This window comes from Gouania willdenowi, chromosome 14 (genome assembly GCF_900634775.1).
Source record: "Gouania willdenowi chromosome 14, fGouWil2.1, whole genome shotgun sequence".
Lineage (NCBI taxonomy): Eukaryota > Metazoa > Chordata > Actinopteri > Blenniiformes > Gobiesocidae > Gouania > Gouania willdenowi.
The window spans coordinates 32250488-32384527 of NC_041057.1; the positions used below are offsets into that span (position 1 = coordinate 32250488).

The window sequence follows — 134040 nt, forward strand, 5'->3', positions numbered from 1 at the left end:
TAAAGCTAATTGTCACTGACATTAATGATCTCCTCAAAGAGTCTCTAAAGTGTCTGCTCACTCACCGGGTTTCATGTACATGTCCTCCATGTTATTATAACGATTTCTGCATTTCTTCCGGTCAGGGCTAACAGAAGCTAATGGCTAACTTCTCTTCTTCTGTGGTATTCATTGGCAGAGGTTTTCAGCAACACAAAGCGTGCATTACTGCCACTTTCTGGGAGGGAGTGTTGCTAAAGCGCTACGCGAGTATACATTAATTTATAATAATAATAATAATAATAATAATAATAATAATAATAATAATAATAATAATAATAATAATAAACAAGGGATAAATTCAATCCTTTTGATCCGTTACATTTTTTAATCGTTTACTTATTATTACCGTTTTCGTTATTATTATTATGATTGCTAATAATGCAATTATTAATGTTAAGTGAGAATAATATTGTAATGTATATTCCTGTAAATAGTTTAACAATACATGGAGACAATACATTAATAGGTATAACCCCTCTAATGAGACTGCTGCTACTAGCAAGATGTTAAATATATTTTTTCAGTGGACACAGTGGCACAGTACACAGTAGCACAGTGGTACAGAGAGGTGTACAAAGTTAAACCAATAGAAAGCCTCTGCTAAACTGAAGGGGAAAGACGCACATTTTTTTTTCCAAAATTTGACAACCTGTTTTAGTTCACATACAGTTTTAAATACAGATTTACTGAAGAGAGGCGGATTAATTTTTGGTTGGAATCTCAGTCCCTAAAGATACTAATTTAACAAGGAACGAATCAAGTGAAAGAACAGAAATGAATGTTCATTGCTCCCATTTTTTATTTTTATCTCATTTATTTTGGTGCTCATTTGGTGAATCCTATTGTCATTGTTTTTTCTTTTAGAAAAATTATGAAAAAGTGTTACATTATAATGATACTGCAGATTTAGAGTGGGTACATACTCCATTTGATAACAATACATTTTGTGATGTTTTATAGCTGATTCTTCGTTTTGGTGCTGTCTTGTTATGCTTAGTAATTGTCAGTTTCTATATGTGTCATGTTTTGTATTTGTGTCATGAATGTCTTCTGTTTCTGTTTTGGTTTCTAAAAAATAAAAAATAAAATGGAAAAAGTTGGTTTGTGATGATGAAATCTTAACAGAAGCTACTGACAAAAAATAAAGTGTCAGCTGCAAATATTATATTTTCTCTTCTTTTTTGTACAACTCAGTTATTATCTTTGGCAAATAGTTAATTCATAACTGTATAGTTTGTGCAATCAAAACCTGCAGTTAAGATTTCCAAAATTATTGGATATTTGTCGTTTGAGTGACTTATGATTTGCTGTGTTTTCTGTTCTGTTCTTGATTGTTATGTATTGGTATTCATCAGTATTTCTATTTTTTTTTTAAAGTTAATATAATTGTTAATTTGTATTTTTTTAATGCTTTATTGAGAAACAAGTATTTTATCATTCATATAACACCGCAAAGTGTAAATCTTTCAAAAAATAAATAAATAAAGAAATAAATAAAAGAAGAAAGAAAGAAAGAAAGAAAGAAAGAAAGAAAGAAAGAAAGAAAGAAAGAAAGAAAGAAAGAAAGAAAAACAATCATGCATTAATGATGAAAATCCAATCCACATATCCAAGCAGCAAATAAAATAATAAATTAATTAAATTGCAGGGGTTATTTATTAGAACTTTAGACAGTCTTATAGTGCTTTTGTAATATTTTCAATGACTTTAATACATTTTTAAGATCCATTTTAATAGCTTTAAAATGTGGGGATATTTTCAAAAATCTACATTTATGTATAGAATGTTTAATATCCTTCAAAATGACACCAATTTAATAAAATTATAATCAAAACCCAGGAAAATGTGACCTCCTCCAGCTTCGTGATTGGACAGTGTGACGGAAGCCGGTGATGACATCATCCGGGGGGGTGGAGCCACAGAGCATCCTCCGTCAGACAGTGAAGAAGAGGAGAGAGCAGCATCATCCCGATGGTGTCACACGCTGTAACGTCTTTAACCGCACACTGAGGGACCCACAGGCTGTGACGTCATCGTCCGTGAGAGGGCGGAGCCATGATGGGAAAGGACTACATGTTGGCTATCATCATCGTTAACTATGACGGTCAGACACGCGCTGTGAAAAAGGCTGTTTATATTTTCATGCTGTTTACATTGGCTAACATTAGCCCCGCCCACTTGCTCACAGGGTCATATCGATGCATGCAGCTTCCGGTCACTTTACATAATAATCAATGATTGATCAATTATTCAGAGGGTGTAAAATTTCACTGATCAGGCATCACATGATGTCCACTGGTGACGTCATAGGGTGGACATCATGTTCCTCAGAGTGGATCAGGATTTAAACCGATGACCTCTGCAGTGGTTTAGGTCTGCAGTGCAGTCCATCAACAGGACTAAAGGAAATGTCCTCTATGACGGGTTCTCAACCTTGGGGTCAGGACCCCATTTGGGGCCGTGAGACACTGGGAGTGGGTCACCATATGTCTTCAAGAAACCATTTTTATTTATTTATTTTAACAATTTGAGCCCATTTTTGCTACATTTCTGCCACTTTCAAGACATCTTTGGCACTTATAAATCCTTTCCACCACTTTTCCACCTAATGGTACACATGTTAACCCATCATTGTCACTTTTAACCTCTTTTCACCATATTTCAAGCTTTTTTTTTTTTTTTTTTTTTCCACATTCACAATTTGTCATGCCCATTATTTGCTAGTTTAAACTAATTGTTCCTACTTTTAAAATGACATTACCCAAACCCCTCGCACCCCATTTTATTTCAGGTTAAAACAAGGATTTACATCTTTAAGATGACTGTACAGTATGGCTTAAATCAGTGGTTCTTAAACTTTTTTGGTCCAGGTACCTCCTTTGTCCAATTTAAACATTTTGTTCAGAATTCTATGAAAAAAGCAACTGTAGAGCATAATGACAGATTTGAAAGTTAAATGAAACAGTATTTAGTGCCTCCTGATGGAATATATTTCTATAGTTTTTATCATTTCTAGTCATCGCCCGCCTGGTGTGGGACCAAGACTGACCCTTCAATTTTCAGTTTCTAATCAAGATCATTTACATTTTCATCGTCATTATTATGATTATTTTATTTATTTATTTCGGACAAACAACAATTTAATACCATCATAACTAAAATATATAATTATGCAAAAATAATCCCTAAACTCCCATACACCCCATACAATATATTTTGTCTAAAAAGGAGTAGGAAGAAGCAAAGGCTTTTCATGTTCTACTCTTAGTACTGATTTTTAATAATTACCACATTGTGCTTTTATCATCCTCTGTTTATACCCTCCTTCTCTGACCATGAACAATTTATTTAAGTTATCAGGTAATCATTTATTTCTGGCTTTGTGGTCTCTGTGACCCACTTTATGTACAATCCTTTTTGCTTTTTTTTGTAATTCACATATAATGTCTGTATGGTAGTTTTGTAGGTGTTCCCTCACACCTCCACACAATAGCAGGTATGGCAGAACAAGTGAGCAATATAAAAACAATGAATGCTTTTTCATTCAGGAAGCATTTGGCTCGACCCAACACTCCAACAGTTCTTACTAATTTAGAGCCAATGTGTCCTACGTGGGCGTTCCAGCAAAGTTTGTGGTCCAATATACCTCCAAGACATTTGTATTCATGTACCCTCTCAATAGCTACATTATTAATTATCATTTTCACATCTATGTTTGTATTACGGTTACCAAATAACATTAATTTTGTTTTGTCAAAATTCAGAAAGAGTTTGTTTTCGTCAAACCATGATTTTAATTTACTCACTTCTTCCATGACCACATCCAACAGTTGCTGCAAATCTTCACCGGTAGATTAAATATTTGTGTCATCTGCAAAACCACAAGTTTTAATTTCTCCGATACTCTGCATGTCATTTACATATAGGATAAATAGTTTTGGACCCAACACTGAACCCTGTGGGACTCCATAGGTAATGTTAGAGTAGAGTAGAGTTGATTTGATGTCACCCAACTGTACAAACTGTTGCTTTTTATCTATTTTAAAACAACCCCTCTCACCACATACTGTTCCATTTTTTTATGATCTATTGTATACAATGCTTTTTTTAAGTCAATGAATACACAGATTGCATACTTCTTATTATCAATAGTGCTTATGATCTCTTCTGTTAAATCCATTAAAGCTTGTGCTGTTGATCTACCTCCCCTAAAACCATACTGACGAGGGGTGTTGAAAAAAAAAATTGATTCGCCGATATATCGCGATATTACGTTGCGCAATTCTCGGATCGATTCTAAATGCATCCATATCCTTTTTTTCACCTTTATTTAACCAGGAAAGTCTTTTCCACTGCAGGAGACATTGTAACTACACAAAGAAGTGCTGAAACATGGGCATGTTGACCAGCTTGTGTTTTATCAATCAAATCTAAAAAGAAAGTACTCACTTTCTGCATTTATTTCTTGTTCTAGACATATACCTGAGTTATGTTGCACTAAAGTCTAAGTTGCTTTAAAAGCCACAGGCAGATTGTAAGTTATTTTTTTATTTTAAGTTTTTGGCACATGACATTTGAAGCCAATATTTTGAGTGTAAAATATGCCAATAAAATATATTTTATACATAATGTTCTCATGAAGGTGTACAAATTTACAGATCAGTTGTTTCGTAAGTCATATATATATATATATATATATATATATATATATATATATATATATATATATATAAAAATTCACAATATTCTCTTTATACTTTAATATTGGGATATATTGTATCGTGACCTACACTATGTATCGGGATATGAATCGTATCGCCAGATGCCAAACAATACACACCCCTAATACTGACCATCCATAAGTAATTTCTGTTTCTCTTGAAAACTGTCCAGCCTTGAAACAAAGAGCTTTTCTAAAAAATTGTAAATTGACAAAGTAATGAAACTGGCCTGTAACTGGTAAACTGGTGCTTGTCTCCAGCCTTGTACAGAGGAAGAACTTTTGTAACATTCATTTTATTTGGAAATGTACCAGTTTTAAAAGACGAATTAAGAACATACGTGAGCGGATCAATGATGCCATCCTCAATGTTTTTTTTACCAGGGTCATATCAAGATTGTTCCAGTCCTTTGATGTCTTATTCTTACAATTTGTAACAATATCTATTATTTCTTTTTTGTCTACTTGTTTTAAGAACATTGCGTTTCCTGTGTTGTCTTCCTTCCTCTTGACTGAGGAGTTTTTATTTGTTCTGCTAATTTAGGCTCAGTATTTATGAAGAAATCATTGATATCATCTGCACCAGTTGTATATCCTCAATTTTTTTGTTAGCATCATGAAAAACATCTGGATAATGAGTTTTTTCTGATTTATTTCTTGTTATACTAGATAATATTCTCCATGTTTCCCTCATATTATTTGTGTTGTTTTCTAGATTCTAGTTTATCATAATAATCCTTTTTACATTTTCTCATAATATTAGTTAATTTGTTCTTAATGATTTATATATATATATATAAAACTCTTCCTCACCCTCCGCGGGCGGTCGCCTTTTGTTTTTCCTCCACCTTCTTCCTTCTCCTCTACCAGAGGCCTGGGAGCTATATATATATATATATATATATACAGTATATATATATATATATATATTTTATTTTTTTTTTCTTTCTGATTCTGTTGTTTTCATTTTTATAAAATTTCTATATCAGTTGTTGTTTTTCCTGCATGCATTTAATAATCCTTTTGTGATCCAAGGCCTTTCATTATATACTGCTTTAGTTTTGTATTGTTGCATGGGACAGTGTTTGTCATAAAGAGCTGTAAATATATTTATCAATGTCTCATACACTTGGTCGATGTTATCATATTCATACACTTCCTTCCAATCTTTTGATAAAAGTTATTCTCTGAACGCATTTATGGTGCGTTTGGTTCTCACCCTCTTGAATCTAGTTATCTTTTCTTTATTTTTCTGTCTACAGTCTGGGTCATACTGTACATTGTGATCACTTATATCACTCAATAACAGTCCACTCACTAAGTTGTTTTTAATATTGTTGGTAAATATATGATCTATTAATGTTTTACTGTTTATTAATGTGTTACTTGTTTATTCCTCCTGTTGTTTTGGTTCATTTCATACCTTTTTAACTCAAAATTCATTCCTTTCTCAGAGTCTAGCCAAGTTTCTGACATGGCAATCACATTAAATGGATTATTAAAACTGAGTATTATATTCTTTGATATTTTGGTGGTTTGTGTATAAACTACTATTTATGTGTATAATTGATAAACACCCACTTGTAGCAAATTTAGAGTTAAACCGTTCATCTGTATAAAATCTGCAATTATTGTTTGAATCTCTTGAAATTAACATTTTAAACTAAAAATACACTCCTCAAAACCTCATATTTTTAATGTTTTTGTTTCTTAATTTTCCGTTACACGTACCCCCATTTGTGAAACACTGGCATAAATAATACTAAACGTTCCTGGATAACAGTGAATATTATTCAGATAAATAAATAAAACCCCTAACTGCTCCCCATGTGAAAGTAACCCTAACCATTAAAAAGATCCCTGGCAGCTGATTGGACAGCTGAAGTCCCACATGATGACATTGTGCTTCCACTGTTTCTGTGTGTCAGACAACATCTGGACCGACCAGAACCTGCAGCTGGACCCAGACCTGCCCTCGGGCTGGAGAATCATCCAGGACTCCTCAGGGACTTATTATTGGCACGTTCCCAGTGGCTCCACCCAGTGGCACCACCCACGCCTCTCACGGAGCATACAGCCTCAGCACAGCCAGGTAGGAGACACGTCCACTGGTCTACTGGTCCACTGGTCCATTAGTCTACTGGTCCACTAGTCCACCGGTCTACTGATCCACTGGTCCACCGGTCTACTGGTCCTCTGGTCCACTGGTCTACTGGTCCACTAGTCTACTGGTCTACTGGTCCATTGGTCCTCTGGTCTACTGGTCCACTAGTCCACTGGTCTACTGGTCTACTAGTCTACTGGTCTACTGGTCTACTGGTCTACTGGTCTACTAGTCCACTGGTCTACTGGTCTACTGGTCTACTAGTCCACTGGTCTACTGGTCCACTGGTCTACTGGTCTACTAGTCCACTGGTCTACTAGTCCACTGGTCTACTGGTCTACTGGTCTACTAGTCCACTGGTCTACTGGTCCACTGGTCTACTGGTCTACTAGTCTACTGGTCTACTGGTCTACTGGTCTACTAGTCTACTAGTCCACTGGTCTACTAGTCTACTAGTCCACTGGTCTACTGGTCCACTGGTCTACTGGTCTACTGGTCCACTAGTCCACTGGTCTACTAGTCCACTGGTCTACTGGTCTACTAGTCCACTGGTCTACTAGTCTACTAGTCTACTAGTCCACTGGTCCACTGGTCTACTGGTCTACTGGTCTACTAGTCCACTGGTCTACTGGTCTACTAGTCCACTGGTCTACTAGTCTACTAGTCCACTGGTCTACTAGTCTACTAGTCTACTAGTCCACTGGTCTACTGGTCTACTGGTCTACTAGTCCACTGGTCTACTGGTCTACTGGTCTACTGGTCTACTGGTCTACTGGTCTACTAGTCCACTGGTCTACTGGTCTACTGGTCTACTGGTCTACTAGTCCACTGGTCCCCTGGACTACTGGTCTACTTGTCCTGTGAGTCCACGTTTATCCAGGTCCTCCTCTATGTGTGTCAGCAGAACGAGTCCAGTTCAGCGAGCGGTCCAGCACAGGCGTCACCTGAGAACAGGTCACACACACACACACACACACACACACACACACACACGCACACACACGTTCTGATCTGATCAGCATCCTGTTTCATCAGATCACACTGGACCCATGAGGAAGTGAACACGCACGAGCCGGACACCAAGGTACACTCACAATACAAACAACATAAAACACAACGGAAGAAATGACAACACTAAATTAAAATAAATTATTTACTAAATAAGTTACAATGAGCTTTCCTCTGACTCCCACCACATCACTGGATACCAGCAGTGTTTAGACTGTGGTTGGTAATTAATGCTGTAATGCAGGGGTGTCAAACTCATTTTAGTTCAGGGGCCAAATACAGACCAGTTTGATCTCAAGTAGGGAAAAAAGAACAACTTTAACATTATTTTACCCTAATTTTCAACATCAGTTTAATTCACTCACATTTTGTGTGAGAAACCTTTGTGAGAAATTGCAAGATTTGTGGAAAAATTTCGAGTTATTTCTTCAATTTGCAATTAAAAATGTATTCATGTGATATAAACAAAGAGTATTAAGAGTATTGTGGAGCTGGTGAATTTGAGATATCTACAACTGAATTATTTGGTAATTTACACAATAATTAATGTTTTCTCTGTTATTTTTACTTTCTCCTGTGGGACAAATTGGATGCTCTAAACGGCCTGATTTGGCACCCGGGCCTTGAGTTTGACACATGTGCTCTAAATGCATTACTCTGTGAACTAAAGGGTAACAGTTACTGTATGTGTGTTACAGCGTTATTACCTCTGCCAAAGAGGTAATAATTTCACCAGCGTTTATTTATTTATCTGTTTATTCGTTTGACCTTAAGGATTGATGAGGTTTTGCTAAAATTTTAACCTAAGATAGTCCTTACACCATGGAAGATTCCATTATGTTTGGAGGGGATCCAGATCAATATACTTTAAGAAAGTTAGTAATTTTGTCTAATCTAAGTTCTTAGACATTTACTGAGTGAAATTGTAGTCTAAGGAACTTTAAATAATTTTGCATTTATTTCTGCAATATTTCATTTCAGCGTGTGATGGTCAGCAGTTATCTATCTATTCAACACACATCTATCGACACACAGTGATTTATGAGAAAAGCAGAGAAAATTTCTGCTCATTCAAAAACAAGACAACAAAATCTGAGCTCATCATCACAAAAAAAACATAACACGACTTCTGAAAAATGGAGAAGGGTTTAGTGACACACACACAAATACACACAGAGCAATAATAGAAAAGTGTCTGTAACCTTGTTTGATGTTCTTTTTCACAGATGTTCACCGTGCACTCTCTGGGCTGGCTGCAGGTGGATGAGGAGGATCTTTCTCCTGGTCGCAGCAGTCTCGCTGTCAACCAAGTCATTCAGCAGTTATCTCACTGCAAAAGCCCTGAGCAGACAGACAGAACCTGGGCTCAGGTGAGACACATGTCTGGGTTCAAAGAAACCACAACTCTGGCTTCAAAGAAGCCCTTCTTCTCTTCCACAGAGGTGCTTTAAAATCAAGTTGACATCAGGTTCATGTAAACCAGTTTCAAATAAATCAAGTTCAAATAAATCAGTTTCATGTAAACCAGTTTCAGATAAACCATATTTAAATAAACCAAGTTCAAATTAATCGGGTTCATTTAAACTAAGTTCAATCAGTTTCATACAAACCAGGTTCAAATAAATCAGGTTCATGTAAACCGGGTTTAAATAAATCAGGTTCATATAAACCAGTTTCAAATGAATTACATTAATATAAACTAAGCTCAAATAAATCAGGATCATCTAAACCAGGTTAAAATAAATCAGGATCATCTAAACCAGGTTTAAACTGGTTTCTATATTCCTTTCTTCAGGGTCAGGAGATGATGCTGATGTTAAAGAAAGACACTCTGTCCCTATTGGACCCTTTAGACCACACCCTCCTTTACCGTCAGCCAATCATCAACATCCGTGTGTGGGGCGTGGGCTGTAACAATGGCAGGTGAGCCAATCAGCATTCAGACGATGAGCGATGATGTCACTGTGTCTGTGCTCCTCCCACTGACGATGTCACTATTTCTGTGCTCCGCCTCCCCCTATGCTTTGCATGCTTAGAGACAGGTAAACAAACCACTCCCACTTTCATATGCTCTCACCTGGACCCCCTGCTAACCTCTGCTTGTCTGTGTGTGTATTTTTTGTTGTGTATCTATGTGTGTGTTTGTGTGTTTCAGGTTCTTTGCGTTTATCGCCGCTGACGCCTCCGTTTTTAAGTGTCACGTGTTTGGTTGTGACGCTCCTGCTAAAACCATTGCTGCGGCTCTGCACGACACCTGTGCCAAGGTGAGACCTTGAGTCCTGGAGGGTGTTTCAGAAAGGAGGTTCAACAAACTCTGAGTTTATCAATGAACTCTGAGTTAACAAACCCATGCTTCTGAATAGTCCTTCCTATCTTCTTTCCTATCCACTTTTCCTAAACCCCCAGAAGTATTTAAGTGTTGGCCATGATGAAGAGTGTTCTAATTCTCTAAAAGCTAAGGAAAGGAGGCTCAAAGCTTCCTTTTTTACCTCCTTTAACCTAGGAAACACTGATGCATCCTTTACCAAAGGAGACCACATAATACTGACCCACAATTCATTGCGGGGACATTTAAAGGGACCCGCTCAGTAGAGTGTTCACGGAAACTCACAAAGACTGAAAAAGGACGCAGATCATGTAAGTTACCAATGCAATAATATGAACAACTTTAAATAACCTAAAATCCATATCTTATGATATGTAAGTCATATTATCAGATTATAACTGACATAAAACAGACACTGTAGTTAAAGAAAAAGGGATCAGAGACATTTTTAGCCACATTATGTTTTATTTACCATATTTCATTCACCTAGGAATGCTTTGAGCGGTTGTACATGCGTATGTCTACAACTTTATGTAGGCCTATATCTTGCATAAATGTAACAATTTCATAAAATCTTACTTATTTTGGATTAATGTTGATTAGTGAGTGGAAGGTAAGTGTGAACAACCATTCTCAATGTGACGTTTTTTTAGGTTCACTTTTCTTCCTCGTAGCCTGGTAACCTCTTTTCCTTTGATATACATTCAAACCTTGTGATATTTGAGATTATATCAGTTGTTATGGGCACAGGGGAAAGTGTTAGAAATGTGATTTTAGTCCATTTTTGGAAATTAGTAGTTTTTTTCACCACAGCAGACGTCACTAACTAAGTCACATATTACGTCACCTAGTGAAAGTGCCTCTGATTGTCAAAACAAAGCGTTTCCCTAACTCCTTTATGGAGTCTCCTAACACCTTTCCTTAACCTGTGATGTCATTCACTGGGTTAAGGAAAAGTGGATAGGAAAGGAGGTAGGAGGTAGGAGGGACTATTCCCTAAATGCTCTGCATCCATAATGTTGAAAAGAAAAAACACCGTTTGCAAAGAAATGTAGAACTGCACCCAACATTTGTAACAATGTGAGCACACGTCTGTGGTGTGTGATGTTACTAAGGTGAGGTCAGAGAAAAGTGTTAAGGTAAATTAAAGTGTTCCTTAAGAAGCGGTAGAGTATTCCTCAGGAAAAGAAAGAATATCCAGTCTTGGATGGAAACATGTCTCGTGGCGTAGAGCATCTCTAGCATCTCTCTAACCTCAACATCGATCGTATTTGGAATGAAATGACTGGTGTTCAGGTGGGCGGAGCCAGGTAAAAACCCAGGGTTAGGGTTCACAAATGTTACCATGGTGACATACACAAATACTTACCTCGCTTTATACAACCGGAGACATAACCCGCTTTCTGAAATACCCCCTGATGTGTTTAAAGTCAGCATGTGATCAGTAGTGTGTGTGTGTGTGTGTGTGTGTGTGTGTGTGTGTGTTAATCAGGAAGTTGTTTATTTCCAGATGATGTCAGAGAAGAAACTGTCCCGTTCAATAACCATGGAGAACTTTTCACCTGAACATCTACCCAGACAAGGTCAGACTTCACTGGCTACTCCGTGCTCTCTGATTGGCTCTCACTGTTTCCTGACTGAACTCTTGCTCCTCTCTGATTGGCTCAGTGCTCTTTCTGGAGGCGGTGCAGCAAAAGGTTCAGAAGTTTGTAGTTCGGTATGTTGGGAACTTGCCGGTGTCCAGAGCCATGGGTGAGAAACACCTCAACACATTGTTCTGTTCAGCCAATGAGCTGAGCTTAGCCCCTCCCCCTGTGTGAGTGTCTGCGCTCTGATTGGCTCTCTGCAGGTATGGAGGTCCTGAACCGAGCCATTGAGAGCATCATGACCGCCACAGACACCGAGGACTGGGACCCGGCCTTCATGCACATCAGTGACAGCACGCTGTCGCTGTGGAGGGAGGTGGGTGACCCGTGAGGGGGCGTGGCCTGGAGCTGAGTGTGAGAGTTTCATCTTCCTGCTACGTCTCCGTAGGACGCCGATGAACCTATGTGGGAGTGTCAGGTTCGATTCCTCACCTTCCTGGGCGTCGGCCAGGACAGCCACACCTTCGCTGTGATTGCTGACGGCAGCTCGCAGCGTTTCGAGTGTCACGTGTTCTGGTGTGAGCCGGACGCCGGGGTTGTGTCTGAGGCTGTGCAGGCGGCGTGCATGGTGAGGGGCCACCAATCAACATATTTATTTTCTGCATCAGGGCAACATTTTCATTAAAACTACATTTGGGACGTTGAAAATCATGGAAATGAAAGGTTGCAGTAGATCATGGATCATTCCATGTCATTTTGGTCTTAAAGAATTCTGAGTAATACAGCTCCACCTACTCTCTCAATATATATATATATATATATATCCTATCTGGTAGACATGCCAGCCCCTCAAAATTAGAAAAAGGTTTCTTGGGGTTTGACCTCATGTAAAGGATTTTCAATATTTGTGAGTGATGAAATAACCCAATAAAAATGAAAAAATTGCTTTAAAAAATTTGTTTTATATCCCAAGAAACTGTAGCCTTTATATTATAAATTAAAACAGATCAGATTTTTTCTTACATTCCCACATGCAGTTATGGGTCAATGAAAATAGTAAAAATTGATTTTATGTCACAGTGTGGTGTGGGCCCAAATGCCTCAAGAGATGGAGGCAGAATGCAGGCATAGCGTTCCCAGAACCAATCATGTTTATTCCAACAAAACTAAAATCCAAAAAAACAGCACGAAGAAACCAGGGAACAAAACACAGCAGGGCATGAAGAGGGTCGACAATGACGCAAGACATTACCAATGATCCAGCAAACACACTGTGTCCAAGCACTCAGCTAAATAGTGGAGGAGGCCTGATTGGGAATGGGCCACACCTGGGTGGAAACATGAGGGAGCTCATCAGTCACCAACCAAGCACACAGACATCACTGGGGGGTGGAGCCACAAGCAGGAACACCTGAAACACAGACAAGAGACAAACACAGGAGGCCAGACTCAAACAGAATAAACAAAGACACAGAATAACTTAAAGAGGACCCCAAGGTCTACACAACAAAACCAAACCTGACATTTTAGCAGATTGTCACCAAAGAACCAATGTATAAATGTGACTAATCATTAGTGATGTGAACAGTCTATGTTTATAGCTCTAAGCTGATCACATTACAGGGAGCTGAGACATATGCTAAGTTGTTTACTGAAGAACCAAACATGTTCCAGACCCAAACACAATCACTTTTTTCCAATTTTGAGGAGCTGGCATGTCCACCAGATTGGATGTATAGCAAAACATTTTATATATTCCAAGAGAGTAGGTGTAGCTGTATTATTATATCACATTTCAGTTTAATATGTGATGTAGTTCCTGAGATATTAGAAGCTGAAAATGGAACAAAAATAAGGACGCACGAAAATCGACACATACCCCCCCCCTCACTAAATTATCCATATCTCAAAAAGTATTTATCAGATAAAACTAAAAATTGACAGTGTGTCTATTGAATAATCACGTTAACACATGGTAAAAATTTCAGAATTTTCTGATAGCGAACTGTGTGGGCCATTTGTGCAATGACATGTTAGCATAGCATAGCAGCAGTGCTGAAGTCTTCCTAATGTTTGTTTAACATGATGAAAAAGGTAATGCAGTGGAGTGGACAACATGAAAGCTGGTCACAGCCATCACACACTGGTAAAACTCAGTGGTTCCTGTTCTGATACCTACAGTATGTCCTTCATTGCCAAAAAGTTGTTCTCAGGTTTCCACGGATACGGTTGATGATAACAGAGTTTTTTTACCAGAGCCCAAATTCTCAGTTTATCTTTTATTTCAAAGAGGGAGACACTGACTCATTAGGGTAACGGAGTGGAACCGGTTTTCTGTGAAACTAAATAAAATGACTTTTTTTTTCAAAAATCTTTATTGTGGAATAACTTTAAAGTTTTGGTGCATCCAACTTATGGTGATACTGGACAATAAAAAGGCATGTATGCTTTGGTAGCATGAAAATACATTTGCAAAATTCCTCTTGCAATGGTCGGACCCAAAGTTGTGACATATAAAAAAACTAGCAGAAATAGAAAGCTAGGATTTTTCTGCTTTATTAAAGCAAAAAAAAAAAAAATCCTCAAAATGATTTGTTAAAAATAGTGTTGGGACTTGATTAAATAAATGATCTCATGTAACAATATTTGACACACGAAGCAACATTTTTTAATTTAAATGTATTTTAGTGTCTGACTGAATCAATGAAAACAATAAATGAGCTTAAACAACAAAATATAGTGTTTATTATTTCCATCACTGAGTGCTAACATAATGTGTAATATGAATAAAGAATATTGTGATTGCATTGTTCTCAAAGCACAAACTTAAATGTAAGTAACCTATATTCACGCTTTTCTAAAACAAATGTGTTTTTGTATTAAAATTAAAAAAAAAAAAAAAAAAAAACAGAACTTAGTTCAGAACATTCTAGAGAAGTGTAAACTGAACAGTGTAAAATAGTTAGAATATCTGTGGCATGAAATAAACAGAGCAACTGATGAAGCTGATGAATGAAAAAACTGCGTTATTTTCTTTTAGTGAGTTATTTTTCTGTAATTTATTAATCACAATTAACGCATTAAAGTCAGATCCTTATAGTTAAAAAGTATCGGGCCAGGAAAATGATTTCTGCATTTGTCCCTAATGAAAATTTTGCCTATAAACAGTTTTTTGTTTTTGTCTTGTCACATTATTTCATGTTATTATTTTTTTCATGTGATCTAATATGATTTTGTTGTCCCGTCACTTCCTGTTGTTCGACTCTCAGGTGCAATACCAGAAGTGTCTGGTGGCTCAAACGCCACCTCCGAGATCCAAATCGCTCCACGAGACGCCATTGAATGTGAAAAGGTCAAACTCCATGGACGGCGCGGCCTTCGCTCCGCTGATGTCTCTTTACCACCACGACAGAAGCTCCACGATTGGCCGAGCCACGAAGGCGGGCGGTGGCGTGAGGAAAGGCATGCTGGCTTTCTTCGAAACCTTTCGAAACAAACAAGGCACCGGCTCGTAGTGAGGGGGCGGGGCCAGCAGAGCCCAGCTCCTGGTCGTCCAATCAGACGTCACCAGCAACACAAAACCAAAGGGCCGAATGAACTCTGACCTCCACCAGTAAAGATACGTAACAGCAACCGATGAAACCAGTTGATCATCTGAGGTAGAATAGAACGGTAAAAAGCTTCCTGTTTAGGTTCAGTTGTAGCGACTGTTGCCACGGTGACCAGTGCAGACTGATGCTAGGTAGTTATATTAGTTAGCATGTTGAAGAAACCCCTGAATGTATTGTAAACAACGAGCCCTGAACGCAACCCTCCTGCGGCCTTCTGATTGGCTTACGTTGCGCTGTGTTTAAGCCAAAACAAGTTGATTGTTTTATTGAAAACTTTGGCACAAAAACCAGCAATGATGTCAGGAATAAACAACTTGAATGAGTCCAAACTCCTCGATTTGTTTTGTTTTACTGCAAAAGACTCATCATTAAACAACGTATGTTTAAAATGATGATTGACATCCAACCAATGGGTGCAGACTCATTTTTCTCAGGGGCTTCAAAATCTTTTTAGTTCAGGGGTCAAATACGGAGGAGTTTAATTCCACGTGGGTCATAGAGTTTCACTTTTCATTTCCTATTACATTTAATTGAGGGAAATATGATGTAATAATTTGACGAAGATTTAGGAATTTTGTAGGAATATTGAGTTTTTTCAACAGTTTACCTTTAAAAATGACTGCAATCGTGTGATACAAGCACCGGGAAAACTGTGAGCACCTGCAGATGTTGTTCATTTACACAATGATTCATTTTTACTTTCTCCTGCAGGCCGAATTGAATGCTCCAAAGGGCCAGATTTGGCCCCCAGGCCTTGAGTTTGACACATGTGCATTAGGGTAACGGAGTGGAACCGTTTTTCTGTGACACTAACTAAAATTACATTATTTTCAAAATCTTTTCACCTTTCTTTTCCCTTAAACAGCGCACGAATGATGGCTGACAATAGAGCGTAATCATGGAGCTCTTCTTCTCTGCTTCATTGTCTACTGTCGCCCCCTGCAGTCACAGATTTTCACACAACTGTTTTTATCCTCTTTCGGTAAACAAAAGAGGTTTACATCAACATCTTTAACTTTTCCTGGTTATTTAGAGCAACCCAACCCACCAAACACCCAACATCATTTAGATGTTCTGTTTTTGGGCTAAATCTGGTCGGTTCGTCTTAGCCTCGATTCAGCCCAAATATAGTTGTTGAAATTAAGGTGTTTTTTGGTCGGTCAAAATTAGTCCAAATTTAGCCCCATTATTGTCGTTGAAATTCCGCATTGGATTGTCCAACTTATAGAAATTGTCCAACTAGGTCCACATTTTTTCAGTTATTTTGTAATTGTAATTTGGACCAAATTAGCCAAAAATAAATAAAATAAAATAAGAAAAGGTATGGGAACAACTTTAAACAAAACAGCCCACAAACATAAACCAAAAAATACAAATCTGATTCATGTACAAGTTTACTTCAAAGATTCCCACAATAAACTATTACATTTTGGGAAGGTAAGATATAACACTTTTAAATAAATAATCAACTAACTAAATTCATATTGAGTGAATAGTACTTTGCCCAGAAAAAGACAGCTTTTCACCTTTCACTTTTCGATTAAATATTGACTTTGTGGCAAAATGTCCTTTTAACCACATTTTCTGGGTGGGAAAGTCGCACAAGTTGTCATTTTGACTGAAAAAGCTGCTAAATGATGTAAAAATCAGCCTGAATACTTCACTCTAATAAAAAACCATGAGATGTTTACAGGCAGTGGGGCCGTGTGACATCATCAGTCACATGATTTCAAGACACAGGCTCTAAAACTGTTAGTCTCATTTTTAAAAGCTAATAAAATGAATATGGTGCATAATAATGTTTTGTTAGGCTTAGATCTTCTAATAAGCACAATAAAAAAGTTTTTATGCCACATTTGTAAAAACAGTGGAGGATCCCTTTAATGAAAGTATATTTAAAGATACATTAATACATTAATAAGTACATGAGTGAGACACAGTGACGACTGTACATCCAACCAATGGGAGCAGACTGCAGGAGAGAGGAATCTGGCTTTAATAAAGTACCAGATTATCATCACACACACACACACACACACACACACACACACACACACACACACACACACACACACACACACACACACACACCTCATGCTGAGTCAATATGCACAGAGGACCATCACCACCATTAGACATTTGCTGACTACGCTGTTCACACACACTTACACTGGTTAATGGATCTACTGGAAACTGTTGTTGGAGATGATTGGCTGAGGAGACTTAATGAACTGCTCTAGATCTATCATTTTAACAGATTTTAGGCTTATTGTTAAAGGGTACTTAAATATTAAAGATTACGTACAATACGAGAGGTTTACTGAAATTATTTTCTATAAAAGTCCTTGTAGAGCAGACAGGAATAGAATAAAACCTGCTCGTTCACGACAGACGGATGCTGCCATTTATGTCCAAACTCATCATTCATGGTATTGAAACAAAAACTGACCAAACAAAATGGAGGAATAGGCTGAATCAGTGATTCTCAACCTTCAGGTCAGGATGACATTTGGGGTTGCGAGAGGGGGTCATCAGATGCTTTTTTTAAAAAACAATTTAAGCCCATTGTTTCTTACTTTTACCATTTTTTTTTGTAACTACACCAAACTTTTCATATTTTAACCCATTTTCATCACTTTTTCTTGCCACATTTTGCTCCTTTTAATACATTTTTGCTACATTACTCCCATTTCTGACACTTCTCCATTACATTTCAATGCCTTTCATACACATTTTCCCACTGTCAAGACATTTTCAACACTTTAAACCCTTTCCACCTCTTTTCCACCTAATCATTATTGTCACTTTTAACCTTTTTTTTTTTTTTTTTTTTTACCATATTTCATGCTTATATGGTGCATTCCATTTCTTCCACTTTAAAGCCAATATTTGACTCTGTTAAAATCCCATTTCACCACCTTTTCCAACATTTTTTGTTCACATTAACAGTGGATATTATTCAGATGAATAAATAAATGTGGTTATCACAGATTCATAGAACAATGGACCATCATTTTACTGACTTTATGGATGGACCCCAAAAATCTCTCCCCTTTATTCCTCCTTATAGATGGTCCTGTCTCCACATGACTGTTGTTCAATGTTCATGTCTGTGTTCAACCACCTTCAGCTACAGTGGGGGTCCCTGATCTCTGGAATCTGTATTCTGGAGGTTCCTGGTCTGAATCATAGTCTTTAGTTTATCACTAGTTTATCACTACCTGACCAAACCTGTAGTATGTCAGAAACACTTTAGCCTCATGAGCATCTGATACAGGGGTGTCAAACATGTGGATCGGGGGCCAAAACTGGCACACCAGGACAATTCACCAAATATGAGAAAGTAATAAAATTAACTGCAATGTGTTTATTTGACCACCAGGGAGCAGAATATAGCAGACAGATGTACAATATGTTATTTTACAACATGTTTCATATTTGACCACAGGAACCCCACTACTACAGTGAAAGTAGAGGTTCAACACAATGATTCTGTTGTTAATCCTGGTTAACAAATTAAATAAAATTAAAAAAAAAATACTCTGGTTTGTTGGTTGATGGTGGTTTGATGAAATTGTAGTTATTTTATGAAAATATTGTTGTTGTTTTTAATAATATGTGTTATAAAATAATACTTCAGTAAATGTTAACATCTTAATAATGTATCAATACTTCTATTCACTAAAACAAAGACATACTGTACATTTAGAGAACTGTTAATTTATCAATCATTATTTTACTTGTTTGGCCCAATAAGGATTAAATTGGACGGTATGTGGCCCCTGAGGTAAAATGAGTGTAAAGGTGAGTATTGAGTGAATTATTGTTTAGAAGGAAGATGAATTAATAAAGAAGTCATTCAGAAAATGAGGTTCATTTGAAGAATACTGGGCGTCTCATTCCTTCTACACAGGATTTGAACAAATGGAAGGTGGAGATGGAGTTCAAATCATGCCAGAAATTCAAAAAACACACCCAAAATGTTGTCCTCCTGCCCAACAAACTAATTTTATCTTGCAAATAAGAAACATACCCATCAAAAAAAAAAAAAAAAAAAAAAAATACAGCATGTTTTAAACGTACGTAGAAACATGTTTTTAATTATAAAAATGATGTATTTGGGATGGGACAGATTGAGAATACGAGGCATTAGTCGACCACTGGGACCTACTTAGAGTTCAGGGTCTTGTTCAAGCAGACTTTGACATGTATAGCCTTAGAAACTAACTCACAACCTCTCAATTAGAAGTGACGCATCTTCCTCCTGAGCCACAGTCGCCCATAGTATAAGTAAAAAACATGACATTTGATCTGATCTGAATGACATTTTCTATTTGCAAACCACACTAAGTTTCTTCTAAGTGTCAGCAGTCTTATTGTTTGAATCAATAGGGATGCCATCTTGTTTGTTTAGAAAGTTCCAGGTCCTTGCTGGTATTTGCCAGTTGGAGCCGATTCCCTGGGATCCAATAGTCTTTGCCTGCGTTTGAATATTCCCTCCTATCTCCTTTCCTGTCCACTTTTCCTTAATCCTGTGACCTCATCCAGGTGTTAGGAGACTTCCTAAAGGAGTTAGGGAAAGGCCATCACGTTGTTTTAGCAATCAGACGCACTTCCACTAGGTGACGTAATAGCGTCCTAGGTCAATGAAATATGTTGAATAAAACAAAATGTGGCTAAAAATGTCTCTGATCCCTTTTTCTTAATCGACAGAGTGTTTTATGTCAGTTATAATCTGATAATTTGTCTTACATATCATAAAATATGGGTTTTAGATTATTAAAAGTTGTTGCATTGGTAACTTACACGATCTGTGTCCCTTTTCAGTCTTTGTGTTTCTGTGAACCTTTAAATGTCCTCGCCGCAAGGAATTGTGGGTCAGCATTATGTGGTCTCCTTTGGTAAAGGATGCGTCAGTGTTTCCTAGGCTAAAGGAGGTTATAAAGGAAGCATTGAGCCTCTTTTCCTTAGCTTTTAGAGAAATGGAACAGTCCTTATTATGGCCAACACTTAAATATGTCCGGGGGTTCAGGAAAAGTGGATAGGAAAGGAGATAGGAAGGACTATTCGGACGCAGCCTTAATATTTCACTTGTTCTACAGGGTTTTGTAAAAACTTGTTTGCTGTCTGAATCTGACTAAAAGACTACTCCATACTTTTAATATGTTATGACTAAGCATGTTCCACAGCATGTGTACCTAGTTTACCACTCTTTTATTTTATACAATAGTAAATCAGGCCTAAAGTGTAAGAAAACCTTGTTTCAAAATAGAAAAAAAAGAACGTACATCCTTTTCATCATCGTCCCTTTGATAAAAACAAATCATTATAAACAAAAAAATGTTAAATTCATATCTGAATAATAGATATAGACATTTTTGAATGATCATATGTTGACTTACAAGTAAATGAGATCATTTCAAAGTAAAAAAAATAACTAGAATAAAGCAGAACAAAAACTAGATTTATGTCCTTGTCTTACTTTAACTTTAGAGGTTCTATTATCTGGGAGGGTCGACCTGTCCTGCTGTTATTTACCGTCTTTTTTTTTACTCTGCTGTGTGTTTTCTTGGTTTCAATGCGGTCACCAAACAAAGTGGCTGTTTAAGAGGCTTTATTTAAATAACCATAACAACACCATGCTGGCTGTAGAGCGCAAAATCTTAATGTTACACTGTTTGTGAAAATGTGCTTCACTAGAAAACAATCATGTAAAGTGTGTGTAGCCAAAGAAGAAAAGTGTAGAAAAGTGGACCATTGGTCACCATTGATAAGTTAGAACTTCATTGATTCACATTCAATTAACACGAGCAAAAAAACCAGAATCAGCATAAAAGTCAAACAGAGGATCATTTCTAGATTAATTACCATTATATAAGAGTACATTTAACAGGGTTGGGGTCAGGTACTTATTACAGTTACAATTACTTTTTCAACTATAACTCACTTACAATTACAGTGACCAGCATTTTTTCCAATTACAATTATTCTTTATCCTGTACAATTATGTTCTCAATTACTGAGCCTGAAATAAATAACCTAATAAAAGTTAACCTTCCTCTTGTGTTAGCTTTATGTTAGCATCTCTAATGCTAACAGGTCCTAAATCAGCTGTAAAATACACTAAAAACTAGTATCTATCATTTATTTCTTATCTATTAGTTACCTTGTTAGGTTTCCTATTATTTAGGTTTGAAATAATATTTATGTTGTGGGCGTCTGAGACTTTTTTTTTAATGTCAGTATATATATATATATATATATATATATATATATATATATATATATATATATATATATATATATATATAAATAAATGTCAGAACTGTACACAGAACTGTAACATGGTTCCCTCGTTTTGCATTCAATTAATATTGACAATGTTTATAGAATTTTCATTGGAATTACAAATACAAAGTAAATTATCTGACCTCAATTACAATTTCACTTTATCATGGCCCCTCATTGAAACTAAAATACATTATAATTTACTAATATGTATAAAGAAGATTATTTTAACTGGCCAATTATTTAGATTATTTCAAGAAAAGATCAAATACTCCCATCAAATCCACTTATACAATAAACTCAACTTCCTAATACCAACTATATTAATATTTCTACCAATATTTTGGGTTTTTTTTAGAGATTTTAACTTATGGAACAAATGTCCTATGGACCTGAACGACACATCAACTTTACGCATATTTAAAAGATCTTTAAAGCCATATTTTTATATATCATGTATTTTTTAATGTATTTGTTGGTGCAATGAAAATGTGTCTTGATGTGCCTTTTTATGTAACGTTTCTGTATATTTTTAACTATCTTTAATGTTTCTGTTCTTACAGTATAGTATGTAAACTAGAATCTTATTTTCATGGACACACGGAAGATTAGCAACCACCACGGTGGAAGCTAAGGGGGATCCAATGAACAAATAAATAAACTATCATTACAACGGCAACAGATTTTTAAATTACAGTTATAATTACACCATAATTGTAATTATAATTGACCCCAACCCAAGAATAATTTGATCTATTCTGTTGGACCAAACTAGCCAAAGTAGCAGAATAGTGCAGACAGCAGCAGATCTGAAGAACATCATGGAAAAATATCAGCAGGTTGTGTTCAGGGACGTTGAAGTGTTTGCTGCCCCATTTACCTGAAACGTGCACGTGGCGAGCGCACATCGTCACACGTCTGTTTCCGATAGACCCAAACAAAGTGCTGAGCTCAGCGGCAGGTGGTGGATTGGTGATTGGAGCAAACCGGATCATAACGGGTCATTAGCCGTGTTTGTTCTGCTGAGAACCAATCCCACGCACATATGCACTCAGGGGGCGTGGCCACGAGAAAGTCCGCTTTTTAAAGAGCTGAAGTTCTTACCTCAACCTCACACCTTCCTTCTTCTGTTCAGCCGGAGACATCAACAGGTGAGTGAACAACCGAGAACCAGGAACCATATGACAGGAACTACACACAGGGTCAACAGACCAGGAACCATAGAACAGGAACCATACGCAGGGTCAACAGACCAGGAACCATAGAACAGGAACCATACGCAGGGTCAACAGACCAGGAACCATAGAACAGGAACCATACACAGGGTCAACAGACCAGGAACCACACACCAGAAACCATACACAGGGTCAACAGACCAGGAACCATGGAACAGGAACCATACACAGGGTCAACAAACCAGGAACCATAAAACAGGATCCACACACAGGGTCAACAGAGCAGGAACCATGGAACAGGAATTACATGCTGAGTAAACAGACCAGTAACAACACACCAGGAACCATAGAACAGGAATCACACACAGGGTCAACAGACCAGGAACCACACACCAGGAACTACACAACAGGAACCACACACCAGGAACTACAGAACAGGAACCACACACCAGGAACTACAGAACAGGAACCACACACCAGGAACAGGAAACCAGATCTGTCAACATTCCCCTATAATTCCTACAGGACTCAGAGTCTGCTGTGGTTCTGGATTAGAGTCCAGTGTGTTTCAAACAGATCTGAACGTTTAGGTTTAAATGGGTTTCTACAGAGACAAAGTGGGAACCCATTGAACAGTTTAATGGTCCAGTCAAACGTGTCAGTAATTCACCTGACGACCATTTCAAACTGTCTTTGGGACCAAACTACGACCATTTAAACTACAGCACAGAACGGTTCCACATATAGTGGCGTTTTGGTATTTCTCTCTTTTCATTCTTAGGTGTAGCAGTTAGCACGTTAGCCTGGGTTTGATTCCCAGGCAGCAGGCCAATCTGTGTAGTTTGCATGTTCTCCCTGTTAATCGCTGATTTTAATGTGTCGTTGATTCCACAGAAGAGTTCTAGATATAAAAACACAGCTGATTAGTAAACAAAATAATTCAAACCTCTACTTTTTTACATTAACAAAGACAATTTACGCCAAAATTAAAAATTCCAAATAGTTACTTCCTTAAACGCAAATATAGAATGTCAATGCCAATGTCAGTGTTTTTATTATTATTAATGATTCAAACAGACAACATTAAACTTCTTCATCAGTGTTACTATGTTATCTTGTCCTGGTGCTTTCAGGTTCTCCTCCATCATGGCAGCGCTGTGGTTCTCCTCCCTGCTCCTCCTCCTGGTCTCCTCCGCTGCAGCTCAGGCTGTGGCTCCGCCCCAACACCTGTGTGGGTCACACCTGGTCGACGCCCTCTACCTGGTCTGTGGTGAACGAGGATTCTTCTACAACCCCAAGAGGGACGTGGACCCCCTGCTGGGTAAGAGTACTGATATATCCTACTGAAGTAGAACTGTTACTTGATTTACATTGTACTCAAGTAAAAAGTAGCTCAATTAAATAGTACTAGTGAAGTTACTAGTTACTCTAACCCCCCATGTTTATTTTTGGTAATAAAACTTGTCACAGTAAACAGCTAAAGTAACTTAATTTATTTTCCACAAAAGCATCTGTATGAAATAAAATGTTTTTCAACATGTACAATTATCATAATTAAATAATAATAATAATAATAATAATAAGTATAGCTACATTCATGAACTCTGTCAAATGTGCCATGTGGGTAACAACATAATAGGTGGCAGTGTGAACGGGCTATTTAGTGTATACATTTTTTGTTTTTTTTTTGACTAGCGAGTGAAGGCAAACATGGCCAAAAGCGCCTCAAAAGTGACAAAAATGTGACAAGATAAGAGTGTAAAGTGAAAATGGGTCAAAAACAGTACAAACTGGCCAAAAAAAGGGCAAATTAAGAGGAACCGGGGGTATATAATGGTCAAAATGTGGCAAACAATAGTGAAAAAAGGCAAAAAATGTGGAACAAAAAGATGAAAAGTGGCCAAAAAAATAACAATTAAAGAAAGGACAAATATTTGATAAAAAAAATGGATTTAAAAAAAAAAAAAATAGGAAAAAAGATATAAAAAGAGTCAGAACTTTTTGGAAAGGGGAAACAATGAGACAAAAAAAAAAATAGGTTTCCTGTTGGGATAATATGAAAAATTAAGACATAAAGAGCCACATGTTGAAAATCACTGACTTAATAACAGTTTCTACATGGTGTCTCTGATAATGTAGTGGGCTGGTCTGGACACAAAATGCTAGGGCAGAATGTTTGTTCCTGATAGAATAGGAACATATGGATTAAAAAAAAAGCTAAATGATTTATCTACAACTTGTCAGGAACATTAATCCAAAATTTCAAATGGAAATTATGAACGCTCTATGAGGAGTTTGCTTTTAAAGATGGTGGTTTGGCCAAAAAATGAGAAAAAGTGCCAAATTCGGCTTGCTAAATTAAGAATTACAGACTTCTTGTTGAATTTAGGATGTAGGTCCAAAGTGCATTTGGCGCTAACGAGTCCCGAAACTGCATCAACAAACTACATGTTAAATTTTTCACCAATTATAACGTCCTGCAAAATTTCATGACATTTCAACCCTGGGAAGGGCCTCAAAAATACAAGTAAAGTGGCAATAAAATAAAAATAATAAAAAGAAAAACCCATACAGAAACAATAGAGCCTTCGCACCACATTTGGTGTAATTAGTAATTGTGCGTGTAGAAATGTAATGAATTACTTCACTTCTTTTAAAACATACTTAAATACAAGTAAAATGACTGATTTAGAAATATACTTAAAAAAGTGCAAGTATCCATAATAGCAACTCAATTACAGTAACGTGAGTAATTGTAATCCATTACTTTCACCTGTGGTGAGTTCAGACAAAAGAATACCAGAGAAGTCGAGTGGGAGCTCCGACATTAAGTGGTGTTCCAAGTCACAGTTTCAAGTAGGAAGTCGAAAAATATCAAGTTCTGAGTTACCTGGAACACAGCATAAGCTCTGTAGAAAGAAGCTCAGATAGCTTCAGTGTGGAACCACGGATGTGTGTGTGTGTGCATTCAACCTGCTGTATATTATGGGATGTTTTCCAGGTTTCCTTCCCGCTGCTCAGGCTAACGTGGAGAACGAGGTTGCCTTCAAAGACCAGATGGAGATGATGGTGAAGCGAGGGATCGTAGAGCAGTGCTGCCATAAACCCTGTAACATCTTTGACCTGCAGAACTACTGCAACTGACCCCGCCCACCACCACGGCCCCGCCCAGTCAGTCTGATCTGGACCACACACTGCTGACTAATCAAAGTATTTTTCCTACAAAATAAAATGTTTGAATAAAGACTGAAGCAGAGTTTTCACTGGTAATTTAACAGATTGATACTAAAATAAATACAATATCCAAAGAAAGGCAGGACAAATTAAACCAGAACATCATCAAAAAAAAAAAAAAAATCAGAAATAATTTAGTCCATTCAGAGACTAATTTTGAAATAATAGAATTAAGACATAATGTTAACTGATTTAAATGTCACATGTCAAATTATGAACTAATAGTAATAATAACTATATGTTTTTCCACTCAATTTGTTTTTTCTTATTCTGTGTGTTTTGTGTTTTTTTTTTACATTTTGTGTTTATGACAAACCTCTCTATCACACACACACGCACACACACTGTTACAAGGCAAAAGGGTTGTGTCATGGCAAGCTTAGGATAAAAGCACAAGGAGCAATTCAGGTTCCAAAAATCAGTCGATTTATTTTCTGTCTTTAGTCCAAAACAGCAATTGTTCTTCAAACAACAGGAAAGAGTGAGAGAATCTTCAAAAAAATAAATACTCCCACAAAGTGTTCAGCTCAGACCTGCTCAAACATCTCCACTCCAGGCATGCTGCAGGAGCCATTTTTTCCTCCTTCACTTCCTGCTCAGTTTTATAGGCCTGAGGCTCCTCCTCCTCAATCTCTGCATTTCATTTTTCACTAACCAAAACTGAACCCTTTATAATTACAATAAAACAATAATTACAATAAAACAAGAATTTAACAAAATACATTAAACATAATTTTTCCTCTTGCAAAACAAATTAAATACATGTTTGATTTCTACATGTTTTTTTTTTGTGAGGGAGCTTTTGCTTCCTAACATTTCACCCTTCCTCCCCCCTCTGGTTTACAAATGTCAGGTAAACGTGAGAGATAATCGGCAATGATGTTTCTCCTACCAGGGCAGTGATGTACGGTGAACTGGTATAGCTGAAGGGCTAAGCACCAACGTAGGATTCTCAGATTCTGATGTTGCTTTGAGTGCATCCACGTCAATGGTCTGTGATCAGTCTGTAAAATAAAAATCCTTCCCAAGAGGTAATATTTTAGAGAATCAACCGCCCATTTTATAGCTAGGCCTTCTTTCTCTTTCTGAAGTAGAAATAGTCTTTGACAACAGGACATTTTCTTTTAAACTGAATCCCAAATCATATGTAATTAGTCTCATATTTGAATGTTTGGAGGGCTTTTATTTTGAAACAACACAACAGAATGACTTAAAACTTCCTATTACGCTGAAGTGACAATAGTGTGTGGAAACAGGGTTTTGTTAGAAATAGCAATAAAAAGCTATTGGCTTAAGTTAACAATTGTCAATTACTTGAGCTTTTATTTTGAAAGTACACATCACAAATTCTGTACATTTCTTTTGACAGTTTTTGCTATCGTTGACTGTCTTTTGCTCTGTGCCCGACAAATGCTTTTATTTTGTAACCAGTTCCGAGAAGCCATTACCCTAAAGCTTCTGGCTTGAACGCAGTAAAAAAGCAGGTAAGCTAGCTGTTTACGCTAATCTTTAAAACAAATTTACGTTAGTAAAAAAACTATTGATGGAACTACATAAACATATTGTATATACACATGCATATGATGGTGTACTGTATAAATATTGTACATCAATGCAGTTATTAACAACACATTACCGAAAAGCCCAGTTATCTCACTCGGAATCAATGGATTCGAATTGCCGCCAATAACTTCCGTAACGATGAGTCTCCATGAATCAAGCATTTTGAACTTCCGTTGTTGCAACTCTCTACACGGCTCTGTACCTGTCTAAACACATGACGGTGCATCATCGTGTTCACAGTGCACGCCCCCCACGGGGTTGCATTTCATTCCTCTCCGTTGCCTTTGTGTGCATGAGAGGGGGAGGGGCCTGTTGTTCACCTGCTCACACAAAGAGACAGAGCCTCACCTGCAGAGACTCATCTTCATCATCATCAACAATGAGACACGTTCAGCTACTCAACGAGACGTGCAACAATGGTGAGACACACACAAACACACACACTGCATCTCTTGTTGCTCGCTGTGTATGGATGGGACGTCAGACTCTTTACTCATCTTCAGCTGATAATGATGATGATGTTAATGATGATGATGAAAAGAGATCCATTAAATCAGAGGTAAGAGCGACATAGTCATACATCTGTTTTTGTTTTTACGGCTCTTGATGTCTTAGAGAAGTTGATGGTGACTCTACTAGTCTGTTATACACAGTGTGTAATACACAACACGTCATGTTGTGTACACTGTGCACGCTCTGTGCACCTGATGAAGGCTGAGTGTCAAGTGTCGGAATCCGTGTTTACTGTGTACACACACCTGTGCAGGTTCTACTGCTTTTACTCTTGTTACAAACCACAGACACACAACTCTGCCTTTGACTCGCAACTCTGCTTTGGACCCACAACGTGGCCTTGGACTCACAAAATCTGCATCAGGGACACACACCTCTGCCGTAGACTCACAGCTTTACTTTGGCACAACTCTACTAAATCTGATACACATCTCCGCTGAAGAGGCACACAACTCTATCAGACTCCAGCATCTACATCAGATACACAACTGTGCTTCAGACTCATAATAAATAATGCACAGCAGATCCAATGTGGTATGACTTTAGTGTAAATAGAAACAGAAAGTAAAGTTGTGCTTAGTTTAGTTTGGTTCATGTGTTGGGCAGTGGTACTTCCTCTGCAGGTGGTGAGAAATTGGGCACAAAATATGAGCCTGATTTACAGGTTTTCTGTTTTCTGGATGAAAAACTAAATAAATGCACACCAATGAGTGACAGTATAAACGCCCTGCCTCCGAGTCCCAACTGGAAAAGTTAGACCTAAAGTTAAGAGGTACCTGCAGTGGAAATGTATATAACAAAAATAAATAAAATATTTTGTCTCTGAGCCCAATAATGACACTAAGTCAGAGTTATCCAGACGTTGGCACAAAAATATTGGTACGGGGTACACACTTAATGTGTTTCCGTTCGGACGAAATTTGTTGATATGTGAGTACCGCTTCAAGCTGAGCTGCTATGAGAGGGATCTGCAAGCCAAAGTTACGTCTGAAACCAGTTGCAGTCCCGACGGAATTTCTTCACAGAAAGTCCTTCAATGCAGCTTGTTAAGCGAACGACTACGTTTCTGCTTACAGGGAACACTATGGCGGTTGTCATGGCACTAACGGTTACCACACCCCGACCAGATTGTTCCCTCTTATTTCCATGTGGCTAAAAGATGAGCTGTTACCTGTACTTTAGGGCGCCGTCAGGTGCTGATCCTCAGAGGTAGGGAAGCATCATCTCATCAATAAACAGATATCCTTTAAAGCAGCTTCCATTTTTTTGCACTTCCAACACCTAACTACTCAGCCATGGCTCGTTTCTGCTGCTAACAACAACTCTGTCCATGAGGCTAATTCTGCATGCTGTAGACGTACAAGAAACAGGTAGTTGGTGAGAAAGGTGATATTTCATCCTCTCCTAACATACAACCTGGATGCTGCATTTTATCACTAAGGGAGAGGTGACACACGGCTGCTTTTGAGCCGACAGCTAACAGAAAAACTACACTTCCCACAATGTAAACAGACCTGATTACGCCTCTACCTCCCACAATGCACCATTTTTTTAAAGCAATGCCATGCCGATTATCAAACGTGCATCATATCCTGATTAAAATCGTGGCTCTCCATAGTTTATGCCCCAAGGTATAAAATTGTTCTAAAAAGTCCTTATAATGTGTTTTTTTTTTATAAAAAAGGTGATCATATTATTATTATATTTATATTATTGGTAATACATAAAAACACATTTTTTCATTCATATACTGCACATTTCCACTACTGGTACCCTTTAAAGTTAGACTTTTCTTGTGAATATGCTCATGGTGTCTTATAATCCCACGTGGGATGGGCCATAACACAATTCATTCATTCATAAGTGCTTCTATGGTCGCTGTTGGTGACGCTTAGAACCAAATTATCTGTAGTTTCCCCGCCCACCTGCCCATACTGAGCTGTATACTTAAGCATGCATTAAAGCCAAAATAAAGCAGATACATGAATAGAAACACGTCTGTGTCATAATAAACTGAAACTGAACAGGGTGTCTGTTTATTCTCTGATTAATTAACTTTGTGAATCTAAACCAATGTGGTTTATGCATTAGAGGGCAGCCACTCTGACATTTTACAACAAAGTACGCCAAATTGAAACACTCTGACTAAAATGTGAAGAGCTGGATGTCAATCAATCAACAACACTACTTCATACCCAAATACAAATGTATTCAGCAGAAACATATTGTTTGGGGGTTTAGGTCATCTTTGAGTCAACATTTTGATAACCTGCTTCGTAGTACAGCTGCTCTGTGACTGCGAATGTTTGGTTAAGTGAAGCCCGCTAACGGAGAGATATCCTGGATATAGATACCCAGCTTCGAAGCAGAGAAGCTGCTCTTCATCAAGAACTTAAAATCTCTTTGTGTTTTTGAGAGAGAACACACACTACTCACAATAAGTTAGGGATATTGTTATTTACATGAGTGCTTTTCCTCTTTGGTCTGAATTTTATTGAAATAAGTACTAGTTCCCTTTAATATTCCTATAAATGAATGAGGAGAAGCACAGTTTTATTAGTGCAATATTTATTACCCCAATAATTTAGACAATAACAAAGAAAGCCCCAAATAACCAAAATTGACAAAGTCAGTAGTGGGTGTTATCACCATTTTCCGCAATGACAGCTTGACAGCGACGTCTCATGATCCTAACTAGCCTCATGAGGCAATGCGTTTCACTCCGTCACAAGTGCTACATGCAGTTCTGCCAGGTCACGTGGGGGTGGGCTACGAGCATGTAGTCGCTGCTTCAGCTGGTCCCAGATGTGGTCTATGAGGTTCAGGTCAAGGGACATTGCTGGCCATACCATATGAGGCACTCCGATTTCCTGAAGTCGAGCTGTGACAATTCTGGTACGATGTGGTTGAGCATTATCATCCACGAACAGAAAGTTGGGGGTGTGCTGGCAGAATTAAGGGGTGATGATGGGTTCTATGATGTCTCCGAGGTAAGAATGTGCAGTGACCGAGCCATCAACAATCACCAAATCTGTTTTGCGCTGACTGGTGATGCCTGCCTAGACTGTTGCACCTCCTCCACCAAAGCAAACCCTGGGCACCATGTTGACCTCGGCGTATCGCTCACCTTGCCATCTCCAGCACTGTTTATGACCATAATTTCTGTGCAAGGTGACCTGACACTCATCAGTGAATTGTTCTGGTCACATGGTCCTGTGCCCACCGCAAACGGTCACAGTGGTGTCTTGGTTGAGTGAGTGTTTGAGGTCCTCGACGATGTTCTCGGCTCTTCGTTTACAGAGGTCAAGGAGACCTCACTGATGTTGTCTGCTGCATTTAAGACCCTCTGCCATACCTTTTAACTTCTGCACTGAAGCAGGAATATCAAGCACAGTTATAAAAATGTCAATGAACAACGACATTACTTAAGTTGTAGGACCACAAGGCAGTACTCATACAGAGACTCATAACTTTTCACACACAGACACACACACACACACACACACGCACACGCACACGCACACGCACACGCACACACACACTACTCTGCATTTTATTCACAATGTTGCATCAGACATAAAACTCTCACAGGAGGATTATTCCAAGAGTTTTAACCTGGTAAAGATACAGAGGTAATCACGATGCCAATACACTCAGGATGTGTGTGATGTCATTTCCTGTGCCTCTGTGTGTTCAGGCTCTATGATGAGGTTGTGGTGTGGCTCCCAGTCAGCAGTATGTGTGTTTACTGCTGATCAGACATGGGACACACACCTGAACGATAGCACGCCCACATCAGGTAAACACACGCACGCACACAGTGTTAACTTGTTAAAGCTTTGTCTTTCGGCCTTAGTGTTAGTAAAAACGGTGACCATTGTGTGGGTTTTAGTCAGGCATGTTTTCTAAAGCAAGAAAAACCCCCGTGAAGACAGATGCCAACAGATCAAGGACAGCTAATCTTCTCATATCAGTGTTAACCCTGTGAAGCAATCAACCAACAATATCTCAGACCTGTGACATCCAAACATCTAACCATCCTAGTTTACACACAACACACATTTGATTATAATTAGGGCTGTCACTTTAACGCGTCAATTGTGAATAATTACAGGAAAAATTAACACGCCAAATTTTTATTTTGTTTGCACCCCAAACAGCGCGGAACATTTCTCATTCTCGCGTTCCTGGTATACCCATAATACTGACACACTGGCTACAACGGTAGAACCTGAGGAGAAGTCTTTGTGGGAGTTAATTTTAGTTAAAAACAAACACTGAATAGAAAACTAAAGCCCAGTTGTGTGCAAATTATGTAAGAAAGAGTTTGTGGCTCAGAGGAGCTCTTCCTCCTCCGGCGAAACTTTTCCACCTCAATGTTAACTATGTAGCAGCTAGCACGGACAGCGGCCCTTCTATTCATCTATTCGGACGCTACACTAGACAGAGTGGCCCAAACAATCCACACTGGACTAGATGACAGGGTTCAGAGACAAAATGAATAAGTCCATGAGTGACAAATGAACAAAGTGAGTGAAATAATGATTGTATTGGACAGTCGACCACTATCAGTTGTAGAGGATGTGGGCGGGGCTACTACTACTACTAAGTGATTACAGAACTGTGCTTGATGGGTCTGATATATTTATTATATAGTATCTGAAGGAGAGAAAAAGCAACAAGTCTATGATGTGCTAACTTATAGCACTACATATAGACCTGATTTTCTTTTTTATTTCATTTCTATTATTTGTAGATTAACTAAAGTGCACATCAATATTTCCCCTGAGGGTCTAAACTAAAGGAGTCAGCACCCCTTGGCTCTAGCCTCACATACAGTGGAATGGAAATGGTTCAAGTCTGTTAAAAACAAACAATACATTACTTTATGAAGCCACTTTGTTATACATAAATCTTTCGATCTGCCATAATAATGTAATTTAAATAAAAATACTTCAAGTTGAGGTTATTTCTCAGCAGTTTTTTAGGTTAGATTAATTCATCACAGACCATAATTAACCTATGACAGTCCTAATTATAAGAAAACAAGTTAATTTAACTCCTCAAAGGCAAAGGCCTGAATACGAACAATGGAGAACCACAGAGTTTCAGATACAAAGTTCACACTGCAGAGTACAACCAGTTGGTATCGGCTGCAGTCCTGAAGGACAGTACTGAAGCAACATGGAACGTCCCAGCAAGACTCTGATGCACTTCCTCATGCACTGTGCCTACAGTGTCTGGAAGCTGAGGAAGACGTCTTTCAGAACCGAGGAGTGAGAAACCATAAACTTGGCATTAAAAAGAGCACTGTGTAAATAAAGCATGTGTGATTGCCTTGATCTGGAGAGAGTTCCAGGATAAACATGAACCTGTATCAGTTTGTTTCTGTGCGTGTCTGTCTGTTTGTGCGTGTGTGTATGTGTGCTTGCACAGACGTGCGCTCTGAAAGGACGTACAATCCGTGGATCGGCCTGACTCTCGCCCTCCTGTCGGCTGTTCTGATTGGAAGCAGTGTCATCCTGAAGAAGAAAGCTCTGCTACGGTTACTTAAAAAGGGAAGCACCAGAGCAGGTAAGTCTGACCTGTCTGTAACACACCTGTCTGTGTTTGTATGTGTCTATTGGTCTCTTTCCACTTCAACAGTAACTGACAATGACAGGCATACTGGGTTTGTGTCTACCTTTGTTGTTTCTGTCTATGATGACTGGTTTCCTTAGTCTGTGTATGTTCATGTCTCTGTTTCTATGTGTTGCTGTGTCAGTTAGTGTGTTTGTCTGTGTTAAGGTATCTGTATTTGTGTCTGTTATCTGTCTGTCTTGGACTGTGTTTGTCCATCAGTGTACCTTTGTATTAGTAGCTATGCTTCCATTGCAGTTTTTTGCAAAGTAAAAGCAATATTTCTGAAGTTTCAACAAAGCATTCATGCGCTTTGAACGTGTTTCCATTGAAGGTTGTTTTGGAGCCTCGTAGTGAGACTTGTCTGTAGGAAGACGGACGCTCCAAACCTCCTTCCTTATAACACTTTGTATCCTTTGTTGTTTCACGTCTAATGTGGCAGTAATAATTTTAAAAATAATGCTAAGAAACGTCTGGGTCTCCTCTTCTGTCCACGCTGTTTTCACAGAGAGAAGTGGTCATGTGACCAGGTACATTACTTCATGTGACATGTAATTGCAAAAAAAGTGTTTCCATTGTGCTTTTGCATTGCATTTCAATATCAAAACATCTGCAAAACCTTCCCATGAATTAAAAAAAAAAAACAACTTTTTAGCAACATTCGATTTTGCGCATTTTCAGGGGCAATGGAAACGCAGCTCATGTCAGTTTGTTGGTCTCAGTCTTTCTCTTGATGGTTGTCATGGTAACCTGATGGGCAGAGTTTGTGTGTTTCCCTACAGGTGATGGTGGTCATGGTTACTTAAAGGACTGGCTGTGGTGGAGCGGTCTGCTGACCAGTAAGATTTAATCTATGTGGCAATAATATTAATTTAATGTTGTTATTAACACCTCTGTGTGTGTGTGTGTGTGTGTGTGTGTAAACTCAGTGGGATCTGGGGAAGTGTGTAACTTTGTTGCCTACATGTTTGCTCCTGCTACCCTGGTGACTCCTCTGGGTGCTCTGAGCGTGCTCATCAGGTGAGGTAAGGGTGAAGTTGCCGGGGGTTACCAGGCAGCAGTCAGGTGAGCCTTTGAAGTGACTGTGTGCTGCTCTTAGTGCAGTGCTGTCCTCCTACCTGCTGGGGGAGCTGCTGAATGTGGTGGGGAAACTTGGCTGTCTGATATGCATCTTGGGAAGCATTCTATTGGTCATTCACGCACCACAGGAACAGGAAGTGACATCACTAGAGGAAATGACCAAAATGCTGCTCCAGCCAGGTGAGTCCAGATTATTAAACCACTGACTAAACCACTTTGGAACTGGATCTGAACTGGTTCAAACAGACTCAGAGAATATTCTTTACGTAGAGGATTGTGAAAATGATGGAGCTGATGATGAAGATGATAATGCGCTGTCCTTTGACTCCGCCCCCTCTTGTTTCAGTGTTCCATGTGTTAGTATTCTGTGACTCCGCTCCCTTTTGTTTTACAATTCATGACTTGTGTTAGTGTCCTGTAACTCCGCCCCCTCTTTTCCAGTGTTTCTAACTTGTGTTAATGTCCTGTGACTCCGCCCCCTCTTGTCCAGTGTTACTAACTTGTGTTAGTGTTCTGTGACCCCACCCCCTTTTGATTTACATATTATGTCTTGTTTGTGTTCTGTGACTCCGCCCCCTTTTGTTTCAAGATTCCATGTGTTAGTATCCTGTGACTCCTCTTCCTCTTGTTTCAGGGTTTCTGATTTGTGTTAATATGCTGTGACTCCACCCCCTCTCATTTTAAAGGGGACATATCATGCTAAATCCACTTTTTTATCCCTTAAATGCATTTATGCTATAATAATGAGGAATTCAGACCCAAGCATTGCAGTTCCGCTTTATATAGACCACAACTGTATGATTTATATGTAAAAAGGAAAGATTTAAAACCATGATATGTCCCCTGTAATGTTCCTGACTTGTTTGTGTTCTGTGACACCGCCCCCTTTTGTTTCAGGGTTCCTGACCTTCGTGGCGCTGGTGTTGGCCGCGTGCGCGGTGCTGGTGATCTTCGTCTGTCCTCGGTTTGGTCGGACCAACGTCCTGGCATACGTTAGCGTGTGTTCGCTGCTCGGAGCATTCAGCGTGTCCTCAGTCAAAGGCCTCGCCATCGTCCTCCATAAAGGTGAGACCAACTCAGGTGGTGTTGAGTCCACCTGGTGCATTGTGGGTGATGAGTGGGTGTGTACTCTCTTCCCAGTGATCTATGACAAGACGGTGCTTACTGAGCCGCTCACCTGGATACTGCTGCTCACGCTGATAGTTTCCATAGCAACGCAGGTGAGGCTCTACAAACAAATTTTCATGGGTTAGACAATGAAAATTACCTAACAAACAATTTTGTATCCAAACACTTAGCTACATGAGGGAGGCTGATCAGGAAATGAAGCACATCTGAGTGCAAAACAGGAGGGAGCTAATCACATACAGCAGACACACTGACATGACTGGGAGTGAAGACACAAACAGGAATATCTGAACCCACAGAAAGACACAAAAACTAACAAAGACCAAAACAAGATCTTCGAGAAACAAATGCATGGATACAAAATTAACTTGAAGCCTGTCTCGGTTTGACTCAGTACTTACACATCTTACATCGTAACCATGACGCGGTACGTGTAAACAGAAGAAGAGAAATTTCTTAGCATTATACTTTAAAATTATTACTGCCGCATCAGACGTAAAACAACAAAGGAATCCAGAATTTAATAAGGAGGTTTGGAGCTTCGCGGGATGAATTTTCACAAGAGTTACGAGGTTCCTGCCCAAAACAGCCTTCAATGGAAACACGTTCAAAGCGCAAATACTTTCTTGACATTTACAGGTGCTGGTCATATACTGTAATTAGAATATCATAAAAAAGTAGATTTATGTCAGTAATTCCATTCAAAAAGTGAAACTTGTATATTATATTCATTCATCACACACAGACTGATATATTTCAAATCAGTGCAACAATCAAAGCAAATCTCTGGAGAGTAAACTGATGTTACACTGAGCGTTACGTCAACAGTTAAAAACAATAATCACATTGTATGATGTGACTTTCTTACTTATTGTAAACCTTTCAGCACCGCCTTTCGACGTCCCATGAAAAGGTCGTCGTTGTCGGACCACCATGTAATGAGGTTGCTGGTGTCCTCATCAGTCCCTTTGGAAAACAAAACTCACTAACAGTGTTGTAATGCGGCTATAGGGATGTTTCTATATCATTACCACAGCAGGCCACACTAGTGCTAAAGAAACACACATAACGATGATTAATATAAGTTCATTACAGATCCTGGCCGGATAATATGCTTGATGACTAACCATAATATCATTTAATACCCAAGTTGTAATAGGCAGAGCAGACGAGCTTCGTCCCCAGCTAGTCTGCTGCTAGCAAACAGCTAACTACTAGCAAGCAGCAACATGTTATGAAGCGTCTGACAAATCCACTTAACGCATTCAAGGTTGCCTCAACATATTCGTGGGGTGTCAGGATTACCCTTTAACCATATAACATACAAAAACAACAGAAACTTACATATATATCGCTGTCCGTCCAGCTGCTGGCTTGGACCGGCTTCCTCCATCTCCGCTTTGAATTGACGCTCTCGAGTCGCAATGCATCATGGGGCAGTTGAGTGCACATGTCGTGTGCTCCCCATGTACACTTCAAAAATGTCCGGAAGTAGTGTACATCCGGGTATTCCTGAAGTCCATACTCTGTGCAAACAGGTCAAATCAGACGCACTTTAGACACCATACTGAGTGCGAATAGTGCGGTTGGTGTGCAACTTCGGACACAGCCATAGTGTACATCCGAATATGGGACCACTACGCACTAAATATGTATGGGAATAGTGCGGCGTGCGCCATTTCGGACACAGCCGCTGTCTCTTGTTCAAGAGTGGCTGGACACAAGGAATGTGACAGCTGAAACCATGTCTTACACACGTCTGTACGTGGTGGTTCTTGAAGCACTGACTCCAGCTACAGTCACTCTTTGTGAATCTCCCCCACATTTTATAATGGGGTTTGTTTCACAATCCTCTCCAGGGCGTGGTTATCACTATTGCTTGTACACTTTTTTCTACCTCATCTTTACCTTCCCTTCACCTCTCTATTAATGTGTTTGGACACAGAGCTCTGTGAACAGCCAGCCTCTTTAGCCATGGCCTTTTGTGTATTGTCCTCCTTGCGAAAGGTTTCAATGGTCGTCTATTAGACAATTGTCAGGTCAGCAGTCTTCCCAATGATTCTAGACTGGAGATCATTTACAGGCCTACAGGCAGGTGTTTGAGTTAATTAGCTGATTAGACTGGAGCACCAGGTTCAATAATGAACCTCTCCACAAAATTCAAAATTTCTGAGATACTCACTTTGGGGTTTTCATTAGTTGTCAGTTGTAATCATCAACATTAAGAAATAAATGGTAAATGGACTTGATTTATATAGAGCTTTATTCCCACACTGAAGCAGTCTCAAAGTGCTTTACCTATCAGCTCATTCACCCAATCACTCTCACATTCACACACCAGTGGGACAGGACTAGTCGATCATTGAGAGCAAATTAGGGTTCAGTGTCTTGCCCAAGGACACTTCGACACATAGTCAGGTACTGGGATCGAACCCCCAACCTCTCGATCAGAAGACGACCCTCTACCACCTGAACCACGGTCGATATGTCAGTCTGTGTCAAATTAATGTATATTTTATACAAGTTTCACTTTTTGAATGGAATTACTGAAATGAATCCACTTTTTCATGATATGACCAGCACCTGTAGAAATATCGCTTTTATTTTGCGAAAATCTGTAATGGAAACGCAGTTCCTGATAATCTAGTGGGTTGGTCTGGACAGAAAATGCCAGGACTGAAATGTTTGTCCCAGTCTACCCCTGGATTCACTGATGCACTTCTTTGAGTAATTACTGCATCACAGTTTGTCAAACATGTCGACGTCCACAAGCGTGAGTTTAAAGTGTTTTTTATTGCATCTGTAGCTTCTACATTGTACGAGGAAAGTCTAGTACCTTGGGTTGGGATCTCTTCATGTGAAACATGTTTGTGTGTGTTCTAGGTCAACTACCTGAACAAGTCGTTGGACTCCTTCTCCACTCTGCTGGTCTATCCCATCTACTACGTGTTTTTCACCTCTGTGGTTCTGCTCACCTCCATCATCCTCTTCCAGGAGTGGTACAGCATGGCGGCGGTGGACGTGGCCACCACGCTCTGTGCCTTCCTGGTCATAGTGGTGGGTGTGGCCATGTTGCACCTGTTCAGGGAGCTACAGGTGAGTGTGTGTGACGCTCAGGTACAGAACGTTCTCCAATGATTCCTGGTGTGTTGATGCAGATCACTGTGACTCAGCTGAGCAGTCAGCTGACTCAGCCAATGGGAGAGCAGCTTTCAGAGGAGCTGTCAACCAATGAAGGAGAAGAACAAAAGGGGAAGAAGGAGGACAGGTACAGGCTGGTGGAAACCATGTCAACAGAGAGTCCTTCTGACTCCAGAGAGGAAGGACCGAGAGTCTTCATCATCAGCTGAGTGTGTGTCACTCAGTTTTAATCTTTAACATGCAGCTATGAATGTTTTTAAGTTGAACTTTAACCTCAACTTTGTTTTTAATGACTGAAACTTTATCACAAGTACCTTTATAAAGCTGGACTGAAATATAACAGTGAAACGATGATAGCTAACTGCTAACGGCTAACAGCTGGAAGTCAAACTGTGAGAAAATAAAACACCTGCATAACAACTTCTTACTAAAGGTTGTGTGTGAGCTTTGTTGGTTTAGGTTAAACATCTGACTTAGTAAACCACTACCACCACCACCCAGAGCCGGATTAAATGAATGAACTACACTAGTCAGACTGGATTTTTTGTACCCCCCTCAATCGATCCGTCTCCGGGCCTTGCTCGGCCTCTGGCTTTGTAAAACACTAGCAGGTTTACAACTGTCAGGCGTTTGCCCGACAGAAACTTCTGTTTAGCCCCCCACTGTTCTTCTTCTTTTTCTTTTCTTTTCACGTTTTGCTGCACCTGAAAGTAGGGGTGTTTGATATTTGAAAAAACATCTCACAATTTTTTGTTTGTAAAATCACGATCACGATTTTGTAGTGATTTTTTCATTCACATCATTTGGACTATTTACCAGTAAACAAACCAATTTAAATCACCCCCCTAAATGGAAAAAAAGGATTCAAGATCATTTAAGTCAGGGTCATTTTCAAACATTTTTTTTAAAATGTAAGCAATTTATCAAACTGGTCCAAGCACAACATCAGAGGCTAACAAGTTATTATAGTCACACAGTCTTTTTACTTTGTTTAACTAAAGTGGTGTGGCATTAGCAACACTCATACATGGAGTTTGCAGGGGGCGGGGGGTATGGGGTGCCAAGTGTAAAAATTTAGTATAAAAGTTTTAGCTAACACATTTTCATTATTTATCTCACTTTTCTCATATTTAGCACATTTTCCTACATTTAACACAACATTTAACCACATATATCGAAGTAAAAAAAAGCATTTAATCTAAATATATAAATCTAAATATAAATGGTATATGATATATCTAAATGTTAAATATATATCTAAATTTTAAATCTAAATGTTATATATCGTATCTAAATGTTAAATCTAATTGTTAAATCTGAATCTAAATGTTAAATCTAAATCTCAATCTAAATGTGGAACTTAAATGTTTCGCACATATGCTAATTGACCCCGCCCATTGTAACCTCAACCAATGCTCAAGCAGAGACACACAAAACCGCTCCCACCCACCTTTTCTCTGAAAAGTGCTTTAAATGGGTCCTACCTGTCTTTATCCATGCTGAGTCAGCAGGTAGGCAGGGAAAGCAGAATTATTTAATTTCTCTTTCTTCATTTTGCTTCTCCTTCTAACGTCCCACGGTTTCAACTGTCAAAGCCACTATATGGCATACGACTGTGACGTCAGCCCCTTCCATGGCGGGGGGTGTTGTGTAAATGATCCGGCTGCAGGATTTTTTTTAGAGGTGGCAACATATAGCAGACGTACATAAAGTATACTGAATTATAGGGCTGGGTATCGCCAGGTAATGCAATATAATGCAATATTATTTTTTTTTCCCACGATAACAAAATTATCGTGATGATAAATATATATATATATATATATATATATATATATATATATAAACACTGACCACAACTAGTCACATGTCCTTGTGTTGTGTTTAAGTCTTTAAGTATTATCAACTTCTCTGTAAATGTGGACACATATCAGTGCTACTTAATAAGCACAATGATTTGATCCTCTTTATTTCTGTAAGATTCACAAAGTTATGGAAGCCCAAAAGAGTCATAATTAAATAAATAAAAACAACATTTTGAAATGAATACCATTTTGATAAACAACAGACAAATACACAATATGGCCATTAAATTGTTAAATAAGGTAATATTATGAAATACGTTTTATTATTCTTAAATATCTATTTCCACAATGATCTTTTTATTTCATAATGTCGTTTTTCAGCAGAATGACTTCGGCCTGTCAATCAAAGCTAGTGGGTTGGACCTCGGCTTTAAGGTCGATTAGTTTTCCTGGACATGAGTCATGGCCTTTCTTTGACCGACACAGTGACTTGGGACTCGAGCACAAAGACTAAGGACTTGACTCTGACTTGCAAAACAAGGACTTGACCCCACCTCTGAAAACAAGCACCGGGTCAAATTGACCCGGGACCACCATTACTGTTCCTGACAAATGAACATAACAGAAGGGTTAATAAAACAGTGAATTAGCAGCTGTTTACAGGAAGTCAGTAACTCTCTAACTCAACTCTAACATTCCTGAAAAACCTGGTCTGAATAAACAAAACCTCAACTTAACATACAATTAAAAAAAAGAACTATCATTTTGTCTGTTTTTTGTTTTTTTAAAAAAATTGAAATTGAGGGGTAAATACTGACAGAAAAAAGTCTCAGTCACCCACACCAAAGACAATATTACAAATATTTTAATTGATTAGGAAGCCTAACAAGGTAACTAAGAAATGAGAAACAAACTGGATGATAGATAATAATGTTTAGTGTATTTTACAGCTGATTTAAGACATATTTATCATAAGAGATGCTAACAGGAAGCTAACACAAAAGGAAAATTACAATTGATGGAGTTCTACATTAATTGAATTTGAAATTAAGTAATTGAGTACGTAATTGTAATTGACTTTCAGTGGAAAAATTATAATTTTAATTTTAATTCATCCAATAACAATGGATTTTTTTTTCTCTCTCATTTGCGCTGGTTTAGTGTTGCAAACTCAGCACAATCCTTCTGTGGATATGGACCCTATTTTTTATTTACTGCAACACTGCAAGTCTTAAATATTGTTAAACATTACAATAGATTAAATGCGATAGATTTGATTTGATTGTCCTGATTGTTGACATGGACAGAAACTTGTAGCTGTCATTAACCCACAATTTTATGACTGAACCACTCAATACATTTCACTACTTAATGTATACAAATATTTTTTCATCGTCAACGTTTTGTGTTACCATTATTGTTGTTTGGGTTTTTTTTCACAAAGACACCAATCGGGTTCATTTTCTGTGCAGCAAACACAACACTGATAAATGTAAACATTTTCATAACATGTTCCTCATTTCCAATTTAACACAAGTACAAAGTTAGAATTGTCTGTATTTATAAAGATCAATAAAACACAATACAATTTGATTAATCCTCATTTCATGTATTTATTATTGCATTTTCTACAGTACAGAGCAGGGGTTCCCAAACTTTTCAGCCCACGACCTCTAAAATAATGGTGAAGGAGACTGCTGACCCCCACTATCCCAGTAAATCATATACCATTTACTTCAGGTTACAAAAATGCTGGATTGTTTAGTTTGTTCTTGGGTTTCTTAACCTTTAACCAGCTCTTGAATTTTTTCCACGGTGCTTTCAACTTTGAATATTTTTCCTTCTTATCCTTCTCCTTGTCCTTGAGTGTGTGTGTCCTTGTAGAGAGGCTGTCCTTCTGCTGGTCAGCATTTGCTTGTGCGTCCAATAAGATATTCTGCATCTGAGCGACGTCGTCCATCATGGTAGAAATCGTCTTGGCGTTCTCAGACTGATCCTTTTCTGTCTGCAGATCTTGGGCATGAAGCTTTTCCTTTGCTTTATCCAGGGAGGTCTGTAGCAGGGTCAGTTGTTGTTGGGATTGGCTCTCTTTCTGGCAGTGAGCTTCCTCTAATGCCTGGACTTCTTTCAACGCTTCAGCCTTCTCCATCACCAGTTGGGTGCACTGGTCTGTCTGGATTTTGAAGTCCTCCTCCACCTTCTTGAGAGCGTTGCTTAGTTCTGTAATAGTCTGTTGATGTTCATCAATGAGAAAATCCTTCTTTTTCAAATCAAAATCTTTGTCGAGGATGATCTTCATAGCCTCAGCTCGCTGCCGGTCAGCATTTGCTTGTGTGTCCACTAAGACATTCTTTGTCTGAGCGAGGTCGTCCATCATAGTAGAAATCATCTTGGCGTTCTCAGACTGCTCCTTTTCTCTCTGCATATCTTGGGCGTGAAGCTTTTCCTTTGCTTTATCCAGGGAGGTCTGTAGCAGGGTCAGTTCTTGTTGGGATTGGCTCTCTGTCTGGTAGAGAGCTTCCTCTAATTCCTCGACTTCTTTCAAAGCTTCAGCACACTCCATCTCCAGTTGGGTGCACTGGTCTGTCTGGATTTGGAAGTCCTCCTCCACCTTCTTGAGAGTGTTGCTTAGTTCTGTTATAGTTTGTTGATGTTCATCCATGAGAAGATCCTTCTTTTTCAAATCAAAATCTTTGTCACAGAGGATCTTCTTAGCCTCAGCTTGCTGCTGACTAAAAGATCTGTCCTGATGCTCAAGCCGGTTGTTCAGCTGATGAATCTCACACTGCAAAGCATCCTTCTCTGCCACCAACTGATTCTTCTGAGCATTGAAATTCCGATGTAACTCCTCCAGTGAAAATTTGGTCTCGTTCACATCTTTTTTATGGCTTTGAAGCCTTTGTGCTTCCTGCGGGCTCTTCTCCAACTGCTGGGTTTTCTCCAGCAATTGTGCTTTTGTCGTGCGCACTATTTTTTTGAGTTTGTAAATTTCACTGTCTTTACTTTTAAAGATGGAGTTGATTTGTGCTTCCATACGCTCCCTCTCCAGCAGGTACTCCTGCAACTGCTTGCTTTTGTCGTTGAAGTCAATATTCTTCAGATCCAGTAATTCTTTGAGATCTGATATTTCCTTGTCTTTGCTCTGAAGGATGGTGTTGTTTTCTTCTTCCCAGAAATGACTTCCTCTTCGAAGGAAGGCATCGGTTAAAGGATCTTTTGTCATGTTATTTGACATTTTGAATGTTCACTCGAAGAATGCTAATGTGTGACGAGTTAGTCTGGAACTAAACAAAACACTACTTGAGCTCCTTTTTAAAGTGTCAGCTATGACTGCCTTTGATCTTTGTTTATCGTCTCTGTTTCAATAAGCCATCATTGCCTTTCATCTTTGTCTATCATTTCCGGGTCACTATGACATCACTGCCTTCTAAATTTGGTTCTGCATGTTGATTGGCTGCCAAGAAAGGGTAAAGAGGGGGCAACAGAAAAAGTTTGAGAACAACTGTATTCACACTGTAATCATAAAGGTGGGGTGTAAGGCACCACATAAATCTATATCCATGAAGGTTGCTCCTCGTTCATCCCCTTTCTTTTTTATTGCACCTAACGGGGGCCTCGGGGTGGGGGGCTGGGATGGTGATGGGTTTACTCTACATTTTAAATCATGATACTAGATTTTGACCAATATAAAATAGTATAGTGGAAAAAGCCGATGTGGTGACACAGTGGTCCCGGTACCAGTAACTGGCTATATCGTACAGCTCTGTTTGGTCACAAACTGCTACAATGAGCTTCTCATCCATGTTTCAATGTTTCTTCTTCTTTTATGTGGAGTTTTTTGGCGGTAAAGAACAGTTTCCGCATTAATGGCCTGATTGGCTGTTGCGCACACCCTCACCTGAAAGCATATTGAATGTTAGCTGACTCAAAAAACGACCTGGCTGCCTGCTAGCTTAATTGTCCCGCTTAGTCCTGACCGGTTGACCTCCGCACTGGACTTAATGCTGCACTCGATTGCACTCACTCAATTTCGACCTCTGAGGTAAACGTGTTTTATTCAGTAAGCTCGGAAAACATGGTTGGCCACAGCAAGCTGATGTTTGTTTTTTATATTGTCAGAGGAGCAAAAATGGCTGCTGGAGAAATATATTAGCTCCTTGGGTAAGAGAGAGAATGAATCTTTCTCACCAGCGGGGGTAATCCTGCTTGCTCCTCTGAACCATAGACTGTTGAGTGCATTAAACTATATATACGGGCATCATTACGTACGCAGAGCGGTGTTCAAATTAACAGAGTAGGGATGGAAATATCACTACAGAGTTATTCTGCACTTTTAGTAACACACGTGCCAAATTGACAGCACATAAAGGTAAAAGTTGAGGAGAAAATTACTGTTTACGTCCAAGTCATTTTTTTTTTTAAAGCAATGGTGGCTCATGGAACTTTAAGATGTTTAAATAATCATATTGGATATTATTATTATTGTTATTATCAGCGTATCTAAACCCATTAACGTGTGGTGTTTTTTAATTACCCCCTTTTTTTAAGAAAATTAAAGAAAATCCAAAACAATACATACTGTATACAATACATATTAACACATTTTTTTTTTTTTTTACCAATGTTTATCAATGTTGGCCTTAACTACGTCAAAAAAGCAGATAAGCTGGCTTCTATAGTGAGGAATATAGATGTAAAAAAAAAACACAAAATTGAGAACAGTTGCAAAAGAAAGGTGCATTTCAGTTCAGGGTGTCGGAATAACAACAAAAACATAGAAAATACTTTTATACAGTATCTTTTAATTACAAAAATGTACTTTCAGAGGTTAGGAATGACTTACAGAGATGGGAAAAGTGCCCCTTTTCTTTCCACTCCCGCATATCAGTTATATTAATGAATATCTTCCACAGATTAATTTTTACTGCTCAATGCTTCTTCTACCCCCATCTAGTGGTTACTAGAAGAGTTGCACTCTGCTTTCTCAAAATGTATATAGGGGAAAAAGAAGACGAGATTGAAACTCTCAACGCTCCAAAGAGCAAATGGTTCCTTTATTCACCCACATTTCATAACTATTCTCTACAGGTAGGACGACACCCAATCTCATTCCCTACATGAAGCAAAAAGGGTGTGCACACTTTTGGGGATATTATTGGGGTTGGGGGCTTATGGTCATTTCAAGAAACTCAAAATCTCTTTAACTTACCAGGAAGGTTTTTCTTTTTCTACCTGCAGCTGCGCACAGCAATGCGCACCTATGGTGTTCCCTGGAACAGCTAACTGTCCAGCCATCCATTGCATGCATTACTTACCAAACCCAACAGCAGAGTTTCTACAATTTTATGACTGAACCACTCAATACATTTCACTACTTAATGTATACAAATATTTTTTCATCGTCAACGTTTTGTGTTACCATTGTTGTTGTTTGGGTTTTTTTTCACAAAGACACCAATCGGGTTCATTTTCTGTGCAGCAAACACAACACTGATAAATGTAAACATTTTCAAAACATGTTCCTCATTTCCAATTTAACACAAGTACAAAGTTAGAATTGTCTGTATTTATAAAGATCAATAAAACACAATACAATTTGATTAATCCTCATTTCATGTATTTATTATTGCATTTTCTACAGTACAGAGCAGGGGTTCCCAAACTTTTCAGCCCACGACCTCTAAAATAATGGTGAAGGAGACTGCTGACCCCCACTATCCCAGTAAATCATAGTACCATTTACTTCAGGTTACAAAGATGCTGGATTGTTTAGTTTGTTCTTGGGTTTCTTAACCTTAAACCAGCGCTTGAATTTTTTCCACGGTGCTTTCAACTTTGAATATTTTTCCTTCTTATCCTTCTCCTTGTCCTTGAGTGTGTGTGTCCTTGTAGAGAGGCTGTCCTTCTGCTGGTCAGCATTTGCTTGTGCGTCCAATAAGATATTCTGCATCTGAGCGAGGTCGTCCATCATGGTAGAAATCGTCTTGGCGTTCTCAGACCGCTCCTTTTCTGTCTGCAGATCTTGGGCATGAAGCTTTTCCTTTGCTTTATCCAGGGAGGTCTGTAGCAGGGTCAGTTGTTGTTGGGATTGGCTCTCTTTCTGGCAGTGAGCTTCCTCTAATGCCTGGACTTCTTTCAACGCTTCAGCCTTCTCCATCACCAGTTGGGTGCACTGGTCTGTCTGGATTTTGAAGTCCTCCTCCACCTTCTTGAGAGCGTTGCTTAGTTCTGTAATAGTCCGTTGATGTTCATCAATGAGAAAATCCTTCTTTTTCAAATCAAAATCTTTGTCTAGGATGATCTTCATAGCCTCAGCTCGCTGCTGGTCAGCATTTTCTTGTGTGTCCACTAAGACATTCTTTGTCTGAGCGAGGTCATCCATCATAGTAGAAATCATCTTGGCGTTCTCAGACTGCTCCTTTTCTCTCTGCAGATCTTGGGCGTGAAGCTTTTCCTTTGCTTTATCCAGGGAGGTCTGTAGCAGGGTCAGTTCTTGTTGGGATTGGCTCTCTGTCTGGTAGAGAGCTTCCTCTAAATCCTCGACTTCTTTCAAAGCTTCAGCACACTCCATCTCCAGTTGGGTGCACTGGTCTGTCTGGATTTTGAAGTCCTCCTCCACCTTCTTGAGAGTGTTGCTTAGTTCTGTTATAGTTTGTTGATGTTCATCCATGAGAAGATCCTTCTTTTTCAAATCAAAATCTTTGTCACAGATGATCTTCTTAGCCTCAGCTTGCTGCTGACTAAAAGATCTGTCCTGATGCTCAAGCCGGTTGTTCAGCTGATGAATCTCACACTGCAAAGCATCCTTCTCTGCCACCAACTGATTCTTCTGAGCATTGAAATTCCGATGTAACTCCTCCAGTGAAAATTTGGTCTCGTTCACATCTTTTTTATGGCTTTGAAGCCTTTGTGCTTCCTGCGGGCTCTTCTCCAACTGCTGGGTTTTCTCCAGAAATTGTGCTTTTGTCGTGCGCACTATTTTTTTGAGTTTGTAAATTTCACTGTCTTTACTTTTAAAGATGGAGTTGATTTGTGCTTCCATACGCTCCCTCTCCAGCAGGTACTCCTGCAACTGCTTGCTTTTGTCGTTGAAGTCAATATTCTTCAGATCCAGTAATTCTTTGAGATCGGATATTTCCTTGTCTTTGCTCTGAAGGATGGTGTTGTTTTCTTCTTCCCAGAAATGACTTCCTCTTCGAAGGAAGGCATCGGTTAAAGGATCTTTTGTCATGTTATTTGACATTTTGAATGTTCACTCGAAGAATGCTAATGTGTGACGAGTTAGTCTGGAACTGAACAAAACACTACTTGAGCTCCTTTTTAAAGTGTCAGCTATGACTGCCTTTGATCTTTGTTTATCGTCTCTGTTTCAATAAGCCATCATTGCCTTTCATCTTTGTCTATCATTTCCGGGTCACTATGACATCACTGCCTTCTAAATTTGGTTCTGCATGTTGATTGGCTGCCAAGAAAGGGTAAAGAGGGGGCAACAGAAAAAGTTTGAGAACAACTGTATTCACACTGTAATCATAAAGGTGGGGTGTAAGGCACCACATAAATCTATATCCATGAAGGTTGCTCCTCGTTCATCCCCTTTCTTTTTTATTGCACCTAACGGGGGCCTCGGGGTGGGGGGCTGGGATGGTGATGGGTTTACTCTACATTTTAAATCATGATACTAGATTTTGACCAATATAAAATAGTATAGTGGAAAAAGCCGATGTGGTGACACAGTGGTCCCGGTACCAGTAACTGGCTATATCGTACAGCTCTGTTTGGTCACAAACTGCTACAATGAGCTTCTCATCCATGTTTCAATGTTTTTTCTTCTTTTATGTGGAGTTTTTTGGCGGTAAAGAACAGTTTCCGCATTAATGGCCTGATTGGCTGTTGCGCACACCCTCACCTGAAAGCATATTGAATGTTAGCTGACTCAAAAAACGACCTGGCTGCCTGCTAGCTTAATTGTCCCGCTTAGTCCTGACCGGTTGACCTCCGCACTGGACTTAATGCTGCACTCGATTGCACTCACTCAATTTCGACCTCTGAGGTAAACGTGTTTTATTCAGTAAGCTCGGAAAACATGGTTGGCCACAGCAAGCTGATGTTTGTTTTTTATATTGTCAGAGGAGCAAAAATGGCTGCTGGAGAAATATATTAGCTCCTTGGGTAAGAGAGAGAATGAATCTTTCTCACCAGCGGGGGTAATCCTGCTTGCTTCTCTGAACCATAGACTGTTGAGTGCATTAAACTATATATACGGGCATCATTACGTACGCAGAGCGGTGTTCAAATTAACAGAGTAGGGATGGAAATATCACTACAGAGTTATTCTGCACTTTTAGTAACACACGTGCCAAATTGACAGCACATAAAGGTAAAAGTTGAGGAGAAAATTACTGTTTACGTCCAAGTCATTTTTTTTTTTACAGCAATGGTGGCTCATGGAACTTTAAGATGTTTTACTAATCATATTGGATATTATTATTATTGTTATTATCAGCGTATCTAAACCCATTAACGTGTGGTGTTTTTTAATTACCCCCTTTTTTTAAGAAAATTAAAGAAAATCCAAAACAATACATACTGTATACAATACATATTAACACATTTTTTTTTTTTTTTACCAATGTTTATCAATGTTGGCCTTAACTACGTCAAAAAAGCAGATAAGCTGGCTTCTATAGTGAGGAATATAGATGTAAAAAAAAACACAAAATTGAGAACAGTTGCAAAAGAAAGGTGCATTTCAGTTCAGGGTGTCGGAATAACAACAAAAACATATTAAATACTTTTATACAGTATCTTTTAATTACAAAAATGTACTTTCAGAGGTTAGGAATGACTTACAGAGATGGGAAAAGTGCCCCTTTTCTTTCCACTCCCGCATATCAGTTATATTAATGAATATCTTCCACAAATTAATTTTTACTGCTCAATGCTTCTTCTACCCCCATCTAGTGGTTACTAGAAGAGTTGCCCTCTGCTTTCTCAAAATGTATATAGGGGAAAAAGAAGACGAGATTGAAACTCTCAAGGCTCCAAAGAGCAAATGGTTCCTTTATTCACCCACATTTCATAACTATTCTCTACAGGTAGGAGGACACCCAATCTCATTCCCTACATGAAGCAAAAAGGGTGTGCACACTTTTGGGGATATTATTGGGGTTGGGGGCTTATGGTCATTTCAAGAAACTCAAAATCTCTTTAACTTACCAGGAAGGTTTTTCTTTTTCTACCTGCAGCTGCGCACAGCAATGCGCACCTATGGTGTTCCCTGGAACAGCTAACTGTCCAGCCATCCATTTCATGAATTACTTACCAAACCCAACAGCATAGTTTCTGCATTTTATGGCACTTTACTTGAGGCTAGTCCCCTGTCCCTTTACCAAGCATGGATGAAGGACTTACCATCTACTGTTTGTAACTGGAACTCAATCCGGCAAAATACCATTCTATCATCCAGGAACCCTAATCACCAAGTTATTCATTTGAATTTTATCCATTGCACATATTATACACCTCATACTCTCTATAAGATGAAAGCCACCATCTCCAAATGGCAGCTTATGCCCTGACAAATCTGTTGGCACCTACTGTATTTACATGTGATTTGGGAGTGCCCAGGGCTTGCAGAATTTTGGAGGGGATTTTACATTACTATTTCACGTATTTTAAACAAACAAGTTCCAGTTTCACCACAAGTTCTTCTGCTTAATGACTGCTCTAGTTTAGAGCTTTCAATTAAGCAGAAGTGTGTCGTTTTGGCTGGTCTCACCACCGCCAAGAGACTTATAGCATGTAGATGGAAACCCCTTCATATATTATCTGTGCATAAAAGGCTGTTGGATTTTATTGATGTCGCTGCTAAACTTAATAATAAATCATTTTGGTCTAAGAGTTCTTCTCTTAAAGCCTTATTTTTTTTTGCCCTTTTAGGTCCATTCCTGGGGTCCTCGGGGTGGGGTGGGTGGGTATGGGCCGGATGGGGTGTATTTTACTTTACTTTTCATTGATGCAAACTTGTGACTGAGATCAGAGGGGCAGACTTATCTTAATCATGCTTTATTTTGACCCATTACCTATTTGCTCAATATTTCTGTATGTACAGTATATGCAAGTATCTACCCTCTCTGTATAGAACACACAACGCTATGTACTGTTCTGAAAATAATTTAAAAAAAATTGATAATGAAATACCACATAAACAGACAAAATGACTCACAATAAAAATAAATTTCAAAGCAATACATACTGTATATAATACATATTAACACAGTTTTTAACCAAATTAATGTTGGCCTTAATTACGTCAAAAAACCAGGTAAGTTAGCAGTTTATGCTAATCATTAATACAAATTTACGTGAGGAAAAAAAACTATTTATGGAACTGCATAAACAAATATTGTATATACACATACATGTAACAGTGTACTGTATAAATATTGTCAATCAATGCAGTTATTGACCTCAAATAACAAAAATCCCAGTTATGTATGTCAATAGATTCAAATGGCCCTTCACAAACTTTTAGGACAAAATTCATTCTTACATGAATCTCGTGACGGTCAAGCATTTTGGACTTTTGTTGTCGCAACTCTCTCTCTATAGGGCTCTGTTTCTGTTGTCTAAAGCTGGGCGCCGCCATTTTGCTGAAATGTCATTCCGACCGACTCGGGGTGCTTCGATCCTTCCTGGGTTTCCCGAGTCGGGGTTCCGAGCTCAAGGGCTGTTTTATTGCACTTTTCCGATTCGTTCTGTTGGATATAACTGAGTTCCGAGTGCAATCGAATGGAGCAGTACTGACTGGCGTTAATGTAGATCTTTTTTTTGGTCCCTCTGTCTACCCCCTATTATTGTGACCTATAGTTTACACTTCTACGTGTACAAAAAATACAAAATATGTAATAAACCGACCATATCCAAGCAATAAGTGACATAGTCCCATCAGGCTGTTCAACTTTAAATGTCTTATATTTGTGACCAGTTTTTATCTAATTAGGTAAAATGTTATGCAATCATTTGAGGAAAGTTAAAGTATTTTCTAAGAATTGTGAGTTTCTTTTCAACAGTTAAACATTAAAAATGACTGAAATCATGTGATAAAAGCACCAGGAAAACTGTGAGCTCTGCACATATTGTTGAGTTTCATTCACACGTGCAATAAATGGAACCGGTTCATTTGAGTTGTTTAAATCACATATCAATCCAATCAACTATATACAGTATGTATAATTTTCTTCATATCTGAGGACGCCTAAAATACAAAACAAGCTGTTTGTTCAGAGTTTGTCTAGCCAGTACCACCTCTGGTACCTCCTCTGCCTCTGTCTTTCTTTGTGAAAGTAATGCTCACGCTCAGAATTAACATTTCTCAATTAAATAAAATCAGAGCAAAATACACACAAAATGACCCCATAAAAGATGCAAAATTAACAAAAATATGCAAAATGACAAGAAGAATACACAAAAGGATGACAAAAATACATAAAATGACTCCAAAAATACACAATTTGATGTCAAAAACTCAATCGAAGATTATTAAAGTATGCAAATGTTAAACAGAAATATAGAGAACAACAACACAAATGCAGAAAATGACAACAAAAATGCCCCCAAACGACTCAAAGCACACACAGAATGACAAAAAAAATTAATGTACTTGGAACAGATAATCAAATTTTTTTTGGCCCTCATTGTGATTAAAGTTGCCATCACTGTTCTAGAGCAAAACAAAGAACAGAGAGACAATTGCTGCAGCTCTTCCTCTGATGTTTCAGGACGAGCTCAGCTGGCCATTAAAAGTGCAGCAGTGTCAGACATATTTCCATAAGCACATTGCACTGAGTGATACCTCATCAACCACAGAGTAACACCACACAGCAGGCTCATTACGGGCTGGCCAAATGTGCACAGTGCTATAAAAATGTATTTTGGTGGCCTGCTATTGGCAATGGCACGAGAGAACTTCTCGACTCAGAAGAACAGAGCAACTATTATTACTACAGCAGAAGAATCAAATCACTCACTTTCTAAAGTTACTCAGTAAAACATTTCCTGTAGAAAACAGCAGGAGATTTGAAATCATAAACATTGTCATTTTACATAATAGCAATAGGAAAAACATGGATTAAACCTGTGAAATATGTAATGATGTGTTTGCACCAGTGTTCATTTTGTTGACTAAAATATTTTGTCAGTTTTAGTCTATTATATATATATTTTTTAAAGTGACATTAACTCGACTAAGGCTGTTGTAAATGTCACACTTTGTCTACTATAAAGTATTAGTATGATTGGGATGATGAGCGTTCCTACTGAATTATACTTCCAAGTTTCCCAAGATGCTTTTGGAACCTACAACAAAAACCTGAATCACACTGAGGCTAAATATCTCTGTTGATTCTCCACCTTTACTTTGAAAGTTCTGAAAACATTTTAAGTGAGAAAGTGACCAAATAGAATATCAACATGTGCTGATTTGATCCATTAAAGTCACGTATACACATTTCATTCACACATTTCACACATTTTCAGAGACCCTCCATTGGTCTACTGACTAAACTTCCTGTTAGCTTCAAAATAAGAGCCCTATTTAAAAAAGAGTTTTAAAAAAAAATTAAGGAACACAAGATGAGATGCTTTTATTTTGAAAATGGGATTGCGCTTGCAATGCATCATGAGACGGTTTAGTATGACTAGTGTTCCCACCATGCATAGTTAAAAAATGTCCCCATTTAGTGTATATGTACTCACATACTCAATCTTTTCACACTATCTAATGCACACGTGTCAAACTCAAGGCCAGGGGCTGAATCCGGCCCTTAAGAGCATCCAATTCGGCCCGCAGCAGAAAGCAAAACACTCAGAGAAACCATGAATCGTTACCAACTAATTCAGTCGTACATACCTCCAAATTAATACACAAATTCAATGAAAAAATTTGCAGGAAATTTCTCCCCATGCATATATCACATGATGGCAGTCAAACTAATTTCATCACGATCAGAACTCGTGGTTACATCAAATCTGTCTATGTATTTACAAACATTAATAACATCCCATATCAGGTTGATTAACCGAAAAGATTTAAAAAATTTATAAACTCTTATGCTTTATATTTTAGTCGACTGTGTCTGTAACAGATTTAGTCAAATACAATCTTACTGTCATTGAGTTGACTAAAACTAGACTATAACTGAAATAGTCCTGATGACTACATTCAGTCAAAAGACTGTAGCTGCGTTTTCATTACAGATTTTCACAAAATAAAAGCAATATTTCTAAATGCATAATTGCTCTTTGAACGTGTTTCCAGTGAACGTTGTTTTGGAGCCCGGTAACTCCCGTGAAATCTCATCTTGCGAGACTTCTTAGCAGAAATACGGACGCTCCAGACCTCCTTATAACACTCTGTAATCCTTTGATGTTTCACGTCTAATGTGGCAGTGATTTTTTAAGTATAATGCTAGGAAATGTGTTTACACGTACTGCACCATCGGAGAGCAGGTCGTGGTCATGTGACCAGGTACGTCACGTCCTGTGACATGTATTTGCAGAAAAAGTGTTTCCATTTTGCTTTTGTGACACATTTCCATATCAAAACGTCTGAAATTCCTCCTCATGAAAGCATAAAAACATTTTAGCGATATTTGAGTGTTTTTTCTAAATTCTGATGTTTCCAGTTTTTATTGCACTATTTAGATATTTTGCATTTCCAAGGGTCATGAAAATGCAGCTTATGACTAAAACTAAAACCTAATTTGCTGTCAGAATTAACAGATGTTTGCACAGATGTGAGCGACCTCCTCTAAAATTCATGGTAACTGATATTATTCCACCTTCAAGAAACAGAAGTGTAGTTTAGATAATCTCATTCAGGGTTTGTGTTGAGAACTGATTGGTCTAAAAAATTATAAAAATTGAAATTATATATTTTGCTGTGTTTGATCAATGCCTTTTGCTTTTCTATCAAAACTAATAACAACATTAGCAGAAAATAAAGCAAAAAGTACAAATTATCTTTGTGATAAATAAACTGAAAGATAAAGGATTCATATTATATTATTTTTTTTGTTTTATCCAAAACCAACAGACATTTCATAAAGATGTTAAATAAATGTTAAAAATGTTTTCATTATGTAATAAAACACTTCAAACAAATAAAACGATGTTCATTAGGTTTTTTTCAATTATTTATTCCATTTCAAAACATGCTATAAAACACAGTCATAGCGACACAAACCCCTAACCCAAATATATGAGTCACTAATTCTTCATTTTTAGCAAAAGTCCTTCAATGGTTTAATTCTCAGTGACACTGTTGGCATTTTGACACTAAATCTGTATTGATTCTTAAATGTGACGATTAAAAAAGGAAGAACCAAGAATCTGATTAGAGGGTCACTGTCTGCAGCCTCACAGGTGTGTGCAAATGATAGGAGGAAGAGGAAGAGGAGGAACAAAGTGTAGGGCGAGAAGAAGGAGGAAGATGAGCAGGAGATAGAGTAGGATCAGCAAAAGAAGAGAATGGAGGAATAGCCTGCAGTAAACAGTGAGGATGGTGGTTCGTTGCATCTGTTGATTGGAGCGATTTGTCCACTTGTCCCAGGCTCACAGTGTCCTGTCCAATGAGAAGCCTGAGCTGGAGTCACATGGTGGTCAGAGCCAGGCCTCCTGCCTTGCTCATGCACGGTAAACCTGGAGCGGAGGGAAAGTCGTGTAACATGACGCGACCGTTCTCGGCTCCGCCTCCTCCGAGGCTGCTTGTGCGCATGGCTGCATCGATGAGTTCCTGTAAGGAGGAGGGACAGGACGCCTCAGACAGGAAGTAAAGACAGCACCATTTAATTGTTTCTCCTACATTCATACTGCAGGTCTTAAAGCAGAACTAAGTAACGTTTTCACCTTAATAAATCCTTCTTGTAGTCCCTGTGAGGGTAATACAAGTGTTTATGGGGTGATTGGGGGTCTTTCATCTCCCCCTGCTGTCTCTGGCCAGAAAACCACGCTTGCAACTTTCCTGCCTCTGGACCAGTACCAGTCTCACAGCTCTGTTCTCATTCTCGCGACAAGACGTACTGCTTTACGACAGCCCAGTACACACTAAAGGTGCGTTCACTTCAATCGTCTGTGATGAGTCGCTTGAACACAGTGGTGTTTTTTGGTCACTTCATTGCTCCAGTGACGTCATTACCAAGGAACAATTGTGTGTATGTGTGTGTGCACAGCAGGGTGACAGGGTAGACAAATGGCTGATCACTTCACTTACCATAAAATATCAATGGTCAACTTATGGAGTTACTAAAGAATGAGTTCACTCAGAATGTTCAGCATCAGGCTGATCCACAGAACGCCACAGGAAATCATTCCTGCCTGTGGCGATCTAACTGTATAATGCATCACTGTAACCTCACAGCTTGATTGCTGTAAATATCTGTATTATATTTGTATTATTATTGTTGTAATTATCTGTATCATATTTGTATTATTGTTGTTGTAATTATCTGTATCATATTTGTATTATTGTTGTAATTATCTGTATCATATTTGTATTATTATTGTTGTAATTATCTGTATCATATTTGTATACAAATTTGTATATAAGTATTATAATTATTAGTTTTATCTATCTTACTTTACTTTATTTCTTACTACTGTAATGTGTGTGTATGTAATCCTTATTTTTAACAGTATTTTACTAAATTAAACACTTATTTAATGTTTATTGTTTCTGTCATCTTTGCTTAACGTTTATTCTTTTATTTGTGATATAAGTGGCTGGGATTAATAAAGGAATTCTAATTCTGATTATTCAAGAAGGTAACGCTTTAATTATGCCCCTGTATGTTTAGGAAGCTTTAATTTTGTGTGATCGTTCATATTACGTATTAAATGCGTCTTCCATCAGTTTGGAATGCGACACGCACCTTTTACGGAAATAAATATTGAGGCCTCTGGTTTCGGTGTGTGTGTGTGTGTGTGTGTGTGTGTGTGTGTGTGTGGCACTGATCATATGTATAATATAATAAATATTTATACATTTTAAGATCTCACTCTCCTTTCACGTCTACTTTTCAGTCCATCCTCCCACGGGGTTTCCCTCCTCCGCACTGCTCCGTCTGGGATGCAGAATTATGACGTTATTGCATTTTGGTGACGTAAAGGTTGAATAGAATGCGTCCTGGCCGTTCAGATAGCAGTCGCATTGCAAAATATCAGATACGTACATATGAAAGTGGCCTGGATCGAATTTGAAAAAAATCAGTATTGTACTTTTTACATAGATGTGAAAAAATGTAATTGACCTGCAGTGGGAACATAGCCAAAGTCCCACTATTAAGAAAGAGATGTAGATGCAATTCTCTGGCCTGTTTATTGCATACTGCAATCATAGATGACTTTGTATATCATTTGTATTTTTTTGGCACGCTTTTTCCCTCGCTCCCTCCTTTTTTTCCTGCTTGCTCTCTTTGTCTTGTTATAATCTAATAGGAGCCTCTCTCTGCATCTAAATCATGGAATTGATCAGCTGGTCTTTCTGCGCTTTTGGTCAAATTTCTTAACGAAGAGTATGTGCATTGGGAGAGTCTGTAAGTCTTGAGGACGTGGAAAACGTCCACCAGATTGGAATTATGACAACAGGTCTGCTGATTGGATCTGGCATTTTCCTGATTTATCGCAAAATTTGGATTATGTTGGCAGCAATATTGGAAGCCGCTTGTCATCAATGGAAGGGGCGGAGCTCTCAGAACTCTTTGATGGATTCCACTGTGGTGAACTTTAAGAGGAGTGGAGAGTTTGTCTCAAGGAGATGGCCACATTAATGGATTGTTGATCGACTGACCAGGAACAATAGGGCTGGCAGTCATGTTGTGGCTTGCCCTCATCTGCTGTGGCTGCTCCCCAGTATTCCCGTATCTGTCCCCGTATGTGACATGATATTGTTTTTCATGTTTCTTGGTCGGGATGTATCTGACACTGAATTGCCCCTTGGGGATAAATAAAGTTTTCTGAATCTGAACTTGTGGCCTGTGTGGCTTCACAAAATGCAGTTTCTGAGAAAAAAACAATAAATGCAGAAGGAATTATGGAATGTTGTCAGATTGTCTTGATCTTGAAAGTTTGTTCCCAGGTCAACACACACGAAGCAGTTCTCAGAAACAATAACTACATACTGGTATAGTGATTCACAGGAATGTCCCAGCATGAGCTGATTGGGTCATATTGGTCAAAATCTGAATTTCATTGGCTGTCTACACAGGTGGGTGTTGCTAAGGGTGATTTCAGACCGGTTTAGTCCAGGACTTAGTCCAAATGTTGTAGGACAGGTGATGATTTTATCACCTTGGTTTGGCTCGCGAGCAACTTCTGATCCACTCCAAACAGCCTCCAGTTCAGTTCCATGAACCAGTTGAGGGGCCATTACTGGAGTGGAGACTTCTCTTGGCAGAGAAGAGGCTTTCATCTATAGGTCAAAGCCAGCGCTGAAAGGCTCAAACATACTCAAGGCCAATTAACTGCAAAGCTCAGATTTTACTACCACACGGACTTCTATGCGTAGTAGTTGTCACACAAAACACTGCTCAGCATTTTATCGACCCGCATTAAATGTAACACTGACCTGCATTTCACCTAGCTGATGAAAGATGAAGATGCTACGAAAGGAGTCCATCGTGCTCCTTAAGAGTGCTCAAAAACTTCTCCATTTGTTCTTTCAAAACAATAGCGCAGCAACAAGTTGTCGTGCTTTTGGTGGTTTTAAAGCCCTGTTTTGCATCGTTGCTGTTTCTCCAAGCAGCGACAGATTCGCTCTAGACTTCATTTGCGTGTTCATGCCGACCAAATGATGAGGACTATCAGAGCAAACGGACCCTAGAGCATTTTAATTTGTCTAGGATCTAGGTCTAGGTCTAGGTCTGAGGACTCACCTTCATCCTTCTGGACTCAATCCTGGACTTGTAGCAGAACTCCACCAGAGCCACCATCATGGCCAGGCCCAGTCCACCAATCAGGATGTAGAAGACACCCGCCACGTTGCTCAGGCTGAGCGCACTTGTCTTGTCCTATCAGTGCAGAGAGGTGTGGTCAGTGGGCGGCCAATGGCGATGCAGTCACATTAACTATATGTTGATCAGAGGCAACGACTCAGGTGACTGCTCTTTACTGGACAGGCACTGCATTATGGGAAATGTAGTGTTGCTCTTCAATCCTGAGTCACAGCCTCTGAGTCTGTGTCTCATGCACAAACATGCACAAACACACAAAAACAACCCAAAACTCAGCATCTGCATTTCTTTACCTTCAGCCTGTTGGACCATGACACTTTCCTTTGATATCACAAGTTCATTTAAATGTCTCGTACAGTATTTCTGCTCATTTAGCATTCATGTATTCATAAACCATCCATACCAGTTGTATTCACGTGCACGGCTGGACAGGATGCCAGTCACACACAAACACAGACAAGCACACACTCACTTCTGCAGGCACTTCACAGACTTACCCTCACAAGCATGTTTGTGCACTGTAGGAGGAAAGCATGCAAACTCCACACTCTTAGAACCCCACTCAGGTCTTTATCAGCATGCACTGGTAGTGGGTGTGGCTTTGCTAGTGGACCCTTTAGGTGGCTTTCCTCTCCAAACTGTCACATTAGCCTCAGACAATCAGCTGGAGTCATGATGAAAATGGCCTGTGTGGGAGGAGCCTTAGTGACGTGTCAACAACAGATTGGAGACAAAGCCATCAGACACAACAGCAGAGGACCGACAGAGGAACAGGAAGTCTGTCTTTCTGTCCACCTTGCTTTGGTCATTGAAACTCATTGATCTGTACTGACTGCAGAATGTTCTGGAGAACCAGAGGAAGCAGAGACAATTACCTCCTATCAGGTCTGTTTCAAACTGCTGCTCAGTTTCTTCACATCATTGATGTCACAGACAGATGTCACTTCCATGAAACAGTGAATTAGCAGCTGTTTGGAGGAAGTCAGTACCAGAGGTGGGAACAAGTCACTTATTCTCAAGTCATGTCATTTAAGTCCAGAGTCAAGTCCAAAGTCCTCAACTTTAATTTACAAGTCTTAACAAGTCATGAGTAGATAATGTATCACAGCTAGTGGCATTTTACAGAGCAAGTTTATTCAACTGATACAAACAATAAATTACATACTGTATTTGTCAAATAATAGTGATATACTGATTTGGTTTGTTTATAAAACCATGTCAGATTATTATTTTTTGAGACAAAGCGACACTGTGAATGTGTAGACCAGCTGCCCCAAACACGCCCACCAAATAACAACCTAGGCCTAATTAACCTGGACGGCAAGATGCTGAAATGTCTTGCTGCAACAGAACTGAGGATCTAAAGACATACACAAGAAGAAGGAGAGATTTTAAAATATCCATAGTTCCTCTGTTAATCAAACAAACAATAATCATGCTGGGAAGTAGAACGAGGTATAATTTTTCCAAATCAATTATCAATCATGGTATAATCTTTAAATCCAAAGGATTTCACTCTTGCAATACATTTTCTTTGCTAGCGAGTGCACGTCTCAGCCTAGCTTGATGTTTTAGCTGCTTCCTGATTGGCTGTCAGTTTGTTTAAGGTGGACTTGTCAATCAAAGTCCAGTTTGCAGAGTGCCGTCCAGCAGAGGTTTGAGCAGACTTATTGAACAATAATAATGATTTCATTTAATCAAATCTTTTGTCATGGAAAGATAGGAAGTCAAGTCTTCGCGAGTTAACAGTCTAAAATCTGAGTTAAGTCACGAGTCATTTGTGTTCAATAAGTCGATTTGCAAGTCCTTCGAGTCAAGTTGAGTCTAAAGTCATTAAATTTGTGATTTGAGTCCAAGGCTGTGTTTTAAACATCACACTAATGTACTACACATTACAAACTCAATAAGTATATACCGTCTACTATAAACTATTAGTATGATTGGGATGATGAGCGTTCCCACTGAAGTATACAGTACTTCCAAGTTTCCCAAGATGCATTTGGAACCTATGACGGCATAAACCTGAAGCACACTGAGGCTAAATCTCTCTTGATTCTCCAGCTTTGACAGTTCTGAAAACATTTTACGTGATAAAGTGACCAAGTAGAATATCAACATGTGCTCATTTGATCCATGAAACTCACGTATACACATTTTATGCGGAGATTTTGGAGATTTTCGGAGACCCTCCATTGTGCTACTGGCAAAACTTCCGGTGAACTTCAAAACAAAAGCCCTATTTTCAAAAGAGATAAAAAAAAGTTTGGGAAGAAAAGAAGAGATACTTTTATTTTGAAACGGGGAGGTTTGATTTTTAGTTTGAAACCGGTCCCAGGACCATTTTACATTCTGCTCGCAATGCAGCATGGGGCGGTTGAGTATGACTAGTGTGCCCAACGTGCATACTTAATGTCCCCATATAGCATACATCTGGGTATTTCTCACGTGATTAATCTTTCCATACTATCTAATGTGAATGCAATACATATTCACTTTGACATCAGATTTATTATGAGTAGTATGCAGTGTTGGGCGGTAACGCGTTACCGCCCCAACGTCACTTTTTACAGTAACTAGTACTGTAACGCCATATTTTTCTAAAGAAATAACGCCGTTACCATTACAATATGATGCAGGACGTGCTTCTCAGAGTGGAAATACTTGCATTATTTTTGTCTCCAAAAGATGCATCAGTGAAGCTAAGCTAACACTGCGGCTGGATTTTAACGGACTGTGACTGTTACCCAGGGACAGGTCAGCCAAACTATTGCACGGTATGTTGTTGTACATATGCAGCCTGTCGCTGCTCCTGAGTCACTGCTAACAGCAGCTCATTAGCCTGATATGTTTAGCATTGTGTAGCTGAGAAAAATGCAGTGAATGTTTTTCCACATTTATTTTTAAAAGCATTTTTAACAGCAGAATGTGCACCTGGAATATGCACAGCTTACTTTACATTACTGTGCTAAGGCTGAAAAATTACAGTTTTAATTTTGGAGCAGCTGTTTTGTGCTTTATATACACATCATATATGGTTGTTTTATAGCAGTTGATCAGCAGTGGATTATTATATTATTACAGCACTAATATGAAGCTGTATGGACACAAATGACCCAAAATAAATAATACACTCTTTAATTCTAAGTAACTCAAAAGTTACTTTTTCCAGTAACGCATTACTTTTTGGTTAAGTAATCAAAATAGTAACTGAGTTACTTTGTGAATGAAGTAACTAGTAACAGTAACTAGTTACTTTTTTTTAGTAACTAGCACAACACTGGTCGTCTGTTAGTATGACATTTACAACACAGCCCAAGTCAAGTCCAAGTCATGTGATTAGAGTCCACACCTCGGATTAGAACTTACAGACCCTCATGTCTGTTCATTTTGAATCAGTTTCATATTATTCTGTTTGAGCCGATTCATAAGAAAACAATTTTATTATGCGCTATTTTTTAACTTGCTTTGGCATGCTTTACCTTACTACACAGATATGACTTCCTATTGGATGATTTATAATCAAGTCCTGCCCGTTCCTCAATTAGCCACTCTTTTGAATGAACGAGTTTTGATCAACTGTACTCTTTGCAAACCCTTATGTTCAGTTTACGTTTAGTTCTGTATCTCTGATGTATTTCTGGTTTCAGTTGAATTCAATGGCAAAAAGAGCGAGGCTGACCTGCTTCTGAGACTTTGATACCTGACTTGTTTTAATCCTAATGATCAGACCAGCAGAGGTTAGCGATGTGTCAGACATTTAATGGTTGTTCTTCAGAACGTTCAGCAGCTCACAGACACTCTGAGCTGCGAGTGTCATCGAAGCTTCCTCAGATAGAAACAGAGGAACCTTCAGTGACAGCAGTAAAAGTTCCACCTCTGATCTCAGCAAGTTCATCACATCTAAAAAGTCCCGAGTTCATCTGGTCTAACTCAGCCCACGCCCCCATATACGACCCAATAGGACTGAAAACATGTCAGTCCCACCAAAGAAGGCCAGAACAGAACCAATGAAAAGGAAAGACTAAAACCAGACCAGTGAAACAAAAACTATGGGTTTTTAAGTAAACCATAACCAATGACTCAAAAGAAAAATGGACAAAATGAAAAGTGAGGCAAAACCAACAAAAGACTAAATCCAAATCTGAGGCTTAAAATAAACCTAATTCTCAAAATCAATGTCACTTAAACAAGTGACTCAAAACACAAATTGTAAATAAAAAATAAACCAAAATGACTAGAAACTAAGTAGTCACTCAAAGTCCCCAAAACCAAACCTGGTACTAAAACCAAACGACAAAAAGCAAATCACAGATTCAAACTTCCAACTATTCTAGGTACTAGAACCAAACCTGAGACTAAAACCAAACAAAAAGCCCAAAACATTAGTAAACAAGTGACTAAAACAAAAGCTGTAATTCAAAAACAAACCACTGAATCAAATCTGATGAATGAATGAATCACACTACACGCTGCACCATGTAAACACTGAAAGGACTTGTCTGATATTTTCTCACATGTGCCTCAGCAGAAACCTTCTGAGGAAGTCTAGTTTTTCCTAAGTTAGGAGCTCTGCCCCTTTTTCTTCACAAAGACAACCTGCTTAGTTGTGTGGGGCTGATGCAGGGAGGGGGGTATCGGATGTGTGTGATTAGCAGGGAGGGTTTGGGGCTTAGCATTCAGGACCGGCAGCCTGGAGGACTGACCTTTCTCCCAGAGTCCTTGTGTCCGCACTCGCCCTTGTCATACCACCACTTGTTTTTCAACTTGTCTAAGACAGCCTGTTCATTGAGCTTCAGAACGGCAAGGTTTACCGGGATTCTTCCCAGGGGCAGCAAGGGTGGGAGTGGGGGTGTTGGGGGGGAGGGGGGAATAACATAAATAACATTATGCACTGTCATGTTATCTTATGTTATTATTCAGCTGCACAGCAAAGTTGGCCTAAAGCTGCGCTAGCAGTAGAGACGCTGTGAAGAGCAAAAACATGGACAGACAGACAGACACAGAAAAGACAAAGAAAAACAAACAGGTCCAAGAAAACACAGACAGAGAGAACAGATGATAGAACACAGACACATTCTGATAACATCGAGCTAAGAATGTTCCTCTGGTTCTATGAAGTCCATGTGCAGGTCTTGTCGAGTTTCATTAAAGGTCCCATGTCATCTCCATTTGTTCTAAGAACCCCAAAAACTTAGTATTGGAGGTTTATTTTCCAAAACTCGCCTGTTTTCCAAAGTTTTAGCCTCTAAAAAGTCACTTTCTGAGCAACTCTACACAAACAGGCTGATTTGCATCCTACGTATGCATATTCATCAGTGGGCGTGTCTATAGACAGGACACTGACTTCCTCCTCCTCCCACCCATTCTGTAGCCGCGCTCATGCTGCTTTATAAACACGAGACAGAGCGTGGGGGTGGGCCGTTCACCGGTACATACATAGACTGTAGAAAATATATACATAGCACTGCGCGAAGGACGCTGAAATGCTCACCTTCGTGGGCGTGTCTGTTTACATGTCAATCACGGCAGAGAACTTCCTGGAGGTGTGGCTTCTCCAGCTCAGTGCCGTGTCAAATTGGTCATCAAAGTGAGAACGCGTCATCAAATTGGAGCGAGGTGTTTGGGCTCACCCTGCAGTAAGAAAGGAGCAAATCACCCTCTAACTAATGATTGAGGGAATCAATGAAAAAACACTTTGGGCATGTGTATGAAGCCCTATTAGACCTTTATGATATTTAAAGCACAGAAAAGTTGATTTAGCGTAACATGGGCCCTTTAACAACAAGGTCATCTATGACCCTTTATGAAGTGGTTTTCCTGAACTAACAAGTCTCTCAGTACAATTTTTGTTTTGGTTTCACAGATGATAGGTTTAGTTCTTTATTTTCTTAAGAAATATTCCACACAGAAAGTCTTTCCCTCAGTTCACGCCCAGTCTGCGTATTCCACTCTGTATTCAGCTCTGTGAGGCTCAAGCTGCCCCCAACAGAACTCCCCAATCCCAGCCACGAGGAAGACTATCACACTGGCACTTAGGCTGCTTTCACACCGGTTTAGTCCTGGGCTCAGTCTGAATGGGCGGAGAACAGGGGCCTCGTGTATAAAGAAAAAACGGTACTTCTCAATCCACAGACAGGTGTACGCTCGTAAAAATTTAGATGTTTGAATCTGTGCATAGGACTGGAACCACATTCTTATCATTTGAACATCTGTGTTGATGTGAGTGCAAATATGCCTCCTCCTTGTCCACGCCCATGCATACGTAAATCATATTGAAATGTGATTAGCATCGGAATTCCCCTCTGCGTGATTACAAAAAGGTGCGCTCTGACCACCAGTAACACAGAAAAGATATTTTTAAAATTATTTGACCAACAGCAACATGTATGACAGATGATTCAACAGCAAAGATACTTCAATGAATATAGACTAACGGTTTAATTTCTATGAATATTTTACTAAAAATAAGTCCTCTATGATCACCTTCTGTCTTCTTAAGCGTGGCTAAAAAGCATTTAATCTCCTCATTGGTTTGTTCAATTGATATGAGGTTTAAAATTGTTGTTAATTTGGTACTTGACCCTAATATTGCAAAGTTTGGTCAAAATATTCCCAGCAGTTATGCTGTTATGCTACATTTTTCAAAAGTAATGCTTGTGTGACTGAATTCTCACTCCTCCCCAAACTGATCCTGGACCTGTGATGAGATGCTTGAGAAACCCACCATAGGCACAACCCCTAAACCAGCTGAGCTGAGAAGAAATAGACAAAAAAAACTCAGACACTCTCCCCTTTTCTTCTTTTCTGAGAAAGATTACCACAGAACTCTGGCACTCCCCAGCGGAGGCACGACCCACACTTTGTAAACCCCTGTTCTGGAGCATAAGTACATTTTATGAGACAATCATTTTCACCGGCACCACAGACGTTCACGGGAGACAGATGCCCCACCAGACCTTGTGCCGTACGGAATGAAGTTTGACGAGGAAGGAGTCGCCTCATGCCTCGACGAGCATAACGGGTGCAAGAGCCCGTTATCACTGCTTGCAGTTTTAATTTTGATTTTGATCTTTAAAAAGGCTAGAACTATTGTAGAAAAGACGAGATGGAAGTTTAAACAGGAAAAAAAAACAAGGCAACAGGATGAGCTTTTGGGTCCGTTGAGGTGACATTAAAGGTGCAGTCTGCAACTCTTATAAAAGTGATTTTTTTTGTCATATTAGCTAAAGCTGTCACTATGTAAGGACAGCTTTACATGAAACTAATAGTTTGTATTAAAAAAAAAAAAAAAAACACTGAGCCCCACCCCCTGCTGCTCCTGCAGCCTTTGGCAGATTGCCAGAATGCACCACGACCGAGCAAAAAGAACCAATCAGAGCCAGGATTGTGTTTGATGGGCTGTCTGACAGCTGTTGCTCACAGTCCCCGCCCCTTTCCCTGAGCTAGCTCTCTTTTTTACAGTGTATGGTCTGGAGGAGTAGAAGATGGAATTGGTGACTTTTCTGCTTGAAAGGTAATTACTGCTGCTTGATTTACATTATGTTTGATTTGTAATTGTTACACTAGAACTCTGTGGTGCATGTGTTGTTCATGTGCGCACAGCAGCCTCCGTGTGGGCTGCTGTAACTGACACTGTGTTGTTGCTGCTGCTGAGGTGTGTACATTCAGAGAGAGAAGCGCTGCAGTAAAATGTTTTTAACAGAGCATGTGATGTTGCTGTCAAGCTAACGTTAGCTTGTTAGCTCCTCTGAAGGAGGGACTTTGGAAAGTTTGGAGACAGGGCAAGAGAGCAGCGGAGAGGGAGGGGGAGAGAGGGATCTGAGAGTGGCGGACTGCACCTTTAACCTCGTAAACGAAATACACAAATCAGCCTGGTGATGGATGCATGTGGCTATTTATATATCTCTGAGCCAATTAGCAGAGAGACGATGAAGTGGCCAAGGGTGCTGAGAAACTTTAATGACACACTGTTTAAAGGACCTCAGCAAACACTCAAAGTAGGGAAGCACACAGCGGCTGATTATTCATATTTAGAAAGTGATTACGTTCAAATATGGGCTCTTTTTGAGAGAAGGTGAGATTTCATGCCACCTTAATTCCCCCCCAAGAGAAAAAAAGGAGGGGTGTCACATCAACACTATGACATGGTGTTAACTCTTAATTCTAACTTTTTTAGAGACCTGGTGTAGGCTATCAGTTACATTTTGTTAAATAATTTGATTAAACAGAGTCATGCACACGACCCCCAAGTAAGGTCTGCTTTTCAACTGATAATTTGTCCAAGTCACTGGAGGCTTTTCCAACAAATGTTACAATAAAGAATTCATAAGAAACAAGTAGAAACTATTTCCCCAAATGTTCTTTAAATTTAGATTCAAAGTGTTAGATACATGGTAAGAAGCACTATAGTACATGTTGTTCATGACTCAGAATTATGTTTCTAATCATCTCAGAAATGGCTAAAAAAAACAGAATTACTGGTGGTAGTCATAACAATGACAGAGGCTCCGAGAAGAGACCTTGGTAAATGCTATCAGTATGATAGTATCTGACCTGCTTAGAGCAGTCTGACCAGAAGAGATTCTGTATTCACATATACAGTAACCCCCCCAATATAAAAGGGTTAGGTGCAACAATACACATTTTTTGCAACCCTAACCCTGACGGGGGCCTCGGGGTGGGGGGGTTGGGATAGCGGTTGGTTTATTTTAAATTGGGTTTCTGGAAGATCAAAAGAGAGATGTAATTTTAAGTTTTATCAGGTTATACAATGATGCTGGAATCTATAAACTGTAACTTGTTGACTTTTTAGTTGTAATTGGCATGGAAATGTAATAAACTGGGGAACCATGTTAGTTTTATGGCTTCACACACACATACGTAGGTAAAACATTTTAAAACATGTTTCATATCAAGTTTAACCACTATCTGTCAGTTATCTTGAGTATCATTTTATCATATATTGAGGTTTCATTTATTCAGACAGTCTTTAAAAGATATTCCTGAAAAACCTTGTCTGAATAAACAAAACCTCAACCTCAACAGATGAGAACACATCACATAAAAAAGGGACAAAAAAAAAAAAAAAAAAAAAAGGGAAGAAACGAGGTTGGATGTAAAATTAACTGTGTTCAAATTAGGGGACGGATCTGGATAAGCATAATGCTTTTTTCCGTCGCCCTTTCCGGCATGAAAAAGGACAAAAAAAGGACAAAAAAAGGACAAAAAAAAAAAAAAAAAAACAATGATGTGATTTTGCTCTAAATGTCAAATGAATTTCTGTGAATGCAACCATGTCGGAAATTAACTGAATAAATAAAATTAAAAAAAAAAAACATACAATTAAAAAAGAAGACAAAATTAATTTAGCTGGAACTATCATTTTGTCTTTGTTTTTTTTTTTAAATAAATTGAAATTGAGGGGTATATACTGACAGAAAAAAGTCTCAGTCACCCACACCAAAGACTATATTACAAATATTTTAATTGATTAGGAAGCCTAACAAGGTAACTAAGAAATGAGAAACAAACTGGATGATAGATAATAATGTTTAGTGTCTTTTACAGCTGATTTAAGACATATTTATCATAAAAGATGCTAACAGGAAGCTAACACAAGAGGAATATTAAATTTTATCTAGCTCTTTATTAATTTAATTTGAACTTAAGTAATTAATTACAAAATTGGAATTGACTTTCATTGTGGAAAAAAAACAATTTTAATTGGGAAAAAATGCTGATTACCATAACCATATTTCATTTCTAATCGAAGATGGATAATTGAAGAAGTAATTGTAATTGACGCCAACCCTGGTTGGCGCCGTGTCTCACAAATGTTTATATTGGTCGGAGGAAGAACAAACTGTGTTGGAGGAGAGCGGAGGGAGAAAGAAGCTGCAAAAATAATTTACCATGATGAGTTGAGCCTTTGAGGATGAGAGGGCTCTGTTGCTCGGCAACCAAGGTCACAGTGTGCCAGCATCGCTGAGTCAGACATAAGTCGGTGGGTGGGGCTTTGGTCAAGTAAGGGTTTACGTACCAGGACTCACTTCCTGTTTGCAGGAAGACTTTTAGAGGCGGGGCTGTAAACACCTGATAATGAAGCTTCCTGCTGTTGTTCCCACGGTAACCTGCTGAGCTTTTACTGAATCCTGCACAGTTTGCTCTTGTTGTCAATTTCAAAGCAGAAGCTCTCATCTTCCTCTTCAGTGTCCACACCATCACTTCTGAGGTTGCTATGACGATTAAAAGGGTCACTGCACTGTTTCCAACGGGATGTGGATGTTTGCAGCTGTTGCCATGGTGATCACAGCATATTTAAGACATAAAGATTAGCAAATTGACTTCATGTGCTGAATAAAGAATCCTGCAGAAGTAGCAAGAATGAGTCCAGCACCAGGACTACAGTGTCTGTAGTTAAGTGTCAGTCGACTACAGCACATGTCAAACTCAAGGCCCGGGGACCAAATACAGCCCTTTAAAACATCCAATTAGGCCCGCAGGGGGAAAGTAAAAATGGCTGAGAAAACCAAATGATTTAGTTGTGGATATAAAGTATCAGTAGGACTGCAAAGGGGCGTAAAAAATATAGAGCAGATTTCCACAGGAACTGAAGCTTGGGAATATTCAAAATGTAGAAACTTTGGCAACATTTTACTTGAAGTTTTATGCATAAGGCTGATATAACACAGTCATTATTATGACATGACACCTGTCATTAGCATGAATCAGGTGTTACCCTATAACTACCTAACCCCACTAGATCCCGCCACCTAACCCAAAAAATGCCAACATAGCTCCAAAGGTGTTACAATTTAGCAAATGACACTTAATGACAGCCTTCATGACACCTTATTCATGACAAATAATGACAGTGTAATGTCAGCCTTATCTGCTGGGGTTGGCAGTTTTTAAATGCTGCTGAAGTCATTTTTACTCTGAAATTGTTGGAAGAAACCACATTTTTCCCAAATCCTGCTCTTTCTTCAAATTATTTCATAAAATTTCCCCAAATTAAGTAGATATAGTCACTCCCAGTCACCTATTGCAGGGATATTGTCAGTGTTTAATGTACTATATACTTTTATCATATAAACATGGAAATGCAAAGTTGCACTAATTGCACAATTGTTCGATTCCCAACCTCTGCGGCCCATTTGAGATCAAAATGTATCTGTATTTGGCCTCTGAATTAAATTGAGTTCGACAGAATCTGTGCTTTAGCGCGTCTGTCAGTGTCTGTCCTTTAAGGCTTTGTGAGTTGAGCAACAGACAAACTAAAATCACTTATAGTCGACAGCAAAAACATGAAAAACAGACAAAAAAGACAGAGGATAACAGACATACTTACTGACAGAATGCGGAGTGAGTCAGTAGAGTGTGTAGATAGTGGGCAGACATACAGACACACTAACAGACAGAGACAGACAGAGGGACGGACGAAGACAAAGGTGTGTGAACAACAAACAAACAAGCAAAGGAGAGAAAGACAGACAGGCACACAGATTAGGAGACTGACAGTTGGACGAACAGACAGTCAACAGTGTCAACATCCTGGTGATCTACAGACCATAACATTATACACACTAATATCCTGCAGTGCAGTAGTCAAACACAGCCGTTAAACAGTTTTAAGGAAACTAAACGTATGTGATCATCTCAGCAACTGAAGAACAGAAAACAAAGAGTGTGTGCAGCAGGGGGCGCTACAGAGTTAAACCAGGGGTTCCAAACTCTATCTCACATTATTTACAGCTCTAATATCAGTTCTAACACAAATCAGAATCAGAATTATTTTAAATCTAATCTAGTTTTGTCGACTAAATCCTCTACAGATTAAGTCGACTGAAATGCCTCTTAAACATTATTATTCCACTGGAAACGTTCAAATTCACCACAGAGTTAAAATGTATACTGAGCCCCAGACAACATGACATAGTGAAGACATTTTGTTATTTGTGGCCTTAATTAATAATTTTTTTTTTTACCACGTCACGTCTGTGGCTCCGCATTGTTAGCTTTTTATTGAAAGATTATCAAATCTTACTTGAAATGAGGTCAAATATTCATTAGACGTTTCTGATGGTCGTAAATCGACTCCATATTTGCATAATGGGACATCAGGTGTCGTATCTAATAACCTTTAATAAAACTAAACTTTAAAGTTATTTAGAAAACAGATTTTTATGGTGATTTTTGTTATTATTGAAAATACTAATTGACTTTGCATATTGTGATGTCACCATTAGAAATGGTGTCAGCGTTGGATTGTTCACCCACTAATAGGGAACATGAGCTGGGATTAGACCATAGTGGGATAGGTTAGTGTGACCCTACTGATGATGTGTTGTTGCAATAGTAACTGTAATAAGAAATCATAAGAAATCAGCAATAAGAAGGTCATAATTCTTTAAGGCGTAAACCAGAGCTGAGCAACTGGCAGCGTGAGAAATTTTGTGCAGGCCCCAAATGACTCCAAAGACACACAAACTTACAAAATGCCAACAAAAATATATAAAATGACTCTAAAAAACACACATTACAGAGATAAAATACACTAAATTAATCAAAAAAACTGAAAAATATACTAAATGACTTCAAAAACACAAAACGAGACCAAAAAACACTCAATGATGTCAAAAAAACAAAAACGAACATATACAACATGACAGAAAAAGGTAGAAAATGAGTCCAAAAATACACAAAATTACTCTTAAACACGCATTACGGAGACAAAAATGACAAGAAAAACACACAAAATAAGACAAAATATATAAAATTATTCCAAAAATGCATATAACGACAAGAAAAATACACAAAATAAATCCCAAAACTCTAAAGAACAACTAAAGCACATAAAATGAGAGAACGCTATACTAAATGACTCCCAAAAACACACAAACACACAAAAACATACACAGAAGGCCCTTGTGCTGCCCTGTGTTAATGCTCAGATTAGTTATTAATTATTCTAAATGCTGACATGAATGTTGATAATTTGACGTGTTACATTTAAAACAGGTAACATCATATCTTACTACTAATTTAAAATAAGTCCCTGATTGGACTAAAATAGTTGTGATTATTTTAGTCTTTAAAAGCCTTTCTGTCTTTGATGATGATGATGATGTTCTGGTTGAATTTGTCCTGCCTTTGTTTAGATATTGCATTTATTTTAGTTTCAATTTGTTAAAAATGTTAGTGTGTGTGTGAGTTTGTTTGAGAACCACTGATGTAACCACTGATGATGTAATCTGATTACTGCTACATTCCAAACCAAGCAGTGAGTGACTCTCTTGTACCTGAGTGGTGATCCTTTGGGCGTGGCCACACCGTAGCCTTTGGAGTCCAGGTTCCCGCCCACTTTCATGGTGTCACAGGGCTTCCTCTGCTCGATGTACTCGTTCATAGACGACTCTAGCAGATACGCGTACTTTCCCTTTGCCTTTCGCACGCGTATCACGCCCTCATTGGTGTTTTTCACAAACACAGAGGGGTCGGTGCTCCGCATGTACGACCACATCTTCTCAAACACGGCAATCTTTGATCTCTGAGGTCACAAAAACACACACACACACTTCAGTCAGGAAATCACAACCAAATTTATGTTTGGGCTATGGTTTCTGTTTCAATAGTCAGGCTCTAAGCCCCGCCCCTAAAAATGTCAGACTCTTCTGGTCTTGACATGCTGCTGGGTCTAGATTGGCCATCTGGCAGACTGGGCATCTTCTGGGTGGGCCATCAATCCAAAGTGGGCCCCACCGGTTCGTTTTATTGACGAGCGAGTGGAGGCAGACATGATAACACGTTGTCAAAAATGGTCCAAAAGTAGCAAAAACATAGCAAGAAAAGACTGTAAAGTTACTGTGTAAAGTGTCAAAAAAAAAATACTTGCAGAAATAGACAAAAAAAGCGCTATTTATTGGCAAAAAGTAGCTGAAAGTCTGAAAAAAAGTGTCCAAATTTTTCGAAAAGTGGCAAAAATGGGACAAAGAAAGTTGCAAAATGGACAAAGGAAATAGGTAAAAAGGGGTTAAAAAGTTTCTCCTTTTAAGGTTTTCTGAGGGAATAATAATTACAATTAAGACAAAGAAGCACATGTTGAGAGTCACTGAGTTAATAACAGCTTCTACATGGTGGCACTGACTGGTCTGGACACTAAATTCCAGGGCTGAATTTTGTCCCAGTCCACCTCTGCTCTGGGGTGAAGGAGTTATTGCCATCATCAATGTTTAGGGACAGGGTCTAGGGGTGATGGTCTCTAAAAGGTGACGGGGCGTTTGCTCTTCACTATCACCACTAAATTGGAAATAAATCAATCAATTAGGCCTTCAGAAAAATAAATCTGTTCCAGTGGAGATTCTTACGACTAATGGAGAGGTTTGCTCCGAGACTGATTTGATATTGTTGTTAAAATGGGAACAAGATTATAGCACGCTCTATGGCTGTGATGGATTGTTTTTTTGATGAGGGTTTTCTTAAAGACACTTGTTTTATAAAAAATGTGTTAGAAATTGAAATCAATAGTGCACAATTGGGGCAAAATGAGGTGTTAAAGTACAAAAGTGATATGCTCAGCAAAACCAAATAAAGCAGTTTGTATTGACGAGCAACCAAATCTTTTGGTGTATAAATTATTGGGTTATGGTATTACTGGTAAATTCTATGATGCTGTCAGATCACTCTATAATTACATTACACGTGTGCAGATCAATGGTTTAAAAACTGGTTAGAATCTCACCCCGTTCTGTGTAAAACAAAGAGATGTGTTTTACCTTTATGTAAATTATCCATTAAATGAAATTAGGGAAGCCAGTCTGGGTATTTGTATTGATAACTTTAATTTAAATCTTTTATTGTATGCTGACGAGACTGACTCTAAACACAGATCATGCATTTTAGGAAAAAACATGAAGTGAGAAGTAATTATAATTGTATGTATGGTCTGTCGTACCATTGATTGATCTTTAATGAGTTTTCAAGGGGAACAAATGTTTTGTCAGGTTCTGCAGGAAGAGCTTTGGGTTCTAAAGTAAGTTCAGTTTTTCTGTGTATAAACACATGTTTGATTCTATGGTTAGTTCAATTCTCTTTTATGCTGCAGGTTTATGGGGTTTCAATGACTCAGATCAGTGATTCCCAAACATTTCACACTCCTGTACCCCTTCAGACATTAAACCTGAAGCCATGTACCCCCTTACTGCTGCACACTTAAAAAAAAATAATGAAATAATACTGAGTTTTTCAACCTCGGGGTCGTGACCCCATGTGGGGTCGCCTGGGATTCAAATGAGGTCCCCTGAAATGACTAATAATTTATAATAAAAAAAATACTCATTAAAAATTTAATACATTTTCACTTTCTTGAATATAAATTTTGTTCAAATAAAATGTAGTATAAAAATACCCGCCATCTGTCACTTTGTGTACTAATCCTGGCAACAACAAAACATCAAATACTAATTTTAAAAAGATTAATAAAAAAAAAAAAAGTTCCTGGAAACACCAAAAATTGGTGATATTAAAACGGGGTCACGACCCAACAACGGTTGGGAACCACTGATGTAATTTCACATACGACGTAACCCTACAGTAACACGTTTCTGAATTTTACCTTTCCTGTTGAGGAATAATGTATAGTAAAAAGAACTTTAAGGAACGTAAACTGGTAAAGAAATGTAGCTCTCGTCATATTCGTGCGTTTTTGATGAGATTGCTGCTCTGTCACCATAGGTTGTCTTACATTGGCTATATATGTAGAATTTGTGGCAATGCATGAAGGCTCCTGACTATCGGTTGATTTATATTCTAATTTTCAATTTTTCATTCATGTACCCCTATGACAATTTGCGTTCCCCTGGGGGTAGTCGTACCCCACTTTGGGAACCTAGGAGATAATGTTAATGCTCTCCAGAGCAGGACTATTAGAATTTTTTTGGATGTGCATAAGTTTACAACCAAAATAGCAGTAGATGGACATGGAACGGGACCCATGCCTCATAAAACAGAGGGTAGAAATGTTACGCCTCATCCAGCTGCCAGAGCACCCAAACTATTATCTCTGGGCTAAAGAAACGACCATAATATTCTCAAATTATGATTTAGATTATGTGTCTGGAAATAAATTACAGTATAATTTGAATTTGATAAAACAAAAGATGATTCTAGATTTTCAAAAACAATGGAAATATGACATATGCATAAAACCAAAGCTAAGACATTATATGAAAGTTAAAAAGGAGTTTCAAACAGAACCATATACTGTATACCTCCCGAGGATCACTGCACATTTGTCTAACCCAGATGTTTTTGGATGTGTTGGCTATACAGAAAAGAGACTTTTGCTATTGTCTGTTTTATTTTCAAAGCATGAGAAAGAAGAGAAGTTTTGGATCCAGTCTGAGAAGTTTACTGCAGAATGTTTAAGGTCGGATACTCTGTCAAATGTATACTCTTGAAATCCGGCTTGTGGTCATCTTTTAGTTATTTATTTTGGTTCAATGTCAAAACAGTACTTGGATCAATTAATCACACATTCACAGTTAAACTTAATCTTTAACAAAAGTCAGCATATGGTGCAGAACCTTCTGAGTTCCATTCCCCACAGCATCTGACCTGAGAGTGAAAACCCTCCTCCTATACTCCAGTCCAGTCGTGCTCAACTCTGCAGGTGCAGCAGATCTCCCTGATAGGCATGATGACCTGTGACCTGGCTGTGCACTTTGTGCCAATCTGTAACGCTGACAAAATGATGCAAGCTTCGGAGCCACCAAAGTCGGCTCCGTTAGCTAAAGGCGGAGCTTTCAACATCTTTTAGGGCGGGGGTAGACAACTCCAGTCCTTGATTCCTGAGACTTTTAGATATGTCCCTGCTCCAACACACCTGAATCAAATGAATGGCTCGTTATCTGCTTCTGCAGAGCTTGATGACAACACATTGGTTTCAACCAGGTGTGTTAGAGCAAGGAGACATCTAAAGGTCTCAGGACTCTGGCCCTGTTTCAGGAGACCCTCCACTGTTTTTACAAATCTGGCCTAAACTCTTTGAAATGTACTTATTAGAAGATCTAAAATGCATCATCATGCACCATATTCATTTAATTGTCTTTTAAAAATAGGACTACTACTAAAGTGTGCGCTGATGCTCTAGTGGCTGAAGTTAGTGAGTAACAGTAACGTTTTGGGATGGAGTCTTTTTATCCTCTGGGCTTGTGTGTCTTTACCTGGCCTTGATTTATTCTAACTTCAGCTATCAAGGCATCAGCCCACATTGTTTAAGGGAGAGAAAAGGTCCCTTAGGAGAGCTCTTCTTCTCTGCTTCATTGTCTACTACAAAACCACAGAGTTGGAACTGTCACCCCCTGCGCTCAAAGATTTTTTTTCAGGTCAGAACTGTCTTTATTGTTTTCTGGTAAATAAAAGAGTGTTACATTGGCATCTTTAACTTTTCCTGGTTTTTTGAAACAAATAAAAGCAGCACAAGTTTTCATTTTGACTGAAAAAGCTACTAAATGATCTAAAAATCAGGCTGAATGCTTCACTTCAATAGAAACCAATGGGATGTTTAGAGGCAGTGGGGCCGTGTGACATCATCAATCACATGATTACAAGATGGAGGAACACAGGCTCTAAAAGTGAAGGGCGAACGTGAAAATGATGATTCTTTTTTAAAGTTTACAGACGTCGTTTGGCATTTTTGTAACCGAATAACAGCATAAGATGCCAAAAATAGTCATTTACACCAAACTCTTACACACACTGAAGCTCTATTTCCATTACCCTCTGGATAAAACTCGCAAAAAAAGTTTTGACGCTTTCATGAGGAGGTATTTCAGACGTTTCGATATTGAAATGTGTCGCAAAAGCGCTATGGAAACACTTTTCCCACAATTACACATCACAGGGCGTGGAGTACCTGGTCACATGATCACTTCTCTCCAAGTAAACATGACGCGGTAGGTGTGGACAGAAGAAGAGACCGGGACATTTCTTAGTGTCATACTTAAAAAATTATTACTGCCACATTAGACGTGAAACAACAAAGGAATACGGAGTGTTCTCAGCAGGTTTGGAGCATCCATCTTCCTGTGGTGAAATCTCGCGGAATGAGATTTTACGGCAGTTGCAACGTTCAATGGAAACATCGTCAAAGCGCAATTATACTTTGTCGACATTTAGAAATATCGCTTTTATTTTGCGAAAATATGTAATGGAAACCCAGCTATAAAGTGAAAAGGATACAGTGTTTGTCTACACTCTGGTCAGACCAAAGGAAAAAGGGGCAGAAGCCTTAGCTTATGTATAGCTCCCCCCATTTGACGTCTATATGACAAAATACAATCCTATTTGATAAACAAAGCAAAAGTATGTGCATGCATACTGTATGAGTTCCCAGTGAGATTTATTATTAATTTATTCCTGGTGATTGATCTGTTGTTCTCAGCCTCTTTTATGTTTGGTGGGTGGGGATTAAAAGGCTTAAGGGGCGGGGCTTGTTGTGGTGTGAGGGCCTATTACTAAGCTTCTTCTCACAGGAAAAGGCCTAACATCTTTCAAAGCTGCTCTGAGAACACACACACACACACACGCGCACACACGCACACACACACACACACGCGCACACACGACGTCCTCACCCTGAAGAACTCTTTAGTGGAACCTCCATCCAACGTTCCGTAAGCAATCTCCGTCTGCTTGGCCAGGTCTTCGGCTCCCTCGATTGGAGACACCATCCTCTCCACGGTGAGGAACGCCGCCAGGTTGGCCGTGTAGGATGAGATGATGATGAGTGTGAAAAACCACCAGACTCCGCCCACAATTCGCCCAGAGAGAGACCTGAGGCAGTGGAGAGGGGAAAATCCAGCTGTGTCACTTTAAACAGGTGAGGAACGCACACGCACACACACACACAAAATAAATGCAATATCCAAACAAATTAAACCAGAAAAGCAAGACAGAAATGCTTTTAAAGACAAAAATATACTGAACTACTTTAGTCCAATCAGAGACATCATATTAACTGTTTTAAATGTTAAATTATCAACATTCATGTCAGCATTTAGAATAACAACTAATTAACACAGGAGAGAACAACGGTTTTCTTTGTGCTTTTGTTATTCTGTATATTTTTCACTCATTTTTGTAATTTTCTTGTTATTTTGTATATTTATTTTTTTCATACTTTATTTTTTGTTCCTTTTTTATGCAGCGTATAAACACTGACAAAGATAAAAAAAACAAACAAAGCTGTGTGCTGGGCGTGGGCCTTGGCTCCTCTCGGGCGGGGGGTTTCAGGGCCCTCCCCTCGGGGGGTTGGGTGCTTTCTCGGTTTCTCGGATGTATAAGTGGGGGGTGGTGGCTGCCTCTCGTTTTGGGATCTTGGGGGCGTCTGGTGGGTTGCTAGGCTGTGGGGGTGGGGGGCCTGGGGCTCCACGGCCCCCACTCTTTCTGCTAGCTTGGCTGCATCTTCGGGGTCCGGGGCAGTGCCTGGGTTTGCAGTAGCGGTTCTTGCACATACACTGGTCTACGATGCACTGACACGCCTTGGACTGTGGGATAAAACTCATAGTGGGCTTAACTTTAGACACGTTGATCCTAAACACCTGATTTAGGTTTTACCACTCACTTCTTCTCTCTGCCCACAGCCACCACCATTATAGCTAACCTTAATTAAACTTAAGGTTAGTCACAGGAAAGTTGATGGTCTGAAGATGTTGCAGGAGGTGAAGTAGAAATGTGCTGAGTCATTGCACAATGTGATTTATTTTAGGGTAACAAATTGTAATATCTTGATTTTATTTGTCATTAATCATTAATAGCCTCTGTAAAAAAAAATAGAAATTGTCATTTCAAAAGTTTTTTGTTTTTTTTTTAAGCTATCGGGAGCCTTTGCAAAAGAGTCAAAGGGCCACATTAGGCCCTAGAGCCACAGGTTGCAGACCCTTGCTCTGGGAGAACCACAGCTGAACATCTGTCCTGACATAGTCCATCAGTTCTGGTCCCTCCATGATGATTCTGAGGAGCATGTACGCGCAAACTCGCACGGATGCAACCAGATACAATTTTCATTCGCACACTGAAAATATACTCGCATATGCGACCATTTTGGTCGAAGTCTCGAGGCCTGCCTCACCATGGGTGTGCGTGTCCTGACTTTTGGGATTACTAAAAGGCCAGCGCCGGAGTACCTCAGGGCCCGAGAAGACTCATAGAGTAAAAGTAGTTCAGAGAGATAAGAAGGCCCAAGACCATTAAGACATTTAAAAACCAGTAAGAGAACCTTAAAATCAATCCTGAAACACACAGGGAGCCAATGCAGCGATTTTAAAATGGGTGTAATATGTTCCCGCCTCCTGGTCTTCGTCAGGACACATGCCGCTGAATTCTGTAATAATTGCAAACTTGAAATAGTCATTGTGGGAAGACCAGAAAGCAGGGCATTACAGTAGTCAATCCGACTGGTGATGAAAGCATGCATTAGCGTCTCCGTGTTGGCCTGAGAGAGAATGGAGCGGACTCTGGCTGTGTTCTTCAAATGATAAAAACCTAATTGTGTTATATTTTTCATATGAGGGATAAAAGTAAGTCTAAAATAATGCCCAGGTTTTTAACTTGTGTGGAGGGAATCAAAGCTGCTGTTTGAAGTTTCGGCCTCAGGACCAAGAACTAAAACTTCAGTTTTGTCCTGACTGAGCTGGAGAAAGTTTTCTGCCATGCAGGATTTGATATCTAAAATACAATTAAAAAGAGCATCCATTGGACTGGTGTCATTAGGAGACAGAGATATACAGTTGTGTATCGTCAGCATAAGTGTGGAAGTTGACTCTACGCCTCCTGATGACATCACCAAGAGGGAGCATATGCAGATTAAATAAAACAGGGCCTAAAATTGATCTCTGAAGCACACCACATGTTATTTTATGGAACTTAGGAGATCATATCCAAACTTACCATAAAAGTTCTGTGTGAGGTAAGATAAAACCAGAGAGGCCCACCAGGTGTTTGAGTCTGTTTAAAAGAAATGATGTGGTCTAAGGCACTGTTTCCCAACCTTTTTTGTCTCATGTACCCCCCGAGGCCTCTCTTCTGATTAGTAGAACCCCTTCTTCACAACAATTTAGTAACATTTCTTGTTTTATTTACATGTTGTTAATAGCTTGAAAATGTCAAACTGTACATTTAACACACACTAAATATCAGTTTTGTGCATTACAATTATTGTATAGTAGAGAATATATTTACCTCAATTTGTAGTAATGTGCAGAACACATTAGTAACAATTTAGTAGGATATTAAGGCCACAATATTGTTTATTTCATTAATGCAGTTTATTGTTAATGGGTGGAAAAGCTGTTAGATGAGCATGTACAGTGTCTGAAATAGGCTTAAAAATGACTCAGCATGTTGGAAATAGATTACTCAATGTTTCCAAGTACCCCCTACAATGTATTCAAGTACCCCTAGGGGTACACGTACCCCTGGTTGGGAACCACTGGTCTAAGGTATCAAAAGTGGCACTAAGGAACCAACACTGTTAGCTTTTTAAACTCCAGGCTGTGCCTAATGTCATTTAAAATCTTAAAATCAGCTAAAAAGTCATTCAGTTGAATAAAAACAAGTTTTTCTAAAATTGTACTTAAAAATGCTAAGCTGGATATTGGTCGGTAATTGTTCAAATCCATCCATCCATTCATTTTCAGACCCACTTATTCCTGTTTATCAGGGTCCCGGGGGTCTGCCGGTGCCAATCTCCGGCTCTCATTGGGCGCTGGGCGGGGGTACACCCTGGACAGTCCATCACAGGGCAACACAATTGTTCAAATCATTAAAATCTAAACAGATTTTCTTCAGAAGGAGCCTCACCACTGCTACTTTAAAGGCCGCAGGGAAAATTCCCTTTTGAAGAGAGCAATTTATAATGTTTAAAAGTTAATCCTTGCAAGATCTATAAAATGTTTTAAAGGGGGGGTATCATATTTTTTTTCAGGTACATAGTACCATTCTATAGCATACTCAAATAGCTATGCTACCCACATTTTTTTGGAAAATGCAGCAAATATTAAAAAAAAAAAAACTTAAAAGAAATTTCCCTCTGTAGCACACAGATCATGACACCTCATTTTCGCTGCCTGTCTCTTTAAGAAACTCCAAGCTTGTCTGACGCGCCCATGAACACGCCCCCTTCAGTACTCATATAAACACGGATGGATGCTGTTTACTTCTGTTTTTCCGTGAGCTGTATTTGGCTACTTTCTACATCGCTACATTACATTAGAATGATTATCAAAGTAACGTATGGACGGAGATCACCGACACACACACACACATGCTTACCCGTGCTGCTGCTGCTGGTGCTGTAGTCCAGAATAGAGATCACATTGTGTCAGTGTAGTTATTAATACACTTTCAAATAAGCTCTTGTTTTAAAGCAGTCATCTGAAAAGGCAGGCAGCTACTACGGTGAGCACACGCAGTTAACTCTCAAGTAAATGAAAAGCTAAATCTGCAGAGGCGGGTGCTGTGGGCAGGCACGGTGCCAGGATTTTTTCTCTCCTGGTGCTGAGGGGGTGCGGGATTAATATGTGGGGGTGCTGAGAATCATTATTTTTTTCTCAATACTATTACTTTTATTAGGAGGTTCTTATTGTTTTTTTCAATAAAAGAAGCTATAGCAACACAGCATGTGAGGTATAAATGTAGTTTTAACTGAATTTGGTCGAATAATATTTAACAAAATACTAAAACATAATACAAGTGACCACAGGGCAATAACAAAAAAATAAATGCATTATAAAAATCATGTGCAAAAGTGACCTATTCAACACCTGACAGCCACTTGTGCACCTTGCAATAATCAGACAATAAATCCAAAATGTGAAACGTTTTATATGAGAACGATGCGTCTGTTGTTGTGGTTAAGATAAGATAAGATAATCCTTTAATGATCTCACAATGGAGAAATTCACTTGTTTCACTTGTTCAGTGCAAATGAATCGACAATCCTCTGTACATCTTGGTTCTTTCTGCATGTATTGACAGGCAAGATTGCTGAATCGAGGGTTTGCCATTCCATTCCTCAGGTACATTTTAACGCGCCACATGGTGGAAAAACTGCACTCACATGAAGCGGAGGTGACAGGCAGTGTGATGGAAATCTGTAAAAGTTTGTAGAGGTCCTCAAATAAGTCTTTGTACAGTTTAACCATGGACAAAAAATCCTGCGTGCTGCTGACAGTTTCACGTTGTTCTTTTTTATGTTCCAAAGTCTGTGCATTTGGTGCACTTCAACCAGTAGGTTGTCTTTTTTATCCCATAAAACTGCGCCATGGGCTCAAGGCTCTCCTTTTTAAAGAATGTGGCGTTTTTAGAGTTGAGTTCTGACGTGCCAATGAAAACTGCACCTGCTTCTGTTGAAAACTGTTGTCTCATTTCATTCACTAGTCGGTCAACGACAGGGTAGAATGATGCTGTTGGGAGTCCGTCCGGGGATACCATGGATGATTTGACGTGGAGCTGTAACTATATAGTCGTGTAGATGACGAGGATGTTGTTGATTGTCTCCTTTCTTGTGGGAGCTACGGCGGTTTTACGACACCGACCTTTGCGCACACGGCCTCAGCCTTGGCTCCATAAGGCGCTCCAAGATTCCTCTGTGCGCTTTTCAATTAGGCTCATGATGACCGAGTGCGCGAGGTTCTTGGCTGTCTCCAGCAATAAACCAGGGGACTGCAGCGTGTCTGACATGAACTTTGCTGTGTGAATAAGATCCTCGACTAAGAGAAGATGGAGGATGAATTCAGCATCAATGAGTAAGATTAATGACCGTGTGTCAGTTGATCTGCATGGATTTGGTTGCGCTTTAATGTCATTTAAAGTTGCAATAATGGAAGGGTTTTTTGCACTGCCCACAGTGCGTTGTACTGGCAGGACCAGCGTGTATCACAGTTTCATCAGTTCAATGGGCTGCTGAGAAGACTCCAGCTGCCTTTGCTTATTAATAAAGTGGGCATGGACAAATGACCCAGTGAAAAACTTGTAGATGTCATGCGTTATAACAAAAAAATCCCCAGCTGGCTTTACATTTCTGACACAGTCCACCAAAACAAGATTGAGGAGGTGTGCATGAATGTAGATTGCTTGAGGGACCTCGTCTCTGATTTTCTCCTGGACCCTATTGTGAACACCTGACATTAACGCAGCCCTGTCATAACACTGAGGGGGGTGTGATCACTGTAACATTTACTCAGCGTGTCTTTGATCGTAGCAAAAAGTGACTCAGCATCTAAACGTCATCTGGTGTAAAATGGAGAAATTCTTCTACAACACTAACATTTTTCACGTAGCGCACCACCACAAACACTTGTTCTGTTATGCTAAGGTCTTTACTCTCATCTACCATCAAGGCAAACATTTCAGCATCTTGTATTTCACTACTTATCTGATCGCTGATCATATTTTCATAATGTCCAGAATTTCATTTTGTGTGTACTTTGCATTTTTCGGATTGTCAGCTATTTTCTTGTCAAATTTGCCTATAATCTGTAAAAGTTCAAGGAAGTTTCCCTGGTTGACGGCCGTGTCATTCTCCGTGTCTCCTCTCTGTGAAAGTCCCTGGTATGCAGTGAAGTGCAATGACTCCACAACTGCTCTCATATGCTCTCTGTTCTCTCGCACTATTTTTGCATGTCCATCACTCAGAGCATTACATATTGTTGAGCCAGACTCTTTCTGAATAATCCACTCATTCCATGCAACCATAGCATACTAGTGTGTCGTAAATGAAGTTGTTTCCTCTTTTCTTCTTAATAACAAAACGATCCATTGCAATGCATTGCTAGCTCACCCTAAAAACATGCGCGAAAAAGACTCCTTCTTCCGTTCCGCCCCTCCATCCCCCCACACACACGCTAGGGTATGTCAATAAATGGTCACCACATTGAATGGGGTAGAAGCAGGGATTACAGAACGGTTACTTGTGAACTTCTTTATGCTTTAAACTCAAGAAATTAATGATAAAAATATTTTAAAATAAAATGCTCAAGGGGCTTAACTGGGGCTACACAAATTCCTGCCGGGGATATAGCGCCCCCTAGCCCCGTTGTAGCGCCATCCCTGGCTGTGGGCTGACCTAAGGAAGAGAACGTAGGGAGGGGGAGGGTCTCTGCTGTGGAGCGGTGGGCGGTAACTAGGCTGGTGACGTAAGGTCTGAGGTGAGGGCGTTCCTAGGAGGGCTCAGGCTAGGCTACACCTAAAATGGCTCCCGTCAGAGTTTTTAAAGGATACTCAGACATACATGAATGAGCCAAGGCAACACTCCAGGTATGTTTTTAATGAGGGAATGACATTGTAGCATGATATAAATCTTGAAAAAGTTGATTTTACATAAAATCTCCCCTTTAAAAAATGAAGACGGGATTGGATCTAAAAGACATGTGGGGGGTTTGACTGTGGAGAAAACTTTATCAAGCATCTCAGCATCAACCAGGACAAAACTGTCCAGTGTTTTCTCAGGTAAAGATGGACACTCCATGTTATGATTAGATAAAATATTACATCTGATAGTGTTGATCTTTACAAACTGCTCACAGAGACTCAGAGGGGGTGATTTGTGTTCTTCATTTGATGTGTTTGTGGGGGTGCTCACCTTGGTGAGATGTCACAGCCCTGCTGCATGAAGGCACCCAGAGAGAACCACAGAGAGTTGAAGATGCCAAAGTCATTGGTGTGTTCTGGGCCCTCCGAGTCCTTCTGCTGGTTCTGGTTCTGGGAGGTCCCTGACCCAAACAGTTAGCAACCAGTTAAAAACCAGTTCATCAAATCAAACTGTAACATAACTTGTGCACCTCGAGTACCTGAGGAGTGGGTGTGGTCTGAGGAGGAAGTGGGCGGGGCTCTCATGCAGCCTGACGTCTGGTTGGTTTCCTCTTCGTCATCTGACTCTTCCTCCTTCCACTCGTATGGACTGAAGCGACTCACCTGGAAAACAGCAGGTGACGTCATTGAAATGACAGTAGTTAAATCACTTATTTCAGAGGAAACAAGTGATTCTATGTTTTTATTTAACTGTTTTTTACAAGAAATTATTTGTATCCAGTTCTGCTTCTACTTTTAACTTATCCAGCAGAACAATGTGTTTAATTATTTAATGAAGGAAACCAAACAATCTTGTGCTAAAAATCGATTATGTTATTACTTTGTTGAGTTTTTTTCATTGTCGTGCAATTAATTGTGTTGTTATGCTCATATTACATTAATAATGTGTTTATATTCTCCTATTGGGTATTTTTTATGTATTAAATTATTAAATATTGGGTTATAAGTATACTTTGTGAGTGTAAATAATTGTATTGTACTGATATTGTGTATTGTGCTACTATTGTGATAACATGCAGTTATCAGAATGTCATTATTATGACATTAGTCATTGTTGGGTTAACTTTTAAATGTTAATACCTTGCAAATCATGTTATATCTTATAACAGTCTTATTGGTTGTTACTATTGTGTCATTGTCATTATTGTTTTATTAATGTTGATATTAAATCTTTAGTGATGTTGTATAATATTTATGCCGTTTACTTATTATCGTGGTAGTAACTTGTTAGAATTCTAAAATTATTTTATTGCTAATGTGCTCTTATTATTATGTCTTAATATTGTGTCTTAGTGTTAGAATTGTGTAATTACAGTCATGTTATTTTCTTTGTCTGTTTACTGCTATAGACTCTTATTTATTGATTACTTATTTAATCTTATTTATTCATGTATTTATTTATTTGTGACAATGGACAATGCACAATAATAGAAAAATATGTACATGTGCCAGATTGTAGTCAGACTAGTTTCCATCTGTAGTCCCCGGCAGGTTGATGTTATGTACAACAGAAATAAAAAACACCAAAAATCAGACAGCATGGACAGTACAATAAAATACCAAGACTGAAATATAACAACATTTAACTTAGTACGGACCGGAAATGAAGTGACCATTGCAGCTAAAGTGCATCAGGTACTTTAGTGCAATGTGCTAATATTTTGTATTAAAGGGGCGGTATTGTGATAAAATCACTTTATAATGGTTTTGCTACAGTTTGGCTTTATTCAGAGGGCCAAAGTTGAAAAAGTTCTGTTTCCTCCGTCCCTTGTTATTCCACATTTTGTAAAAAGTCAGCTCCAAACGGGCAAGTTGGATTTTTTGGCTTTGTGACGTCACCTAACGGAAACTCCTCCTCTTGACAATCATGGCTCCTCCTATCCTATAAGAATGTGAGCTCCTCCCTCTCAAACTACCTCACAGGTATAACAAACACTGCAGTTTAATACAGAATATATATATATTAAAGCTACAAATACAAATTGTGTTCTCTGCATTTAACCCCTCCCTGAGGAGCAGTGGGCAGCCACGGTGTAGCGCTAAGGGAGCAGTTAAAATCAGTTCCACTTTTAGTAGCAGTTATACTGCCTCGTATTGCCTTTGACATGATCTGAGGTGTTTGTGACACAATGCGACGCAGCCGAAGAACAAAACAAAAGATTATTTTCTTAAATCAGGGGTGGGGAACCCTAGTCCTCGAGGGCCAGATTCCTGAGACTGTTAGATGTGTCCCTGTTCCAACACACCTGGTTGAAACCAATGTGTTGTCATCAAGCTCTGCAATCGTATGATAACGAACCATTCATTTGATTCAAGTGTGTTGGAGCAGGGACATCTAAAAGTCTCAGGAATCTGGCCCTCAAGGACTGGAGTTCTCCACTCCTGTCTTAAATGCACTATTGCTGTGGTTGGGAGGGGTTAGGATGACAAGAAAGTGACTTAGCAGCTTAACACTCTGGTGAGTGTTTGAAACAGATGGCTGACTTTGCTGCTGCTGCCACACACACGCGCGCACACACACCCTGAAGCAGCACTGAGACGGACTCAATCACAATAGCCGCTTAAATATCCATGTGTTTTACTGTAATGTGCAGTTTTTTGGCTGAAAACAATAAGAAGAGTATGTGGCTAGCAAAAGAAAATCGCTATGGTGGTAAAGCTGTGAATTCTACGTCTACAGCAGGGTTGGTCAACCCTGGTCCTCAAGGCCCCTATCCAGCATGTTTTAGATGTTTCCCTCTTCCAACACACCTGACTGAAATGACCAGGATCGTTATCAGACTTCTGCAGAGCTTGATGATGAGTTAATCATTTGAATCAGGTGCGTTGGAAGAGGGAAACATCTAAAACATTCTGGATGGGGGCCCTTGAGGACCAGGGTTGGGCACCCCTGGTCTACAGACACGCCCACTCGAAAATTACTTTTTAGAGGCTAAAACTCCAGAAAACAACCGAGTTTGGGAAAATAAACCTCAAATTGTTTTTGGGGTTCTTAGAACAAATGGAGATGGGTGAAAAATAGCATAATACTGGACTTTAAATAAGAAAGTGCATCTGGCCCTTAGCCTGGTTGGTTAGCGCTAAAATCATTGCACACCACCTTTAGCCTGGTTGGTTGTTACTTTAAGTATTAATATTATTGGACATAGCCCTATTGCACATGGTTAGCATCTTTGATATCAGCACCTTCATAACACTGTCAGTTCTCTTTACTTCGAGGTGTTCTGTGGTATCTGCCAACTGATGTTGGGAGGTGGAGCCTCTATAAATTGGACATGTTTGTGTTGTGAGTCAACCTCATGTCTAGTTGCTCACCAGAAACAGCACCACACTGACGCCGATGTAGGCGAAGACGATGCACATCCAGATCTCGTAGGCCAGCGGGTCGAGGAAGGAGAACACGCCTGGTTTGGACTTGGTGGGTTTTTTGATCATGATGGAGATCCCCAGAGACATGAAGGGTTTGGTGAAGTCTATGACCTGCTCCCGGACCAGAGTTATGGTGAGAGGAGCTACTGCCACGTCAGCTTTCTGCAGGGAGCGCACAGAGTACTGGTATATTCTACTCAAGTAGAAGTACTGCTACTTGATTGAAATTATACTTAAGTACAAGTACAAGTAAGTCTTGGCCGATCAGAACAGACATGTGACACCTCCTCACTGCTCCACGTCTGCATATCAGTCCATTTACAGCTTTTTATGGTGACTTTTTACTGGATCTAGACTGATACACCGCTTCGTCCGTTCTTCTTACCGTGAACTACCGCAGAGCGATCACAGCAAGTCGGACTCTGAGTCAGAATATGGACGCGATCACTTTTGAACAAATTAAATGTGTTGATTTGGCAACTTTGTGCTGTTTATTGTTTGTTTCTATTAGAAACTGGCTGATTTTTACTGTCGATGGAGAAGAGATCAGAACAGCCTGGATACAGACTGTATCTCTGCTCCGTCTCCATCTGTTCGTCCTCCTGACATCAGCTTCTCAGCCTCAGAGTCCAGAGCACCGATCACTCCTGAACAAAACTAACGTTATGATTTAACAACTTTATTCTGTTTGTTTCCTTCTATTACAAACTGGCTGATTTTGACTTCACGGCTGCAGCAGCGCTCTCTCTCTCTCTCTCTCTCTCTTTCTGTTACACTGGATATAAAGACAATGACTGCCGCTTCATATACTGCATCATTTACATTGATTTTTAATGTAATATTGTCGCCAGAGTCATTTAGACATCCAAAAAATATGTCATAAAAAAATTACTGAAGATGGATGCAAACCCGCAACCCTATGTTAACCCGCTTTATGGAACACCCATCAGGTCTAATGTGATGAAGCTCAAATTTTTGGCGTCATAAAGCTTGAAAACCAGAAAAATCCACAAATTAGCTGCATCACTGTTTAAGCCGCAGGGTTCAAAGCGTGGAAAAAAAAAGCAAGTACCCCTAAAGGCAACTCAATTACAGTAACGTGAGTACGTGTAATTCATTACTTTTACCTCTGGTGCACAGTGAGTAGACACACACACACGCATGCACACACACACACACTCACCCCATACACCAGTTCTCCAACCATCCCATTCCACATCTTGGACTCGGGGTCTCGGGCTCCGTACTTTCCGTCTCCCACCAGCTCCAGTCGGTAGCTGAAACCCACGTGTTTGGCGATCTCTGCGGCCAACTCAGCGCAGTAACCTTCATATCTGTCATTTCCTGTGAACTGCTCGTGGTTTTTTCTCAGCATCATGTAGGGAGCTTCCTTAAGAGGACAGAGAAACACACAAATACTGTAGATAAAATCACCGATGGACAGACCCTAAAAAAAGAAACAGCTTTCATGTCAGATGAACCTCCTAGGTTCTATTTTGTATACTAAGGGCCAGTAAGAGGCATAGAAGAGAAATCTTTTCTGCTGAGTCAACATTTTTGAAATAATAAATGGATTAAACGTGCTACTCCAATTTTTTTTCAATATTTTTTTATTACATAAAATGCGAAATGCCAAAAAGAAAAAAGAAAATGGTCAAAAATGCAGCTTCAAAGTTTGTTTTATGTTTGTTTAAATGGACTTAAGCGCTTTACATATCAGCTCATTCACCCAATCACTCTCACATTCACACACCAGTAGGACAGGACTGCCATGCAAGGCACTAGTCGACCACTGGGAATAACTTAGGGTTCAGTGTCTTGCCCAAGGACACTTCGACACATAGTCAGGTACTGGGATCGAACCCCCAACCTCTCGATGAGAAGACAACCCACAACCACCTGAGCCACGGTCGCCCCACCGGTCCCACCGCTTACAGTTCTTTGCATTGCATTGTGGGACATGGAGTACCATAGATGAGTTTTTATATGTTTCATACCGTAATTTATTGGTTTGTTTGTTTTTTCACCAGACAAACAGGACAGTGTTTGTTCTAGTTTGTTCCAATGGTATCAGAGTGAAGTAAAAATACGTCTCCGTGGCGCCACATCCCACAATGCCATGCGTGGAAATGTCAACAAACGGAGTGTTTACGGTGAAGACAAAAACAATATGTACCCTACGTTCTTTGGTTATTTTGTTTCAAAACCAAATCAAAAAATATAAAAAATAGATTGTTTTTTTGTTTAATTAATTTAAAACCAGAAACAGGAAAACAGAAAAACCAAATACTAAAAAAAAACCAATGTATTTCTGATTGGTTTTAAAATCTAAATAACAATGGCAACAAATGATATTGTTTTGTATGTTTGTATTTTTTAAAAAGCAAAGTTGATTCTATATCTATACCCATATGAGCTTGCTCCACTGTGAGCTCTGCAGCCTGAAAAAATCTGTGACCACAGGTGGCGACAGTTGCAAACACTACGACTTCTCAGAGGACGGAAACACCCACAGCGTAGGACTGAGCGCTACCACAGGTCATTCATTCCCACCGCTGTACAACTGTACAATAAAACAGTCTAGGGCATTGTAAATATGTATATATCTGTACATCCTTTATTCTTTTTAGATTATTTTTTCTATTTCTATTTATGTATAGCTTCAAATAATGTATTGTTTATCTTCTTTTATCTTCATTGCACTATTTTTCTGGTGTCTTTCAGGTTTTCTGTGTTGCCTCCTGTTGTCTTTTTTATTGCACTTTTTATTGAGCTGTCATGTCAGTAAATTTCCCCACTGAATAAAGAACACTCTACTCTACTGAATGAGAGCGCTATGTCCACTGCGTACACCTCTTTGTAGTGATTACGGAGCCATTTATTCCCCCTGAACACAATGCTCATGATGGATTGAAAACAAACTTTAAAGCTGCAATTCCTTGTTTGAGGACGACTTAAAAATGAAAGAGAACTTGTCCCTGAAAGCACTGTTAGCAATGAAAACAGACTAGTACACAAAGACAAAAAAATAAAAGTGAAATATACATATTCTGTTCAGTCTAAACACTTCACTAGTAAAAGGTATCTGCTCATATCAACAAGTGGATCAGTTGGAAAACAATCGAATTGTTCAGACAGGAAGAGTGAGGCACTGTGAAAGTGACTAAAATGTATTTAGTTGATTTGAGTCAAGTTCTTTCCTGTAGTCAGTCCTACCAGGATGGTGGTGACTATGTAGGTACGGTTGTGTAGGCCATAAAACTCCTCCAGGACGGGTCGGTATGTCGCAGTGTTCACGTAACCACTCCTATCGTTCCAGAAACCAATCTGAGGACAGAATGACAGTGAGGTCACTTCCTGTCTCTCACAAACACACGTTTCTTTTTTCTACACTTTTGTCTGCACATGCTGTCAAGGTCAACCTACATGAAGTGCAATATTTTTAAGACACCAATGCGTGCCTTGTTATTGCAAATACATAAATGAACTTATTTCATTGCATAATTGTGACCATCACCAGCTCTAAGGGAATGCAGAAAGACCCCACCTGCCCACACCCACACCTATTCCAGCAACTACTTAACTCCAGAGTGAATCCCCAGCCCCCAGCCTCAGAACACCAAGAAGACCATCCCACCACCAGGCCTAAGGGACGTCTACTGAGCCCTCCAAACAGCAGGGACACCCCAGTTACCACTGCAGTGAGCCAGCATGGTTCAGGGTCTCACTACAACAGCAATACCATCAACACTACCAAGATGGTGGGCGGTGTAGGCATAACAGTTAAAGCTGCAGTTTGTAGAATCCTTTCTTTGTTTTGAAACCAAAACCATAACCTAACCTCCATTACCGGTGTCTTATGGACTTTTTTCTCAAAAGAGAGACATAGTGACATCATCATCATCCTGTGTTATTGGAGATTTTTTCTGGTGTTTTAGAGACTCTAACATGAATGCACATATCACACTGTAGTTACACTCCTTTATAGTGGCTACTGCCGTAAGCTCCTCCCCGCCAGAGAGCTCACAGAGGCGGCTGCACAGATCCCAGCTGCCACTCAGAACAAAGTGACAATCTGTTATAATAATAATAATAATAATAATAATAATAATACATTTCATTTAAAGGCACCTTTCACCCAAGGTCACCATACAGAAAAAAACCAGGTTAAAAACATCTCCAGTTATCACTTTCCCTCTGACACCAGTGTGTGTGGCAGACCCTGTGCAGTCACAAGGATCCATGAGAATCCAGAGTATATTTGAGCCTTTAAACTATTGCTTCTCCACCTCAGTCTGCCTTTTTCAGCTTCATTTGCCTTTTAACTGTTGTGTCTAATCTGTTGTGCCGCAATTGAGACTTCTGCTGTGATTGCGTTTGGTACGTGAACCCACCTGACTTCAGTCGAGCAGCCAATAATAATGCCCAAAACAGCTCAGTGTGTTTGTAGAAAGATCTCTGATTGGCTGACATTCAGCGTCACGCTCCTTCATTTACAGAGCCACTTTGAATTACAGTATACTCAAAGATAATTATGAATTTTTGACCAAATGATGCCAAAAAAAAAAAAAACTTAAATAGTGCAGCTTTAAGGAACCCGGCTTAAAAATCAGAGGGTCACCAGTTCAAAACCAACCTGGGCCATCACTGTGGGACGTTGAGCAAGTCCTTTAACCCAAACTGCTTGTGTTGTATCTCGCTTTGGATAAAAGCGTCTGATAAATGAAATTGTAATCTTAGAAAATGGAAGGGAAGTCCACAAACAGGGACCAGGCATTGAGTAATACCCTACCAACTACCATGTTACAGTTCTGCTCAAGTCCCAGAAAGAATAAATGAGTAGAAAAATGACTGTGGGGTATTAAAAAGAGAGGGAAGGTGAAGCAGCCACCCATATACAGTAACTGCACAAATACCCCGATCCATCCAACAATCTGAGATGTATGCGTAAAACAACCATCTCCAGCCCACAGTTACCACATGGTCGCCCACATGCACACACTCAGGGTAATACCAGCACCTTCCTGGGTCCGCTGAGACTTAGCTCCATCACCATCAGCGAGAAGTTAGTGCGTTGACCACGATCATCGAACTGTACATTACCCGACAGGCCATTCAGACGCACCTACAAAACAAAGACAAAAGATCATCAATTTATTTCATTGAGGACGACAGTGAAAAGACAATGAGAGAACCATTGTTCTCTCATTGGTCACTTGTAACATAAAATATTTAATACGCTAGTACATGATATGGTAAGATTCTGTTTACATACCAAACAACTTTTGTCTCTGTAAATGCTTTTGAAACAGTTAATCATTCAGTTATCAGTAATTGTTTAACATGTGGTCTCTGAATTTCTTGTTTGTTTCTTCTTCATCCAATACTGTGCCTCTTTTCTTACGAGGTACGTGATTGGCTGATTAGGTGCCAATCATCAATCGACTCAGAAAAAAACTCCTGGCTCTTCATAGTCATAGATGCTCCACAGCGCCCCCCTGTGCTACAGTACCTGCTGCAACGCCCTCTGGATGTCAATGCCTTGGCCCCAGGGCGCTGGAGGGTTGGCCAGACACTCGCCTGCGTTTCCACGGTGAGAAATATCGATCCTCTGTTGGCGCAGGTTCTGGAAAGCTGCTGATAGAACGCTGACGCCATCGTAGGTCAGAGCTCCGGTGTACTGAGAGAGCGAACAGGACCACTGTGAAATCAGTCACAACTGAACCCCAAAACCTGGTCCAACTTTTACCATTTTAGTTAAAGGCAAATAAAAGGCACATTTTGTTGTAAAATGTCAGGGTGACTTCCCTCTATGGGTTGAAACCCTACTATTACAATTGATTTTTGCTATTGGCTGACAACAAGACCATGTGATGTTTTGGGACCATCTTCCATCACCAATAAGCGCTGTTAGCTTTTATAAAATCTAGCATCTGTGGTGAGTAGGTTGGATTGAGAGAAAAGTGTGGGTCGCAGACAGCTGGTCAAAAATAAATAATTAATGTTGCATGTGGGACTTATCTTTTATTTTGAAAGAAACTTTTCTTTTGATGGGCATGTTGTAAAATGCATGTTGCACAGGAAAATTAATAGATTTGTCTAAAAAAAAAAAGATGATTCTATGTGTGTGTTTTCAACAGCTTTTTTTGAAAAACTAAATTTGGTTGGTTGAATTCTAAAAAAAAAGTGGGTCGCAATTTAATGACCATAGCAAAATGTGGGTCCCCGGGTGAGACCCTGCTTTATAGTATAGACTGGGCGTGTCTCTCCTATTGGCAGGTCAGGAGAAAGCAGGGGTTTAGTTACTCTCTAAAGAACTATTTTGTGGAATTTAAGCATTGCTGTAAATAAAGAACAAGTGCTTTCCTAATTAAACTGAACCATTGATTTAATATCCACAAAATGGATGTGAGAGTTGTCCTAATTAGTTGCATGGACAGAAGTTGGCTGCTTTGTGTAATTAGTCCTTGGTAAGATGTAGGCCAAAGTGGAAATGTTCTTGCAAAGGTCACACCCATTCTCCTAGGAGAGAGAGCCATCAGTGTGTGTGTGTGTGTGTACCCGGAGCCTCCTCTGTCCCGCTCTTGTGTCTTTGCTGTTGAAATCCATCCAGTCGTCGTTAATTCTTCGGATCTCTGGATCTGATTGGTTCACCAGTTGAAAACCAGTCACATTAGGGGCCAGTTTTTGGAACTCAGAGAAGTTCAGGTCCATGAAGCCCTGACGAACACACACACACGCGTGTTCATCTCTCTAACCAATCACATTGTGCCCAGGACCGCCCCCCTCATTTGCATAAGTAAGTCACATAGTGAACAGACGGGGCTCAGCTGTGGACCCTCAGGGAATCAGAAAGCTGCACATGAGCTAAACTTACCAGATTGGCCAGGATGTAGTGGTAGTTCTTCAAGTTCCTCTTCTGAGCAGCGATCTGAAGAGGAAGTGACATTAGTGCCTCTGACAGCTGTTTGTGCCACTTCCTGTTACTCACCAGGTTGAGAATGGAGTTTAGTCGTTCCAGTTCACAGTTAATGATGACCTGGAACTCCTTCTTGTAGTCCAGGTCAGTCAGCAGCTTCACAAAAGTTGTCTCTGTCAGGGAGTCCAGATTCACCGATGTCACCTGCCAACCGCGCTCAGCCGCCGCATCCAGAATCCTCTGCAGAACTCCCAGACCTGAAGGGGAGTGGCATAAGGACTCAGACTTGAGGGTGTGTGGAATAACAGCTCAGATCTGAGGGGGTGTGGCATGAGAACTCAGACTTGAGGGGGTGTGGCATGAGAACTCAGACTTGAGGAGGCGTGGCATGAGATCTCAGACTTGAGGAGGCGTGGCATGAGATCTCAGACTTGAGGAGGCGTGGCATGAGATCTCAGACTTGAGGAGGCGTGGCATGAGATCTCAGACTTGAGGGGGCGTGGCATGAGATCTCAGACTTGAGGGGGCGTGGCATGAGATCTCAGACTTGAGGGGGCGTGGCATAAGGACTCAGACTTGAGGGGGCGTGGCATAAGGACTCAGACTTGAGGGGGCGTGGCATAAGGACTCAGACTTGAGGGGGCGTGGCATAAGGACTCAGACCTGAGGGGGCGTGGCATAAGGACTCAGACCTGAGGGGGCGTGGCATAAGGACTCAGACCTGAGGGGGCGTGGCATAAGGACTCAGACCTGAGGGGGCGTGGCATAAGGACTCAGACCTGAGGGGGCGTGGCATAAGGACTCAGACCTGAGGGGGCGTGGCATAAGGACTCAGACCTGAGGGGGCGTGGCATAAGGACTCAGACCTGAGGGGGCGTGGCATAAGGACTCAGACCTGAGGGGGCGTGGCATAAGGACTCAGACCTGAGGGGGCGTGGCATAAGGACTCAGCGACGCTCTGAGACTCAAATGTTTGCCCATAGGTACATCAACAGGGTCAATATAAAATAAAATGGATACTTTCTTTAACACTCACATAAAACCTTTAGTTTTGCTAAAACTTATGAAGTAAACCACAGAGATGCTGATGGAGGAAAATATTGTCATTGTTTGTTTAAACTGAACAAATGCTTTTTTGCACAAAGCTCTGTGGTTCTCTGCATACAGTGATAATTACATTTCTCTCTCTTGTCAATTTAAGTGCTCACCTAAAATTTTCGCACAAGCACATGAACATATTATATATTCAAAGAAATATCATGTTCTTTATTGGGGAGGAGGAGAGGACAAGACCAACATGCAACAATAAAAGCCTGCAGACAAGGAGGAACATGTAAAAGCTTTTTCAGACCCCCCTGTGTGCGCGAGTGCTAGTGTGTGTGCGCGAGTGCTAGTGTGTGTGTGTGTGTGTGTGTGTGTGTGTGTGTGTGTGTGTGTGTGTGTGTGTGTGTGTGTGTGTGTGATGAGGAATCAGACAACAAAAGTTTTGTCACTAAAGAAGGTCAAACAAACGTAGACACACACTGTGCTCTGTGTGTGTCTCACCTGAGTCGGGGCTGTAGAAGTAGACAAATCTCGTCCAATAGAAATGATCCAATAAAGCCATGAGCGGCTCCTGCAGTGACGGCCGCAGCTGGAGCAGGAAGTGGTTCTTGCTGTGGACAGGAAACGATGGCGTGACAAAGCAAACGTGCAGCGAGCCGCAGAACGACATCAGCATGTTGACGGTGCGCCGGTCGTACAGGCCCATGATGGCGTACACGCCTCTGGAGAACTGGGAGCAGACTGTGGGGGAGTAGAGGGTGAAAGGAAGGTTATGGGTAGTGATGGTCCAATTCCCGTTTTTGTCCCTATGCCGATACAGATATCCCTTAGCACAGTATCGGTCGATACCGATACATGCCGATCAGTGGCGGCTACAACTCCAAATTAGACATACACCAAAAACAGGGTTTGTGTAGCTTTGAACAAATAAGTAAGAACAATTACAGTCACAGAACTGCTTTCAAACTAACCACATTTATTACCACAGAACCCATAAACAAGCAAGAACAAATGTACAGTAGTTTATACAATAGAGTGAGTGAGTGTGTGTCAGCGTGATTATACTTCTTGAAATGTATTTAGTTTTGTTATTCTATGTAGTTTTTTGTTAATTAGTAATTGTAACGACGAGGTGACGTTACACATGGACTGTTATAATGTATACATGGTAAATTGTGTGAACAGACTGGCAGTGCTTAATGAAATGAAGAAGACACATTCTGTTGTATTGATTTAATGAATTTGCTTAAATTGACATCATGAGGACAGGTGATGAAGCACACAGAGTTTCAGCATTCATCTAGTGATAAAAACAAAAAATACATTTTAAGATAATTGATAAATAACTTAGCAGTGACATGATAGATAAAACCATTAAATATGTTCTCTTATTCTGGGTGTGATTGAAATGCAATATACAGCAATGCTTACCTGTGCATGGCCTCTTCCTCTTTCCTGTGGTGTCCTGGTGAAAGAATTCCCCGGGGGCTGTGGACACCTTTTTATAGTTCCAGGTGGGAGAGACCAAGAGGGACTAAGGAACAGGGGAGCTTGATGTTTAGAAATCAATGTAAATAATTAGTTTAATCATTTAGGGGATCTGAATAAGGGTAATTATATTAATAGAGGGTTATTGTTTATGATGGTGTCTGTTAAGAATTATTTGTGTAAATATTTATGTTGTACTTTTAATATGTAAATCAAATGTCACCCCATGCTTGGTACAGGCTAATTAAGGATGCACCTGTATATAGGGACCTCCATTCTGGTCAGTAGTGGGTTGAGTGGAAATTGAAATGCACTGTGCTTGTGGTGCCAATGGAAAATAAAAAGACAAAAACCTGATGCATCAAAACTCTGGAGCCTGGTTGCGTCATTGATGGCCTCCACTGCTACGGTTGCTCTTTGACAGTAATTAAATAAAAAGGGGATGATAAAGGAAGTGGAAAATGAACATACATAATTTAAGACCTAGTTTAAAATATGGACACATTCAAGATTTGAAATCATCAAATTTAGTTTGTTCATGTTTCTTTGCCTTTTCTGAAAAGTGATTTTAATCAGTCATATGTCATGTCTTTATCCTTGTTGGGTCTGATCCTGACTTTTGAAAAAGAAGGCAGGGAAAGCAGAATTATTTAATTTTTTTTTTCTCCATTTTGCTTCTCTTTCTATCGTCTACAACTCCCACGACAGTAACTTGCAGATACCGATGTTAGCTTTTTATTGCCGTATCGGGGCCCCTCACAATACTAGTGTCAGTATGGGCACAACATTAGTTACGGGGACATTTAAATTGAAACAAAGCTCTTAAGGTTTATAGCTGAAAACAAAGCATTTTATTTCTAACCCAGTGGTTAACAATCATCAGCATGAAGACTGAGGAGTACATTCAAGGGGTGTGTGTGTGTGTGTGTGTGTGTGTGTGTCATCATTAAGCTGAGCAGTGTGAGCTGATGTTTAGAGCTCCAAACTCATTACTAAAGTCTAGCCCTAAAGCAGTGTTTCTCAAAAGGAGATATGTGTACCCCAAGGGGTACGCAATGGCACTACAGGGGGTACTTGAGAGAAAGAGAGGAAAATTAACAAATGATTGCATGAAAAATATGTTGTTTTATGATAATTTGTTTTTAGTAAAAAGATGACAATGCTAAATATTACCAGCAACTCACAAAACAACACAAAATAAGAGACAAATGTACTATATAATAAAAAGAACAAACAACAAAATACACAAAATGACACCAAAAACACACACACTAAGAGAGAAAAATACTTACTATTACCAGCAACAGACAAAACGTCAACAAAGACACACAAAATGAATAAAACACACAAATCACTAAAAAATACACAAAAATAACAGGGAAACATACAAAACAACCAAACGAGACCAAAAACACACACACGGAGGAAGAATAATTTAAATAACGAGTACAGTGCCCGTCGGAAGTATGCATTCATGTGGGAGCATAAGGGGTATAATTGCAGGTGCAAAATGTGGGTGCAATTTTCCTGGTTTAATTCTATGGGACATGTGCATGATAAATGTGTTTGTTGTCACTTTTATAATTTTTTGTTTGGTGTATTTTTCTGTAATGTATGTTTTGCATTTTTTGTATAATTATTGTTTGTGTTGCCATTGTAGTGTGATTCAGGAGTCATTTTGTGTATTTGTTGTGTAAATATTTAGTTCTGTGTATTTTTTGTATAAACATTTAGTTTTGTGTATTTTGAGCCATTTTCATTTTTTGTTGTATTTTTCTGTAATGTATGTTTTTGAAGTCATCATTATGTGTATTTTTTTTATCTTTCAGTTGTCTTTTTGTGCATTTTTTGTATAATTATTGTTTTTTGTTGACATTGTAGTGTGATTCTGGAGTCATTTTGTGTAAATATTGTTTATTATACTCATTTAGTATAATTTTATTATAAATAGTGTGTGTGTGTGTGTGTGTGTGTGTGTGTGTGTGTGTGTGTGTGTGTGTCTACATCCATCTCCTCCGTGCATTATCTTCACTCACACACGCGCGCGTCTTGCTAAGAGAGACAAGGAAGTACCACGAAAAATAAACGCTTTGCAACACCAAAGTCGCAACTCTCTCTAAATGGCTCTGTGTGCTCCGCATCAGCCGTGTGTGTGTGTGCTTGCGTGCGTGTGTTTACATTGTAGCTGCTAGCATCTTTCTTAGCACATAGAATAATATAAGAACACACCCTTGCGCAGAACAAACAATAATCAAAGCCGTGTTGTGGACCCACAAAAACATTACATTCCTCTGTCTGAATAACCAGATAGTTTGTGATAAGGTCGACTAATGTCCGTCAGCACAGCCACTGCTCACAGTCATGAGACGAAGGAGGAGGTGAAGTCCATGACCAGAGATTTAAAGGAAGTTTGGAATCACGGGAATAATATAAAAGAACCATGAAATATTAACTTTAATTACTTTTAGCGGTACAAAATCATTTTTAATATTGACCTTTTTTTGCGTCGGGGAGATATTTGCTCCACACACACACACACAGACATTCCTTGCTTTTATAGGTAGATACCAACAACACACAAAAACAACAACATAAACACACAAAATAAGAGAAAAATATAATGAAAAACTAAAAGAACAAACAACAACAAAATACACAAATGACACCAAAAAAACACAAAATAATGATAGAAACGATCTTGATTAGAGCAAGAACTGAAAATACAAGGATCAGTCATGGTCCCACCCCATGTGGTAACCAGCGCTTGGTGTCAGTCCTCGGTTAGCTTAGCGTCTAGCAGCCACGAGCCAGCGCTAGCTAACCACTTCTTGCTGCTCGCACACCAGCAGACAGAAGAAGATGGAGGACAAGGCCCCGCACATCAGGGGGTCTGAAGGCTCGGAGCCAAGCCTCTACGGCAACAAGATATCGGGCAGAAATACACACCAGGTCTGCTTGTGGTGCCTTGGGCTAAAACATGCCTGGCGGGCTATCAACGCCCTCGGCTCCTGCTGTTACTGCGCCGTTTTTTTACGGTAAAGAGCCTTTGTAGACAGCTAGCACGCCAAGCCAACCTGTCTCAACACTAGAGGAAGACATCCTTGGACTGGACTGTGGGGAAGATGAAGATGTTGCGCTTGAACTCCTCACATCAGAGGAGGAAGAGGAAGACGACACCTTCATCACTCATCCCTTGGCTGCGAGGCGATGGAGAGCCTGGGACTGGTAGTGCTACTTGTTTGGCGCTTATGGCCAGAGAGCTCAAAATCCTCCCCCCGCTAACAGCCTGTAAGGCTGAGCTGTGCGAGGTTTTTGGGCCGACTCAAGTCATGGCCATGTGGGTGGAGATGTCGGTTGTCACCAACCTGTGTCACTATGTCTAACACTGCGCAGTCCAGAGCGATGGGAGCCAAAAAGAAGGACAACAAGGCTCTCCGCCTCTGTCTCCCACGTAAAAAAACCAGCTCTATCCCCACCTGCGCGGCGCCAAGAAAGAAAGCGGTCGCGCAGGTTGCTTCCTAGGACTCGCAGTCTCTGTTTTTTCTCCCACACTGTGTCGGAGCGGTTTTACCCCAGGTATTTTCTGGTTCACAAACGAGGGGGGGGGTCCAGAATTCGCCCTATCCTGGTTTGATGTGCTCTGAACAGATATATCAGCAATGCTTTTTTTTTTTTTTCTGTTTGTAGCCACCTCTATTTAATACAGCTGGCTAGCGCTAGCAGTAACACAGCACCGAGCTGTGCTCAAAAGCTTGCAAAGTGGTTTTAACATCAACTTACACAGTTTCACATTTTCAGATGTCCGTAAATTTCAGCAAAATCTCAGGCTTTGGTTATGCCTTGTGAATGCACCACATAAAAAGCAGATGTTGGGGGGTCATTTATTTAGTACACGTGGTTCTTAAGTAAAACTAATCCTATGCAAATTGTGCTATAGGCTACATATCTTCATTTTTTTTTTTTTTTTTTTTTTTAATAAAAGCGTAAGCTTTTCAATTGTGTTATTTGTGAAAAGGTGCAAATGAAGTGTTTGAACATGACGTGTACTGTATAAGTATTATAAATCAATGCAGTTAATGAGGATAAATTACAGAAAATCCCAGTTATGTCACTTGGAATCAATGGATTTAAATTGCCCGCCAATAATTTCCAGGAACAAATTGAATCTACATGAATTACGTGACAGTCAAGCATTTCAAACTTCCATTGTCACAACTCTCTCTCTAAAGGGCTCTGGTGCAGAGGAGCTGAAGAGAAGTGTTAGCGTAGCTGAACTAAGCACTGAGCTCTTTCCTTTCCTTTGAGCTTCAGTGTTAATGTCATCTGAGGGAAAGTCTTCAGTAAATCTTTCACATGTTTAGCCTCATTTTGTGACAGCAGATTTTTTTTGCCTTGTTAAATGATTTCCTTTGTTTCCTCTGGGTGTTTATAGCTGCTGGAGGCTGTGTTTCTAAGGTGTTCTTATCTTCACCCAGATGGAAATGTTCAGCCTGTAAATCCCTGCGTGCACAAACATCTGTAATCCAATTAGCTTCCACACATAGACGACTAAAAATAAGAGTGTGCCGAGTGAGTCGACCAAAGGAGGACAACGCCTCCAGATCCAGCTCTGTGACAGGCCCTCACACCTGTCAATCAAACCTACACCCCGCCTTATGGTCAGCAGGAGGTCTGAGAACTTGGCTACGAGTTAGAGTTGGGACATGTTTACACAATAATGTTTTCAAGTGAAATCGCAAATGTTTTGTTGCATTTTGTCAGTCTGTTTCCACGGCAACAGCGTTTTGGTGCTCCAAAAGTGAGCTTTTTAAAAATGGGCTCCAGAGCAAAAGTTTTTGAAAACACTTCCCTCTCCATCTCAGTGTAAACAGGGAACAGACACTTCCTGTGTCACAGGCGTGTTTTACTGTAGGTCTGATTCAAGCTAGGGTGACCATAACCTGGCAACAGTCAGATTGATGTGTAGCCCCTCCCTCTAACTCCAGTTCTCCACCTTGATTTGGGTCTGTGTCTGGTGAATCCATTCAGAACCAGGGAGGGACATGAACAGAATGCTTGAAGCTGATTGGGCGATGTTCCTGTCCACTATGATTTGTTTTAGCCAATCACACGGTAACAAATGATGATGTCGCCATCGACATGCGCCGCAGAGACGCTGCTACAGCAAGGCTCCACTGGTGAAAACTTTCTTTTGGGATAGTAATGCTGCGGTCATTATATCATTGAGTGACTTTTGCCATTTTTGCAACACGTGTATGTGAGTTAAGGGCACGTTAACCATCCTCCTGAGTTGACGTCTTTTTTTTTTCATTCGGAGCTATGCTAATAGTGGCAGCCCAGCTAGTTCCTCTCCCGGCAACAGTTTTGCTTCGGCGCTTTTGCCTGGATATCCCGCCCTAAACCAAAACACTGCCTCATGATTGGTTCTAATCAATTCGGTTCGGTTTCGAAAGGCAAAGTAGAGTTTAGATAGAGTAGCGTTTAGTTTAGATTTTAGATTCTTGGCCTCATTTCCCCGCACAGCTGTCGGGCCAGGCTCGGGTCAAGAATCAGGCTTCATTTTTCACTTTTTTTTATTATTCATTTAAAAAATAAAAATAAAAATATATATATATATATATATACACATTTATTTAAAATTTGGTCGATTCATTGACAAAATGTAATATGGTAAAAAAAAAAAAAGTATAATAACACTGTAATAATAACCCACCGGCCACAGCCCAGCAGCAGCTGCAGCAAGCCGTGAACTCGCTCCGGCAGCGACAAAAACAGACAATCACAGATAAATGTGTGGACTTCTGCACCAAAGACCTAAGGTTGTTTTATAACGTCAGCGGGGAGGGATTCCAGGCACTTGCACAGGAGTTGATTAATGTTGGCGCTAGTTATGAGCGAGTCGCAGCCTCGTCAGTGGTTAGGTATGGTCCATACCTAACCACTGTCCAATATCCAAAGCATGCGTGGAAAAAGCAGAGATAAAGAGAGAAGAACTTGTTGGTGAACTGAAGGAAGCGCTGACGAACGGAGACTTTGGGATGAGCACAGACATGTGGACGGACAATTATAGAAAGATGAGTTACATCGCAATCACGTGCCATTTCCTGAATAGTGACTTTCTACTGGTTGGAAAAACTGTAACCACAGCTGTATTTCCAGCTGAGGATCCGAAAACAACAAGGAGGGAACTGCTGCGCTAACTGATAAACAAATTTGGCCTGAAACTCAGCTCCCTGCAAAATATCGATTGGGTGACAGATCAGGGGAGCAACATAATCAAGGCATTAGAGCCATATAGAAGGCTCTTAAACATGGTTCTTCATCATGGGCCAGATGCGAACAACCTCACGCAAAACGCACCAGACATCAATAACAGGAACCAAAAGCTTGGTCAGATATGTGAAACAACATGGATTGGCTGCCCAGTTGACCAATACTGTACTGCAGATGGGTGAGACCAGATTCAGCACCTTTTATCTCAAACTGGAGTCAGTATAAGATGTCTTTCCAGAGCTCTGTGAAAAACTGGAGGCACGCCACGCACGGACAATCTTGCCCCAGACATCTTGAGCTTTTTCATACACTTTGTGGAACCATTTTACAAGGCACAAAGAGAACTAGAAGGGGACAAATATTCAACTTAAAATTTTGCTTGCTTCTAAAGCGTCACTGCCTGGTGTCACCCACAGACTCTCCACAGCAGGCATTTGTGCACGAGAAACATGCAGAAATGTTGGAGCAAAAAGTCGTACAGCACATTTTGCATAAAGTGGCAGTTTAATAAACAGAAAATGATGTCCTTTGTTGATGTTTCCAATGTACATGTAAGTAAGTAAGTTTATTTATAAAGCACTTTTTGCAGATAAAATCACAAATTGCTGTACAGAGTTGTGGTAAAGTACAAGTGCAACACAATGAGTGTTGCACTTTGTACAATTAGTTTATATGAGGCCTAACCAAGTCCCACATTTCTTTAGCAGATAGACCTGCTGCAGAGTGGAGGACCAGGACGCCCCTGAACTGCACACAGGATTAAAGATGCTATTTTACTGTGATTGATCGGCTTATTTATTCCAGATGCAATGCTTGTTTATCTATTTATTTGATTAATTTATTTATCTGAACTATTTCAGAATCAGAATCAGAATCAGAATCAACTTTATTGACCAAGTAATGTATGTTATACACACAAGGAATTTGTCTTGGTGAACTGTGCTCTCTCTAATAGTGTAAACATTAAATAATAACAATCAACTCGAAAAAATAATAAATATAAACATAAATATAAACAGTAGTTAGACGAGAATGTGCAAAACTAAATAAAATAACACGATAATAATAATAATAATAATAATAATAATAATAATAATAATAATAATAATAATAATAATAATAATATAAAAAGAAAAAAGAAAAATAATAAAATATAATAATAATAAGATAATAGTGCAGTAGTGCATTGATGAGTAGTGCAGGAGAACATTTAAATTAAATAGTATGTACATGAACATTCTCAGTGACTGATTGATTGATTTTTGAACTGATTTGAATTGATGTGCAATAAGGGAAGACTTTTCCCTTATTGCACATCTTCCAGTCACTTTACTTGGGAGTTTGGATATATTTTGTATGTTTTGTTTAGAAAATATTTTTACTTTATTCACAAAGTGATAATAGGCATAATGTTGGTTTTTTGTGTGTTTTTTGCACGGTGAAAGCAGCCGCGGAGAACTTTTTTTTCCCCTCCAATTGCACAACTTTTAAATATTAGTTCATAGCCTATTTTATTGAATTTAGTTTTAAATATATTTTTTACTTGATTTGCAAAGTTCTATAATGTTGTTTTTTGTGTGTTCTCTGTTTTTAAATTTTATTCTATTCCAATCTTATATCAAACATACTTTATTTAATTATCTCTTCTTTGTACTTACAATATATATATATATATATATATATATATATATATATATATATATATATATATATATATATATATATATATAGAAATCCTAACCCTAACCCTATATATATATATATATACAGTATAATATATTTGCCTGGCATGTATACTACATTGTTTTTTACATTGTTTTCCCACGGTAAACAGATTTAGTTTTGAAAACATTGTCATGTGAATGTTTACATTTTTGGAAACAAAACGTAAGCCAAACGTGTAAACAGAACCTTAAAGGGCCCATGTCAAGCTGAACCAACTTTTCTGTGCTTTAAACATCATAAAGGTCTATTAGGGCTTCATACACATGCTTAAAGTGGTTTTTTCATTGATTCCCTCAATCATTAGTTAGAGGGTGATTTGCTCCTTTCTTACTGCAGGGTGAGCCCAAACACCTCGCTTTTGACGAATTTGACGCAGCACTAAGCTGGAGAAGCCACGCCTCCAGGAAGCTCTCTACCGTGATTGACATGTAAACAGACACGCCCACGAAGGTGAGCATTTCAGCGTGTATGTATTTTCTACAGTCTATGTATGTACCGGCGAAGGCCCCGCCTCCACACTCTGTCTCGTGTTTATAAAGCAGCATGAGCTCAGCTACGAAGTGGGTGGGAGGAGGGCGGGCCGTCCTCTGGCCCTACATCACTGTGCGGGGAGGAGGAAGTCAGTGTCCCGTCTATAGACACGCCCACTCATGAATATTCATAAGTAGGCCACAAATCAGCCTGTTTGTGTAGAGTTGCTCAGAAAGTGAATTTTCAGAGGCTAAAACTCTGGAAAACAGGCGAGTTTGGGAAAATAAACCTCAATTATTATGTTTCTTGTTCTTAGAACAAATGGAGATGGTGAAAAATAGCATGACATGGGACTTTTAATCTCCTGTACCAGGTTTGTTCTCTCCTGTTCAGGGAACACATGTAGATTTAAATAAGAAGTGTTCCTCAGCAGCAGCTAACACCTAAAGACTTATTCAAATTATTGTTGTGCCTCATTTCACTCAAATATTCCTCACGTGTTCTTCAAAGGTCAGAGACTTAATACTGACCCATGTCCCAGATCTCAAACTAACCGTTGGGTTTAGGAATGAATTCAATTCAAAAATAAAAATCTCAGGCTCTAAGTATAGATACATTTATTAACTCTAAAACAGAAAATAACTTCCATTCAATGCTGTTTTGGTGCCGTACATTACGTTTAATCTGATTGGTCAGCTATGATGTGATGCATTTGATTATTGTCTGGTCATTTCATTTTTTGTAGTTTCACAATGTCCGTTCTACATGTACCCATAAAAGCAACTTAATTACAGTAAAGTGAATCCATTATTTTCACCTCTGTGCAGCAGTTATGAATTCATAACCAGCCAGGAAGGAGTTTGTATACACCATTAAAACACAATAATCAACAAATAATACAGTTTTGATCATTAATCACAAAAGTGAGACATTACAAAGCTAAATAAGTATTTAAATTAAACGCATTAATATGGACTTCAAAGTGACCAAAACAACATATGAAGCTACATTAAATGAAATTAATTTATTCAGATATTCCTCACGTGTTCTTCAAAGGTCAAAGATTTATTAATGACCCATGTCCTGGATCTCAAACTGACCTTTAGGAGAAAAAAGTCAGGAATTCACGTGTGTGTGTGTGTGTTGTGTGTGTGTGTGTGTGTGTGTGTGTGTGTGTGTGTGTGTGCGTGCGCGTGCGCATACGTGTGTGTGTGTGTGTGTGTGTATGTGCGTGTGCGTGCGTGTGTGTGTGCATGTGTGTGTGTGTGTGTGTGTGTGCGTGCGCATACGTGTGTGTGTGTGCATGTGTGTGTTCCCACTGCGATGAAGGAAAGATGATGTTATTTTCTGTTTCCGTGGAAACGTGTATGTTTCCCTCAGCTGTTCTGTAGCGTTGATGCTGATGATGACAAAAATAAAGTTGTTGAAGTTAATGATGATGATAATGTGGTTGATAATGATGAAGGACAATATGATGATGATGATGATGATGATGATGATGATGAAGTAAACCCTCCTCAGCATCAGTGCCTGCTGTTCTCTCCCTCTGAATCATTTCTGTCCTGGCTTTATTTAAACATGGCCTCAGACGATGAACACGGGAGCAGTGGCGAGCGCTGCAGGCCTCACAGCTGAGACCTTCACAAATAAACACCCCCCAAATGTCAAAGACACGGGCGGAACAAGGGCTGCTGGGTAACAACCAGGATGACCTTCATCAGTATAGTGATGTCTGGTGGATGTTAACATGGTTCACCAACAACTGCTTTTATTCATTAACTCAGACTTTAACAAACAGCACATGTAGAAAGTAACGCCGCTCCTGCACTCAGTGGTGCGTTCGCTGTTCATCACAATGTGTACAAGGTCTACTTCTCTCTGCCTTCAATTAGCTGTTTACCTCTAATATAGCAGGATGTTCATGGCATATTCTGCATTACGTTCATACGTGTTTATCATTCATCTAAAATTCATTTATAAAGAATCTGATTCAAATCACTCCCTTAAACATAGGTGTAAAAATGCACGTTTAAATGTGATCTGGTGCACATTGGGTATTTTGGTCATGCATGTGCACCATTTATGTGCAGCCCTGGTTATATAGATCAGACACTTTGCAGCAGAGATGGGAAACTGGAGGCCTAACATTGTACAACCCCCAAAGTAAATGTACAAATTAAAGAAAAATACACACAAAATGACAGTAAAATACACAAATGCATCTCCAAAAACCTGAAACTAGAGGTGTCCTGATCCAATATTGATATCGTATATCAGCCAGAAAACGAATATCGGATTTTATCGGACTGCATCTAAAATCGCCTATATAAGCTCTTTTCCACTCTAGCACTTCTATCCATAGGTGACTGATTCACACTCCAACAAAGAAACCTACTGTTGTTGACTATTGTTCTCTGTTTGAGTAACATCAATTGATCAAATCTTTTCTAACATTCCACACTACAAAATAAGTAATAAAAGTATGTATGATTTGTGCTGATATCGTATCGGATCAATATCGGTATCAACCGATATGCAAGGCGGCAATATCGGTATCAAATCAGAAGTGAAAAAGTTGTATCGGGACATCCCTACCCGAAACGGCAACAAAAATGCAAAAAATGACTCCAAGAAAAATTCAATTGAACAAATGGAAACCAAATATACAAAAACAACAGAAGAAAAATACATGGAAATAAGTCAAAAAACCCAATATGGCAACAAAAATACACAAAAGGACAAAAAAAACTAAGTTGAACAGAAAGACATAAAATATACATAAAAATTATTCAAACAACAAAGAATACACAGAAATAACTCACAAAATGACAGAAAAATACACAAAAGCAACTCCAAAAACCCAAAATGTCCACAAAAATGCACAAAATAAGTATACACAAATATAAATATATAAATATACACAAAGTCAAAAACCACCAAAGATAACTCCAAAAACACACAAAAATTGACTCAAAAACTACAGTAATTGAACAAACGAACACCAATAATACATAACAATGACTCAAAAACAGCAACACAACAAAGAAAAACACACAGAACTAATTCCAAAAACCCACAAAATGACAGAAAAGTACACAAAAGGACACCAACAATACATAAAAGTGACTCTAAGAACCAAAAATGGAAACAAAAATGCACAAAATGACTCCAAAAACACAGAAAATGAACAAACACCTAAAATTAACAAAGTTACTCAAAAACCCAAAACAAATCCAAAAAATACATAGAAAAAACTCCTAAAACACAGAAAATGACAGAAAAATACACAAAAGGACACTAACAATACACAAAAGCAACTCCAAAAACCCAAAATGGCAACAAAAATGACTCCAAAAACACAGAAAATTAAGGAGCGGACACCAAAAATACACAAAATTACTTAAAAACCCAAAACAAGAACACAATATACACAGAAATTACTCAATAAACTCACAAAATGACAGAAAAATAGACAAATATAAGTCTAGAAACACACAATGACAAGAGAAACATGCACAAAAATTCAAAAATAAAGAAACCCTTTTCCTGTATTAATTCTCAGATTGGTCATTATTTTAAATGCTGTGATAAAAGTTGATGTTTTTAACCACTTTTTAACCCACAAATTATGATTTTTTTTTTAGCTTTTATTCTTTTTCACTAATTCCTAACAACAGGTAAATGTCCACTAGAACGTCTTCCGTTGATACTCCTACGGTCGCTGCTATGGAGGGGAGTGATGTGAGTATTGATTATTAATTAGAATAATACACAGTACATGTCAGAGAGGATGCTGGGAGAATCATCTCCTGCAGTCACAGCTGAATAGTTCCTGAGGTCATGCTCAGTTTACAGCTTCTTACAAAGCTCAGTTTCACGCTCTGCTGACCTCGCTGCATACTCCTCTGTTAGCCATTCATGTCAGACTCCGCCCACCTCCACCCCATTGGCTGCACTGAATGAAAACTACGACTTCATTCAGAAGCACCATGTTCTTACAGTGAAGTGTGTGTTTTACAGGCAGCTGTGATCCATGTGTGTCACTTTATTATCAATATTTTAGTGAATTTTCTACCATATGTCCCCTTGATGATATTTCTATAATGATAATTATAATATATTAATATGAGCTATTTAGTCCACATTAATATGTATAACATTCTTTATAATGATAAATAAAACATAGGAACTATTTGACGAGTTATTTAAACTACAATGAAATATACTAACTTTCTAAAATGATAAATATAATATATTAATTTAATAAGCTTCATAATCTACATTGATATATATAGAAAACATTTTCATAATAATATAATACATGAATATGAACTGCTTGATGGGTTTCTTGCTTTGCAACAACGTGTATCTTTATACAATGATAAATATAATATATTAGTTTTATGAAACAGATACCCGTCATTTAAATAGCTCTATAATATGTTTAATGCTTGCCTGTCTATGTACGGTTTTTGACGTATTTTTGTCACATGATCCCTCTCACAGCACATAAGCACCTGATGAAGACAGTGTTGAGTTGAAATGCGACGTTTCTGTTTTAAATGAAGGATTTTCACACCTCAGGAGTTCCTCTGATCAGCACTTTTTGCTGCTGCTGCTACTTTTATACAGTAGGACTTTTTCATAAAGTGCAGAGAAAATGCTCTTGTTTCATTATCAGGAACACAATCTCCATCAGAAACTAATTACATATTTAATATACAGTCTCGTCAATGCGTTCATTATGAAGTCATTCATAATTTCCTTCATCACGATCAAATATTATCACGCTGTTCATGTAAATATTGCTACGCTTGGTGTAAGTGACAGTGCAAAGTGTCTGTGGTCTGTGTTTTAAAGGAGCACAGTACAGGATTTGAGGAAACGTCAACATTCATTTTAAGTTTTTTTTTAATGCTAATGGTTGATGAAGTATGAGCATGAGCCCACATACAGTATATTTCTACCAATTAGCGATGGGAGTTGATAAGAATTTAGCGATTATGATTCCATTATCGATACTGCTTATTGATTCTCATTGGGTGAGGGAATGAAATAATACAAATGATTTGTTTACTTTAACTCTTTGTTATTTTATCTTTGTCTCTTTAATTTCCTGCAGGAATATCAGCTCTATTTTAATCCACCAGGTATAGATTGTTTTCACTGGATAATAATATATACAAAAGCGCTATATAAAATTGTTGCATTATTATTATTATTATTATTATTATTATTATTATTATTATTATTATTATTACAACACATGACACATTTTGGCTACAAACATTGGAGAATATTTACAGTGCTCCTTTTGAACTTGAACAACTTGATCCAAACCAAATTCAGAAATAAAACAAATAATTATTCTGTAAAAAAACAACATATTAACCAAAAGTACAGCTGCACTTATTGTTATGTATTCAAACGGTAAAACTTTAGTTTAGCCTTTGTTTACATTTCTATAAATGGACCTTCAGAGACGCCGTCCCCGTTGTTACATGTGATGTCATCAGTCGTGTGTGTGAACGTGTGAAAGAGCAAACTAAAGACAACGATCTGTTCCAGTCCGTCTCCTGTGTCTGATTACTGTTATGAGGACAAACTGGTGACGAGGTGTGTGTTCTTGCTGAAGTTTGTTGTTTTCGGAAGAAAAGTCTGTGCAAGAAGCAACTTTAGCAACAAATACAGCACGGAGGACAACACAGCTGTGGGTGGAGGAGGCGGATTCTCCGCAGTGGACAGCTAACATCTATATGGTGGGAGGAGCTTCACTTGGTGCTAGCATGAACACAATATACAGGACCTGGAGGAGTTTATCGTTATGTATTCCTGCACCGTGAATTACTGCTCTCACCGTTACAGTTAAAGCTGCATTATTCGGGGCTACAGCAGCTGCAGCAGGTTTGCAAGAACACTGCGGGGCAAACCACACTATGTGACCGAACACAACCACCAGTTCTAAATATCTGTCCGTACTCAACCCGTCCAGCGCCGTCGGGTCCCGTCAGGGTTTGGTTGAGTATCCATCCTCTAGTATCAGCTGTAAACAGTTGACGCATGCCCCTGCGGCGGCGGTTTGGCTGATGGCTACAGTGACACTAACCACCGTCTGATTTCTACATCATGATTTATGCTCCTTTAATAGAATAACACTTTTATTTTGATTAAAATGTGTTTACGGCCTTTAATAATGCATTAAATTGCCCAAGACTTAATTGGATTTTTCGCCACCTATTGGCGTGTGCCATTGCTAAAGAACAAAAAATAGTATTTTTAATAAAAGCAAGTCGATTAAGTTCTGTAACATCACACGAGAGGCAGTGCTGCTGTGCTGAATATCAGCACTGCTGTGATTGGGTCGTAGATAATCACACCACTTTTACAAGCACATTTTAATAGTCAACACAAGAGATTAGGATTTGTTTATTTTAATCATAGTTTACTTTAATCAAATTGTCCCAAAACTGGAAAGTATTCAAGGCTGTTGCTAGGCAACACAAACATGTTCTACACACAAGCTGCTACTCTGTGTCTGCATTTTACCACATTTGATATCAGAACAGCTGGTTTGCGCTGATGTTTGCAGAACTTTTTCCTTCCTTTTGTCCTCCTCTGAGTCTAATGATCATTTGGATCTAATGTTATTGGTGGAAATATGTCCTTGTTTGTGGTGGAAAGGTTGCCACAATCTAAGATGTTTAAATGGATCCTCCACTGTGTTTAAAATGGGACCTAAAACCTTTGAAATGAAGATTTATGCCAAACAAAACCGTATTTGTGTTTAAAATAGGACCACTTTACAGTTTTAGAGCCTGTGTTCCTCCATCTTGAAATGATGATGATTGATGATGTCACACGGCCCCACTGTCTGTAAACATCCCATTGTTTCCTATGGGAGTGAAACATTCAGCCTGATTTTTAGATCATTTAGTCACTTTTTCAGGGAAAATGACAACTTCAACTGCTTTTGTTTGCTTTAAAAAAGAGAATAAAAACAGTTGTGACCCGAAAATATCCGTGACTGCAGGGGGCGACAGATACAATTTCTGAAATTGTGAAGTTGACAGTGCCTCTCGTAACCAAACTGTGTGTTTTAGGTTTGTACCCAGAAAACTTTAAAGTCATATCAAAACACTTGAATTGACTATAATTAACTTTGGACTCCTGCAGGCCAGGAGGATGATCGTCTTATCGTGGAGAAAAATGGATTTATCACCAATAACTGTAAAGAGATGGCGTCCTGTAATGTGTTGGAAACAATTATTGGATTTTCTTGAACAACAACGTGTTTTAAAATGTGTTGCTGTGTGTTGGGTATTTTATGTTAAATGTTTGGGTGTTTGTTGTACTGTTTTGCTTTTTTGTTTAAATGTTTGTCTTTGTCTGAAAACTAAAAAACAAAAACAAAAACAAAAAACTGATGTTGATGTTAAATAATCATTATTAGAACGCCTGTACAGTGGAGTGATAGTGTACGTAAAAGTTCCCAGTGTTGTGGTTACTCTATATCAGTAGATCACCCCTTACTCTTATTTCTGAATCCAAGTACCCCCATTTTATTCTAAATTCTGTGAAAAAACCTCTACAGATTATAATGATGGAATGAATGAGTGATTACACACATTTTTAAGAATCTCATTTTGTAAATAAGTGGAATGAAACTATTAGTACCTCCTGAATACATTTCTTTTTTTTTTTTTTTTATCTTTTTTATAATTTATCTTAAAATACTTTAAGTATTAAGTTTTTTTATTGTACAAAATCTCTGAAAATACTCTCCTTCCTGATGTCAGACCAAGACTGACCTTTGTATATTCAATCACTTTGTGTGTGTTTGATGTAATTTTATGTATTTTGTTGTTGTCTGTCTGTTCTTTATATTATTCAGTTTAATTTTTTTCTCTTATTTTGTGTATTTTTGTTGTCATTTTTGTGTGTTTTTGGTGTCATTTTGTGTGTTTTTGGTGTCATTTTGTGTATTTTGTCATTGTCCGTCTGTTATTCAGTATATTTTCCTCCTATTTTGTGTGTTTTTGTTGTCGTTTTGTCGGTTACTGGTAATATTCAGTGTGATTATCATTTTTAAATAAAAATAATTATAAAACCCCATATTTTTTATGCTTTCATATGTTAACACTACTGCTCTATTTCAGCACTCATGGAATCTTTTGTCCAATCAAAGTACTTGGTTAGAACAAACTGTTGTTTATCTCGTGCACATGCATCCTGATAAGTTAGCGTGTTACTCACAGGCGTAGGTCATAGCGAAGCTGTTTCCTGTGTCCACCATGTCCACCTGAGGAACCAGCTTCAGCTCCTGATGCTGCGTCAACGCGAAGCGGAATGCCTCGTACTCATGGGATCCAGTGGGGAAGATTCCTCCTGACAGGTCAGACACACACATCAGAACGTCACTTTCAGAGTCTAAATCACACTGTGACATGGTTCATCCTGATGTGACCTGAGCGTAGCTAACAGACACAACTCATTCTCACCAGGAATTATTCACAGCGTAGGGGGATCGCGAGGTGCGTGAGCGAGCACTGCCGGCACAAGTGTTGTAGGGAGGTCGGAGCAGAAAATGTTTTAATTCATAACCCTATGATGGCCAAATTTCAGTCATACTAATGTTTTTGTTTTTTAATCTTTATTACGATCTTACTTTAAAGCCAAAAGCTATTTGTTGAATTGGTGAAGGTGATGATGAGTGTTGTTAGAGAGTTACTCATGCTTGGTAGAAATCCTTCATTAATAAATACTCACACACAATATATCTTGTATGAAAAACATTTGATTCAAAAGACTGATTCGAAGACACACTTTTCAAATTTAAATGAGGTATTTGGTGGGACACATAGTAATATTGGGACTGTTATGGAAACTCATTCATTTTGAGATTATGAAGCACACGTTTATATTGGACGGTGATTATGGGTTACAAAGCGGAGGATGCACACAGTAGAGCTAAGCAGCTATATGGCTGCAGGGGTCCTTGGGGTCCTCAGGTAAAGAAGGGAGCATCCCAGACAATTGCCTGTAGTAAACAGACAATTGTTATTCAGATTAAAAAGAGAGTTTAAATAACACAGGCATGCCTGGATATTTAAAAAGGCATCAATTATTAGGACGGTACTGATTAAAAAAGGGAAAAAAACAGAAAAGCCCCCCCTGGTTGAAACACACTGTGGGGGGGCGACATCACTCTGTAGGGGGTCAAAGTCACAGCGTATGGGGCCCCGACACTCAACAACGCTGGAACTACTGATGTAACCACGTGTGTGTGTGTATGTGTGTGTGTGTGTGTGTGTGTGTGTGTGTGTGTGTGTGTGTGTGTGTGTGTGTGTGTGTGTGTGTGTGTGTGTGTGTGTGTGTTTGCTGCTGCGTCCCGTCTCAGTGCTCACTGTCTCAGGAAATTTGGGAATGAAGATGTTTTTAACTCATTGTAATGAAGGAGACTGAAGTCAAGTGTGTCGTCTGCAGTGTTTGGAATAACGGCGTTTAAAATAACGGCGTTATGTAAGCATTGGTTTTTCAGTAACGGGGTAATCTAACTAATTACTTTTTACGCCGTTACAACGCCGTTATCGTTACTGAACGTTACATGTATTGATTGAATAAACTGTGATCCGAAAGCATCCTCGGCTTCTGACTCAGCTGTAGTGAGGAGGTGGGTTATACACAAGGTGAGCGATTATGATTGGCTAAGGCGCCGTCATGTGTCACGGTAGCCAATCAGAGCCAGTGTTTTTACACACACACACACACACACACACACACACACACACACACACACACACACACACACACACACACACACACACACACACACACACACCACAGATTGGATGAATCAGCAGAGATAGTGAGCGTGGAACAGTCTGATGAAAAGTTGGTATTTTTAAGGTGATGATACAAAAACTACTTTATATTAATTATGGTCAAAAACAAGAACGTACATGTGAGGTTTTCATTGTATCCATGAGAGAAGACTTTGTCCACATCCGTTGTAAGCAACTCTAATTTAATGAAGCACATCACAACGACACACGCATCTAAAAAAACTGCGTTACTGTTAAAAAAGTTGCTATATGTCAAATAATTCAAATAGTTATTTTCCTTGGTAATGAGTTACTTTTATTATAGAGTAATTCAGTTACTAACTCAGCTACTTTTTGTAACAGGTAGTGAGTAACTATAACTAATTACTTTTTTAAAGTAATGTTCCCAACACTGGTCGTCTGCTCTGACAGACGGAGAAGGAAGAGGAGCGTGTGTCTGTATCTGCCGAGTCAGCATCACACCTGAAAATGTGTGTGTGTTTGTGTGTGTGCAATGTAAACTTTATTTTAGGACAGTAGTGATTTCTAACCTTTGTCAGCTCAAATATGAAATAACAAAATCAAGTTTACCTGGAAAACCTCATCAAATACATTAAAGTGGGCGATGTTATCTTCACTATAGAATATTTATCTGTCATCAGTGTGTTTATATTGTGTATAAAACACTACACACAAGAAAAACACCAGACAAGATAAAGTTTAAGTTACATGATTTCAGCAAGCAAGACTTGAGGGAGTGGTGGCCCAGTGGTTAGGGACGCTGGGCCATCACTGTGGGTGTCGAGCAAGTCCCTTAACCCCAAACTGCTCCCCAGGCGCCGCAAAAATGGCTGCCCACTGCTCCTCAGGGATGGGTTAAATGCAGAGGACAAATTCCATGTATGTAACAACATTACATGGCCAATTAAAGGCGAAAGCCTCGATTTAATCTTCAGCCATGTTGTAAAAGTCATACTAACGTATTACTCAAAGTTTGATGTCAAAATGAGCACGGAGTGCGTTCACATTAGATAGTATGAAAAGATTGAATACGTGTGAAATACCCAGATTATGGGACATTTTTGAAGTATGCACGGTGGGCATACTTGTCATACTCAACCGTCCCATGATGCATTGCGAGCGGAATGTAAAATTGTCTTGGGACCAGCTTCAAGCTAAAAATCAAACATCCCCATTTCAAAATAAAAGCATCCCTTCTTGTCTTTCCTTAGTTATTTTTCATTTATTTATTTTTTTAATGCTTTTGTGAACAGGGCTCTTATTTTGAAGTTAACAGGAAGTTTTGTCAGTAGCACAACAGAGGGTCTTTCCAAAATGAATGTTGATATTCTACTTGGTCACTTTCTCACTTCAAATGTTTTCAGAACTTTCAAAGTAAAGGTGGAGAATCAACAGAGATATTTAGCCTCAGTGTGATTCAGGTGTTGGTCGTCGTAGGTTTCACACGCAGGGAACACGCAGAGCGACTCAGCACATTTAGGAGTGTGCACGTGGAGGGGCGGGAGGAACAGAGGGGGGCGTATGCAGGACGAAGACATCTGATTGGTTCCTTCTGTTCGGACTGAATGGTACGGATTGGTCAGAGTTTTAACAGGATTCCAGCTGCTGTAGATGTGTAATTATTGTAGTTTCTTTTTGTAAACACATAATGTATGAATACTCTCAGGATGGACGGAACATTTCACCCAGAAAAAATGAAAAGTATTTCTCAACAGGATCGCACACTTTACCTTTAATTCAAGCTTTGAGCTGAAAGTAAACAATATATAAAACTACAACATTTTTTTTATTGTGAATATCAATCAATTATTTAGTATTTTAATATGTTAAAGTTTAGATTATTCAGACAACTGTTCGTTAGGAAATCTACTGTGATCTCTTAACATGTTTCGACTGACAACTGCCAGTCGTCGTCACAGGCGTCTGCTGATCTGTTTGATGTGTCCTTTGAAGTTTCCTTGACTTCCATGTAATAATTCTAGCAAGATTGTTTTTTTCTTCAGTTGTTTGAAAAAATGAAACCCTAACATATTGATCAAAAAATAAAACAAAAATGATTTTAATGGAATTATTTTAAATTTGACAATAATCCAAGTCAGGAATAATAATTAAAATGACTTTGATTAAAAAAAGAATTGATGTAATTATATAATATCTATTTGTTGAAGCCATACTACAGTATGTGCGTGATACAACATTTGATCATAAAGTGGATGCTGACCCTGCTTTGATGTTTGAGTCGGTCCTCACAACTGTGGCTGTACCAGAAAACCGTTAAAAAACATTAAACACATCAAAGGCAAAGATAACATTCTCGCTGATGCTCTTTCACGTGCCCCAGTAGAGTAACTTGGTTGTCTATAGAGGGTAAATGTCAACAAAAAGAATGTTTTGAAAAACGAAAAGCAATATTAAAATAAAAATTAAAAAAATGGAGTGAAAGTGTTAATATAAATCATTTAAAATGTGATCATATTAACAGACCCCACCGTGTGGTGAAAAGCTGAATTTGTGCTACTTTATGTCTATAATGAAGAAAACACAAACACGTGCTTATAGAAACAGAGTCTTCCAGTCGATGCTCTTATTTTGAAAGGTTCGAGCCCATCCCTCAGAGGCAGCTGTAACATCACAGACTCCAGAGGATGCTCAGTAACAGCTGTGGGAATGTTCAGCATTCACAGCTGGATCAGCTCTTCATCCCCTGCTGTGATCTTTGATTAACTAACCTCATGTTCTTCTCATTTCACAGGCTTAAGATCATTTTCTATTGTCTCAACAACACATTTTCTCACACCATCTTGTCTTCAATGATCAAAAACGTATTCAGCTGCTTTTTGTAGATCTCATTCCTTTCAGAATCTCCCTCTGATTTAAATACAAATGTCCTTTAAAAGCAGGAAATAAACCCCTGTCAGCCAGAAGTATGTGAATATTGTTCATATTGTGAACATGTCTATTATAATAAACAATGCATGAATGTATATATTTATGTTTTTAAAAAGGTAGTAGTACATTGAACGTACAGGACTTCATTTAAAGATTTTTAAATGTAAACGAACGAGCTGATTTTGGATTAGTTTGAATGCATCTTGAATATTAATAACAGTTTTTAAAATGTATTATCACTACTGCTGATCTCATCTTATAGGTCAGTGGTTCTCCAACTTCATTGCGCCACGTCCCCCTTTTTTATCGCAAGTACCCCTTAGCTCAACATTAACCTTGAATTTTTATTTTTATTCATTTTTTTTTCAGAATTTCTGATGTTTTTCTCATTTTAGAACATGAACTTCACCTTTTGGTGTATTTTAAAGAGTTAGTTGTGCAACAAATTATTATTGATGGATGAGAAAAAAGTCGGTGTGCATGTAAATGTCAAAAAATAAACAGACAAATGTTTCTGTATACCTCCTAAGAGGTGTTCAAGTACCCCTAGGGGTACATGTACCCCAGTTTGGGAACCACTGTTATAAGTCATAAAAAACTTCTATCCACATATTCATTGAATCTTCGATGATTCAAATCTAACTTTCAAAGACCATGTGAAGAAAATTCTAAATATTATCACATTTTAAACATATGAAACCTTATTGATTATCTAACAACAGAATCAGTGAAGGCTTATATGCACTTACTGATATTTAGTCATTGTCACATAACATGGTCCCAGACAACTCAGAGCACTTTAAACCTCTGAACGACCGTGTAAAGCAAATTCTGACATTTTCTACTAAACACAATAAAAAGGTCATAAATGTATTTCCTTAAAACATGTAAAAAGCCAATCAATCATTCAGAATGTCATTTTGAAGCTAGGCTTCACAAACGGGTTCAAATTTCTGTGTTCAGGATTTAATGGGCGGGTCAGAGATCATAGCTGCGTTACGTGACGGAGCCATCATTAGCATTATAACCCGACCCTGCTGCTGAAGCACACCAAACTTCCACGGCGTGCACATATTGGCCCCTAGCCAAAAACAAACCACATTTTTCATGAAATTAGCACCTTTATGCACGGCGACTTTGTTTTTCACCTCTAGTGGGCGCAGTTCTGACTCTACCCGGGAGGGATGCACATATCTGCACTCGGGCGGGGCAGACCTTTCCGCTGACACCTCATTTGGCCTTCCAAGCACTTTGGAAGGACGATCAAAGCTGGAGCCACTTTCACACTGCTCTCTCCCATAGACACAGAGGCGGCGCCCTTCCTGCATGTGGGTGTGGTTCCAGCGCCTCAAACTGACACGCCCCCAGTGTGTCAGAGCAGAGAGAAGTGCTTGTTTTTCTATGATTTTGAGACATAATTGTTTATACTTTTTTATTTATGCAATTTTTTTTTCATCTTTCAATGTTGTCTCAGTGGTCAATGACACATGATTCTGTGGTGTGACAAACACACATTTATTTCTGCTTTACACAAACGTTTCTGTTTAAGAAAACTTTGAAAAGTCTTGACAGGAAGCCTTTACAGTATCATTATTGTAATATTCTAAGTACAACATATTGGATTTTGAAAGTTATCAGATGTTAGTGGATGCTCCAGCTTTAATGGATTTTATATGAAAAAAAAAAAATAAAAATTATCACTGGAATAAAGAAAAGAGCTTTAACTAGAGGAGACTGTGTAGTACAAAGGAGTCTGACTAAAATGAGCCAAATGATAGAATACACTTCCAGAAAACATCACAAACTGTGGCAATTATTCAACCTTTTAAAGAGTTCTTAAAAATAGATTGAAAACAAACCACATATTAAATAATAATGTACTTTTTTCTTGGGCTCTTTTACCTTATGTTTTTTATTGTAAATAGTGTGATATCTTGTCTTCTGTCGTCAGTCCGTTTAATGTTTGTCTCATTGTGCCATGTTGCTTAACTGTATTTTAAATGTTATTGTTATATCACGTTTACCTGCCTTAGGACAACCGATTACATTTAGCCATTGTGCTAACTCTGGCATATTTATGTTAACTCATTAAATAAAAATCCATCCATCTTATCCTATCACTATCTCACATCAGCTGTAATCCAGAGGACCAAGGAGGAGAAACCCCCCCAAGCAGCAGGAGAACATGCAAACTCTGCATGGAGCATTAGCGCTCCCACTACATCACTGCTCTGCCACAGCCTGATTCAACAAAAAGAAAACATCATTAAAAAAGGCACGTTATGTCATCACTTTTGTTTTCTATTTCATTTCCTCTCCTTTAATGTAATGTCACTTTTCTTTCTAATAAAAAACTAAACACTAGGGTTGGGCGATATATCAAGATTCAGGCATGTAAGTTTTCTATTTTGGCGATATATGAGTCGCTGATTTCTCTACTTTTCAGAACAGCATAAAAAGCTCAGTCAGAAAGATTTCTGAGTGCATCCTAACCCAGACCTTCATCTAAACAAGCCACACTACAGAACTCACTCACACGTGCTGTCCCTTAGAGGAGAAAAAGCCTAAAGTGTCACATATTGTATTATTTGAATTAAAATTATCAAGATTTATATTGCATTATATTGTATTTTGTCACAATTTTGAGAAGAAAAATCGAGATATGAGTTTAGGACCGTATTGCCCAACTCTACTACCACACACACACACACACACACACACACACACACACACACACACACACACACACACACACACACACACACACACACACACACACACACACACACACACACACACACACACCCTGCCAGGGGAGAACTTTAGTCCTGAGCTCCAGCACAATGTTCTCACCACATGTTCCCATCATCATCATCATCATCATCATCATCATCATCATCATCATCATCATCATCATCACCATCATCATCTGTGTGTGTTACAGTTACAGTGTCTACAGTGTGTGTTTCCTGTAGTTTTCATTGATTTTGACAGATAGTTTTCAGATTTCCACAGATTATCAATGATTCTGATCAGATTTTCGTGCATTGATCAGTGACATAAAGATGCTGCAGATGGAAATGTGATGAAAAATCTTCTGAGAAAGTCTCACGCGCACTCACGCACGCACACGCACAGAGCGCACACTCACCAATGTGGATGTTAGTAGGAAAACTTGTGGCTCTGCAGAAACCCGTCATCATCATCATCATCATCATCATCATCATCATCATCATGGTCCGCAGCGGGTAGTCCCGCATGTTGCCGCACTGACAGGGCGCACCGCACCGCACCGCACCACCGCAGCCCGGTATAAAGTGAGTCAGAGAAGCTCCCCGTGCCCGCCCCCGCTCTGCTGCTCCTCTCTCACCACATCAACACACACACACACACACACACACACACACACACACACACACACACACACACACACACACACACACACTGCTGGATCTGATGATGTTTCATCTCTTCTCACATTACAAAGATTCCTGTCCAGACCTTTTATTTATTTATTTATTTATTTATTTATTTATTTATTTATTTATTTATTTATTTATTTTTATTGAATGTTAGACTATGAATATGAAAGCAATTTTTCCGCCAAAAATCACTATGGAAAGTCGGAATTATGAGTTAGTAAATTCATAACTATGAGATAGAAAATAATAATTATGAGAAACAGTCATAATTTGTAAATTCATAATGATGAGATGGAATGTCGTAATTATAAGAATGAAAGTCAGCATTATGTAGTAAAGTCATAATTATGAGAAAGTTATGATTATAAGATAGAAAGTGGCCACGCGTCAGTAGCCTTAGGGCAGCTGTGGCTACATTGAAGCTTACCACCACTGGTTTTTCTGTACTCGATTTGAGGCTCCTTGAAATAAGCGCTATATAAATCTAATCCATAATAATAATAATAATAATAATAATAATTATTATTATTATTATTATTATTATTATTATTATTATTATTATTATTATTTATGAGAAAGAAAGTCATAACATCAGGGAGCTTTGTACTGTTTGTGGTCACATGACCCCTGACTCTCCTCTGCAGTGATTCATGAGATAAACATCATCCACTAATCCTCAGAGGATCGTCACAATCATCACATTAAATCATTCATGATCCCAGAGGATGATTTAATGACTAAAGCATGAGGAGAGATTCCTCCTCTGAGGAACTACAGGGACTGATCTACTGAGAACATGGAGATGGAACACGTCTGATTCTTACTGATATATATCCTACGTAGAAGTACTGTCACTTGATAGAAAATGTAGTCAAGTACAAGTAAAAAGTAGCTCAATTAAATAGTACTCAAAGTAAAAATTACTATAGTTACTTTCACCCCCCACGTTTATTTTTGGTAATAAATCTTGGTACGGGAAACATCTCATGTAGAAACTTAAAAAGGAAGAGACCAAATCTACCACAATTGGAATTGAATTTATTTTACACAAAGGCATCTGTATAAAATAAAAGGTTTGTTAAAATGTACAATTCTCCAAATAATTCCCAGGCTCTAAGTATGGCTACATTTATAAACTCTAAAACTGAGAAAATAACCTCTGTTTATCGCTGTTTTGGTGATGCATTACTGCAGGACTGAATCATAACATAAACACTAGAGCGGACATGGACTCGTGTGTGAACAGTTGCATTTACAGACCTTTAGAGTCACTGTTAGCTTATCAATAAACAGGAAGAGATTCATCACCTTTATAATAAGTGCTGACTCAGCCACTGGGAGTGAGGCCCAAGGCCAAGACAGGCTGACTTGATAATAATGTATCATGTTTTTCTGCAGTCAGTGTCTTCTCCTCGTCCTTCTCTCTCTGCTCTGTTTCAGGTGTCGTGAAGCTGATGATGTCATTTCCTGATCTGTGGTTCACGACTAAACTAGTCTGAGACACTCTGATGTTCTATCTCTCTATCCTGTTCTGTTGGTCCTTCTGTCCACTAACCCCAACCAGTCCACGCAGATGGCTGCCACCTCTGAACCTGGTTCTACCTGAGATTTCTTCCTGTTAAAAGGGAGTTGTTTCTTCCTACTGTCGCTAAATGCTTGTTCATGTGGATCTTGTTGGGTTTTTTTCTTATGATGAATTTTATATTTTTCACCAAAGGGCTCTGCAATCTGTGGTGAGTAGGTTGACTAAAATAATTGTGAATAAATAGGAATAGTGAGTATTGATCAGTTAGTGGAGGGATTTGAGTACCCAAATGAGGAGCTATTTTGTTGGGGGCTTAATGTCCCCGGTAGGGTCTCCCAAGGCAAACAGGTCCCAGGTGACGAGTCCGACCAAGAGCAGTTCAAAAGCCACAGACAAAGAATGATGAACAGAGGAAGTTCACGTCACCCAGAATGGCGCTACCGGGGCCCTACCCTGGGGTTGGGGCGAGTGGCCTAGTGGCCTAGTGGCCTAGTGGCAGAGCCCGAAAGGATAACGTGGGGCCGCCCACCCGCAGGAGGGGCCGTATGGGGTCGGTGCGGTGTGGATCAGGCAGTCGTCCAAGGCTACAGAAGCTGGCTTTAGGGTTTTTTCCCCAAAAGAGCTGGATAAAGTGCAAGGATAGAGATAAGTCTGGGCCTCCCTGCTAAGGATACTACCCTCATTACCCGGCAACGGATAAGTGAAAGAAAATGGATGGATGGATTTTATAGTATATACAGGAGCCCTGCCAATAATCAGGGTGATTTTTTTTTTCATTTCCAGCCTAGACACATATACGCCAAAACTTCAGGGTTTGGTTACGGTTGAATTTTGGGACTAATTAACCATTTAAATGCTGGATCATCCATATTGTGTGTTGGACTGTCCCTGCATTGTTTATCAATGTAAATCAATCCTAGTCTTATTCTAATGTATTCTAATTATAAATATTCTAATTATATTTATATACTACATGGGATTTCCTGAGCCGTAATAATAGAATGTTTATCCAGGATTCAGGACCTGAGTGAAGCAGATCAGACAGAGAGGGAGGGGCAGAGATGCTTGATATTATGTAAGTGAAAGTATGCTGAGCTGGTAATGTTATTAATGTGGGACGAGGACGGGAATGACAGCGAGCTGTCGAGGATGACACCCAGACTCTTCACCTGAGGGGAGGGGGGAGGAGGGTGAATTGGAGGAGCTGTCAATCATCAGGGCGAAGCTGAGTGCCTTTAGTTCCAGTGAGGAGGTCTTAATAATAGGCCACAAAGCAGGCGTTGGGCCTAATAAAAGGTTTGTGTGTTCTGAATTAATTTCATTATTTTAGCTCGCCAACCAATAGGCGACAGTGGCTCAGGTGATAGATCACGTGTCAAACTTATTTTAGTTCAAGGGCCAAATACAAAACAGTTTGATCTCATTGGCCACAAATTTTTGGCAGGAAAACAGGCAATTTCAACATTATTCTGCCCTATAAATTCAATGTAATGTAATGGAAGTTACACACAATATCCAATCTTTAAATTTCCTTGAGTTTGTGAGAACTTTTTATTCAAGTTGGGAAAAATGTGTGGAATAATTGATAAATGGTTTTTGGAAAAGACAAACATTTATTTTTCAATAATTTGTGATTAAAAATGACAGCCATCATGTGATAAAAGTGTGGGAAAACTGTGTGCACTGGGCAAATGTTAGCGATATTCATTGAATTTATGTATTTGGAAGGGCTGAGATATTTACAACTCAATTACTTTGTATTTTTACACAATGATTCACGTTGTCTGTAATTTGATGCTCTAAAGCAGTGGTTCTCTAACTTTTTTTGCTCAAATACCCCCTTCCTCCTATTTCTGAATCCATGTCCCCCCTTTGCACAACTACAACATTTTGCTAAGAAAACGATTAAAAACCACTATAGAGCATGAAGATGGAATGAATGAGTGATTACACACATCTCATTTAGTAAATAAGTAGAAATAAATTAATTTTTGATCATGTTTGAGCTCATTTTAGTTGAACTCGACTTAGATTTCACAAAATAAGTATAAGCATCCAGTGCGCTGACAAGCTCTGGTGGCTGAAGTTAGCAAATTTAGGATTTTGTGTTGTTTTAATAAATAAAAAAGAATAATTTAATAAAATCAAAAATCTATTTACATTCAAAAATTTCAGGCAACCTCACATAAATGTGATTTAGTGGCTCCTGAATAGATTTTTTTCTATAGTTTTTTTTATCATTTCTGGTAATCTCACGTCTGGGTTGGGACCAAGACTGACACTTCATTTGTTTATTTTCCGCTCTCTCTCTCTCTCAAGTACCGCCTGGAGTGCAATCGCGTACCCCTATTTGAGAAACACTGCTGTAAAGGACCAGATTTGGCCCCGGGGCCTTGAGATTGAAACATGATAGGGGACGGATGCAGAGGTTGTTGGTTGGTCTATCAGTGTGGAAGTTCTCATTGAATTTAATAGATTGGTCACATTTGATAGATTTCCACAAATGTTCTGCCTATTGTTAATGTTCTTCTTCACAGGCTGGGGGTCACTGTAATGAGAATCTGAGCTGTACTAAAGGTTCCCATGAGCTGCTCTTAGTTATTTATTGTACCCTCTTTAGTTGTGAGCAATGCTAAGTATACACTAGTGTGTAGTAGTGTCCACAGTGGAAACACTGATAATGGCACCGTTGGGTTGGTGAGTGTATAATTTATTTACTTTTCACATGTCTATCCAAAGCTTTTCATCTCTACCTTCTTTTTTTACAGTTATGTCCCGACGCTAACGCAATGCTAAAGCTGCTTCCACTGTGCTGTTCAATTCCCCTCAACGTAAGTGTTAGGGACCAAGAAGTGAGGCAAAATGCTTTAAATTAAAAAAAAACCTCTGGTCCATTCCCATCCCTAACAGTTTCAAAGTGTAGTTTCAGCTTAACTTCACTGGCAGTTCTTTTCCTGGCCAAGATCACAATTTAGTTTTCATCTGTGAGAAACGGGATGTAAGAAACAATGTGTTTCCATTACAGCGATATTTCTATAATTTGACAAAATATAATTGGGCTTTGAACGTGTTTCCATTGAAGGAGCCTCGTAACTCTCATGAAATCTCCTCCACAGGAAGATGGACGCTCCAAACCTCCTTATAATACTCTACATTCCTTTGTTCTTTCACGTCTAACGTGGCAGTAATAATTCGTAAGTATAATGTTAAGAAATGTCTGAGTCTCTTCTGTCTAAACGTACCAGGCCAAGTTTTCCTGGAGAGAAGTGGTCATGTGACCAGGTACGTCACATTCTAGTGATGTGTATTTGCGGAACAAGTTTTTCTATTGCGCTTTTGCAAAACATATCAATAAGGAAACGTCTTAAAATTACTCCCCCAGCGTGAAACCTTTTAGCGACATCTAAAATGTGCATATTTTCAAGGGTAATAGACACGCAGCTAGAGAGAGAGAGAGAAAAGCTAACATAGAAATCAAAGAAACTCAGACAGAATAAAGAATAAACCGTCAGAAATAAAACCATGATGAGACAGGCAAGATATGACGTCATTCCACTGAACAGTGAGAAGAGGAAAAAACAGACAAAGTGATGACATTACAGACGTTTCTTGTCATAATTTTGTAAAAAGTTAAACTTGTTGTTATTCTGTTAATTTTCAATGGATCCATGACTGTTTCTGAAGAGTCTGTTACACTTCAGTCCAAAACACAAAGGATGAAAGGGGAAAAAAAACCTTTGTATCAGAGGATGTGGGTGTGGAGACAACCTTGAATTTACATTTACTAGTGCAGTGCCCGTAAGAAGTATGTATTTCTATAGAAAAGTGGGAGGGTGAGTGGCTTTTTCACGGATAGCCTAGAGACGTTGTGTTTGAAGATGGGACATCATCATTGTAGTGGTCGGAATGATGACATCATTGCACGAGATAGGACCAATGTTCTAATGTTCACACTGATGACATCATCACTGTGGAGGTAGGACTGATGACATCAATGAGTCCGTCGACTCAGAAAGTAGGGCGTCCAATCAAATTCAACATTGCACACCCTTGAACCAAGCAGCAGCCATGTTGAAACTCTCAGGTCAGTCTGATCCTGATCAGAAAAGATATTTGAGGAGCATGTGCAAGCACACGCACACACACACATACACACCTTGCTTTATAGAGCGATACACAATTCTTTTAAAAAAAAAAAAAAAAAAAAAAAAAAAAAAGCCGCGCTTCAGTGAAAAAAAACCTCTCCACTCAGCTCTGTGTCTTCTTCTGACTGACCAGTAACCTGGCTTTATAGCCTGCTAGCCAATTAGAGCAACGCGTCACAGGTGGAGCATCACCTACAACTCAATATCAAATCAGCACCACAACAAACACATTTCAGAAACACTGGGCTAATATACAGAACTAATAAACGTGAGAGGAATGTGCACCTTTCTCTTCACCTCCAACCAACTCAAAATAATGTCACCTTCTTACTTCACCTCCTGAAACATCTACAGACCATTAACTTTCCTGCACCTGTGGCTAACCTTCAGTTTTAATCCCTGGTAAGATAACTAAATTTACAAAAAGACTATTCTGGAAGTAAATATAGATTTTAATTGTGTGGGGACATATTAATTTAACTGCCAACATGTCGGCTAAATATGAATGCTTGATAGGTGGCAAGAGATTAGCAATTAGCTTGTGTTGATTGACATTATTTGTTATCAAATTCAAGTTATTTTTTTCTAGCCCTTTCAAATACATTATCTAAAACAAAAATTCTTTACATAACATTATCCAATATAATCTTAACTGTATTGAATTTTACATTGTGTTATCTTAATTTTTTTTGGCTCCAGAAGGATTTTGATCCAGGTGAGATGAGGCAAAATGGCTCTTTTGAGAGTAAAGGTTGCAGACCCCTGCCCATCCTGAAATATCAATATACACCATTTACATGAATTCATATTTGTTTATGAATAAATGAAACTATTATGAAGAAAGAATATTATTTTGATTTTCTCAAATCAAACAATTTATTGAAACAAATCAAACAGCAGCAGTGGGTATAAACAAATGTGGGTCAATAAGGTGTCATGTGTCCTTGAGCATTAATAACATCACCAACACAAGTTGAACAGCATGATGAAGAGGACACACACACACACACACATTATAAACAGAACAGCATCCCTTCAGTCACACACACAGTAGGTTCCCGGCCCATATGAAGATGGATGAAATGACATCGAGACACGTAAGTTTAACACCAACTTGTGCTGATATTCTGGTTGTACTGAGTTCCAACAGCAGGCGCGCGATCACGGACGTGCACAGACAGTCAGCCTTAAGAGCATCTATAATGATAAGCAAACTCATTGCTTTCATCTGCTGTATATTAAACTTTTTAAATCATTTCAATTCAACTTTTTTTATATAGTGCAAATTACAACAAAAGTCATCTCAAAGCACTATGCGAGCATAGTCGAAGCTAAGTAGCTTAGCAAGGCTAACGCTAACGCGGGTCATTTTTAAGAAATAAAACGTCATCATAGCTGAGTTCCTGAACGTTGTCGCAGATTCCTGTGACTCCAATGAAGACGGGTAGAGTTGTTCGGCTGAATCTTTACGTAGGATAGAATATTCATACGACGTCAACAAAGACGTCAAAGCATGGGCTTCATTATGGCGCAGGTGCTCATGGGTAAACTGCTACGTAATCAGTCACCTACTGACGTTTTACGGTGATACAAGGACGTGACTCCAACTTGCTGCTTTTGTGGTGGAAAACCAAATCGGTTTCTTTATCTAAACATGAGTGGTTCTAACTTGTCTCCAGCTCCAACAACAGCTCCAAAACAAAAACTTTGTGGGAAAAGCCCAAACAGAGTGAGTTTAATAAACATTCATTCTATCCATTACAGTCTCTGGCTTTTATTTGACATATAAAGACTTTCCAGATAGCAGGGCAGGGTGAAAGTCACTATTTTACGTGATCATTTGCATTCACCCTGAATGTCTCACTGAAGCGCATTCAGAAATCTGCAGAAACAAGACGTCTAATAGAAGCTGTAGAAATTTAGAGTTTAGAGGAACTGGAAACACAAAAAAGCCACCAGATTTGTCACGAGACGCCTTCCTCTAGATAAAGGGCAGATGAAAAGATCCTTCAAACCTGTGTGTTTGTGTTTCTGAATAATTAACAGTCACACATTGTTGAAGTGAAGTAACATTCAGATGTAAAACACAAGAAAAAAAAACCTCATTCTGCTGCCAAAACGTGAATCATTTATAGCAACTTAAATTACAACAACACACACACATACACGCAAAAAACACACTTTTCCTCTGATCTGATCTTGCATTATAGATGAGTGACACGGCGCTGGTATCAGATCTGAACCTGAAATCCTGCTGACTTGTGTCTTTCCTTGTCCGCCCGAGGGCTGCAGCAGGAGAACAGAGGACAGTAGAAAGAAAGAAACAGTGACACAGTGGAGAGTAAATAATGGAACAGTGTACAGTAGAAGAATGGAACAACAGTACAATGCAAGAGTAGAAGAATGGATGGTGACCTCTTACACTGTGCACGATCTAAGGTTGGACCAGGCTAGAATTCTGAGCAAAATGTTGTAGTCGACAAAGTAGTCCTTGGATTCAGGAAAAAGAGAAAGGGGTACAGAAAAGTGTGAGAACCACTGATCGAGTGAGAAGAACTGGGAGTTCAGAGTCTTGTTCAAGTAGAGTTTGGCATTAAACGCAGATCTAACGGTATTCCAGAAAGGAGGTTCAGCAAACTCTGAGTCTATTTCATAAACTCTGAGTTAACGTACCTTGAGTTACTCACGTACTCCCAAGAAGATGTCATAAAAAGATGACCCAGGTTGGATTCAAACCCCTTACCCGTTGCACCTGCACCCATAGCATTCACATTGTGATACATATCCATTGATATCCAGTTGTATTTCAGTAACATTAATATATTGCTATTTTCTTTTTTTTGTCTTCACATGCTGTCAAAGGTCAACACTACAAGAAGTGCAATATTTTAAGACAGCAATGCATGTTTTGTTATTGGAATTAAATAAATTAATTTATATTATTGCATAATTGTGACCATCACCAGCCCTCCCTAAGGAAGGGTGAGAAATACTTTATTATGGGAGGATATAAAAAGAGAGGGCAGTGTTACACCTGGGGGGAGGGTAACAGGGAGGATAGAGTCAAGGTAGGAAATGGAAAGGGTGGTGAAGAAGTTGTAGTTGTGTACATTGTGTTTATTGTGCTGTGTAATCAAGCCAGTCTGGTGACCAGTGTGAAGCTTAGGTGTAATGGTGGAGGCTGTGGACAGATGGAAGGAGTGAGTGGTAAAACCTAGAAGAGTTTAGATTTTTGGTTAAAGTTAAAAATGAAGCCATTTTTAACTTTTTATAAAATCTCTATTACATTAATATTATTTTCAATAAACAGAAAAACACTTCTATATCGTTGGTATTATCATTTCTAAAGTGATTTCTGTTAGTAGTGGGACGGGATATTGACGGCGTTGTGTTGCGTTTAGTTGTTCATCGTTTCACATTCACTGAATATTATTTGCTGATTTTGCTCATTCCTCACTTGCTGCTGGAGTGCAGGGAACAAATATGATGGTGCTTCAGTCAGGTCTGCGCTCCACACACGGACCACCTGGTCTGGTCTGCATACTGTAACAGACTGGGTTCTATGTTCTGGTTATGTTCCACTAGTGTGTTTTCAGTGGTTTAACTGATGCTGAGATTTCCATGGCAGTGAAGGCATCATGGTTACGTGCAGCTTCTCTGCCAATGTGTGTCTTGTTTTCATGTGTTCTGAGTGTTGATTGGCTGGGAGGCTTGGGAAAGGGCGGGCGTAAGCAGGAAAAAGACAAGTGAACAATTTCTGTTCCCAGGGTAGTGTGAGTGTAATGACGGTGTGAGACGGTTCGTTGTGTGTTTGATTGTTTTTTAATTTTTGGCGTTACCTACGACCTCCATTAAAGCCTGTAAAACTGTGATAACGACTCGAGTCATGTCAATTACTATACCTTTTGGGCTGCGGCGAGTGTGTGCACGCCCCCCTCTCTCCCCGCGCTATTAATCTAAGCCGGCTGCAGTACGTTCAATAAAATAGTAATTTATGTCGGGTTTGCTTCGGGCTCGGGCCTACAATTTTAAGTTAAGGGGTCGGGCTCCGGTCGGGTCTGGCTTTTATGCCCCGCGGGCCCAGGTCAGGTTTAGATCTAAACTTTAATACCTAGAACAGGTATTTGGGATCAACGTGTCTGAGGTTAAGCCGAGTACGAGTTTTATCCTACAGCCCAAGGCATATATTTCTCTTTAATCTTTTTAAGAAATAATGTAAATTTCGAGCCTTAAATGTGTATTCCTTTTAATTGACATATTTCCCCTTTACATTTGCCACAGGTTTGTATCCAGGGAACTTTACAAAAGACGCCAATGGACATTTTAAAGGTGATCAACCTTTCTCATTGCTCTGCATACAGAGCCTTTCTCTAAATGCTGCATCCCCAACGTTGTAAAGAAAACTGCCGTTTGCAAAGAAATCGTTAAGCAGCACACAACATTAGTAACGATGTGAGCCACGTCTGTGGGTGTGTGATTACTAATGTGTGTCAGAAAAGAGCGTCAAGGTAAATTAAAGTGTTCCTTGAGAAGCGGTGTTCAGGTGGGCGGAGCTAGGTAGAAACCCAGGGTTTCTTAGACAAAACCTGCCAGCGAGCAGGTTTAGTTCACATAGAATGTTACTGTGGTGACAGACTCAGAGTAGAACTTGCCTCGCCTTCAAGAATCGTAAACTCAGAGTTTCCTTTATTTGAGGCTGAACATACTCAGAGTTTGAACATAACCCGCTTTCTGAAATCCCTCCCTAGTGCATTAAAATAGAACCTGAGATGCTGGTTCTTTCAGAAGGGCCAGCTGTGCTGAAGGACCATCCCCATCACTGAGATGTTAGTAAAGTGGAAGTCTAATGGTTGGAGAACTGGACATGTGACTGGAGGGTTTATGGGCTATGTGCATGCTTCACTTCCGCGTTTGAGTTAAGATTGTGAAAGAACTTCTGGTTCCCAACCCTACTGTATTATGACAAATGACTATAGTTTTCATATCAATCTCACGCAACTCAACAATAGCAGTAAAAAGCAGAGGACATCTTATACATTTGCATAAGCTACTGGCCTTTCACTGACAGTCTTTCTTTTTTTGCAGCTCCTCCTCTTGTGGGAACGTAAAAAAACTGAAAGCAGAACTACATCTAGCTGAAGCTGTACACTTTGGAACGCAACAGTGGTATTTTGATGTGCTATCTTTTCTTGTTTGGAAAGTAAACTTCGTCTTTTTCGATGCCATTGTGTAGAAACACAACCACACAAACAGGCTCAATAAAATGAAACTGTGAAAAACACGTTTTAAAAGTGTGACGGCTCACTTCACTGTTTTGACCGTCAGAAAGCGGTAACAGAAAAGACTTCATCTGTCTTATTTTCAACAGGAAATACGTCACGTCTCACTGTGTATATAGCCCACTGACTTGAGAAAGACCCCTAACCCCATGAAGCTCATTGTGTGACTTTCTTCTCATAGATGGCGTTAACCGTGCAGGGTCTAATCTGTGCACTAACCAAGTCTTGTCAGCTGATTATACAGGAGTCACCTGACCCTGTTGATGATGTCACACCTGAAACTCTGATTTGCTTCGGTAGTGCCACTCTCATCTTCCAATCTTTGGCTGTTCAAAGGAGGCCTGTTTATGCTTTCGGTCAGGGTGTTTGATGTTTTTTGCCTCATATGAATGAGATTTTTTGCCTTGGAGGTTGCAGGTGCTCACTCTGGTTGATGGTAGTAACAACGGAATCTGTAACCGTCTTCAGCACCTGGTCTTGGCCTCAGAGTTAATGTCCACTCCCAAGCGCCGCCAGGCACCTGCTTAGGATGATCTCCAGGGTTCATTTTCCTTGACTTAAGTGACATGCTGGAAAAACATGAGTTTTTGGGGGATGGGCAAAAGGGCATACACATACGTTAGACCTTAGACCATGAGATCTTCCCGTCTCGTCCTTGCACCCTGTTGTCTCAATGCAACCATCTGGTTTGAATGCTGTTCCTCGACCCCAGCTCTTACCTCACTTTGCCCAGAAATTTTCCATAGTGGGTTATTGAACAAATCCCCAGGCCTGAGGACCTCCAGTTACCAATGATTCCACAAGTTCTTTGTGAGGCAGCCATACTCCAGCCTGGTCCTCAGCCTCCTGTGCCCTACACCTTCTACAAGTCTTTACCTCCAGGCCAGCTTGGGACACTTTCAGGTCTATGGACTTCCTGTTCTGGAGCACCTCACTTGCCTGGCTGACCTTGGACACCTCGGTTAGAGAGCTTCAGCTTATTTTTTTTATTGCCATGCAAGGCTAACCACCGGCAAAGGTGATGACTGCTGATTAATGTTTCTGACCAGAATGTAAAGCCATAACAAACTCCAGGGGTTCATTGAGTCAGTCTTAGGGTTCGGCACGGGTCATGACCCACACGATAAAAATGTGTTACAGAAGAAAATGTATTTCTATAATAAACTAGGTACTAATTATTTTTAAATATTATTTTATTTAAAAAAATGGAAACCATTTTGAACAAAACAAAAAGAAACAGCTCATGTTTTGAAATATCTTTTTTTAAATCCAAAAACAAAGGGTTGGTGAATGCACTGAGGAAACTTGCAGGGTCCATACCTCCAAT

General features: G+C 39.2%; 5 protein-coding genes across 12 annotated transcripts in view; 3 read left to right on the top strand and 2 right to left on the bottom strand.

The window, feature by feature from the left end:
• Window positions 1-200, bottom strand: part of LOC114475498 (steroid receptor RNA activator 1-like) — an 8307-nt gene extending 8107 nt beyond the window's left edge. Inside the window, exon 1 of the mRNA XM_028466359.1 lies at window positions 66-200. Coding sequence (XP_028322160.1) covers window positions 66-90 — 25 coding nt within the window. The 5' untranslated portion in view covers window positions 91-200. The remainder of the gene's footprint in view (window positions 1-65) is intronic.
• A 1774-nt stretch (window positions 201-1974) lies between these two features.
• On the top strand, window positions 1975-15726 carry LOC114475486 (amyloid-beta A4 precursor protein-binding family B member 3-like). Of its 3 annotated transcripts, none has more exons than XM_028466332.1 (13): window positions 1975-2146; window positions 6691-6854; window positions 7768-7820; window positions 7902-7950; window positions 9101-9244; window positions 9670-9797; window positions 9911-9916; window positions 10030-10138; window positions 11711-11783; window positions 11869-11952; window positions 12050-12162; window positions 12235-12414; window positions 15056-15726. In XM_028466332.1, exons 1-13 carry the CDS (start codon window positions 2098-2100, stop codon window positions 15299-15301), a joined length of 1398 nt encoding a protein of 465 aa, XP_028322133.1. In that variant the 5' UTR covers window positions 1975-2097; the 3' UTR covers window positions 15302-15726. The 3 variants fall into 3 exon arrangements, with proteins under 3 accessions (XP_028322133.1, XP_028322134.1, XP_028322135.1); XM_028466333.1 differs by having other exon boundaries at window positions 7771-7820; XM_028466334.1 differs by lacking the exon at window positions 9911-9916.
• A 7092-nt stretch (window positions 15727-22818) lies between these two features.
• On the top strand, window positions 22819-26037 carry LOC114475502 (insulin-like). The gene is made up of 3 exons (XM_028466364.1): window positions 22819-22836; window positions 23994-24181; window positions 25862-26037. Exons 2-3 carry the CDS (start codon window positions 24007-24009, stop codon window positions 26002-26004), a joined length of 318 nt encoding a protein of 105 aa, XP_028322165.1. The 5' UTR covers window positions 22819-22836; window positions 23994-24006; the 3' UTR covers window positions 26005-26037.
• A 1907-nt stretch (window positions 26038-27944) lies between these two features.
• Window positions 27945-39601, top strand: LOC114475487 (magnesium transporter NIPA3-like). Of its 3 annotated transcripts, XM_028466335.1 has the most exons (10): window positions 27945-28076; window positions 31868-31969; window positions 33607-33744; window positions 34572-34628; window positions 34719-34809; window positions 34889-35049; window positions 35767-35934; window positions 36010-36089; window positions 38881-39093; window positions 39156-39598. In XM_028466335.1, the coding sequence occupies exons 1-10, from the start codon at window positions 27950-27952 to the stop codon at window positions 39345-39347; spliced, it is 1329 nt and encodes a 442-aa protein (XP_028322136.1). In that variant the 5' UTR covers window positions 27945-27949; the 3' UTR covers window positions 39348-39598. The 3 variants fall into 3 exon arrangements, with proteins under 3 accessions (XP_028322136.1, XP_028322140.1, XP_028322139.1); XM_028466339.1 differs by lacking the exon at window positions 36010-36089 and having other exon boundaries at window positions 39156-39348; XM_028466338.1 differs by lacking the exon at window positions 31868-31969 and having other exon boundaries at window positions 27958-28076; window positions 39156-39601.
• A 15592-nt stretch (window positions 39602-55193) lies between these two features.
• On the bottom strand, window positions 55194-121602 carry LOC114475479 (glutamate receptor 1-like). Of its 4 annotated transcripts, XM_028466324.1 has the most exons (18): window positions 121494-121602; window positions 113865-113996; window positions 96156-96395; window positions 94683-94867; window positions 94569-94622; window positions 94253-94411; window positions 93204-93371; window positions 92712-92816; window positions 90908-91018; window positions 88875-89081; window positions 87638-87853; window positions 84802-84925; window positions 84594-84723; window positions 77587-77785; window positions 72253-72500; window positions 63655-63769; window positions 58874-59008; window positions 55194-55737 (listed from the first exon to the last, which is right to left on the bottom strand). In XM_028466324.1, the coding sequence occupies exons 1-18, from the start codon at window positions 121600-121602 to the stop codon at window positions 55594-55596; spliced, it is 2781 nt and encodes a 926-aa protein (XP_028322125.1). In that variant the 3' UTR covers window positions 55194-55593. The 4 variants fall into 4 exon arrangements, 3 of the variants coding, with proteins under 3 accessions (XP_028322125.1, XP_028322123.1, XP_028322122.1); XM_028466322.1 differs by lacking the exon at window positions 87638-87853 and having other exon boundaries at window positions 121494-121541; XR_003675471.1 differs by lacking the exon at window positions 63655-63769 and having other exon boundaries at window positions 55601-55737; window positions 121494-121578.
• Between the last annotated feature and the right edge of the window lie 12438 nt (window positions 121603-134040).

What these genes read in the sequence shown, in the direction of transcription:
- LOC114475487 (XM_028466335.1), top strand. Translation starts at nt 27,950, where the DNA reads ATGAGAGGGGGAGGGGCCTGTTGTTCACCTGCTCACACAAAGAGACAG. An exon ending in CAACGAGACGTGCAACAATG is followed by an intron (nt 28,077 to 31,867) that starts GTGAGACACACA and finishes CTGTGTGTTCAG; the next exon opens with GCTCTATGATGAGGTTGTGG. An exon ending in AAAGGGAAGCACCAGAGCAG is followed by an intron (nt 33,745 to 34,571) that starts GTAAGTCTGACC and finishes GTTTCCCTACAG; the next exon opens with GTGATGGTGGTCATGGTTAC.
- LOC114475479 (XM_028466324.1), bottom strand. Translation starts at nt 121,602, where the DNA reads ATGCGGGACTACCCGCTGCGGACCATGATGATGATGATGATGATGATG. An exon ending in GTCTCAGCGGACCCAGGAAG is followed by an intron (nt 91,019 to 92,711) that starts GTGCTGGTATTA and finishes TTCTGTCCTCAG; the next exon opens with ATTGGTTTCTGGAACGATAG. An exon ending in ACATAGTCACCACCATCCTG is followed by an intron (nt 89,082 to 90,907) that starts GTAGGACTGACT and finishes TGTCCTCTTAAG; the next exon opens with GAAGCTCCCTACATGATGCT.
- LOC114475486 (XM_028466332.1), top strand. Translation starts at nt 2,098, where the DNA reads ATGATGGGAAAGGACTACATGTTGGCTATCATCATCGTTAACTATGAC. An exon ending in CGCTGTCGCTGTGGAGGGAG is followed by an intron (nt 12,163 to 12,234) that starts GTGGGTGACCCG and finishes ACGTCTCCGTAG; the next exon opens with GACGCCGATGAACCTATGTG. An exon ending in CTGTGCAGGCGGCGTGCATG is followed by an intron (nt 12,415 to 15,055) that starts GTGAGGGGCCAC and finishes TTCGACTCTCAG; the next exon opens with GTGCAATACCAGAAGTGTCT.
- LOC114475502 (XM_028466364.1), top strand. Translation starts at nt 24,007, where the DNA reads ATGGCAGCGCTGTGGTTCTCCTCCCTGCTCCTCCTCCTGGTCTCCTCC. An exon ending in GGACGTGGACCCCCTGCTGG is followed by an intron (nt 24,182 to 25,861) that starts GTAAGAGTACTG and finishes GATGTTTTCCAG; the next exon opens with GTTTCCTTCCCGCTGCTCAG.